Source organism: Labrus mixtus, chromosome 11, assembly GCF_963584025.1.
Source record: "Labrus mixtus chromosome 11, fLabMix1.1, whole genome shotgun sequence".
Classification (NCBI taxonomy): domain Eukaryota; kingdom Metazoa; phylum Chordata; class Actinopteri; order Labriformes; family Labridae; genus Labrus; species Labrus mixtus.
The window spans coordinates 13913225-14057403 of record NC_083622.1 but is presented as its reverse complement, the minus strand read 5'-3'; the positions used below and the strand labels follow the sequence as shown (position 1 = coordinate 14057403).

Genomic DNA, 144179 nt, shown 5'->3' with positions numbered 1-144179 from the left:
GTCACATCTACCCTGAAATTTTGATTATCCTCTTTAATTTACAGATAAACATCAGATACGTAGTTAAATGACATTTATAGAAGTTACTGCACACTTCTGCATTCAGATATAAATCATATGCATAAGTATTTCTACCTTTACACAGGATATCCACCATACTGAATAGGGTTATTTGAATCACAGTAACTTTAATCTGTGTACCTGAGATGGAGCTCTGTGAAAGTGCTGACTGGTGTTTTTAATGTGTGGGAAGAAAGGACGAGAAAAAGTCGAGAAGGAGAAAAAGAAAATCTGTCTTGTTTGCATGTGAGAGCAGGAGCAGATCTCCAGACTCTTCATTCGTTATCATCTGTAAGTCCAGTTTAATGAAAGTGGTCGTAATCCTGTAGTTATGCTCAGAGCTAATGCATCTCTATTGGGCTCCTTCTCTCCAGGCAAACCCGGAGGTGTCAGACTTCATCCTCTCCCGCCCTGCCGGAGGGGATATCATCCGGTTTGATAAATGATGAATTCCTGAAGGATGGCCTGCAGTCAGTCAGCAGACAGAAAATAGCTCACAGCTCACATGACAAATGTTACCCTCCCCACACACTCCATTTGACCCTAGGAAAGATGGACAGCCTGCCTCGCTCTTATTTTTCCTCTATCTTTTTTAAACAACACACTCGACTGTCAGTAATGCTAACAATTACCACGTCCACCCACCAAATGGGTACATTTTCAGGGGACAGATTTAATTCCTTTAACATACGCGTGAATTGATTGTTGGCTTCAGAATCATTAATTAAGGCACAGGACATTTCCTGGCAAGCTGCACATTGATGGAGAGCAGATCATTAGTGCCCCTTTGGGTCCTTTTAATACACTCTTCCGACAGTGGGCAATTCAGCAGTGACTTGAGTAGGAGGACCCAGCCCGCAAATCAACCTTGTTGACCTGTAATTTGCTGTGGGCTGAGTTTAAGCTTCACTAAAGATATGGAGACACCCCCTGGTGTTTCCCAATCATTGCTTTTGTATTAGCTGCCTGGAATTGTTCTGGAATTGTGCAGCGGAATTTTACAAGGAGAAGCATTACTTTTATTACCATGCAGCAGGGGTGGGAAAAAATCTCAATACGGTAATGTGTAGTCACTTGTGTGATACAATTGTCAAATGTCCGGAGTCAAATACAGATATTTAAATAAAAATAAAAACTACCATTTAACAGATTTCTCTTTTTCAAATTGATGCACTACATAATGACTCCTCACGGTGGAGCAGATGACATGAATGAGGACAGAGTGAACAGAAGTTAAGAGGCCAAAGAGAAAGCTGACGGTGGGATAAAGGACGAAGAAGAAAGTGGGAATAATACTGAAGTTAAGATAAGGGAATATCAAACTGCAGTGAATAATCCTGCACTTCGCCTTTTCAGTGACATTTAATATTCGTTATGAATCAGAAAATCGTGGTGCATCATTGTATGATTGTATTGCAAAATATGATTTATGGCAGAATCACTGTATCCTGATATTAACTTTATTGTGGGCCACATCATACATTGTATCCTACCGTATCGTATCGCTTTTCATCGTAGCGTAGCGCAGTGGTTCCCAAAATGTGGGTCGGGACCCAATGGGGGGTCGTAAGCCACTGAGAGGGGGTTATGAAAAATTATTTAAAATTGAATTTCCCATTATTGTGAAAATATATACCAAAAGAATTGTTGACGAGATTACTTATTTAGTTCTGCTTTTCAGGTTTATTAAAATAAATTATCAAAATAATATTTCGGTGCTCAGGGGATTGTGTTCTTTTGTGTTGTTATATGCCACTGTTTAGATAGGCGTATTAGTGGGCCTGGCTGTTTAAACCACCTCCAGGGACAGTGGGGGTCCCCAGTCTTAAGCACCTTATTTTGGGGGACACTGGCTGAAAAGTTTGGGAACCCTTGGTGTAGCATATCGTATCGAATCTTGGGTTATTCTGAAATCCCCACCCCTACCCTGCATATTTATGAAACGTTTTAAAGAATCACCTGATAAATGAAAATATCGATTTGAGTCTGCGGTATATTTCTGTATTTTCCATTTGGACAAGCACAGTTCTCTAAAAGAAGCACACATAAAGTCTTGACGCAGTTGAATTACAGATCTTCATTACCATTTATTTCTTCTGTCTATATCTCATTATCTGCCTGCTTCTTTTTTTTTTAGTAAGTTGTGTGGATCTATTTTGTCTGGTGAGTCACATTGAGGGCTGATGTTAGCTCAATAGCAATGATCACCAATCCTAAAATCAATTGTGTCCTTATTTCCCCACTTGTAAGTATTGGCAGTTTGATGGATCTCATAACTTCAGGGTATTGCGTGTAATTAAAAGGAGTGAAAAGGACCCTGACGGTGACAAGTCTTTGCATTTCAAATGACCTCACCTCTTCAGAGCTCACATTCCAGTGTACAACAAAAAAAGCAAGGAACAGAAAAAAACGCCTGCAGCAGCATTGACCTCACCTTGAGCAACATAAAACAACAGACTGGTAAGATGTCACATTAAAGTGAGTTGCCCCACTCATAACACACTGTAAAAGGCTAGTGACCTTTATGAGAAGAAAGCGCTCACACTCCATTGACTATGAACTAAGAGCGATGGAGAAAACGACATGCTTTCTGAGAGCTCTATCTTTGTGCACACTCAAAAAAAGAAAAAAAGAAAAAGAGGTGACAAATCCATAGGTTGCTTATTCTCAAAGGGATGTCTCTATGGGGCAAACATTTGGTGGTGGCAGATCTCTCGTGGCCTCAGAACCCGTTGAGGAGCCACACTTTGGGTCACAAATCAGATGAAGCTCTCGATTGCATCTTCAACTAACATTGATTTCCTGGCTCTACGGATGACCACAATTCAATTCCGGCTGCCTGATTAAACATCTGAGGCACATGTGACAAAGTAGTGGAGGTTATCTCCTGACCGCAACTGGTACCACTGGGAATCTGATGTGGATTTTCAAGTGGTTAGAGTGGCTTTGTATTAACCAAGCAACCAACCAAGCAACCTCTGGCATACAGAACAGGAAGAAGACTCCCACTGTTCTCAACACCAATCATAATCTGATGATTCAAAGCCCTGACGGGTTACTAATTTTTGCTTCAGGGATAATAAAGGTGAAACTACTGTTGCAGATAGAAGTTGAATCCCCTGTGCCTGATCAATAAAAGACTCCCACATCCATCATCCATAATGAATAAGAAACCAAGACAGCACTAAAGTTAGAGACCTTTCACAATCAAATTCATTCAAATTAAGTCTTTTGTTATCCATGTCTGTAAAGTGCCAATTTATTTTTTTAAAAAGCCAGTGGGCTCATTCCAGATCACAAAATGCTGTGATTTCCTCCTCAAATTATTTCTGTAAAAACCCCATTTCTGTCCATGGCTTTGAAGCGTTCATAGGTGAAACCTTAACAGCAGGTCACTCAAACTTTTGGCCCATTTGGTCCAAACAAAAGAGCCCTTAGTACCTTTGAAGCCAAATTAAACGCTAGTCAAAAGCAAAGGGAAATATTTGAGATCAGCTTCAGTAGATATCGTTATTTGTTCCCATCATTGTCAAGTGACCATGAAAGACGCTTCTGATCCCAGGAGATGAGTCAAAATGTTCAGGTGGACAATGTGACAAGGGTTGAAACGTTGTGGCGGAAATTGTTTTGATTAATATTATGCCATTTTGAAAGCCGCTGCCTTTTAAATAAGGCTGAAAAACATGAAGAGAATTCCTGCCAAGAGCAAAAGAGGGCTTCAACATTCCCAGCCAGGCTTGTCCGGTATTATTTGGTATCTTGCTGAACACCTAAATAAAATGTGCAGTAAGGAGTTTTCTCCTTCAAGGAGGATGTAAACGGATAGGGTGCTCTGCTAGACTGGATTTGGGGGGGCGCAGCCGAGGTTGACTAATCAGAGGGTGCTTGGGAGAGCATTAAGACAGACGTGTGGAGGGGAAATGTGACACCTGGAAATTACACAATGTAATGGAATCAGCCAAGTGGTAAATGTAGCTTTTAAATAGGTTTTGTGTTCTCCATTAACTTGCCAGACACTGATTGGTCCTGACAGCAAGGGAAAGTGACGGTCAGCGTGTTGCCCCCTCCCTCCAGTACAGCCTGTACACTCACACACACACTGGTACACACACACAGACAGACATACACAACACCTCTCACTGTGGGACACAACGTTCTTTGTAGTTAGTGGGGGGGGGGGGGGGTTCTTGGAGCTAAATGAAAGTCTGGCTGGATCTGGGAACAGGTGATAACAGCACAGTGGCTGCAGTTATGCTCAATTGCATCCTTTTGTAGTTAAAGGTATACATGCAGGTTTAGCAAAGTCACTTCAATCTCTGCTGCAATCCCATTCAGGAGGACATCTCTTCAGTTTGGAATAATGCACATTGATAGTAAACATAAAGCAGCCCTGATTTACACAACATTAAACCTATTTGAGGAGAAAAGGATTCATGTTTTTGGTTGTTTTGTAACCATTTTGTTTACATAGTGCAATGCTCAGACTGCTAATGCTCTTCTGAGATGTTTTCCATCAGTTTTGCAGAGCTCTAATTTCTTTGCGAGTTTTCTGATTTAATTTCCTGCAGAGAGTGGATTGGATTTTTATTTCATTAGCGAGATAGGATAAAACAGGCTCATTGGTTTGATCATATTTCATAGTAAGAACATGAAGAAAAGCTATGACTCGCATTCAAATGTGCGGCTCATTCCAGTTTAACCATTGCATCTTACTGCAGAAAAGGTACATATTTGTAATGTAGTTTTTTCCACTCAATCTTAGATTCACTAAATCTTAGTAGACCCACATAGTGTGCTGGTTATGAAGAGTCAAACTGACCTCTGGGGTCCCATAGGCTGCCCATACAATTTGGAATAATGCTGCATTGTTATTTGGTCATTCTTTCGTCAAAGTTTTCAAACAAAAACCTTGTGGTTACTTTTTTATTTTTTGACTTTTGTGGAAGCTGGCTTAAGTAAGAAATTGACGCTCTGAATGTATTTGGGAAAATAGTAATTTCTTATCATCTTCTCGGCTCTACAAAGTCTCGTAATCTGTCCCTAGCCAGGCGGGCAGTAAAACACTTAACATGTAAACCAGCATGTAACACATTAGCATACACTATATCTGGGTATTTACCCATGTTTCTATGTCTACATTGCTGCCAAAAAAAAGTAGAGTGGGGGTAGCGAGTGCTGTTTGCCTTGCCTTTGCTCAGAGCTGTTACATGTTCACCAACATGTGGGAGTATGAACTGGCTCAAGGGGGCCGACACAGTGCCATGAAGTTCATAAGCCTCAGCCTTCACATAAACCCTGCAGTCCTTTCAATGCAAATGAGAGAGGAAAAGAGAGGAGGGCTTAGTTGGGTATGTTCAGTATCTGCCTCCCTGCTTTTGCATTTCAAATGAATAAATGATAAAAGCCCACTTTTTAGTCAGTTTGTGACTGTCCTCTCTCTCACTCTCCTCTTTCATTTACTGATCTCTCTCTCTTTCTTTACCCCTATCCCATCCTTCCTCTCATTCTGAGTTTACTCTGACTTTCCCCTGGCTGCATGGCTTCTCTCTTTCTTCTGAATCTAAAGTGGCTTTTGCATAATATCTAAAGCTCATATTAAAAGACTAATTTGACCAGATGTTCAAATCATCATTCCCGCAATTAACTGCATTTATTCCAGGGGCCCCTGAGGTTACAAACTAGCCTCGAAAGGAGATGTAGATTTAACAACATTCTGTTCAGCCGAGCCAGTCTTGGATTTGAAGACTTTTTTCGATGGTTCTCCTTTCTGTACAATTGTTTCCACCTCTGCACTTTAGCTTCAGCAGTAGATGCTACAGTGTGTGTGCATAAATATAATGGGACATTACTACTTCTCTTTTCTGAGGTCACCATAATGCTAGAATAGTGGGAGGGTGTAATTGAAAACATGGCCTACCTCGTAGAATGAGTGGGTGGGAAACAGTATGTTGAAGTCAAACACCAATTACTTAAGGCAATGAACTCTGGATTATCTGCATGCATGCATCAGACTCTTTATGGTATGCACCTCTAATTTTAGAGCCCAATATGCCATGAGTTAGCCACCAAATTAAAATTTAAGATGGTGAAATTTCATTATTGATCATTGAAGCATCAGTTAAAGCCCCTGAAAACCCCAATCCACAAAAAAGCTACTAATTATGTTATTTATGATCTCATGTACATCATATCAACTGTCTTAAATGCACAGTATGTAAAATCCGCTGCTAGGGGGCTCTCAATCATAACAATACAAATAGATGACGTCCATGCTCGCGGGGAATCATGGGAGTGATTCTATCTTCTACCCCCCGCCCCCAGGTGAAAACAAACCCAGAGTTGACCGTGTTCTATACGATCGGGCGAAACCGACCTGTGAAAGACAATATGTTTATCGACGATATGTCCATGTATCGTTTACATACAGCAAGAGTACGGCAACTTTAAGTTGCAGCTCTCGCTTCCCCATATGGCGGCTTTTGACATGACATCTGGTGTTTCCTTGGCAACGATAAACATTTTGTGTCTGTCATGGCGGCTGCCGCGACGACACGTCCCGTTACAACTATTACATTTCAGATTTCTCTGGCTTTGCTAACTGTTGGAAATATTTGAGGTAATGCCAGTAATCAACAAAAAATTATACATAACATAGGTTTAGTCAATTTTTAATTTATTTAGATCTTTGACTGTAAACATTGTCATAAAATTCTCGAACTATACCTTTAAAGTATAATTATTTTACTTACTTAACGGTTGTGAGGACGACAGGGGCAGCACAAAGAATTCAGCGAAGACACAACAGAAAATGTTCCGACTTCAGCAACAATTTTCCAAGGCTTTCATGAAACTACATTAAAACATACATGAGTGAGAGTAAATGAGAGACATGGAAAGTACAGACATGGGGCTATTGGAGAGTTAGTGGGTACAAACACACTCACACTCAAACACACATGCGTACAGTATTGGTGTTTTATGCTTTCATATTGCTGCTTAAATTCACTTTTTGGGTGTATTCAGACAATGAAACCCAATAAGACTTCTATACAAATTCTTCAAATGGCAAAAGTGTGCTGAATATGAAGTAGTTGTCATAAGACTAGGACGTGCCCTGACAAACGTATCATTTCTGTTTTATTTTCTGCTGAAACTTGAACCTTGGTTGCATGAAGGTGACACTGAACGTAAACTGCGTCACTTTGAATCCGAGATGATACTTTATTTACAGACTCTTCATCCCCGAGGGACGCAGTGAAGAGGTATGGTATGACATTAATCTCTGTACCATTCTTTGTACTTATCACCCAACATGTTCAGTCAGAGAAAACTTTATTTTTTCTACGTTTCCCTGCATTTCAAGTGGAATAGACACATGAGACTATCCAGAACTGCCTGCTGCTTTAGCATCAAAGGAGACTTGGAAAAATATTAATGGTTTGAGGAGAAAAAAAAAGCTTTAAAAACATAATAAAACAAGTCAGTTATGTTATTTCAAGGAGTAAGAACTTGGATTTTACACTTCAAAATGCATATAAGATGTTTGAATTGAGAATTTTCTTAATCATTGATGTCAAAAAGAGAATGAAGACAGTTGGAATTCTAAAGTTCTTGTCACACAAACGACGCTGAAATTAAAACTTTAACTTTTTTTCTGACACAACATATTTAATTTGTGCTGCAGAATGGTTTGCAAGCAGAAAAAAACTGGGACAAATCCATTCATTATTAATCCGGCTTTTTATTTCCACGCTTTCCCACTTGATTATCTGCTTTCTGAAACGGCAGCGCTCATTTGCATCCATATATTAATAATTCAGGATTTAGACTGGTGTTCAGACACGGATACTTTCACACTAGCACTGTTGTGTTTCAGCAATGCTTTGTTTCGTTGTTGCATTCAATGAGAGTCTGCAAACTTATTTGCCCTCTGAATCACTGGATGTTCTAATCAGGCAATTTTTTTTTAGGAAATTGCTGGAAGCACAAAAACATACATTTTTATGTGTTCATGGCAGAAACATGTAAAATCATTTCAAGCATGTGGAGTGGAAATGGTCTGACTCATCCAGGATACAGTGAAGATGGAACTCAAACAACAATGCATTACTCAAAGGTATTTCTGCGTAGTGTTGTAGCACATGAGAGTAGTCTTGGTCTCAAGACCGGCCTCAAGACCACTTTTTAAAGGTCTCTTGTGTCAGAATCACAAGCATTTTTACTCGGTTTTATCTTGGTCTCAGACTGGGCGGACTCCAGATTTTAAATCTAGACGGTCAAGACCACCCCTGATAGGCTCTTTCTCATGTCAATTCTGGGATTAGATGTAAAATGCCCCTTTCTAAAAAAAATAATAACTTCAATTCATTTGTAGTTTGGTTTGCCTCCCTGGTAACGACTACTACCTTCCCGGTGTTACGGTCGCAGTGAGTGACACTATCCCTAAACACAAGTGGATGATTTTTCATTGATATTTATGGTCTTGGTCTTGACTCGGTCTCAATCCCTATATGTGGTCTCGGAGTACGCTGGTCTCGGGTATGTCTTGGTTATAGAATCTTTGGGGTTTTGTATGAAAACAAGTAAAGCCTCTTCAAACTCTGCACTGAACTATGGCTTCCTATGTCTTCTGCCCTCACAATGCTTTGTGGACAGAACTTCTATTAGGCTCAAGCTTGACCGCATTTAATCTTTAATGAGACTGATTCAAATTGTATCACATTTCCCTTTTTTGCGAAGCATCAGTCGGGATCGTTCACGCCTTGTGAAAAACTCTGAAGGCATGATGCGAGACGAGTCTTATCGGGGAAGACAGATGGGATTGTTGATAGTTGACAGACATGCTGATATCGGATTTTGGTTTTATCTCCAATCACTTCAGAGGGAGGAAATCCTGACAGCCGGCATCTTCAAAGTCACAAAAGGCCAGAAAACACACCGTGCTCAGACAGATGGAGAGGATGTGTTTTTAATAACCTCAGAGCCACCGCGGCCCCGGCAATGCTGCCAAACACAGAGGGTGCCGATGAGTGACGCAGCGCGGCTGTGCCTTCTTCTTCGCTCTCACATCTGTAAGGTGGCAGAGGTGATAACATCTCTTCTAGGATTATAAGAATGGCAATGTGGTAGGGGGGGCTCTTGTGATGTGGAACTTGCTCTTTTTGTTTGCTTTGAAATGTTAATATCTCCTTTAGATGTTGTCAGATTGAAATGGTGCTGCTGAATTTCTTTGAGGTTCCTTAATTTGAACAGTGTTAAATGCACCATTCCTTAGGGCTGTGTGTTGAAGTTCATATAGTAAGACAGCTTTTCTTGTTTGTTCATTATTCACTCACATGCTGCAGCCCTTTGAGTAAACACAATCAAAGTCAGGTCACAGCCATTTATCTTAAGCAGCATAGATTAATCCATGTGACGTCCCCGCAGCCGGACTGACATCTCACAAGCTTCAGCAAAGCTGCTTTAACCGTCTAGTTGACGGTTACAGTGCGAGCGGCGGCTGACCGCGGAGCATTAATGTGAACTGATCTTGTCTCTGAACAGCTCACTGAATACTAATGTCAACAGTCATGCTCGCTTTCCATTAGCATTATGAATCACTGCCTGGGCTCATCATACTGTTGCCCTAGTGAGTCACGGCTGTGTAGGTTAGCCTACGTTAGCATAACGAAGCATCAGAAAACTAAAGGGATCTAGTGCACTTTGAAATCTTCAATTATTATTGGCCTTCATGAGAACATTTGAAGATAACTCACACATATACTGAAACCTCACAATGCGCTCTATTACACAAGATATTGCAGTTCAAGAGTGAATGGGAGAACCCCTGCAGAGAAAAGAACAGACTATTGACTGGTCATTGGTAAATAATGTATAATTCTACAGCATAATTTGACGTCAATTGCAGAACAGCTGCTTTGAGGTTGTCAATGTTTAATGGGAGCACTGTTTTAAAAGTGTTGATAGAGTACGGCAACACAAAAGAGTCTGGTAATTATTTCCAGCCACTGGCACTAAGCTCTGCATTAATTTGAGAGACAAACTCGGAGTGTAAGAGAGAGAGGCGGTAAAAGCAAACACACTTACAGTCTAGAGTACCAAATTCAGCCTGAAGCAGGAACACAGGTCTAGCTGCTGTTTTTATGCTAACATTTTTTTTTTTTTTTTAATCATTATTACAAAGTAAAAACAAAAGTGTTCCTGCAATTGTACCTCCCGGCTAAAGTTCTTAGATAGCATGCTAAAAAGCTGTCAATGGCCTTTCCAACATGAGAGAGTTGGAGGCGGATATAGATGATGCTATCAGTCTTTGAACAACTTCTACAACTTTAACCGAACCATAATGATCCATGTAAAGTAAGGGATCTTCAATGCTGTTAAGGAAATCAATGCTGAAGAGGAAATCAAACGTTTGATCCATATTTCATGGTAAATGTCCAAATATTGTTAGTATATCTCAGTTAAACTCTCTCTAAATATCTTCCTCCAGTATGTCCCTAACACAGTGTTCTTTTCCAACTGACGGCCTAATCCCTTAGCGCAGTCTGCTAAATGACAAATGTGTTCCCTCTATTGTCTTGACTGACTCAGCTCTACCTAAAAACATCATGTCATCATGTACAACTGTTGTACATCCTACCCCTAAAAATAACGGCCGACCACTGACGAGCAGCGGGGAACCGCAGGCTCGATCTATGCACATCTGTCAGGCAGGTTTGAGCAAAAGCACGCTGCATTATTAATGACATGCCGCTTAGGGAGTCGCTGGAGGCCAAGCCTAGGGACGACATCTGTCAAAGAGCAGCACATTTTCTTTCTAAGCTTGGGTACTTCAGTCCAGACTGGCTTGAGGGAATGTGAAGTGTGTGAGTGTGTGTGTAAGAGGGCTTTCTTCTAAGTTGACCTTCAATATCCTTAACCTTTCTTCACCACCCATTTTTATCCCCCCACTCATTTTCTTACATTACTATTCTCTCGCAGTGTGGTTTGTAGCAGCTTTGTCAGACAACACACTTGAGGCTATTTTAGAACTCATTAGTTTAATTGGCAATAAACTGCAATTATTTCTGCAGCTGCAAACTGCATTTCTAAGCTGCTACAAACACTAGCGCATTGAAAAGAATGTTGAACCAGCGAATGAAAAGAATGCCAGCACAGGCTTCCCGAGATCTCTCCCTCTCCGTCCTGCACGGCTGTGTGGAGAGATAATAATTACCGCTAAAGGGAGGGGGAGCCAAGTTCACCTTAAAAGTTTCCCTGCACCAAAGGAGTCAATTTCTTCTCCCCTGCCGTAATAATAATACATTGGGTGGGCTTGTCTGTGGCTCTCCATGACTCAATAAAAAAATAGATGAATAAATAATAAGCTCAGTTGAAGGCACTTGGTAGACATTCATACTCCAGCCTCTTCTCCCTTACACAGAAACCTCCAAATTCCCTGCTCACATGCATTATTCACACACTTAAGAATGCAAGTGTTTGGTTGGAAATCTGACTGGTGAAAGGAAAGCTTACACCCCGATGAATTATAAAAGTAGAAGCATATTGTTCTGTTAAAGTTTTGGGGTTTATTCACTTAATCTCACCATGACTAACCTTTGAAAATCCAGAGAAGCTTCAGATGTCAAAGGAGCAATATGGAAGATATCTACTGAATTCAGTCTTAAAAAGATCTGACTTTATCATCACACATTATACATGCTTTGTTGAAGCTGTGCATGTTTAGGCACATCTATGTGCAAAAATTCTGCGGAAACGCGGCTTCTCCTACGTCCTCCTGTTAGCTGTAGCATTAGCTGCATGTAACGCTCGGCTCTAGCCCCCCTCGAAAAAAAGATTGCCAGTTTGACGTCTTGTCAGTGTGATATCACTGATCTAAGCCCATTGGCTCGTTGTGGCAAGCCGCAGCTTATGTTGCACGCCCATTAACTTCTGTAGCACGCACACGATATGCCGTAGCCTGCGGTAGCACAGTAGTGCTAAGGTGCTAATGTTTTTGCTCCCCTCGGGAGCCAAAGTGGCTGCATTCCCAATGTGGTAAAAGGGGTGTGACATTTCCGAGAACCGTGCTGAGCAACTGACCAATTACGGCAGAGCCGACAGGCCGACCAATCAGATCAGACTTGGCACACGTGGGGACTCTGAACGTGGGCACTTCAGAGCCTTAGAGAGAGAGTCAGAAGCGAGCCGGTGCATGGAGCGGCAGTTCATGAAAACAGACACTTTTTTCGAACTTTAGCTATTTGTGAACATACTTTAGTAGGTACATAGATTAAATATACAAACCCCAAAAAGGACATAATATGACCTTTTTAAGGTCTATATTTTTTAGGCGGTTTTAAGGCACATCCACACGGCTGTTTTGGATGCTCCTCGGTTTGCCTGATATGAGACCAGTTATCACGGTAAACCTACAGGGTTTGCAGCAATGGAAGCGGGCAAGAGAACTGGTTCAGATATAATTCATTCTAAAAGGACCTAAAAAGCCTCGCCATTTTTCTAATAAGCTCCACGACTAGAATTGTGGTAAAACAAGGAGAAATATTGGAGATGCTTTCAAAAAATTTAAGAGAGAGGTTAGAACGCAGAAAGTTTTCAAGACCGATGCAGAGCTGGCTAAACGCTGCAGCCTCAGTGGGAGACAGCTCTCGCCAATGTTTTGAATTTGGACTGCAGTACCCATTTTAAACGCTACGAGTCAGAGTTACACACTGCTCCTTTAAATGTAGATTGGAGCATTGATGCACCAAAAGTAATAGCTTCATAACAATGAATAACCTGTACACACATGGACATGGTGTATGAAGTTTTCTGGTTTCTGTTTGTAGCCTGAGATGTATTGACCTATCAGCAGGCTTTTTGGTGTATGCAAACTGAATGGAGAACAAAAGCAGGTGGAAATCATCCAAAGTAATGAAATCCAGGATAGTGGTGGTAATCTGATGATGATATATGTATCAATTCAACTTGAATGACAAATCTGCTTGACGCTGTCGCAAAAGCCCATCAGTATTCAGATTTCTCGACCCCCTTGAATCTATCAGAAAAGATCAATTCGGCCGTCACTCAACAGAAATGCATTTCATTCTGTTTTCTCCTCTCTCGAGGAAAGACCTGACAAAGTTTGCTTTTTTTTACTCCTAATAAATCTGCATCATGATCTTGTTTTGGCATTTTAAAATCTCATTAATTATTTAATACAATTAAATTAATTAAGTAAAAATATGAATCAGTTTCTTTTTCACGCGCATACTGCTGAAAGAAGCCAGAGGGCAGCCTCTGTGTAACTTACTATTTACAGTTTAACTATGACTCATCAGAAACATGTGAATGGGATCTCATTGCTGTTTTATAAACTGTTTAAAACTCCTCATAGTAGATTTAACTGACATTCTGCTACAAGAAAAACAGAAATTGCTAAATTTAATGTACCGCAAAATTTAATGTACCACAAAGAGGTACAAGGTCTGGTACAGGACAGGTAAGTCAGGGGGGTTATGCAATTAACCCCTGTGAATGAGTGTTTACTACAGAATCATGAATCTGTAAAGCAGGTGTATGTGAGCGCATTTTCCTTTGCATTTGTTTTCCACGCGTGCAATTGTACGCGTGCACACGTGCATGTGTGAGTATATCTCTCCGGCAACGGGACCTTGGACAGGAGAGTAATTGATTCAGTGAATCTTCAAATCAATTCTTGGACAGCTGGGGCCGAGGAGATTAGAAGTGAAGCACAGGCGGCCCGGAGTGCAGTCAGACAGGCCCCAGAGCAAACAGTAATCTCAGGATTATAGACCTGGGGGAGCTGTACCTGTTTTCTCTCATTCCGGTCCCTCTTGCTCTCTAAGCAGTGACAGTCTATATTCACTACTAACCACTCTCAGCCCCCTAGTCAGTTTTCCGCATAAAGTCGGACGGAGCAATGTGAGAACGAAGCAGGAAATATTCAGGAAAATTCACTGCGATTGAGTGGGAGGGAGTGATGACATTTCTATCCTGTGACCAGCACACGACCATAGACTGTATGCCTGTGACTGGTGCGATCTTCAATGATGATCACATTGAAACAAGTTTCTTCATGTTTTAATAGTACAGTGAACTGAGCTGGGTACGAGTCTGTTCAACTGATTATTATTGTCGTTCATTTTTTATTCATTCATAACGTGGACGTTAACTTGAAAAACAATTAGCCTACCAAAACCTGCCTTACAAAGCCTGCTCTTGCACGACACAATGTTACATGGACAACCTGAACAAGAGCAAACCTCTTTTTAGACTTTAGAGAGCTTATTGCATAAAGCGCCAAAGAAACGTCTCTTCCCGGGGTGCTTTTATTGTGAAATGCTGCTCGACCTACATGAAGGTACTTCCAGAATGTCGGTCGAGTGAAGACAGTGTTGACATATCAAAAAAGGTTATATTTCTCATAGATCTTCATAAGAGACACGCATGTCATTTTGAGTTTTTCTAAGCCATGGCCTGTTAAGAACTCAAATCTGTTTTTGTTGCAAAAAGCTGATGTTTTTTGACAATATTGGTTACCGTTAACATTACCTACAGTTAATTATTTACTGCTGTCGAAGTCTTTTTTTTAACATACTAACAGTAAAAGAAGTTACAGTTTTTATTAACTGTTCCCATCACTGTCAGCGAATATGTCGATCTAGAAGTAGTTCTGATAGATTTGAATGTAAAGGCAAAAATTGCTATCATACGATGAGGATCCCCCATGCCCCCCACCCTCCTTTCCAACACGGTTAGCCTCCCGCATTGAGGTGAATATTTGATAAAGCAAGTCAGGAAGTTATCAAGGGCAGACTGCCTGAAATTTCCAGTCAGCTTCATGTATGTAGAAGCAGCATATGATTGAAAGTGAGTAAGGGAGGACATAGACTGGCTGATATATGCCGTCAGATGACTTTTGACCTTTTTACGCGCTAAATTTTCTTTGAATCAAGCTCATTGCTAAAGTAGCCAAGTCAGAGGAGATTATCTTGCTGTGCAGCTCACAGGAAACCACTTAACCTAATGAAGTAAATAAGGTAATGTGTTCAAAGGTCATTTGTATAATTGTTTTGCTTGGACTGAGTGCAGACGAATGATGCAGACCTTTGTCCCGTGGCTGGAATATATCTTATTGCTCCCTCCAATTGATTGAATTAAATCACAAGAGTAAATCCGTCAGCTTAATGGTGGAAAAATTGGCCTCAGAAGGAGGTAAGAAGGAGTAATTTTAAAAAGAGCTCGGGAACAGACAGGTCCACAGGCTGCTGTTGACACAAAATAAACCCTTGCGACTTGCGTTGTGTGCCCTATCTGCTGTTTGACTTCTGACTGCTTTTGTAATTCTGCCTCTGAGCTGCCAACAAAAAAAAACAGTATATAAACCCCTAATTAACTGGAGCTCACATGGGTCCACTGAATGCAGCTTTGCATTCACAAAGCTTATGTTAATATGAGAGGAAAAGAAGACCCAAATCCGAGATGCCATCTCCAGTACTTTAACATTTCCTGACAGCTTAAAAATTGCAGAGTGGGGCAGGGTAGACTAAAAAATAAATAAATAAATAAAATCACATACACACAAGATGTTCTCTGGCTGAAATGAAACAGATTTGCTTATTTTCTCCTCATTACCAAGTCTTCGTTTCAGGGGAGCCAAACTGTCTGGATGAACGTATTTAAAACTGTAGATTTAGCTAAATATCACCCACAAATGAGGAGGGAAAACACTCTGCAATGACTCACAGTGTATTTTCCTCATGACCATTTTAATAAGCTGTAGGACAACTGTTTACTTCTGCGACATAGCGGCGACTCTGGACTAAAGAGATAAGAATAAATACAAAATGCAAAGCAATACAATTGAGCTGACACTACCAAATGAGCAGTTTCTATATTGTCGTATATTGTTCTGGGACAAATGAGTCACTCGTGCCTGGTTTATCAGTCTGTTCATGAAACTACCTCATGTTACCCGTCCATTTGAAAATGCAATACTGACACAGAAAAAAACAACAGCTTTTTTCAGCTCTGTAATGTATGTTGGTTATCATTTCAAAGAGTGTAAAATAATTTAAAAAGCAAAACTATCAAACACATGGAATGCAAATGCAAGGATTTGTTTGCTTCCTTCTTTGTCATCAGAAAAGATCACGATTTTACGCGTTGGTTCTGACAAAAGGAGTCATTTTGAGTTGTCACTTTTAGCTCGTGGACAATAGTCATAAACATAATCCATGTAATAATCACAAGTTGCTGCTCTAATCTACATATACAGTATCTGAAACAGCTTTTTCCTTGCGAAATGTGAGATCAGACCTGTGGGTCCTCGCACAGACGCAGCTCAGAGAAAAGCTCAAATTGAAAAATGTTCTGTGTGAGGAGATTAAAAGAGGAACAATGGCTTGAGGTGGGATATCTCAGTCAGCATAATTCCTGCAGGAGGGAGCTCAAATGAGGCCCCACTGTAACAGGATGAGACTTGTGTCAGCTGTGTGGTCACATCGATGAGAACAGGGGGCGGCGGGGCGGGGGCTCTCACACACTCTATCAAAGATGTGACAGGCTCTTAAGGTGATTACAGGCTGATTAGCTTTACAGTAATCACAGGATGATTCTCGATATGGAAGTGATTTTTGCTCCACAGTTCATGACCTCGGAGGAAACCTCATTCCTGGCCGCTGAGTAAGATGAGGCCGGGCAGATGAGAAATTGTCTGACCGTGTTTGGTGCACGATGGAACATGATGAATCCAACTTCCACTGAAGCGCTGTCATAATGCATTCTGCAGCCTGTCCCTCAGTCTGAAAATAGAGCCATTACTTTCGACGCTAATTTACTGCTGCTTTCTAGGCAGGGAGCAGATCTTTGAAAGACATGGTTACCCATGATGTATTATATAACACTTTTCTACTTATGTAAACAGGAATACGGGGTATTGATGATAAAAGACTTCTATAGCTGTGCTAATGCCCCTGTGACACCACAGTGCTCTCAGCCGAACGCAATTGTCAGCATGCTCACAATGAAATGCTTTAACTCTGATGTTATGGATTTCAAATATTGACCATTCACCTTCTTCACTGATTGTGTATAACGCTAATGGATTGTAATTTCAAAGTGGAGCTGCCAGTGTTTGACCGTAACCAAAATACAGAACTGAATTTGATGACGCAGTGACTTAAAATGTCAGGAAAAACATTCATCAATTTTAATTTTCAGTGTTACACTCATTTCAAATGTTTCAAAGAGATGATTGTGTGCGATGATGAGCTTCAGTGATCAATTTCAAAAGCATCACAATACATTTTAAACAGATATCTGGACAATATAACTGACAAAAAATGAGGGAAAATATGCAAAAAAAAAAAAAAGAATATGGTTAAAAATTAACAATAGAACCATCTAAATGTATGCGTATGTTCATTTTGTTTCGAGGAAATGACAGTTGCCCTCCCTAGAGCCGCTTGACACGCTGACAGAGAGCTGCGTTTGATTGAGATGCTGCTCTGTTAAGTCGAATTTGCTGGAAGCTATGCAGATATTTTCTCTGATTTCATCCCGAAAGCCAGGCTACTAGAACGGCTCAGAGAACGGATTATCACTCACTGTTTATTTAGCAACAGAAAACTACACTTCACAGACACAGAGTAACTGATGTTACTGTCAAAGTGGTAAAATCTTTCTGAGCTGCATTCTGAGGACTGTCAGGACTCTCTGGATTGGGATTCTCCAACAATGAGAAGGTGAAATGGATAAAGAAAAGGGATGATGGTTCAGTAGTTGAGTCTATATAGGATGGGCATTTGCTTGGATTATTCCAGAAATCTGATGGAGATGTAAAGGCAAAATCTGGAGGGGGGGGGGGGGGGCTTGTGAGTGGGCGCTGGTTGAAATGCACCACTGTCTGCGTGCAGTGATCCAAAAGAGGGAGAGAAATTAGAAGCAAGGCTTTGCATTGGAAGCCCGAGGTTTGACAGAAGCATGCAATTTGTATCCTCAGTCAGAATGTGTACCAGATGCATGACATGTAAATTAAACTACAAACAAAACACTTCCAGTGGGGCAATGACGGCAGCTGGTGTCTGGAGTTAGCCTTAAAAAAAGTATATTATCATGGAGTAGATTTTAAAATAAGTGTGTCTTTGTGGCTGCTGGAAGTGCTCTATTGCTCTCCGATTGGAGGGGAGTGGGGTTGAAATTCCTGCCTCACTTGTCTAACTTTGCCAAGGGCAGTCGGAAAATCAATAAGTCTAAAATAAGACTGCTGTTCCTCCAAATCCTCCATGATTACTCCCACGTCACCAATAACTACTGCAAACACTGTCCTTATAGCCACCCTGCCTCACATAATCTGATATACAGTCCAAAACCAACCACAACTGAACATGCACTCCTTTTACACACAGGGAGGAGTCCACTCTGGCAAAACACTGTTATCCACAGTACATCAATGTCTCCTTCACTTCCTTGATGCCATGCTGGAACACAAATAGAACAAAAGTACAGTAAATCTAGCCATTGATTGCTGCAGAGTGTTCTCTGGCTGACATTTTGGCTTCTTTAATCAGTGTCCTGGAGCAGAGCGACTGCTTGGCCCCAACATTCGTTTTTTTCAGTCACAGCACATTGTGCAGGATTGTGGCGGGCGTGGCTTTCATCGTTCATATGCTAGCTGGCAAAACCTCCAAAGTGGGAGACTGGAAGGATTTCTGCTGGCAGAGAAAGGTGGCAGCAGTTCAAAAAAATAATAATAAAAAAAAAACATTGAGGAAATACTCTGCACCTTTTCATGATCAATGCAACTCCAGCCCCTACTAATGATATATAACTCTTTTTTTAAATCACACAAATCTGCAATGTAAACGATGAAAATCTCCGGTTTTAATTGTGTCATTTTATGCCAGGTCTTTTTAACTTTTAACTTTTTCATTGGATTGTTTCTCCCAACCTGGTTTCTGCACCCTCTTTTTTTCTTCAACAGTTAACAGTATATCCCAGCATGAATTTCTACATACCCAGATAAGAAACCTGAACCTTATTCAATCTTTGTAGTTGAAAAGAGTAATAGAAAAATAGTGCAAGCAATAAGGTGGGAATTTTTCAGGTCACATAAAGGTGAGTTGGACCCATTACTCAAAAACCTGCACTTGGTTTCAAATGGATTTCTTCCTGAATGGTTGCTGAATATAGAGGCAACAAGGTCTGTTAAGAAAGACGCTGTAACCTTCCAGATCTCAGCTTCTGACAACAAAATCTGATGTTTACATGTATGTTGTAGATAGCTGAGTGAGTCCATCTTCAATATAGCTGCACTGAAAGGATCTGTGATTTCATGAGAACCACGGTTGACCAGTTATCCACAACAAGACAGGAAAAATTGGCCCAGTAATCCACAGCTGTTTCACAGTGCACAATAAGGTACAGAAATTATTAAGTATTTCAAATAGTAAAACATCTTTGTTCTTTTTTTTAGTCAGTGAAAAATATATCCTTTGTTTGGTTCACAAATCATGCACAAATTATCTTTCCACACTAAATCAAGTGTTCAGCACCACATTTGATTTCAGGAGTGCTTTATGCGTTCATGCAGCCCTCTTTTTCCAATTTCCAGGATGTGGAGCACATTAGCGTGATTAGCAGGTGGCCCCAAATGTTGATTAATGTGATTTGATACAGGGAGGATAATTCTCCCTAATGCCTAATATTTTGCTAATTCAAAAGACAATGGACATTAATAATCATCATTTCTAATGCTGCTGGCATGAAATGTTCTCATTACCTATTCCCATCTAATTTAACACCAGCAAAGACAGAGGGAGAAAGAGGGAGGGGGGGGGGGGGGAGAGAGCGTGAGAGAGGGGGAGAAAGAGAGTGAGGGAGAAGGTGGGGGCAGACAGATAGATAGATAGATAGATAGATAGATATATAGATAGATAGATAGATAGATAGATATCTCTAGAGTGGCTGTGGCTCAGTTGGTAGAGTGGGTTGTCTTATAACCAGAAGGTCTAGGGTTGGATCCCCATGTCCTGCAGCCACATGTCTGCAGGAATGTGAATGCTGAACTGTTCTTTATGCGTTACATTAACGACCACTGGACTTTAAAAATGTATCTTCCTTACATGCACTCTGTGAGTAGTTACACACACTTAGATTTTTTCTCATAGTCCACTGCACAGCTCCTACTTTGCACCTTTTGTGTTTTTTATTTTTATATTCTATATTTTACATTTTTAAATTCTATTTTATATATTGTAATGGCTTCTTATATTGTATTATTTAAGTTGTTGCTAGTTCTACTTTATTTCCCTGTTAATTGTTTAGCACCAATACACCAAGTCAAATTCCTTGTATGTGTAAATGTACTTGGCAATAAACCACAATTCTGATTCTGATTCTGATTCTGATTCTGATGTCTGGGTAAGAGACACTTAACTAAACCGCTGTTTCATAGGCGGCATATGAACGTAGATACTTCTGATGTTCACCTTACATAGCAACCTCTGCCATCAGTGTGTGAATGTGTAGGTGCTCAAGTCCATTTACCATAAACAAGGGGGATCTCTTGGTAAAAACACTTGTCCATTGGTGTATACATTTGGTTAAAACCTTTCAATGCCATTGTCCCAGAAATAAAGTAGGCTAGTTATATACTGTAGGTCGCCTGTGCTCGACAAATGAGCAAAATATAAAGCAAGGTGACGTAGTGAAAGGAGCGACAGCGCAGCTTGATTTGGTGGTCTGGGGCAATTGATTGGTCTATAACAAGAGTCACATGGTTTGATAGATGATTTGCTTTAATGCTCCTGGGTGTCTGGTTGTAAGATGGAATTTAATCGCAATGCCTCTTTAAGAGCTACAAAAGCAAATGGAACCATTAGGAAGAAGATTGATTGTTTTAAATGGTTAATGTCTGTAAACGCTGTTGCAGGGGAGGTGTCAGACAAGGAAATTAATAGCTGATAAGAAAAAACAGCCTTTGCTTACATTTTAACAGCAAAGATTCACAGTGAGTGGTATATTTGCATTGAAAATAAAGCAGGATGAGATTCTTTTGTTGTTGCCAGAAAACACATTTTACACATGGGACAGCACAAAGACCAGCAGAAATGTAACACTAAGTCCACAGGGGGGCACCAAAATTGAAATTGAAAATCTTACTGAAATGATTTGGGTTTAATTGAAACCAAAAGTACCTGTTGATATTTGAACCTCTCCGATCTTTCTCTTGATCAAATCAAGTGTTTTTGGTCTTTACCAACCTGAATATGTTATTGGGAGTCACTGACAATCAACCTCAGCCTACTTCGATTTATGTTTGAAGGTTATTAGAGTCATACAACCTGGGCTTTGTGCTGCTGCAGTGAAGAGAACCCGACCACCACTCATCTATTATGATGCTTATAGAATACAGACACTGAAAAGATTCAGGTGACACCATTCATGTTCTCTTCAGAGGCTCGTTTTTCAGATCTGGTCTCATCGAGGGCCTGATTCAGAAAAGGATCCATTAATTGAACAGTGGTCCAGTGATTAGGAAAACAAATCCACCTTTGTATGACTTCAAAATAAAATATCTGTAAAGGCTTTAAATATTCCTTGACAATACTATTATTAATATAACAAGGGGTTTAAATCAGTGTGGCTGTCAGTGGCTTGACGCCTCATCCACATTTGTGGACCCGTTCTGGAGCCATTACTCACACGGGTGCAAGTCTGAACCCTGAAAATGCGTCCCCCTTCCTTTCTAGCTCATCAAATCTTTGTGGACAAACCAGCTCCGTTAGCATGAGAGCACAGCTTCACACAGAAAGGGCCAGGCAGACGCAAAACAAGAGCAAACTGCACAAAGCAGGACAACTCTATGGGCCTGAATATCATTGGTGCTATGTGCTTTGTGAATTGGACCTTGAGACGGAGAGGCTAGCAGGAGCAAATGCTGCGCAGTCTTTTAGAGCTATTATCAGCCACAATCCATTCTCAGTGAATCAGGCCCAGAGACTTCATTGAGATTTTTGTTGTTGTTGTCACATCACAAAAATAAATTTGAAACACACCAGTCTTTCTCTATGAAGGTTTCAATTTAGTGATGGAGGACATATTTTGAGCCTGTAATACAAGATCTTCTGTTCTGTTGAAGTGAGATAACCGATCCTTAGGCAGTGCTCAGAAACTGCCTCTCCTTGAAATGATAGAAGACCTGCTCGATGCCTCCCTATCCAGCATTCAATGGGAAAACAATAAACAAGCCTGGAGGGGGGAGGCAGAGAGATTGATAGGCGTGCAGTTCTGATCACTCAACCAGCAGAAGCTCACTTTACCGGTTCTGTGCTTTATGCACATTTGTGTTTATGAAATTGCAATCGATTGTTTCAATTACATGCGCGGTTAGACCATGGCGTTGTCACAATTGATGTGCTTCTCCGAGTCAACCTTTGTAAAAACCATTCAAGTTGGAAGAAAGAAAAACATATTTTTCAGACTATTTTTCTTCAGCTATAGTCCCACTGTATTCTGAGATACTTTCCAGACAACAAGACCTTACTTTTCATGTTTTGTTTATCGCTTCATCTATACTTTTCACCTGAGATGATTTAAGTTCATTTATCTCAAAGACTCCTGGATGTAAAGCATAGACATCATTGAAATATTCCTTGCGCAAACTCTTTGGTTAAACTGTATTTCATGGGGCGCAGACGGCCTAAATGGGAAATGGTAAATGGACTTAAGCTTATATAGTGCTTTTCTAGTCTTCTGACTACTCAAAGCGCTTTTACACCACATGTCACACCAACCCATTTACACCCATTCACACACTGATGGCAGAGGTTGCTGTGTAACGAGACCACCAGATGTAAGTAATTCCATTCATACGCATTCATACGCCATGTCATGCCCAAGGACACATCGTAACTGTTTTAAATGATCTCAGTGGTTGAGAGTGTGTTTTGTGTTTTTGCTTGTTTTAATGTGATTGTAATCTAAGGGAAACCTTGGTGTCTTTTCAAGAATGAATAAAGGTTTGAGACATGTGGCTGCAGGAGCTGGGGATTGAACCCCGAACCTTCCGGTCAAAAGACGACCAACTCTACCAACTGAGCCACAATCGCGCCGAAAGAAAAAGAAAGGGGGCCCTTGCCACAGATGCAGCGAAATGCTTCAAAAATAATTGACATGTTGGGGGGTTACAGACCAGGTTAGTCTCTACATACCCAACATGGCTAGCTAAGTAGCCTGATCTAATAACAGCCCATAGGCTACACGGTGAGCACGCCTCTCTGTGGAGGAATTAAATATTAGAGATAATGAGTGCAACAGAGCGATCATATAACATTGAAGGAAGTGTGTTTCAACCAGTCGAAAATATTTAAAGCTAATGAAAGCGCATAAATACTGTAGTTAGTGGTAGACTATAAGTGGTACTGGTTATTCCTCACTGGTTACTCTGAAACAGCTATGGAGTCAATATGTTGTACAGTGACATGTTTTCGGTCATATTTGGTCAAATATGGATTGGTTTCATGGAGACAGGTAAATACACATTTGTATTATATCCTATTGTATTATATAATTGTGACAACTGTTTTAACTGAAGATTAAATGTGGAACTATGGGGACACAATTAGTGGTTCATGTGTACAGGGTGGCCTGGGATGAAGTCAAGCTCCCAGTCTGAATTATTTTCCCAGTCCACCTCTGGTTGTAGCACATAAAACGTGTTACAAATCACATGCACACTGTGAGTGAAATGAAACATTTGCCTACTCATTTTTCCCACAATGTGTAACCCTCCCTCCCCCTGCCTTAGACTTTCCATTTCCAGAGGTAGCACTAAGGTGTTGATTGAACTGGAGCATTGACTGTACAGTACACAAAATCCCTGGCCTCTAATCCCCATAATTCCACCATATTGTATTGTCATTAACCACTCCGCTGTCTGGTAAATACAAATCCTTTCACCTTTCACTTTGTAGCCCATAGATAATTGCTGCATCCTCGCCTAAGAAGCGTTCCCAGGGGGAGAACCAAGCAGAACACAGGAAACAGGCGCACTTGTGCTTGACTCTCTTATTTGGAGCTACAGTAAACCGGAGCTCACATGGCAGCTGAAGGAAAGGTTTTGTACAGGTCTGCCGTCGCTGACAGGGCACACACAGTCGCTAATTAGACCTTTGCAACCTCCCAGTGGTGAGACACTTAAATGTGTGGTCTTTGAGCTGAAGCTCCAATCTTTAGGGCTGCTCTCTGGTGGAGCACAGACTCTTTTATTAAAGACAGGAGGATGCTCACTTGAAATTGAAGCTCTTCCACTCAGGCAGGAGAAGAAAAATACAAAAGGACATAAAAACTGATGGATTGTGAAACGTATTGTACAAAGACGGACAAATGTGAAACCAAACAGACCACTAGAGATGATGTTTTAAGTGTCCTCAGACGTCAAAAGCAGTAAAGAAAAAAGGATTATGTTATTTTAAGAGGTATTTTGCACTGAAATAACTCAATTAAATTTACATTCCTGTCAGGTCACACCTTCTTATTGATTATGCACGTAGAAGAAAGAACACTCACTCTTCACTCACTCTCTTGAAAGGCCTTCAAGAGAGGTCCCTATGAACAATGCAGGTTAATGAATTCTCCTGGGACCTGTGCTGGTCTGTAATGGCTGTGTTCAGAAGGATAGAAGAAAACAACTTCCATAACCTAAAAAGCTTAGGACCAGCTCTGGTGAAATAGTAATTGTCTTTCTATATCACACACGAATACTCTACAATGCCACATGTGATTATCCCACTCATCAAAAGTTCTGTTAATATCATTAACGTCACGGTTGTTTAATCAATACTGCTACTTTTTCTGTTGCATGGTTGTTTAGCCCGATATACTCTCTGGGTCACTGTCGTCTGTGATATCTTTTGTTTTGATTGTTTCAAGCAGCGCAAGCTTTCCAGATGGTTTGTTATAATGTCTGGTATTTTGTCCTGAAGTCATTTGTCTGCAGGCCTATTGATCTGTTGTGGCAGCGAGGTTTGGACTAGATTCAGACTGCCTCTCCCGAATGAACAAAATAGACTTCAGATGCAGTTTTCAACAGCGGCCATTAAACAGTGAGGATCTGTCATGGGTGACGACATCTTCCTGTCATTGCTGAAGATAGTTTATAAAATATGGATGCATAATGGAAATATAATGGAAAAGTTATTGTGGTGTATTGTGGAAATATTGGTGACTAAAGTTGTCATACTTTGTGCTGTCAAGTAATGATTTGTTATTATATAGTTATTTGTTATATTATTTGTATTGAAGGATATTATGAACACATTGCATTAACATGTAATTAGTTGAAACGCTTAGGTTGTGTTTTTATTTGAGTGAATGCACTGCATGTATTAATTAAGGAAGTCATTTTTTGTTTGTTCCTTTAGTTTCTTTTGTTGTATAGTCGATCATTGTCAGCGTCGTCTTTTCTGTTATTGGAGCTTTTGTCATTGATCATCGTCTCCTTGCATTATCCTGTCATGTAACCATGTTTCATTCATCCCTGCTGTTCAGCACATTATCTGCCCAATAAATTAAAAACATTTAAGATAGTCAAATGCAATTGAAAAAAACGTTTGTGAATCTTGCATAATTCAAATGACCCCCTTGTTCATTTTTCTTGACCCCTTGTTTGGGTCCCAACCCCTAGATCTGGAATCACTAGCTTGGCCTATTGCTTTAATGAATTTCATTATTCAAGTATATAATGAATATCTCAGGATACTTAGATGTTTGCACAACCATCAAACCAATCAACCAGCAACTTTTTTTCATGTCTTCTTCAATAGAATGAGCATTACATGATAATCAAGCTAGAGCTGAAATTCAGCCCTCCATTAGACAGAATCAACGTCAAACTAAAACTACACTGATGATTGGGAAACATTTGCATTTTTTTTGATGTGTTCCAAGATAACATCACAGGCGATGATCCAGCGGATAGAGTCAGAGTGAGACTGACTCCTGTAACTCAATATATGCAAATGTCAGCCAGGCAAAGGTTCACTTGTAGCGATTATCCATGTACAAGATCTGTGATTAAACCAGCACGGTGCAGTGTACATTGATTGCAAGAGCACGCTTCCAAATGACCCCTGTCTCCTTTTTTTTTTTTTTTTTTTTTAAACCCAGCCAGTGATTACTCCGGTTAGTGTGGTGGTCAATTTTCCCTGTGTGCTTAATGTATTCAGTCATAATCAGTCAGGCATTAAATAGGTGTTTTATACCCACACAAGTTCATTCCTTTCAATCATCAGCATTTGAAATCTGCCATGAATCATGTCTTGATGGGAAATATAACACACACAAAAAAAAAATCTAAATTCATATTCGATCATTATCAAAAACCTCAAACTCTGAACACCCTTCATGGTTTTAATTCTTACTTTGTATCCCAAAGGTCTCTTTAATCCTCGCTGGAAAATTAGTCTCATATCTCCACAGGATATAGAGAAATTCTGGAGGAAGAACAATTCAAATGGGATACTTTTTGGTAGAATTCAGTTAATTTTTCAGCAAGTTTTTTTTTTTTTTTTTACATTATCCACCCAATCTGATAAACTACTGAAATAATTGGGCTTTGCTTGCAGCACTTCTTATTGGACGGAATTAGGTGTCAACCTAAGCTGCATGATAAAACTGAAGTTATAGTGGAATGCAAACTTGTATTTTCTTAGAATAGAAAACGTGATTGTTGGATGTTGTCGCTTTGTATTCTTCCTCACCTACATACACAGCTGGGGGAAAAAAAGTGCAGTTTATTTTGTAGGTCTTGATGTGTTGGTCAAACTGCTGGTGAAGCAATCACGCCTCGATGTGTTCCTCGACTCAAGTGTGACAAGAAGGACTGGCCCAACGTGAAACTGTGAGTGACATGCTGCCGGTTGGTATGTGCTCGACTTCACACTCATCTGCTGCTCCGATGATGGACAGCGCACACACACATTCATCTCCACGGGGAGAGATGTTCCAGGCGTAGGCCATACAAGCCATAAATGATCCACGGTGCCCGAGGAATATGTTACGCTGGGTTCATTCATTCATGTTGTCAGCAGCTCCGTCGCTGCTATTCTGCTCCTACAAAGAAAAAAAAACCACTTCAGCTCCCCTGCTGCCTCTCATCGTCCGTATGCATTCCACTGCTTAAGTGCCCATTATCTTTAGAGTTCTTATCCTACATACACATACAGGCTAATCCCTAATGCACATCAACAAATAGCATGGTGTGAGTTTATCTAGCAAGATTAAAAAAACATGTTCTCCTCTTTTAGGGACGTCGCTTGTACAACACCGGAGTGAATGTAATCGCTCAAGACTCCAGCAGAGACATTAATGCAGGAGAGCGAGTGCACTTTGTAACATAATTAAAAGTTGTCCAGAAGAAAGGACTGCTGCAGGGTGCAATTACTCATAACTGCCAATGTGATAACATGAAAGTCTGCAGATCACTATATTGTGCACGAATTCAAACACGTTTCAAATTATTGAGACACATTCATTGTTTGATTGTGTGTGTCAAAGAGAGACCCGCTCACACACACACACTGAGAACTTAAGGGATGCATGCATGCATGTCCATCCCATCCATTTTCTATCCGTGCTGTGTCCCTTTTTTTTGCGTATAGAAAACTGGTCATGGAGGGGTCGAAGCCGATCCCAGCTGTCATTGGGCGAGACGCGGGGCACAATCACAGGACAGACAACCAGCCACACACACAATCACACCTACCGCCATTTTTGTTAGAGTCACCGATTAACCTAACGAGCGATGTCTTTGGACTGTGGGAGGGAGCCGCTGTACCCGCAGAGAACCCATGCATGCACAGGGAGAACATGCAGACTCCAGAGAGGCCCTGTCCTACGGGGATTCGAACCAGGAACCTCCTTGCTGTGAGGTAACAGCGCTAACCACCGCTCCATCGTGCAGCCCAGAGGCATGCATGTAAGCTGCAATTTTACCCTACCTTTCTGACCTACTGCACCAACTTGTGCTTCATTATGGCAAAAAGATGAATAAAGTTGACAGCAAAAAAATGGATTGGTTCCTTTCTCTATGCAAAAAAAGGGACACAGGACTGAAATACATCCTGTTCTTTAGTAGTAGTTTGCATTTCCTGCAGACACGTGCTTTCATGATATCCATTTTCATGTTGCTGCTGATTCTTTAACGGGCTGTTGATTTGGCAGACGCAAACGAAAAAACAAGGCGGAAATGCATTCTGAAGCATTTATAATGCAGTTTTGAAGCCACTTAGCTTGTCTGGGTTAGATGCTGCATATAATTAATTTCTCATTGTTTGTGTTGGGCAGGATCAGCAAGGTTAATTGAGTCTTACTTCAAAATTCTGGCTGAGAGCCACATGTGCGGTCCTTACTGTATATTCGTTTTAATTAATGTAAAAGGAGGAAGCAGCCAGCCTTGCCAAGTCTAATGATGGGCTAACGCTGTGTAAACAACAACAAAGGCTGGCCTTGTTCAACTGCCTGCACAGTTTTAGCTGACATGGCTTCTAATCGTGCTGTGGCTGTCACCGCTGCTCCCTTTCCGTCGCTGATAGATCGACTACTACAGTGAACCGAGTGGAGAGCGACGATAACCTCAGAAAGAAAGCCTTGTGGGTATACTGGCTGATGTAGTTGCAAGGCATGTTGTGATGCTGGCCTTACTTTGAAGCACCAAATGAACCCACTGGAGATAGTAAACACACTTAAAGAATGCAACCCTGATGCTCTTTCCATAGCTCTGAACCGAAAAACAGATTTGTGCAGATTTTCAGACTTCTTCTTGTGCATTAAGCTCCTCTCATCGATAATTAGCATCACTGAACATTTAGCTTTGCTTTATGATAGAGAAACACGCCCATTCCTTCCATTTGAGAAGTGAATAAAAAAATAAAAAATCAACAGAAATGATCTCAGCTAGAGTGCACATTTCCTCTACTTGCAGTTTCTTAAATCCTGACACTTGCATATTTTCTTTACTGTCCTGTATGCCAGCAGACTAAATATCTTTTTTGGACTGTTGCACATTTTAAAATGTCTGCTGCCACTTTGGGAAACTGTATAATGCATCTTTCACTATCTGGGGACATTTTAAAAAACAAATATATCAGCTGAAAATTTCAGAATATATTCAGCAGATTTTGTGACCATGAAGATAATCGTTGCTTGCAGGCTGGGTGCGGAAGTGTATGACAATGAGTATTTTGTTTGCAAATAAGGCAGCTTCAGTCCATTAAGAAACATGAATGTGTGTCCTTATTGTACATGCAGCATTTTTCTGAGTATTCTGAAAGGACTTGTTATTTCGATCATGGTTGAGTCCCTCTTATCTTTAAACTTCAAGCAATAAAAAGAAGGATTGTTTGAATCCCTGGAACTGGCATACAAAACAGTACCATTATCAGCAGCTGTACAAACCTGAATGAAATTAATCTGGGTAAAGGATAATTGTCACGTTTTTTTTTTTTTTACTTCTTAGAATTGAATTTGATTTTCATAGAGAATTTACTGGGAAAAACAACAACTGAAAATACAGATGATGTATTTATTGAGAGCAGATACTTCTGAAGAACACCGACAGGTATGTGGTCAGAGAAAAGCCATGAACGATGGAGCCCTCTTTGATTTTTAATTGAAATTTGATCAATCATTGTGTGATTTTTTATTCTGACCTTGTTTATGTCTGTTGTACGACTTTGACTTGTAATAATCTTAGCACTGTTGAGTCTCCATCTGCAGAAGTCTTTCCTCTGTGGACTCCGGTCTATAGAAGTATCCTCTTGGATACACAGTGAACAGTCATATTCACAAAAAGATCGCTTAGTATTTAGTTTGGCTGTATTTGTTGTCTTTGCAAAAGTTTGCAGACACAAATCAGAACACATACATGGTGCTAAGTTGTGCTATCACAAAGTGGCTTGCTGATGGGAAGTTCATGTCTCTTTATAGCGTAGACCTGCCCTCTGGTTTTTTTAAATCAGCTAAATGACGTGATACAAACAGCCCTGTCTGCAGCGACGTATAGCCTAGCTTCCAACCTGTCTCTCTCAAAGAGGCAGAGCCCACTCTGACCTCACTACAAGACAAAAACAACATGGAGTACATAATGATGACAGCCTGAGTGGAGGTCAGGACCAGTGACATACACTGTGCAGGAAGCTGGTCCAGTTTTGTTAGAAAATGAATAACTCCATTGGTTCTCCAAAATAGGTGTTCAAGTATGATTTTGATTACCCAGCATGCCTCTGTTGACCTCAAACATTGAGGACCTGACAATTGAGCCTTGAAACCTTTAGATTTAGAATTTTCTTTCTTTGACTGACTCAAATAAGCATCTTTGTAACCATGACATTCTTCACCTTTTACCACAAGTGTCCACATTTTACTACAAATATAGAAGTGTTGATTTAAAGGTCACTAAATCGTGGCTGGGAATTTTTTTTTTCCGTATGCATTCTTTTTCAATTTGTCTCCGGCATCTAGTAGTTATTGACGAACGATGATGGGGGGTGATAAGGATGATAACTCTAATAATTCAATTGATAAATCAGGCTGGCTAGGAATCTATTAGAACTCTGTGCCGTCCTCATCTATAACCAGTGGCTGAACCCTGCCAGCAGTCATTTCCCATCTCACAGACTGTCTGGATGACTGATCAGGGTTGTGATTGTCTAGCTTCTCCCCAACACACCACCGCCACATACGTCAGCGGCAGCACATACATCTTGAGCAGTCTCCAACTCTGAGCCGGAGCTCTATAGAGCCCCAGTAAATGTTGCAATCAGCGGCAGAATTGGCCCAATTCCTCATAACCTTGTCTGCACGTGGCACCTTGCCTTGAATCATAAGAGCTGGAGGCCGGAGCAAGTGTTCAATCTGTCAGTGAAAGCAGCTATATTGCCCCAGTATAGCTGAAGAGGGTAAATCGACATTTAATTATCTGTGTCTGCCTGCAGAAGCTGCATGGGCATTCTAGAACTGATGTAATGGAGTCGCCACACACGCCGTCATGGCAGCGATATGTGCAAACAGCAGATGTATTACATTGCAGCTTGTTTCATAAGGCATTGTGTGTTATGCCTGACAGGTACTTTGAACGTTTTTGAAATGTTTTAATTCTATGATGTTGTAAGGCCTTTGAAAAAGAGAGAAACATGAAAAAATAAATTTTAGGGGTACTTCATTACAGTCAAATGAAATCCTAAATATGGCATATTTATTCCCAAACATCAAGCTTCCATGCCGTTAAAACTTTTTTTTTTTTTATGTCTTTCTCGTCTCTTCCCAGAGATCAATACAGCTCTCTTCATAGTTTCAAAAGTTGACTCTGTGGCCTTTGGATCAAACAATCATCTTTTCTTCTAACAAAGCAAAAGCGTCACCCTCTAAAAAACAGTGAATCCCACATCGAAAAGATGTGAAAAACCAGAGTTAGACTGAGAGATGAGTTCCTATTGACCCATTGTTGAGGGGGAGACGTTCGATCTTCAGCATTATGTGCAGTCTGAAGGCAGAGTTCTTTATGTTCCTCTTGAAGAGAAGAGCAAAATCAATGGTGAAAATGTTTCACATGATTCATTTTTAAGGCTCAATCGAAGCACGGCAATTTCTCTAAATAATTATGAACAATCTAGCATCTCAGATTGCACATCTTCTCCAGCCAATCGCAAGGTGTGTAAGCAAGCGGTGACAGGAGTCATGTGGAAAATTGATTGTCTTCTTTCTCCTCTCTCACAATCTTCCAAAAAAAATAATAAACAAAATGTGCTGATCAATCCAGTCAACATAAGTACACCTCCTGTCAATGTCTCAGGCTTCACAAAGGAGACTTGGTGTTTCTGGAGCCATTAGTTATGACCAACTTGCCAGACGAGGCATTGATCGCCGGGCCGGTTGTAAATGCAACAGCAATCATTTCACAGAAAAGAATAGAGCTGACTATCCTGTGCTGTCGTGTATGGATGAGTGACCTGTTTAAATAGTGTGGACTGAAATGACTTTTTAATTTACTCCAGAGTACAGAATGTGAGTTATTCCAACAGTTGTTTGATGATGTTACTTATAGTACACATTTTGTCCCTTTCTAAAGATATTTTAAGGGACTTGTTTGTTGCCTTTATTGGACAGGACAGCTGAAGAGAGACAGGAAATGTTGGGAGGACAGAGTGGGGGATAACATGCAGCAAAGGGCCAAGGTCGGATTTGAACCCATGGCTGCTGTGACAAGGACTAAAGCCTCTGTACATGGGGTGCGACATAACCGCTATAGGCTATATGGCGCTTCACATTTTGTCAGTTTTAAACCATTACCGTTTATTTTTCTCTTGCATTTCCATTTTTATTTCAAACTGTCCCCTGTATCACGATTTACTACAAATATTGTTTAAAAACATTCATTGTTGTTAAAGAATGGCCCTTCAATGGAATATCTCTTTGATCATGTTTTTTCTTGGTGTGAAAAAAGATTCGCACACCAAGGACCTCCCGTTTAAAAGATTTATTACCAAGAAACGTTTCGAGCCAACATGCTCAACTCTGGAAGAGCATGTCGGCTCAAAACGTCACTTTAAACTCTTTCAACACTTTACATGTTTTTTTAAGGTCACATATTATGCATTTTCACAAAATCTACAAAATATATGTGTCCCTAGCCTGTCTACAAATCCCCCAATTGTGAGAAAAGTCCATCCTCTCTGTATTTTGCCGGCTCCACTTTTCAGAAAATGTGTGCTCAAACAAGCCGATTGGAGATTTTCCCTTCATGACATCACAAAGGGCAGTAACCCCTCCCCCAGGTGTGTGTCTCTTCCACAGCAAGGTATTTGTTCTAGTCTGCCTTCTCACCGTAAACAATTGGGCATGGTGAGAGAAAGCCTGAGGCCCATCCCCTTCTAGAGGGGCGTGGTCAGATACAGCTCATTTGCATTTAAAGCTACAGGCACATAAACAGCGTGTTCCGAGCACGGCTGAAATAGAGGGGGATATAGGCATGATAAAAAACAGGACCAGAGTGGATTATTAGCAAGAAACTTCACAGACATGTTTTGGGGATTTCTGAGACTTATTTTAAGTTGTTGAAAAGGAGGATCATTTGTGACCTTTAAACAGCAGCTACTTGGTGTGTGGACCTTTTTTGGCTCTTTATATACATTTTTTGGGTTTGAATATCTCTTTGAAACATGAGAATGAGTAAAAAGTAACTGAAAACAGATACATTTCTCAAACCCTATTGATCATGTAATATGTGTTGGAAGTGATGAACTAAGATTAAGTTGATTGATTAATTTTGTTTGCATTTGTGTATTGTGTATTATGCCTTGTGCTGGGGGAGGGGGGGGGGGGTGTCGGTATTGGTTGTATTTTACCTCTGACTTAATGACATCCCACAACATTTGATTGATTTTCAGCTAATTTGAATGATTGTGGGATGGATCATGTAACTGATCAGACATGAAAATTCAGTGTCAGAGATCATAAAACAACATTTACTACTTTAAACAAAACACAACTATTTTAATTATTTGCAGAATATCTATGCAAACAAATTAGCGACATATCTGTAATTACTCTCATTGCCAGAGGGGGGAGACAAAAGTTCCACACTAAGATTTTGAGATAAATTCCACCTCCAAAGTACTTCTCACACATAATTGCATTAGTGCTTAATTATATCAATAAGTGTTAGGTAATGAAATAAAAACCATAATGGCTTTATTTGTGTAATTTGGATACTTTCATTATTGATTCTTTCTCCTTTCAGTTCTTTGACTAAAAAGTTCGGCTTTGAATTTACGACTCGAATCTGCCCTTGTTCCGACTTAAATAAGGAATTTGACTTTTCCAATAAACATTTCTGACTATGTGTGTGTTTTTTTTCTTCTTATAAAACTACTTGCGTCACTTCCTCCAACTGCTAAAGTGCATCTCTACTATTTCTATAAAGGCAGAATGAACAAGTGACACATCTTACAAAGACTATGGTTAAAAAGAAGACAGGACTGATGGGTGAATGCCACAAACTAAATCCTGGTTGCTTCAACAGCTGTTGAAGAGGTGAAAATTACCCTGAATTACCAATTCTTTACATGTCCTATCTTTGTGTCAACAGTGGGGGACTCCTGTGCTCCGGGGTCTGACTCCCTCCACTTATCACCCTCAGGTGATTGAGAGCACAGACCTCCATCTCTCTATAGAGGGCACCCACAGACCCAGAATGTCTTGTTTGCTGGAGCTGTGTACATTTTGTATTTGAAAGAGCAGCGAGTCAATGAATCTCGATAATGCGAGAGCCAGGCCACATAACTCACGTTGATAGTCCTTACATTGTGCCAAGAGGCGATAAATCTGCTCGGGGAGACATGAATATGCAGTGGCAGTCAGTCTGGCTTGTTCCTGCGTGCATGCCCCCTGATGCACCGTTTATTCCTCTCCCCCATTCCAAACAGAAAAATAAAACCAATGAGCCGCAGCACTATCTCATCAACACTGTTCTATTAAGCACAAAGGGATGTAACAGTGTATTTTTCAGAACTAAAAAAACTGCAAATCTGCAAAGGAATGTTTGCTCTTATGACCTATTAGAACTAGAAATTATAAAATATATTATCATTATTTTCATCATGCAAATGTTTTTTATTATATCTATCTATCCATCCATCCATCCATCCATCTAAAAATTGGTAGTTAAAAATAAGTTATTCCCACATGCATTGTTCATCTTTCCAAAGTTAATTTCAGCCTTTCTATCAGAGAAGTTTAATGTATCAGTTTAAGGCAAAAAGCACTGAAATCTGCACCATAAACAGGCAATTCATTTGCTTCTCTCAGCCCGGCTTTCCCTCCTCCTCTGCAGTGCTGAGGGAGACATGAGCAGCCCTCTCTCTATGAGCTTGTGTATGTAACCTGCAGCTTGTATTTGACGGCTCTGTGTAAGGCATGAAAAATGGACAGACAGATAGGCAGCGAGCAGTTACGGGGCTTTAATGCACTCATTGACACAGACAGAATGTCTCAAATAACAGCGATAAGAAGCCTGCTTTGTCAATGGCCCAATCCCCAGCTGACACTTATTTCCCTCATGCAAATAATTCATCCCATTCACAATCCTGCAGGCAGCCGGTGGGGGTTTCCATCTCTCTTTGCTAGAGGCTAAGGAAAAAAAAATGCTATTTCCATGCCAGTGCTGTAAATAAGAAATAAATCTGCATCTGTAAGATTCCTGAGAACCCCAAATCCTTAATCTCATTAAAATAAATGTGGAGGAATACACGGAGAACAGAATGCACGTGTTTACAACAACTGGACAAGCAGATAACCGGGTCATCACTCGGATCCCTCTCACCTCCATAAAATACTTCTTGGACATACTTGACAAGTATGCGTAACGACGCGTGCCTCTAGTGGCACTGTGGAGGGAAACGAGGGTCGTCAGACGCACGCAGATGCGCGGCTTTCTGCACTACCTTTCCACCCAGCACAAACTGAAAGCTATAGAAAATGAACATTGTGTAACAAATAGGCTTTTTGAGCAGATTTTGGACCTTCTTCAATAACGAGCCTCGCGCCATCACCGCGCGCAACTGGAGAGGAGCGTCACGGAGCTTCCTCACAAAGTACCTCTGTGTTTCACGGACAGTTTCCCTGACTGGAGTGATTAAACTGCAACAAGCATTTTGGACACGTCGTGTAACGCTTTTCTCTGCCTGTCTCGTATCGTTCGAGGCGACCCAAAGTTCCGCAGGCGCAGTTCTCCTCCTCAGCAGCGGTGCGGGAGTCGGGCTCGGCTGTTGCCGTGGTGCTCGCCAGTAGACAGATAGCATCGGCGGAAGGAGGGGATACAGAGACTCCTGCAGGCTAATTGTAGCAGCCTGTGTTCGCAGGTGTATCACTGATTCGCCTGTGAGAGGACTGGGGGGCTTCATCCTTATCGAGCTGCTCTCGGACTTGTGAGTAAAAGAAAAAAAAGGGGGGGAAAAACCACCAGAGAGAGAATGTTGCATCAAGTACAATGAGCGCACATTTGTCGCAGGCACCAAAATCCATTTATGCTCCGTCGAATTCAGTTTTGATGAGCAATTCTGAGTCGTCTTTGGAATTTTAAAAAGTGGATCCCGAGACTTTACAACCATGCGAAACACTTGGCTGTCTCCCCGGAGCGCGATTTGGAAATACTGGACGTTGCTGATTGCATGTCTCTTTTGGATTCAGTACTCTTACGGGATGCCGCATGTTATTCGAATAGGTAAGTTGTCTACATGAACATTTAAACACACACACACACACACACACACACACACACACACACACACACACACACACACACACACACCCACACCCATGCACGTACGTTTGTATTGTAACCTTGAAAGTTGCTCCTTATGCAGTGCGGGTCTTCAACGCGGGTAGTTTTGGAGCGTAAATGAGCAGTCCCCGGCTCGTGCGTGGATCTTCCTTTTTCTCTTAAATGAGGGACAACCAGGGAGCAGTGCATTATTCAAAACGATTGCCTATAAAAACTGGGGATGCCTTCTCCACGAGACCACTAAGTGAAATATTTTGGGTTAGTGTGACCTCTATGCACCCTGCTTTGTCCGTGTCATTTTCTGCAGCCAGCTTGTTGAGTCACCAGTCAAAATCAGGCTCATTGCGATTCTAAAAAAGAAGTTTTAGCCTTTAAGAACAGACTGCTACATTTAAAGCAGTATCAAATAAGATTGCAGAAAGTTTTACGCACTTTATTCTGGTAGATAAGAAAGTTTCATCTTATCTGAGTTGATCTCATCACTCTAAGCAAAGCAAAGTTCATTGAAACAGACTCATTTTGCTCCAAGTTTCCTTCCTTGTGATCTTTTAGACGTATAAGACGCGCATAAAGCAGCAGCAGCAGCACTAGGGTTTGTGCAGCGTTGTCACTTTTCCAATCACTCACGGAGAAACAATGTGAGAATTGTCATTCGGAGCCTGGCGATGTGATGAAACATTTTGCGCCGCCAAGAGACAAGAACAGAATGAAGATCAATACGGGTTTTGTCACGAGGCAAATCGGTTTTGACATTTTGGCGGAGTGCCATGCAGGACAATTACTCAAAATGGCATTGGCCCACATTAACATACCCACTAGAACAGCCGGAGCACAGACAGGCAGGCAGTGAGGGAGAGAGTGAACCTTAATGGCAGGGAGCGTTTTGTCTTGGAGGCATAAATAATGAGAAGTGAAAGTGGATGGATGTTGGAAAAATTGCATATTGTATATTCCAGTAGTCCAATAGAAGTAAATGGTCGCTCCAAAGCAGTTGTCTCCTGTTTGACATGTCTGCAAATCACCAACATCCTGCTCTGATTTTCTAATTCATAATTCCTGTCAGGCTCGGTGGGTGGTCGTAGAAAAACGGCATTAATTCAAATTAAAGTCATTAGATCTGCACAGACTGAAGTAGAATGATTCAGCTCTGTAACCTTGAATGTTGATGTCAATCCTCCTTTAGATTATCTATAAAATCAAAAAGACGTATTCCACAGAAAGACTCGGAATAAAGTCAGAGACAGTAGAATAGAGCATCATGTGCAGCTGTCCAGCAGGCCCTGAACGTCTCTGTGATTGACAGCTGCTCTCTGTGGAGCCATGACTCCTCTGACATTGCTGTGTATGGACTTTGGTGACATCTTAAGAAACTGCATAAATGCTTAAAGCTCTCTTTCTACTGATCTGAACTGAAATCGTTTGGTCAAAAGGACGTCTTCTTTTCTTTCCCTCTTCTTTTTTTTTTTTTTTCACAGTGGCAGCAGCTCAAATGAAGACTTGAAATAGACCTGACAGGCTTTGTTTTTTTTTTTTTAAATGTCAAAGTGCTGAGACAAATGTACCTTGAAATGTGCTACAGTCGCACCATTGCTTTTTTTAGAATCTATCATGGCTTGCCGTGCGGGAGCAGTTTGCTTTCCTTGTGTTGTTTTCTGAGGTTGGATTTTTGACAAGCGGAGAAGAGGGATATGCAGGAGACAGACACCGAAATTCCTCCAAATTCAAAAAAAAAAGAGAATGTGGAAAAAAAATCTTCACATGATCTCCTGAAGCTGAGTGTTTAAGCAGAACGTGCATGTGTGTAAAATAATCCATCGAGTTGGATCTCTTGAAAGCAGGTCTGTGTGTGAAAAAATACATTATACTATTAAGAAATCGCACAAAATAATTATTTATATAGTTTTATTTTATATATATGAATAGTGGTTTTGCACAAATGTGTGTACGTATTATTGCAGATATATTGTTATTTTCTCCATGAGATAATGCTTGTATTCACAGTCTGTTGGTTCATTTAGGTATGAGCGCTTTTCTGAGAGAATGGCGCCCAATCGTGCTCTCCTTTTTTGTGTAATTTGGTACTTGGTGTGCAAGTGTGTGTGTGTGTGTGTGTGTGTGTGTGTGTGTGTTTGTGTGTCTCAGCCCCCCCTCTTAAAACCAACAGAGGGCTCTCTTATAGTCCTCACACGGTGGCCGACGCCGCTGCTCAGCACTGGTTCCCAACACAAACAAACCCAGTGAAAAACAGTGAGGTGGGCGGACGATATTCGCTCTCTGTCTGTGCCGTGTCTGCTCTCGGTTAGGTGGCCTGTGCAGCTCTTCCTCCAAGTACACCATCTGGGTAATGGTGGGCATCCAAGGTAGAGTTGTTGCCATTGATTTTAGTGCTTTTTACAGTGCGTTGCTCCAAGTTGAGGCCAGATGGTCGCTCCGTCTCATACTGCAGCTTTTATTTGTTGGAGGGAAGAAAAGCGTACTCCTCCTGTATTTGTCCTCTTACACGCTGCGCTTCTCTTTAGTCTCCCTCCGCCTGCATTTTGTCTTTTTTTTTTTTTTTTTCCATCTCGCTCTCTTCCTGACATGTTTTTGCAACCTCTCATCTAGAAACCATCTCAGCTGCTAATGCAATGTTGGTATAATAAAGAGGAAAGTGCTGGAGGATATGGATGGTGTGTTTCTCTTGTATGTTTGCCAGTATGGAAATAAGACACATTTTGAAGCAGATGAATGTAATGGATGTTTTTTTATGCTTTTTTTTTTGTTGCTCTGCAGCATTCTGTCTGTATAATTCATTAATTTCCCTGCATGCATTGCTTTCTCCTCCATGCATCAGATAGGGATTGCCCAATAAAAACATGTAATCACATGTATTTATAGTGTGTTCCATGTTGATAAAGCATGCATTAATGACAGATTATCATACATTGTGTCTTACATCTGCAGACTGATGAAACTAATTCATCATTTGTTGCCTCTTTTCCCCTCACACTGAGGTTATTCACTGCCTGACAGAGATTTATTGAATAATCAATTACTTTATCTACCTAATACTTAAAGCACTTAATCAGTGCCAGTTAATCAATCTCCCTCATGATTTCTTGTTGATTTCATTTCCTTACCATCCACTCTGCCCCGACAACACCTGCTCACATGCGTTTCTCCATTCCGCCTCCCGAAAAAGGCTTCAGGCGGCCATGACGGCAGACACAATTATTGTGTGTAAAACAGCCCCGGACCTTCAAATGTAAGCTGACAAATGTGCAGCACTTGAAGCTGCATGCAGTGTGACCGTTCATAAGCTTCAGTGGGATAAATGGGGTTGGTTGGTCACCACTTTTGGTTGAAGTCTGCAAACACAGAGCCACTTCAGAGGCTTGTCTTTATCCCCACACCAGCAGCAGCAGAGAGAGCGACTGAGAAGTTTCCATGTGATTAACTCTTCCAGCCAGCTATAGAGAGAGTGCATCCTCCACTCGCAAGATCCTCCTCAATTTTTTTTTTTTTTTTTTTGCAAATGTCTCATGTGAAATGACTCATATTTCAAGAGACTGCGAAAAAAGGCTGTAATGGTACTTTGCAGTTCTACTTTTAACAAAGTCAAACCCAAAAGGCTGCTTGTTTTGAGAATTACCCACAAGGGGATCGTGTGGATGGGGGAACAAAAAGTGAAGTGAAGAGGAGGGCATCTATAAAAGTCTTTGGTGATGAAAAGGTACAATGAGGAGGAGATTTTGCATCAAAAATTTTATCAAATTAAGATGGCCATCAGTTGCAGAGTGCAAATGAATTTTTCATTATCATCTAAATTTAATCTCCCTCCAGACCAAGAGAGAGGACGCAGGGAGAAGCCTGCTAGTGGAGGCTTAGGGGTTGGGGAGATGTTGTGGTGAATATGAACAAAGGCTGGTAGAGGTCACAGAAGAATTGGATACAGGGGGATGCTTCTTTGATGTGTAATTCCATTATCTGTTAGCCGACGCAGAGATTGAAGGAGAGGGGGATACAACAGTTGTTTTTAACTGCACTTACACACTCTCCCCTCTCGTATAAACATGGACAAAGAAATGAACTGCTGAAGGAAAAAGCAAGGGTCTATTTCCTGCTCACACACACACATGCGGACACACACTTTGTAAAGCCATTCTCCGTCCGCAATATTTTCCAAAACATATGTCTGGTCTCACCGGGCCTCTTGTACACAATCCAATTCCATTCTCTCTGTCAGCACACTCACAGCTCGTCATTAGCTTCAATCTCGCTGATGAGAAACGGCAGATGTTCGTTTTGTTGAGCAGAGGGCCCCGTCTCTGAACGTGCTGTCGTCTTTGCTTGCCTGTGATCCCGTGCAGAAGCGTTCCAAAGAAACATTCAACTTTCCACGAACAAACAAGTGCTCCAGGTCTCCGATAGTTTGTTTTCTTGCTCAAGTACTGAGCCCGTTAAGTCAGTAAACCCACTCGAAATGTATTAAAACGAACTGTCTGAGTCAGAGTGCATTAAATAAACTGTGTGTTTACCTCTCAGACAAGGTGTAATAAATGTGAAATGTGCTCGTAATGGGTGTGATCACTAAAACTAACTAGACTGAAGTGTGTGTCAAGGAAATGCAGGTGCTTAGCTCCATGTTCAGTCACACATTATAATGATCATCCAATAATCCAAGCCACCAGGGGCTAATAGAACGGATCTACCAACCAGTAAGATAATCCTGTGACACAGCAGGGCCCCCATCGAGCCCCAGCTAGCTTAGCTTAGCTGCTGCTAACACACCAGATGGTGTTTTCATATCGTACTACAAAGTGGGTGCTCGACAGTGAAAGGTCTGCTGCAAGCATATGCTTCAGATGCATATTGAAATAAATAAGGTGTTGAGTTCCTTCCGGCTAAAAATGTAATCCTTTCATTGAAGAATGACAGAACCACCGTGTCGTTAATATCGATACTCTGTTGCACACAACAGTTCACGTTGTCATTTTGAGGTTTTTGGTAATGTATTGGGATCAAAAGGGGCCAGTTTATGAATATGACCAAACACATTTCTTTTAGGTCTGAATCTTTGAGGTACGAGGATACACTTTTTTTTTAATGCTTTGTCAGTGGCAGTAAATGCAATTTTTGGAATTCAGCATTATTGGAAATTCCACAAACTCACCGTAAACAGTTTTCCACAAGGACTAGTTTCTGGTAGATGGAAGAAGTCCTGGTGAATACATGTATCAAGTACAATACATAAAAACATTTTATATATACATATTAATGCTACGAGCAATGAGGAGAAATTTCCAACTGCCTCCTTCATTTTTGGGCACTGAGCCAAAAATCATATAGGAAGATAATAAAACCATTAGTTAAAAAAAAAAAACAAGGTCACACAGTGCCTCACAGGATTACAATATTGGAATACAGCAAGACCAAACTAGAAGAGCAAAGAGAGAGTACAGACCTCAGGCAAAAAAATCAGCAGTCCGGTCTTTTTCAATACAGAAATCAGAAAAACCACTTCATATGTGTGGATATATTTCCAACACTGGAACACTTCCTCTTGAAACGATAATGTCTGATTTAGCACCTTGGATGGAAATTGGACCAGTGATTTTTTTTTTTGCAAGCCTGCTAACAAATAGGACCAAATGTTAAACCTTGTTCGGAGAATTCATGCAATTTACAAAACAATACTGACAAGAAGCTAGAAAGCCAAATTAACAACCAGGGAGTAAACAGCAGCGAGTGAGTTTATTTCAAATAGCTGTGTATCAGAGGCCTTGAGCCAGGATGCCATGCGGGTTTGGTAAGCAGGTAGGCCTTTGAGACATTAAGGGACTACAAGAAAATGTCTCAAATACATTCTACACTGAATATTTCAAACCTTGGAGAAAATAGTTCTTTGAATAGGTCTGTACAAACCCTGATTTTTTTTTGTCATTTGGGTGAAGCAACCGTTTAAAGAGCTTTTTAAAAGAAATGAAATGTCCATCAGAAACAAGCGCCTGATGGATTTGGTCCACAATCTGCATGAAGGGCCCCTTGGGACTCAATGTCATTACAGCAGGACGTGTGCTTTTTGGATTTGACAGAGTTTTGAAATTCATGGCATGTCAATGCTGGCTATTTCCCTGCGAATGTTTCTGTAGCAAGGCAATGAATCAAATTTCATGCTCTAGCCATTTGTCTTTATTATGTGCCCTTGTCCTTTCCATTTGACTCGCCCGTCTCAGGGCCTCCTCGGGGCTCTGCTGCAAAAGTCAAATAACATCAAAACAGTCAGAGAAGAAAAGCTTGATCACGGGGCGTTTAGCTCCCAGGGTCAAGCCACCAATATAACAGTTAATTAGAATGATCTTGTTGAAGGTAATTTGGTGATTATTTTTTACATTTCAGCACGGGGGAGGGGGGGAGGGGCAATTTGTCTTCACATTTTCTAGACACACTCTATGTCTTAGCCAATCACACACACACACAGACACACACACACAAACACACACTACAGGCAAGTACCACAGCAAAAAAAAAAAAAAAAAGGGACAGAATGAGCGCGGAAGAGCGAGGGTGGTTACATGGATGAAGCTAGGGGACTCTCATTTAGCTTGTTAATTAGCTTGAACCTTTTGATCCCAATTTTAAAACCCGCCACGTTGCAACGCTGCCGCCTTTTGTGTCTTGCCCCGAGCCAGATAAAAAGCCGAGCTTTTTCATCCCACTGCCTTTCACACAACCACAGCATTCACCAGAGCAGCATTAGCTTCCCGGCTTTAGCGTCCTCCTTATCTACTCCCAGACGCTGTGTGTAAACTTGGTCACCTCTGACATCTCCGTTACGTACCGTTACGCACACGCATTACAATAACAAGACCTTTTCTTCTCGCCGCTCCAAAGCAATCAGGAATTGACAGTGAAGGTATCAGGCGCAATGCACAGGTTTAAATCCTATTTAACTCGGGCTAAGGACAATGAATGGAGGGTGACACTGTTTCACTCTGCCCTTTTAATCAAGGCCTCATTGTTATAAATGTCAGGTCTTGGGTGTGTGATTCCCTCAAACTGCCGTACCATGACTGTAGGGAGGTGTGTGTGTGTGTGTGTGTGTGTGTGTTTGGGAAAGAAGCGAGAGAGAGAGAGAGAGAGAGAAGAACAGAGGGAGTGTGAGTGTGTGCATGACAAGGGGATGTATAAGGGGAGCTGGCGTAGAATCCCTGGAGCGTAGGGGTAGAGCAGGAGTTACTAATCAACTGTGAGAGAGTATGCTAGAGAACACTCACCCTCTATTTTCCCCCCAGAGAGGAAGAGAAGGAACAGATAAGACAAACCTCTTCAGGGCCAAAACCACTACAAATGAATGGCTATCACCAAAAATATCAGCGGGGAAACAGAGATGCCTCCTTCCCCCCCCATCCTGGTAGTAACAAATGCGAGGACGACTATAAGAAGTGCCTACAACTCCGGGGGTTACCTCTCCTGCCCCTGTGCTCATCCCTGCACTGATGGATAGCCAGGAGGTTGAAAGCCAGGTTGTCAATTTAGTTAACACAGCCAATACCCAGAAGATTCCGCTCAGCACTCGTGCCGTGTGCGGGCGAGACAATCTGGGATGGTCTTTCTTGTCTCAGCGAATGTTTTTTTTTTACCCGCTGCCGATCTACTGTCCAGGTCGCCCCCAAGAGAGCAGCGTGGTCAACTGCAAAAACTGCTCCCCGGTGACTCATCCGAAGACAGCTTGTCTGCATGGGACCGGCGTCAGATATATGGAGCAAGACAGAGATTATCATTGACAGGGGAAGGAGGAAAAAAAAAAAGAAGAGGGGGAGATTGTGGGCGGTGTGAGGCTGGCAGCACATTTTAGTCAAGCTATTAGTGATGCTTGTATGCATTAGGGGCCTTTAATGTAAAGCCAGAGAAGGTGGAACTAGCCGGCAGGTTGAGAGATGGCTGTCATAGTAACGACAGCTCACGTAGCAGGCAAAGTGGAAAGTGATTGATTGAGATGATATCGTGTGATTACAGGCTTTTTAAGAAGGAGCAGCAGTTTGGATTTATTTTGGTTAAATCTATTCTCTATCACTGAGCGACAATAAAGAATCAAGCTTTTGATTGTTTTTCTTGTTTTCTAGTGCTTTGTTTTCTTTGCTGTAGGTTCTTTGTCTTAAGTATTTTGGTGTAAGAATTTACAAGACCTCAAAGTGATGATTTAAGTGCCATTAAACATAAATTAAAGTGTATCTTTTTTTTTTACTGATTAATTGGGTTTATCTAACTAAACATTCAGAGCTTTGTGTGACCATTTATTGTAGAATGTTCTACATTATCTTTTCCTCACTTGACTTTCTCCTTTTCTCCTTAGTATTCAATGTGCTTGTTGATCACAATTCGCAGGCCAAACCTTCAGAAGCGATAATTCAAGAGAGAAAAGGGAAATGCAACGTCACGTAATCTGCCTCTTTTCAACCCTGAACCCAAGAGCTGTGATTGAACACGTCCAGAGAAATAAAAGGAGCCTTAAATCTGTGAAAGCTGGATAATTTCTGCATAACGCCAGGCAACCTACGAGCTATGCACCTAATTGCTTTCTCACTAAGAGTGAAAATAATACCATGAAATTTGCCTGCGCCAAAATAATCTGCAATCAGCAAGTATTATCTGGTTTGATGAAAAGGATCAACTGAAGTAACGCTGCAATAATCGTATGCAAATTTAATGAGACATCTGCAGTGTATTAGGCTGATTATTTTCATTGGAAAAGCAAACAATGTGCGTTCATCCTGCCTGCCATTTTAGACTGAAACCCTGATAAAACATCGACATTAGAGATCATTGCGGGTCTTTAAAAGTACATAAACAAATATCGAGACACATTATTTTAGACATGTGTCTAACTAATCTCTAGACTCTAGGAGTAATATGTGATGCGACGTGTGAGTGTTTGCAATTGGCTTCAGCCCTTGTTATTTTAGGTAAAATGAGGATGTAAAAAAATTTTTTTGGAAATCAAATCAAGAGAAAGGAAAAGAGCTCTTCACTGTAATTACATGTCTAGACTTACAAAACTATTAAGAAAATGTAGAGTGCAGCGCAGTTTAGAAATGTCAATATTCTAAATGTCTTGAAAGGTCAATTAGAAATGTCACAAACTGTTAGTTAGGGAGAGGAACCAGGTTTTCCATGGTTCTAAATAAGGACATTTATAACTTTGATGAAGCAATCATCCCCCTTGAGTTACATTTCTGCACATTTTTATTCCTATCCAATTCCAGTATCCTATTCCTCTTAATCCCCCCCACCATTTAAACAACCTGATTGCTTTTTTCTTTTTATTCCACATTTGCCTTTTTTTCCACTCACACCAAGCTCCTTTTGTTAGCTTGATTGCTACTTGTAGAAATATATAACCCTCAGAACATTGACCACATTTAAAATAATTGGCGTCACACTGGCATCACAGAATTAATGCTCAGTTAATGTCCTGCTCAGCCTCCCTCTGCACTGTTCACATATGGATGGCCTGTCTGCCAGAGTGGTAATTACTTTCAGTGTGGTTAGGACTATTCCTGCTGTACAATACTGAGAACACAGGCTTCAATACAGAGGACAAAAAATAGGGGCTTGATTGACTTAGACAATTTAAAAAAAAAAATATTTGTAAAAATACAAAGGGATATTTCCCTTTTTAGATAAAAATGTGACCAATAAACTGCTTACTTTACATTAAAGGTCACATGTTATCCTCCTTTTCAACAAGTTTAAATAAGGCACAGCGCTCCCCAAAACTTGTCCTTGGAGTTTCTTGACAAAAATCTGATCCTGTATTTTATCATGCCTATAAACCCCTCTTTTTCAGCCCAGACTGTTTAGAAGAAGAATATATACTCTATTAATCCCGCAAGGGGAAATTCAGTTTTTCTGTGTCTGTAGCTTTGAATGCAAATGAGCTGTGTCTGACCACGCCCCACTCTGGAAGGGGATGTGGCTCAGGCTTTCCATGCCCGATTGTTTGCAGTGAGAAGGCAGACTCAGAGGACAGAACAAATATCTAGCTGTCGGAATGTTACCAAACTGGGGGAGGGGTTACTACCTTTGTGATGTCATGAAGGGAAAATCACAAAAAGCACAAATTTTCTGAAAAATGGAGCAGGCAAAAGAGGACAGACTTTTCTAATAACTGTTTTTTTTTTAGACAGGCTAGGGACACATATTCTAGTGCATGTGTTGCATGACTCATTAAAAGAGTGTCAAAACAGAATTTGCCCATAAGGGGATCAATAACGTAAAACCTATCTATCTAGTGTTAGAAAAACATGTCTAACAAGTCTATATAATTACAATAAATATGTGACCTTTAATAGAGTATGCATATCTATTTAAAATAAATCAACATGTTGATCCAGTGTTTTCAAAGTGGGGGTCACAACGGTTTAGAATTGGGACAGAAATTACAAGTCAGCATACGAAAAAAGACATTGAATACATTTAATAACTCATAAGACTATTAGTTATTGATACAGATGAGGGAACATATTTCAGGTTGTTTGTTTAGATTTTGACATTTGCTATAGTATTGTACAGTGATTTTAAAAAATGTACAAGAGGGGGTCCCTGCAAGAGGCTAATTCTGTATAGTGGTGTCCTTGGGCATGGCAAAGATTGGGAACCCGTGAATTAATCCACGTTAAAGCTAGTTGGTCTTTTGATCCTCTTTTAAAAAAAATACTGAGTCAGTTTGATACAGATTCCAGCACACAGGCTCGGACATGTTAGATGTACATCTATCCCTTGTACCCAGCATGGTGGGAAATCAGATATTTAACCATACAAGAGGGATGACTTCAAAAATTGAGGATATTATCTCCCCCCTCCCCCCTATGTTCTGGCCTTTAGGAGACCAAAAATAGATCAGCGGGGGTTTTATGTGCTGGATTTCAGGTCTGTAATGATGACTGAATTGCAAGACTGGACAAATCAGAGATTTTACTTTCTTTATCAATATTCTGTCTAAGAATTGGAGGACAGTACAAGATGACAGGATGATCCTTGTGTGCGCGTGTGCATGTGTTTTTCTGAGAGGAGCCTATTAGTGCCTCTTCAGCCACCGTCAAACTTAAAACAAAGGCAGGAGGAAGCTTTATCTCCAATTATGTGCTGAGGTGCATCTGTTAAGTCTAAGCGCTTTAAAGCTGTCCGGCTGTCAGACTTTTTCTTCTGTTACTTAATTCATTTTTTGTTTCAAATTATACGTATCACCACAATGAGAAAGGGGCTTCCTCTGTCCCGGCTACTGTCTCCTTTTTCTATTACCCATCTCCCCACCCTTGAAACAAGGAATTACAATTCATTTGAAGGCATGTTCTTTTAAAAAGGGGTGAAGATAAGCTTTTGTTTAGGTTTCATTCTCTTCCCTTCCTCTTTTCTGAGCCGACAGAAGATGAGACCCTGCTAACATATGCTCATTGTGTTAATCCCCTGAAAGTGCTAAATTAGAACTCCCATCTTGCACCTTGCTTGACCTTTAACCCTTCCGTTTCCTATGCCCACTGTATTACAAGACTTACATTTCAATTTGCAAGCCCAATCAGACGATCTTACGAGCTGCTGGTTGGAAGCCAATTGGGCCTTGTTCAGTCTGTTCCGCCTATGTTTCCAATCATGTATGGTTATTTAAATACATTAAACAGCATGAATAGACCGCTTGCAAGACTGAAAGTTCTTTTCACTTTTTCTTTTGTCTCTTTTTTTTACACTTCATTTGATTGCACCCACCTGCCACCTTTGCCTCCATCCAGTGCTTCCCTGGTCGTCTGTACACCTTGATTTGAGAGTTGAAGATGGGGGGTGGTGGGTGGGAATAGCAGCACATGGAAATGGGCTGGTGATTGCCTTCCTCCCAGCGTGGTGATAGAGGGCTTGAGTGATCGCGCCCCTCAAGCCCCTCCTTGGTGGTTGATTAGCTGTAGAGCCCTGGAGCTCCGGAATGACACACTGGCTCATCAGACCCCACTCAGCCTGTCAGGGACCCCCTTGATTGCACGTTGCTTCATAATTGGCCCCCATTCTTGCTTTAGTGTCCGGTGTGCTGCCATCTCATCTTTGTGTTGGAGGATGCGCCATGCATGGCTCTGCTGTTGTTTTTCAGAATATACACACTCAAAATGTTTCTGCATGAAGGGAGATGTCATAGAAATCATCCACGAGTCTCAAATTACCAACAGGTGATAAAAGCTTTTTCAAACATCCAATGCGCAGAATTCATTTACAGCACAACTATTCCTAAAATGTGCCGCTTTGTGCCTTAAAAAACGTCCCCAACGTCAAAACACAGAGGAAGAATAGAAAGGTTGAGGCTGATCTAATGGAGGCTTCATGATAATTATGCACACGGAATTCAAATGCATGGTTAAACTGTATTACCAGCTGCAGAAATGCAGGACAACATTTATTTCAAGGAGTTCTTCTTCTTTCTCTGTCTTTCCCTCTGCCAGCACAGGCAGCTGCGAATGGGCCCAATATAATGTCTTTTTTAGTAAGGCAATTGGAAAAGAATTGCCATCTTGGCATTTATAATCATTGAGTTTGTCGAAGTGATTGAAAGTTAAAGAAGTCAGAATGGAGAACTCCGAGGGCTCAGGCCCAGCTTATTGATTCATATAGCTTATGTGGGGGAATCGCCCTGAGGTGTGGAACTTATCAAATTATACACTGTATTAATTATTTTTAAGTACAGCCTCTGGTGAACTGCTTGAAATTGAAGCATTTGCCCATGCAGTCTCCATCATTCTGCAATAAACTGGCTGATATTACCTTGAAGCAAGTCTTTTGACCCTGTACTCGGCATTTGTGGGTTAGGACCCTCATTGTACGAGTGTTTTCAGAGCTTTATTTATTTCATAAACAAACATATAAGGCTGTGCTGAAAGACCAGCATAAAAGCTTTAAAAAATAAGAAAACTTCTGTCCAAGGTGGTTAAGGTACCGCATGGCTTGCCAAGGTGTTAGACTATGTGGTTTAAGTCAGATCTTAATAATGTGGACTCCAAGTATCTCAAGGTGTTGCCACTCTTCAAAGGTATCCTGACAATTCTTACGGGTGCAAAATTCCTCTACTTATTCCTCTTTTAATCCATAAAGTCAATCCTTGCTTAATCTTCAGAAAGAGATTGTTAACTTCACATTTCAGTTTCCCCATCTGTTCAAAGTACACCTTCTCATCATTATTGGTGATCAAGCATATGGCTACTATATCACCAACAAAAGTGAAAATAAAGCTAGAGCTGTGTCTGGAGTTTGTTGAGATAGTACAGCAGAGGGATAAGTACAGAGCCCAGGGGGATACCTATTTTGAGGAAAAGGGGCTTTAAGTGTAACTGTCCATATGACCATAAGAGTTCAGGAATCTGGGTGTACATATGAGTCCTAGCATGTTTTCATTGTCTTCTAAATTAAAAATCTAAAATGGAAGGACATCTGCAAGAGTAACATAACGGAGTGGCTCTGTGGCACATTCATCAGGCAGATCCTTATCTCAGGGACTCTGGTTTTGCTCTCAGGCAGTCCCACTTTTTTGCCTCTGGTGAAAGGCCCAGCAGGTCTGCCATGTTCACACATAACACAAGGCTTTTCCACTCACATGATAGTTGAGAGGACCTCCAGACACTAAGCGCAGCAGCTGCTTTTCACTCAACCGTGACACATAAAATGGCATCTCTCTTCTGTTTTGGATCCTGGAAGCCATTCCCTGTGTGCAAGACCCACAGAGCATCTTACTGAGTACAAATTTAGATGTAAAAGACTAGCTCTATATTTTGTAAAATAACTTGCCTACTGTTTGTGATGTGTGCAATTGCATTTGACCGCTGGCTGGCGTTTATCTTATTTTCCACCAAAGAAGTGACTACAGCCACAGGCTTATTCATGGTGGGACTGTTAACTCAAGTGAGACTGTATTTTCCTGTGGACAAGCCTTGGCTAAAATCACTCAGTAAAGTTTATTAATACTCTTTACTTCTTTAATCTTTTTTCTCTCGTGACAGAAGTAAAAGCCTGGTTTTCAATAGCTCACTTTTTCTCTTTCTGCATCTGGCTTTTTGTACTCCTCTATTGTATGTCAAGTTTGCTTTTTTAAATCGTCATAGTCGTGGTGATGTCACCTTCTATGTGTCTTCTAAACCTCAAGCATTACACATAACTTTTCCCTTTATGTCTCTGCAATAGATTCAAATGTCACAGCTCTCGAATGAAAAAGGACTCAGTGTCAGCCTTGTAGAGGCTGATAGACTTTACAATGCTGAAGGAGATTTGTCTTAAAAAGTAAATCCACCATCATACTCAGCAGAACCATTTACATAAGACGTAGAGGTCTGTAGCAGATGAGGTGCTTGACGTAACATAACAAATTTGTTCAGTCAAGAGCTGAGCCAAGTTGTTCACGGTGTGTCAAAAAGGGAAGCTTCCGGAAAAAAAAAAGCTTTGTTAAGGGTCCCTGAAGAGTACTGCATCCAGGGTTTATACCACCTTAGCTTGGTTCTGTTTGTGTGTCTGTCTGAGAGTGCAACAGAAAAATAATAAAGACACAGGAAATGATGGAGGTGAAGTTTTACACATACTTGGTGAACTTGGTCCTTTTTTTCCCTTAAAATAATTCAATTAATTTGTTCAAGCTGATGATTCATGTGGCTCAATTTCACAGTTTAACAGCTTTCATGGCTTCTAATTAGGGCCGGACCGACATGGGATTTTTGGGTCCGACACCAATATTTGTGGAAAGGAAAAAAATCTGATACCGAAATATCGGCCGATATCTATCTTTGATCTTTCTGCGACCTGTAGAGATAGATAAAGATATACACATTTGTTGTGTTGATCCCTCAAATGCAGTTATCAAACACTTTTGGAAAAGCTATATAATGGTGATGAGATGGTCACTCAACTGGAAAGTAACTATGGATGTACGTGCATCACCGCTTGACACTCTGGACAGTGATAATGCCTGTTGTAATCCGTATAGCACATCTGACTCACTGCTAGTGTAATACAATGAATCTCACATGAAATGTTATTTGACTGGTGAATAAATCTAGTAATATCGGTGCATATCTGCGTTAAAAGTAGCCGATACTGATAGTCACCTGATATGCTAATATCGGCCGTAATTATCGGCTGGCCAATTAATCGGTTCTAATTCTTTGTTGCATGAACTCATTTTTGCTTATACTTCCTCCAGTTTGGATTATCCTCAGGGCACTGTGAGAACAGCACTGCTCTTACAGAGACAGACACAAGTCAAGTGTTCTGACAACAGTGAGATTCAGAGGTGAAGGTTGTGCTTCAGTGTGTTTACAACTCCTGATAATCTAAACCTCTGCTCATTCTGTTTAAACAGACAAGCAAATTGAGGGTAAACTTTTACCTTAAGCACCCCACTTCGTGAACTGTTGACCAAAGGAAATGAGGGAGACACATCGGGGAAACTTCCTGCAAATACAAATAAGACAGCAGAAGGCTTTCAAACTTTATTGCACACCGGGGAAGAGAAGGTAGAGTGTCCACAGAGCCTTAACACATCAAGGAAGACCAGCATGGTTTCTGCTCCGTTTGAGGAAGACTGGGTATTAAAAACTGGATATTGATTAAAAATATCTTTGTTTGATCACACTTGTTCTCTCTAACCTATAAAAGTTTATCATCAACGTAAAAAAGGTGTCGCTGGGAGCTTTGTGACTTACAGGTCATACAAAAAGCTTCTGATGGTTACAGTCATTTGTTGGAAAACTGATATAAACTATGAGGTCTTTTGATGCGTTTCCCCAACAATTTAATGTTGGGTCATCATGGCTGATGGCTTTGGATCGTTCTAAATACTGGTGTAGCTGTGTTGCTCACCTTGGTTACAACATATCAGCTTACTGTGTTCCTATCATGTCACTCCACACATGTGAGTGTCTTATATCATAGGAACTTCAGAGTAAGCAGCAGTGCTGGGCATTTAATCACAATTTTATCATTATCGCGATATGAGCAATAAAACACCTAAAACATAATTTTTTTTTAAAATGCATACTGTCTAACTCAGTATGTGTATGATGGCCACTCTTTAAACCATTTTGATGCAGTCAAATGAAGGTAAAACTAACTATCAGCTAAAAAAAAGCTTGTTTTTGTTGTTGTTTTTTAAATTTTTGTTTAGAGGATATAGCATAGCAACAGCATATATTCAGAAACCTAGTCAAAGCATTTGCACTTCTTATAGTTATTGTGATATTGCACCATGTAATGCACTTTGCTTATTTTTATCGTATCATGCAGGCCTAGTAAGCAGTCACCTACATGGCTGCAAGAAGCTGTGGCAGGAAGCATTGTCTTTGCATTAACATATGCTCGATTGCAATCAACTTCATTACAGCTCTGAGCAGAGCAGATGTGAAAACAGTAAGTCTGTCTTTTCCAGAAATGCTTCCCAATTGTTGATGGTTTTAAGTAGACATTTGGCAGGAAGCAAAACATGTCCTGTTATTTATGTTAGATGGTCTGCTTGAATATTTTTTTTTGCCATCAACAATTTTCTGATGCTTTTATGGCTCACATAAGATTCCACAAATATCAGTACTCGGAAGCTTCAAATATAGTGTTTTTCAGTGTGACAAAAAAACATGGGAGGTTTTTCATCTGTTGATGAAACAGAATGAAACATGACACCTAAGCCCAATGTCCACCCCTCAAGATTCCCCTCCTTTATGTGCTGAATAACACGCAGCGCCTTGAAAAGCTGCACACCTTCCCCGGTAATGTGTCACCGCTGCAGACAGATACACTCACAACTTTGCACTCACCTCAGCTCAAAGTACTGCATGTCATTCTGTTGACAAGCAGTATAGCTGGGTGCCTGTGAGCATGCTTGTGCCTGGGAAGACATGTTGTACCTTTATTTTTCTCTCAGAAAACTCAGCATTTATATACAGAGAGTCTGTCAGCACAGTGTGCTCAGATCACTTAACTGGAGCATTTTAGACGTGGCTGAGAATCAAAGGCCGCATAATAATAGAGCTGATGCAATGTGTAAAAACCAGAAACAGTTGCTCATGCAGACTGATATTATTAAAGCGGGTAAGACGCAGTGTAAAGGCGGGTCGCAACTATTACATACAGTATGTGCTGAACAATACAAAGCTGTTGTCAGAGGTATCCAGTGGAGATGTCTCATTAACAGCTATACTTCAGGTTTTTTGTCGTACTAAAATGCACAATGTGTGTCCTTGAGACCTTATGTACATGTTGAACGCAATTATGACTTCATACTCCTATAATAATTCTATGTTATATGTTTCTGTCTTTGAGAGACATTTTATATGTTATGTTGCCTGGGTAGTATATCTGTATCTCTCACCTATATGGGAGTGTATAATGCGGGATTATGAGGATCACTGGACTCAGAAGCTTTTTTCTCTTTTATTCAAAAGAATGATCTTGTTTGTAATAGGTTTGGTACAGTAGGTATGCCCTCTACTTTGTTAAGTGGAATTGAAGACATCCAATATTTGGGGGATTTGATCTGCTTCGTCTTGCTGTGCGCTGCTTCGCAATGCTTTGGGATGCATCGCTCATAGGCTGTTAGGGCAGCCCAGTAGGAAACAATAAAATCAAGTTGATTTTGTCGCTGACACTTTCTCATGTCGCATGCTTTTAAAACACGCTGTTAGACTCTGTCTGTTGTTAGGTTCGGTCTGACCATGCGTGAATAAAGTGCATTTATTACATCTTAATTTCACCTTTATCAGACACAAACAAATGAATCCCCCTTTAAATTAATTTGAACACACATATTTGAAAAGGAGTTCTGTTGAAATTTTTTTTACAAGACATGTAATTTACATTTATTATTATGATGGATGATTTGACATGCAAAGCTAGCTTGAATATTTAAAAAAAAAAATGCTTTTTGATGTTGCATCAACCTAAAACTGGCTGCTATTGTTATTTCTATACTGGTCTTCCCTATGTTTAAAGGCCTGAATTCTACACAAAAGCTTTATTATACTTAATAATTGTGGTTGGCATACTATGTGTTGTGTCACAACCACATTCAGCTAATAAAACGGGACATGCAAGAATATTTAACTTTGCCTCTCAGCACCATTTTTGGCTTCCTTTTCCATAGACTGTATTTGCACTTTATATATTTTTTTCAACATTGGTTGTCATTCTATTCATTTAAAAGCAAACAAATACATTTGACAGGAGCCCATTTCTTTTTTTGCAAGAGCGATACAAACTCCTTCAGGCTACATCAGTGACCTCCTGGTTGCAGATCCACCCAGTTGACCTCATCTCCGAGCATTAATCCACATGAATGTTGAGCAGCAATGTGGCGCCTCTAGGTGCTGGTGTGCATTATTTTCTTGCCCCTTCCAATGCAATAGGTCAATGTTAATGCACATACAGAATGGCCCTACATAGTGTTTCCTTCAGTTCAGGAAAATATGGAAGCCATTTGTTTTCTGCTATGACTGTAGATCTGGAGCAGAATCGCAGCATTTTGGCAACAGGTTATTAACTTGTTGTGATTCAACATCTTTTTTTTAAATCCTACTTTCTGCATCTCTTTCCTATTTTTGCTGAGAGCCTCTTTTTTGGACATTATGTGCATATGGGATACAGTGTAAACTTAATAACGTGGCCATATATTTTTCCTTTTACTTTAATTACACAGTTTTTTTTTCAGCCCGCATCACCCTACCTAACACACAATCTCAGGAAGTGACCTTCAATTAAATTTCTGCCAGCGTGATATCAGTGTATCTGTGAATGTAATCAGAGCAAAGTTTGTTCATATTAAAAAGAGGAGTGATACTGCTCTTCACTCGGGTTTTTTTCCTTAATTAACAAAGCGGTTTTATATTAAACTTCTTCTCATATCACCTCATGGTTGTCATGCTCTTTGACAGTGTTTAATTGAAAAAGGGTGTCTGCAAATGTCCTACCAAGTTCATGATCCGCATTGATAATAGGGTGAGTTGATGTGAAGTGAGTTTTGTCCAAAATGTACACACTTTACACCGAGTGGCACTAAGACACACACACTCAGATAAGGTATGTGTGTGATTTTTGAGGCTTTATTCTCATATCAAACAAGAATGAATATAAGACAAGGCATTATAAGACTTTGATTGTTTCTGTTGTGGCAAATATCAACTGTTTCAAACAGCCTAGTTGGTTAAAGCCTATAATTAGTCTGTTTTTCTCCTTAATCTGGACTTGAGCTTGTAAAGCACTTGTTCTAGTCTTCTGACTACTCAAAGTGCTTTTACACAGCAGGTCAAACCTACCCATTCATACCCCTTTCATACACTGATGGCAGAGGTTGCTGTGTAAAGTGACCATCAGTTTTCAGTGTACGGATTGAAAAGACTTACAGGGAGGTATTTTAAAGTCCATTCCATACAGGTGCAAGGCCATAAGAAGAATAGCATCCATGGAAATAGGCATTCACAAAGCAATTACTAAATGCCAAAAAAAAGTACATTTTATCATGCTCACATATTTGTCAAGTGAGAATGAAAAAATCATAACCATGTTCTTATATATTATACAATTTGCAAAACAATATGTGTGCAAAATGAGAATTAGCAAAATATTTAGGTTCATCTTCTGACCATTTGAACTAAACAATTCATGACTTGACCAGGAGATTCCCTTAAGCTCAATGTCTTGAGGGAGTTCAATTTGATGGCTTTCCATTTAGAAAGAAAAAGTTACTGTTCACATCATCCTACTCCTTTTCAACCTGTAGAGTTCACTTTGATTCAATTTGACATTATTGTATATGTTTACGGTCCACTTTTTATTTGTTCTTACATAGTTATTATATTATATATTATACTTTCTTGTATTTATACATGCATGGATATAAATAATATTTACACTAATTAAGAAGTAATTTTTGTTTCACCTCAACAATGCGATCTTAACTGGCAAAGTAACAATCTAATTAATCCCTTTCGTAATTTGTCACCCATCTGATATTTTTTCCTAAATGTCTTCTACCTGTTCCTAGACTATGATTTAAGTCCAATAGCTAAGTTGTATAGCTTTATGGCACTTAAGTACAAAGATCCAATAATCACTTGGTTTTCTGAAAAGGAAACACACAATCCACTAAGATAGAGGATTTATCACTGAATGTGTTTCACAGCCACAGCCCAACATAGACTAAGACATACAGCAAAGCATATTTCAGTTGCTTTGATCAAAACGGCTCAATATGACGTAAAATAAAAGCAAAACAGAATGCATCGAAAGATACAAAAGAGTCAATAATCATGTGGCACATTGTCACGTTACTTTTTCTTGTCATTTGGAAGCATGTACTTGGAAGCATAGAATAACTCAAGTGTCCACAGTTTGTGGCTGCTTCAGTACTGAAAAGAAGAATTATTAGATTAAATAGTATGTAGGGGAGAGAAAAGCAATGAATAAATAAGAGGTTATTCGGCAGTGCAATTCAAATTAGCCTTGGATTCAATTTGTCCGTGGAATGGAAATAGTAAGGTCATAGAGAAGAGGCAGAAAATGGTGAGTGATTTACCACAGCCTCGCATCCCATCATGCTAACTGGTATTTCATGCTCTGCAAATGCAGGCTAAAATGCAATATTTCTCCTCCTCAACAGTGACGCACATTTCATTTGTACCCCCCCCCCCCCCCCCCCACTTTCATTATTTATTTATTTATTTGCTAACTATGAATTCATTAACTTCAAACACTGGTTGTGGTAAAAATGGGCATAGAGCTGAACATCTGTTTAGTAGCATTTCACACAAAGTACTTTCCACCTGGGTGGCGGCTCCCGTTTCATTTTCAGGATGTCTGCGTAGCCTCGTGGCTCTCTTCAAAGACCACAAAAAAAGTGTGTGAATAAGAAAAGCACAGCGTAAATGGCCCTCCTAATGACTCTCAGCAGGACTACTTCTTGTATCTTTTATGAGCCAGGAAGAAAGGCGCGCATCATTATACAGTGCCCATCTGAAATCCACCAGCAGCATGATGCTCAACAAAAAGAAATCCCCTCCTGGCAAATCGGGCGTAATGGGACACATTAGCGTATCGTTAGCCTGTTAGCGTGCCTGGAGGTCAGACACTCGCTGCCAAATTCCTGCTGCTGTAGAGAAAAAGAGCCCTAAGATGTCTGTTCGTTCATTTGTGAACAGATTTTTTTTTAAACGGATGTTTCTCTTCTAGATTTGGAATATTTCTTGGGGATGTAGCAGACATAGTGATTCATGTTAACTAACATTTATTGTGTCAACAACAGACAAGTGAACAGTTCTGCAAACAGTGACAAACATATTCAGAGACGTCTGAAACTAAATCCTTAACAGGGTCCTTAACAGCTTAGTTCCTCGTGCTTACATTTAGGCAATCGTGTATTCCCCTGAATGTATGAAGATACATAGCCTACATTTTCTTTTGACATATTACATATTTTGTTGGAATATTATGATAAGGAGAGTTCAATAAATCTTCGAATGCGAAGTCTAGGGACAGAAAAAAATGTATTTGTCGGTGGTCTGACGGATGCGTAGATTGTGGCTGCTGGGGTGGTTGAATACACAATGTGCATATTTTTAACAGTTTAAGGTGGACTATCTCGTTTTAAAGGGGTTATTACAGAAGCGGCATCTTGGCTGGCCTTTAAATCTTTTTTGTTTCTGTGGCCTCATTTCAGTTTTTGCCGATTGATCATCTTTGTTTCCGTGTGCAATTAAGATAAAAAACAAAAGTGTTGTACCTAGCTATGCTGGTTTCCAATCAGATTTGTAAATCCTTAGTTAGGGACAACCCTTTGATACAGTATTGACTCCATATCAAGTTTTCTATATAGACAGTTATCTAGAAAGTTTAGTGTACATGATGCAGACATTTTCCATTTTGTATTTTTCTTTTGTTTATTGATATTAGTATACTGTTATGTATGAAAGAGTGAAGTGTGGGAATTGTAGTTTAACACTGTGAGCTATTTGAATAGGAGCACAACATATTGTATGTCATTGATTTAGCTGACAGAACAGCTAGGTAGAGGCATGGAGGAAGATGGATGGTAACCACAGTAACAGAATGATATAGATGATGGTTAAGAGGGAGACAGATAGATGACCATGGTGATGTAAAGGTTAACAGGGAGAAGGAGAAAAAAAAGGAATGAGGGCTGTGACTGTAGCTGTCACTAAGTGTCATCTGTCACTCTACTGCGGCACTCTGTTGATGGGACTGAACCTCAAAATATAACCTAATTTGACTCACCTTCAAAATGCTACGCACCATCAGAGGCATCATACTCTGCTTTATGGGGAAATTATTTTAGAGTAGTAAAATAAATGACTTGCTACATCCTGAAGCGCTACCATGCTGTACAGGGTGAGATGCCTAGATTTCCCAGGAATTATAAGCAACGTCCCGATGCATCACTGTGCAATCTAATCAGGGGTTAAAGGTGTGAAAGCTGGGAATTGTCGGGCTAACAAGTGCAGGCGCTAGTCAGCAAATAATGGGAAAGTCATCTGTGAGAGATGACTATCAATTAAAGGCACTTAAGGTGCTAATGATCGGCAAAGGGTTCCTAATGAGGATATGTGAAGGTGGGATCACATCTCTGGAAGTCAAGTGCAGTGTTAAGATTCTACCAGTATGCTAAAAGCCATGAATGCACACAGGCCCACTCATCACACTATCAAGGTCATTAGACGCTGTAATCAACCTAGCTAGCACTATTTCAGGGAGAAACAAAGTTGCATTGCTTTAAAGGAGCAATGGGAAACCGTGTGCCGTGGTACAGCGGGTGATTACGCTAATTAGCTCCTTGTGTTTGCGAGAATGCTTGCCATCAGTGACATCTTCCAGTAAAGTGGTTGGTTGGATTGAAAACTTGCACACTGTCAGCCATCTTCTGTCACACGGTTGCTTATCCCAGTCTTATGAAGAATTAGAAAGAAGTAATTGATCTCAGCTGTTGCCAGATAGGCTGCTTTAGTATCCACTGACTGAATCCAAAATTCCAATTAACAGATCAGTTATTTACCTTAATGGCAAAAAATATATCAGACAAAACATTTAAAGCTAGGGTAAGTTTAGTCTTTCAAATCAAAGTTAAAGGAGCTGCTGGACAACCAATTATGTAATATGTCAAAAATCACTGTCACAGCCCTTTACTCCGTGATCCATTTTCACATCAGCATTACAAGGTTCTAGTGGGATCTGTGGCAACTAGATGCTAACAAACTAATTTATTTTTGTAAAGCTCTACTAATCAATGGTTGATGGTGAATGTGGTAGCTCTTAAATCCACTCTAGTTTTGTAAGTGGTGGAGACCAAAGCAGATTTTATAGGGAACTTTATGTCGGACTTACATTTGTCAGGTAGATGGAAACAAGATTTTGTGTTTGTTTGCTCTATATTTGCTGGATATTAAACGCAATTGTTAACACTCCACATATAAAAAAGTTGATTATCAGATGTCATGCAATGCAGGCTTCAACTGGTATTTACAAAAAGACATCGTGTTAGACAGTAATACATGCTATAATCTAGACTTCCTGCAGCTCTATGTCTACATTTGGTGTCGTTGGACAGTTTGACACCTCTGTTGCACTAAGGGTTTATTTTAAACAGTGTAATCAGATTTGGATTACCATCATGTTATTATTGCATGTTGATAATATCATTTCAGGTGTCTCGTCCTCTTCTGACCATAACAATATCAAATAAATAGACACATGTTTTTTTTTTTTCAAAACGAAACCAAACTGACCTGTGTAGGCACAGCATGGTTTGTGCCCTGTTCTGATTTAGCTTTAGGGAGAGAACATTGTCTTGGCAGGAAAGAGCATGAGACCACTGACACTACAAACCCCTCGCAGCACCACCGGGTATTTGATTATCTCCGTAGCAACCTGCTCACTGATGACCCCCATTACCCACCCAGCCCACAGGTCAGGCACATATTGCGTCAAATAAGATGTACTTCCTGAAAATCTCCCCCACAAGGCCACAGAAAACATGTAGAGGCTGGATGAGGGTCCTCGACCACAATGGAACCATCTGTGCCTCTCTGGGTTGCTTCAATCATGAGCCGCTCGCCTTCTGATACGCACTGTATTAAATGTCACTGATGTCTGTCTGGACATAAGTGATAGTTTTTAAATATTTATTTCTACTAAGGGCCTTACAAGCAGTTGACATGAATTGCAAACTCAATACCCCTTCTGTGTGTTAATTTGAATGTGGATTGTCCATCCACAAATCATTTGTTTCAGTAAAAGTACAGACACGTACAAAGATCTCTTAAGATATGCATTTTCATAGTTATGCAAAGAGATACCCCCATTTTGTTGTTGACATATAAGGATATACGTAAAGGCTGAATTTATAAATTACATTTATATTATAATGGATGACTTCGCTGATCCTACAGAGTCCTCCTAAATAATATTATTTATCCATAGTTTGCAACTAAATCAAATCTGAATCAGTGCTTTCAGACATTCCCAGCTTCTGAAGATTTACATGTAATTTATATAGCGAGTAAGGTGCTATAAATAGCAAACAACAGGAATATCATGAAGCTTTTATTGTACTTCTGAGGATAGGGTTTTGGAAATATATAGACACAAAAAAATGTTCTTCCTCTGGAACATATTTGGCAATAACTCATAGTAGCTTGTAAATGTTTACATTACACAAAAACATTTGAGTGTTGACCTAACTTATGCTTCATTGGCTCTTGGTGATGCAGCCAGTCCCCCCTCACCCTTTGGACTGATTTCATTAGAGCAACTGTTGCTATAACATTGGCTGTGTTTAATTGGATTCAAACTACTATATTACTTGCGCAAAGCAGGGTAATTGAAGCAGTGTCGTAAACAACAAAGATGGCTGCTGTTGATGTGGAATGTTTAGAATATGCTGAATTGAATCATGTCATTGCAAATGTGAGTATAATTTGTTATAATAGGGGCCATATAAATTGGATGTAGCTAGCCAACAGCCTGCTGCTATGTTACACATTTCATGGCTTGTCTGCTCCCCTTTGATAATGCTCCTTGGAAAGGGAAAGTGATTAAGAGGTCCCAGATTAATTTGCATTCAGGAATTGGTCGAGCAACGTCAGGCAACCATAAATTCGAACTTCAAAAGAACTGTGACCTTGATGTGTACTAAGCAGATATTTTTTACAATCGAAAAATGTGTTAGTACCTTGACAAACTAAGGTTGAATGATTTTTTTCTAAACAATCTCAAACATATTTTAGGCATTCATTTCTGGACCAATATTGTTGTTACCTATTGGCAAAAAGATACAGTCACAACATGTCTGTAGTCATTTATTTGCTACTAGAATGGTGTGGCTTTGTTCTTGGTTTGGTTGCACTACACTCTAAAACTGACCATCACTGAAACCTCCAGGCTTTAAACCTTGAACTTAATATAGAGAATTACACCTTGATTGTAGGTGTCAACATCGCTCATTAGGCTGAACTTGAGACCTGCACTGTCGCCCCATTTGCGAAATCTGGGGCACACTAGTAGCCTGGGATCTAGGGCAACAGCGTGCTGGCTTGTATTTTGCCAGACCTGCGAGGTTGGTGTCTGAGATCAGGAGCTGATTGTGTCCGTGTGAGAAAACTCTCTCCTCCATTACTTTTTATCTGATATATCCACAGGTGTGCGGCTTGTCCATTTGCAGCAGAACTAGGGCACAATGGTGCATCAAACGCCAACATGTTTAGATACTGGCATCATTTCAGGCAGTTTATTTAAAGACCAGTACTTGGACTAATGAGAGCAGGACCCCCTGATAAAAAATATAATACATGTGTATTTACTGATGCCAAAAAGTGTTATTTTTCAACTCTAAATATCAGTTTCATAGTGTTTTTTTTTCACCCTTGTTTTGCTTGGAAGTGTCATTTAGCTATGTGGGTGTCCTGGAAAAGAATGCATGCTTTCATGTTTCTTGTAGGTTACTTTTTCATTCACTCAAGTGTGTAAAGAAAACGGGTAAATCATATTGTGCATCCATTATTATGTTTCTTTTATTTTATAACTGCATTGAAATTGGCCCTCCACAGTTCACAATGGATGAACTGTCGAATTAAATCATGCATGTCTTTTAAGTGGTTAATAAAACTTGTCTGCTCCCCTAAAGTAGCTTTATATACATATTAGTTCCACATCATTATTCTTCAAACAAAAGCTTCATTCATATCGTATATCACTATTCCATGCTTCATGATACTGCCACATCCAAGTCTACTATTGAACTTTCAGAGCCCCAACACTTTCAGAGTACAGTACACTTTCACACCAATGACTACTGGTTCATATGACATTTACTCTGATCCGACCTCTTGCTCAGTCCTTTTCTCCCCCCCCCCCCCCCACTTTTCTGTCAGTCCTCTGCTGTTTGCCTTCAAGGCTGTAACACTCAGGCCACACTTCCGACCTGAGCGATGTTTATATGTCCTGAAATGTCTTGCTTTTCATTTCGCTGCCCATGTTAACAAGTAAGAGCAGCCACACAGCCCCCTCGAGCTGCATGGCACAGACATCCCTTTTTCAGATTTCTATCTAAACTTAAAATACAAAAGATGTGTTACTGTAAGTCACAAGTAAGCCCCACAGCCCTGATAGACTCCCTGCTCATTTGGCTACTTAACTGTATTTCAGTCCATAATTTACAAACTGAGCATCATGATGAAGAAGATTTAAAGCAAGTGGCTGAGACCATGAACTAATTAGGAAAATGTTTACTGAGCAAATAAATCAACTGTGAGGAACTTCTTCTGTCACTTCCTCCTTTGGTTCCATACAAACTAGACTCATATTTAACTCTAATTTCAATTAGAGAGGATACAGGTTTAAGGCATCAAAGAGGCTACGTTCATTCTTTATTTACAGTCTGTGTGCTACTAAAAATGTCTGTGGGCCAGATTGACGGAGCTACCCACTACCATCTTTTCTCTTTCCATCTTACCATCTCGTATATACTGTCTATATATTAACCCTTTCTATGACTACCTGATGGAGTCAACTGTATGGCAGCCTGCAGAGGCTTAAAACTACTAACAGGACTCTGGTGGTACAATGCAGAGCTGAACAAACTGAACTGCAGTCGTGGCCCCCACATCAGGCTCCCAACACAAGTCCCTATAGCACCCTCCTACACCTGCCAGGGACAGGCCTTCCTGCGGTTGCCTCTCCACTTCCTCCTCCCACTGGCAGCAGGGCAGGCGGTAATTAATTTCCACATTTTAACTGGGAGGCAAAACGCTAGCATCCTGGGACCGAGGCGCGCGCCACCAGCCTACTTTCTGGATTCAAGGGATTAGGATAATTAGCCCCCGGAAGAGTGGGCAGACAGATGGAGAGAGGAGACGGTGGCACCTCCTGGCCGGGGAGGCTGATCCCTCCTGTTCTTTCCTCTAGCTAAGAGAAGCTAAAAAGCTGTAAACAATTGTTTTCTTACCAAGAAGGAATACAAAAAAGAAATCCAAACACACAAACAGATTGCCAAATACTTTTGCCTCTGGATAATCCATCTCATGTGTCATTCAATTTCATACAGCATCATACTTGGGGAAACATTTCAAACTTGATTCCCCTGCTGTGGAAACTTGTCATGCTAACATACTGAAAAAACATACGTTGTGATATTGCTCATGATTTTTGTGGGAGCCGGTTGGTATGCAAATGTAAGCAAACCCTGTTATTCCCCAAAACGGGCGCCTGTTAATGTGTGAGACTGTTGGGCCGGGCGTTTTGACAGCAGCTCTGCTCAGCCTCCAGGATCCCTCAGTCACTTAATGAAAAAGAGAGTGGACTTGTTGCAAGTCACTGATGCAGAAAACAGATTAACTCAGCTGGGGTGTGCTCGGCCAGTATCATGTACAACAAAAAAGCCTCACCTCCAGTGGTGGACAAGAGGGGAGAGTGCACCAGAGGGATTGAGGAAGGGGAGGGAGGCTGATGCTGAGAATGTATGTTTGGATACAATATCGAGTGTGGTAAATTATATGGTGGAAATCAATTTTAAGTATTTACCCTACATAATTTAAACCACATATAATTACCAAGAAGTATTTGGCCGTGTTAGCAATATACTGGGATATACGTGTTGTACATTTTCTAATATGTTGAACGTGAATATGAAGATACATATAGAAAAGCGTTTGTTACCTATGTATGTTTTGCACCCCTGACCCTTGATGACTGTTACTGCAAATTGCGGTCTGTCAGTTTGCTGCCACTCTAGTCAATGCTCCTGTTTCCACATCACGCGCCGCGGTCCAGCTCCGCAGTGTGCCAGCAGCGCCGCTACGCTTTGCTCCGTTTCAAATCCACGCTAAAACGTCTGTTTTTGACAGAGCCCGCTGCAAGCATGCATCAAGCTGGACAGAATAGATCGACCCGAACAGGAAGTCAGACCACAAAACGAACACAGCGTCAGGTTAAATTTCAAAATAAAACACAATATACAGACTCCCAATTGTATATTCCATCATTATATCAACAGGCACTGAATGAACAGCAAATCATCCTCAAAAAGACAAAGAAACTTGTAGTTTGCACATTTTTGTCTTAAGTCCCGGGTGATCTTGAAGTTCTCATGTGATCTTGCAAACCCTTATGTATGAGTACTATGTGGAAATTGGCAGTAACATCAATTAATTTAACTAGTTTTAAACCACTCTCTTTACTATTAAATAGTGTGAGAAGAGACCCTTATCAACGCTAAAGGTGACGCCTGATCAGCCATGATAACAAATCTTATGTTTAAATGTATATACAGTATATTTATACATGTCCACATATTGACTCCCCACACACATACACATTTGTCCAAAGGAAGTTTTACTGAAGAGAACCACATACAGTATGTTCCCCACGGATGAACTCTGAGTTACTGAGCCAGAATCCTCATGAGGGTTCATTATGTAACTGCAGCACTGCTGGAGCCTGGTTATGTAGGTTTATTGATGAAACTTGAAACCTGCATCCATTGATTTTTTATTTTTTTTTGTCCACTTGGGGGCAGCGCAACAAGCTGTAAATGATACATTGGTAAACGTGTTAGCCTACAGTTGCTAATAAACGCATATCCGAGAGATACTGAGAAACATACGGTAATAGTTCATCTGGAGCAGTGCTTTAGATCACCTGACCAATGTGAATGACACACTGCTACGTGCACACTACTTTTTAAGAGTTTTTGCTGTTACCATAAAAGCATTCTGGCTGTGTCTTTGTAAACAGTGGTACACTGTCACAGCACTTATTGTGTTTAGTAGGAAAATGGCATTGATTCAAGTAGTCAGAGTCCTATTTTGCATATCAAACAGTGATGTGATCCAAAATGTTTACGTGTAGCTTTGACACTTGCAACTTAATAAGATAATTAAACAGCTTATGAGAAAGTAGCACAGTTTTGACTGCCTAAAATGAAAAACATCGTTACTTAGACTATTTGTTTATGGAGGTGTGTGCTTTACACATAAGTTTTCCTCAAATAAGGTTTAAAAAAATGGTATTCATCACCTTGCTTACAGCATCTTTTATTATGCAGTATATTGAATAGTTACCCTGTATTGTCATATATGATATTGTATTTCCAGAGTCTTGCCAAAACACAGCGCAACACACACACCTTCCTTGCCTCTGCAGTCACAACCTCCTTTACTTTACTGTTGCATCACCACTGACAATCCTAATGTTACATTCCTCCCAACATGTGTATTCCTAATGATATATAGCACACGCTGACAGCTTTGGCCACATCTTTCCTCCCTGATTTTTTTTTTTTTTTTTGGGGTGCTTTTCACTTCCTTCTCCTCATGTGAAGCATGGGAGAAAAAAACAAAACAAGTGACAGTTAGCTGTGGACTCTCCAGCGCAGTGGTGCACTATGTCTGAGTCTGGCATCTGACAGACCGCAATAGGGGGCCTGCAATTGTGAAGAGACATGAATAGTGAGGGTGGGGGGGGGGGGGGGGGGGGCAGGCAGTGAGGGAGGGGAGACAGCCAAACAGTGAAGGCTTTTGACAGGTAGACTGCAGGTGTGAGTAAAAAAGGATCAACTTGTTCCTGAGTTGAGTGGGCTGTTTTACTCCATCTGTTTCGGATACTTGTTTTAAAAAGTCAGTTTGTAAAAGTCTGCAGACGACTAGACTTTGGTAAGTCTTCTGTGTGTTCTGTTTCATTTTGAGTAAGAACTCAATATATTCTGCCTCTTCCAGTGAAGGGCTTTGTATGTTCCAAGTAGTAAAATGTCAAAGTAAGGGTTTGTTGTTCACCAGTAATTGTAGCGACCCGGTGCAATAACTCTCTCAGTCTTTATTGGAAAAAGCAGCAAATTAAAAAAAAACTGCCTTTGAGGTCACTTCATTGAAGCTTCTGTTTCCATTCTGAAGACTTGTATAATTAAGAGTTCACTGTGGAGTTAACAGCCTCACATGAATTAATTCCTGCCCAAGTTTGCTCTTAATCAACTTGACCTTCAGTTTGAATTGAATTCACAAGTACAGCTGCTACTTCAGTGTAAAAAAAAAAAAAAGCACTTCATTGGCTGTCGGGAGAATTAGGTTTTATAAAGAAGTAGCTGCAAGAATGATTCCATTCCTTGCAAATGAATGGCTCCTTGATTCGTACAATGCCGAGCATGTAATCAGTGGCCACTCCTTTTAAGTGAAGCAGCGTGCTGACCTGTGCATTTTCCAGTCTTAATTTTCTTCCTCTCAAAGGCAAATACAATGTGCTGTTATTGTCAAATTCAATGCACTCGGCTCATAGTCAAGCTAAATGTGGGTCACCAGGAAGGGGAGAGAGGTGGATGCTGAGCCAGCTTAATTGCTTTGTTTGTCTTAAGGTGTGAAGGGGAGGCAGGTGAAAGTTCCATCCCAGTGTGTGCAAGGTTTAGGACGAATAAAGTTACGGGAATATGCCACGTTTCAGGATACATGGTGATCATGTAATATTCTGTACAACAAACCAATCATAAATCTCTTCCAACCAGATGAACAACGTCGAGAGCACATGCATCATTTCTATATGCTCAGGTCTAAACTTAGCTTTTTTTCTTCTTCTGGGAAAATGCATCCAGACTGGTTCTTTGTCTTAACAACACCTGGCAGAAAGCACACAAAAAAAAAAACCTGTGAATGTTGCACAGCCGACCATAGCTTGAAAGAAGAATAATTATGTCCAAATTACCTGGTAAGCAATCATTTCATTCCCCTTGTCACATTGAATAAGGATTAATTTGCAGGCAAATGTTACACAATGAATTATTGAACATCTCATCTCCCAGGCCAAATTAATCTCGGGGATTGATGATGTGGACGTAACCTGTGATCGGAGAAACATATTTTATGAATCATTGGTGGCGATATGTATTCGCAGGGGCATTAGCAAGTGATGACTTGATTTCAACTGACTGTCCCCATTAGATTCGGCATTATAAAAACAAACAGGAGACTTCAGTATGATTGCACAGTCACTCAGTTTTTTAATCAAGCCTGTTAACCGATTATGACAGTGCCTGAAATGTAAGCCTAACATGCAATGAGTCATGAACCGTCCCTTCCCGATTCCTCCAGACACTTGGAATGATTTAGCGCAGTGTCCTTTAAAAGTTGACAGAGAGGCCCTTGATGTTTGCGATACGGACTCAGTGATGCACAACAGTTACGCAGCTGTACAACTTGATTTCCTGCAGCCTGCCGAGCCCCCCCCCCCCCCCTCGGAAAAACTGTAACAGGATACTATGGACGAGGTGGATCAGCTCGTATTCAACTTCCTTCAAACATCTTACTGCTTCAGGCTGTCTGTGCTTTGAATGGCAAAAATAGGTCCTTGACTCCATCCACTCACCGGCTTTTCAGCATCTCTGCTTTCCCGTTTCAAGTACTGCCGTCGCGGTGACTGTTACTAAGCTAGTGCCACGAGGAAGTCCTTAAGAAAGCTAGTGCATCACGGTTGTTTCTCTGTGCGCCATAGGCTTCTCCTCTCACCACACTGTGTGCTCTCTTTAGACCAGGCGTTATGCTAGATTTGGTCTCTTGATCCCACAAGCACCCTTGAGATTGGCTGGGAGGATTTAGCACCGTCTTCCTAGGCATGCAGCCTTTAAAATATGTACTGTTAGCTAAGCATTAGAAAACAACTGCACTTTTCTCTCCCTCTGTAGTGCAGGCTATACAGCAGGGTCTCACCAAGACTTAAAGGAACTGAATATATATCCTACGTACCAACAGGATTAACCGAACTCTCACAGTAATGATTCTAGTCCTGTAGAGATACAGTTTCTGAGATGAAATGGTCAATTATTTTCCCTGGCACAGTCATTGTTTTAAATGTATGATGGATGCCCATAACCAAACCCTTGGTATCATAGAACAGGGTTCAAATCTTACAAGCTGTATGATCAGGTTTAGTTAGCATAAGTGCTATCATTAAATTATACCTATTATGCTGTTCCCCATTTTGAACTCACCTACTGTATAATGTAACAATGCTGGATACGCATACTTAACATGATGCAAAGTTCAGATCATGAGGTAAACGCATGTTGGAGTAATCCCCCGGAAAAGTCTGAAGAGGGCCCCCTAAACGGCTCGTCGTGCTAAACATACAAGATTTCTGTGAGACTTTCAAGAGATGGCTTCAAGCCTCTAGGCAGGTGGAGCCGTTTTCATTGGCTGTTCTACCAGCACACGAGCAGCACTCTCCTGGCAACCCTGCAGCGTTCTGCCCCACTGGAAGGCTTCCAGAGCGCTGACCAATCAGTAGAAAGTCAGCATGTGGGGAGAGGGGAGGGGGGCCTTAAAGGGACAACAGCTGACACTAACGGTTTCAGGCAGAGGCTGACATGAGACCAGTATAAGATAGACTTTTTGAGCTGCAAATCATACAAAACTACTCTCTTTCACAGTCTCACAGCAGGGAAGGTGAACATGAGGATAATATGAGATCTTTAAGGATAGTGGGTGGAGTTTTTTCACTTCTAGTAGCGCTGTTAATACATGTCTCTGAGTGTCTTTCATGAGTATGCACCAAGCGGCAACCTTCAATGTTAAAGCCAATGCAGGAGTGACATTTTTGTTATTCATAAAAAAAAATAAAAAAATAAAAAACAAGGTAGATTTAAAGGCTTTATATGCGATTTTTTGATCCAGCAGATGTCGCCCTTGAGCACCAGCATGAAACCAAAACAACTCGCGGTGCATTGTTGTGTTAGCATGCTAATGCTAGCGATCTTTATTATGCTCGTATCTTCACACTGCATGTAAATTTACCCAAAATGACCGTGATCTAGAAAGGCAGTTAAGCAGTGAGTACAGTATGTTATTCTTCTTATCTCTAGTCCCTCAATTAAACAACTTTTATATGCGAGGGGAGGAGTCGGCCGGCCGTCTAGGCGATGTAAACAAACTGAAGATAGAACTCGGAAAACTTGGAAAGCATCACAGACAGTGGGACTCGGGTGTTACACCCATTGTAGACAGTCATGACTCACAGAGTTATTTTCAGAGGATATTCTTGATTTATATTATATTTAAGTGTGAAAAATCGCATATTAAGCCTTTAAATCTAGGGGGAAACTTTTTTTAGGTTTGAAATTTTAAATATTTTATATTTTGCCATTAGAAGTATAAAAAGCATGGGGGCGACTCTTGATTTAGCTACAGCATCTTCTCTGTGTGTTTTCTGGTTTGCATGCACATTTATACGTCTTACATTTGCATATGTGTGTCTATATGACCTCATCCCACCACTTAAAAGCACTGATATTTCTTATTCTATCTAATCAGTAGAAATATCTCGATTTAGCTCTCATTGGTATTCATCAAAATGCATTTTGTATGAAGTGGACAAGCTGCAGCCTCTGCAGTTAAATAATGGAAGAGAAACATACTTTGGCTGATAAGTAGCAGCAGCTGTAGAAAAGCTTGAACCTGAGAAGAGGAAATATGGGATTAAAAACATGACCTTGATTTGACACCCAGCCACAAGCATTGTGGTGGCCAAATGGAAAATGCGGTGTGTGCAGTTATTTTGAAGCCTTTTATTAGTGAAAGGCTCATAAGAAAAAAGCTGCTAGTCAGGTGGTTTCAGCGGGTAATGAACTTGTCATCTGGAGGTTTTAGAGTTTGTTGGCTTTGTCGCTTTTTGTTATTATTCAATTCAGCACCTCGCTCGCTCTTCTCCCCCCAATGATTTCTCAAGTCCCCGCTCAGCCGCTTGTTTTGCACAAGGAACACATTTTAGCGTCTCCCATTGGACCCAAGAAATCGAATTGCCTCTCATTCAAAATAAATAATCCACCCCCATAATGCTCCTACTGTGTATTCCCACAAATGCTAAACAGCCAAAATGCCATTTTAGCGAAGGGGATTTTCTATTCTTTTTCAACAGCCCATCAATAGTATTAGGCCTGCCAGATAAAAGCACTGAGACCTGACTACACAAGGAGGTGAGGTTAGTATGAGGTATGGATTTGCCTCAGTCCTTTTTCACTTCATTTGAGATTTCTTGCCTTTTTCATTTGGCAGGGGAAAATGCCCGTCGGCTTAGGTAGCATAGGTTTCTGTGCAGACGGTGAGATGGAGTTTTTTTTTTTTTGATTCCCTGTGTGGCCTTGTGGTACTTTAAAGCTAATTCACGGTCGAAAAGGAGGGAAGGCTACTGATTATATGAGAACCTCCCAACTATGAAGCGACATTACTGTTGAAGTGGGTTTGATATTACTGTGAAAACTACAATACACAACACCTTGTCATTAAAGAGTAAGCTACAAACTATTGTCAGTAATATGGACTAATGGAGTAATTGTGTGAGATGCCAAGAGGATGTATATACATGTTTTGAAATGAGGTTGATTTTTACAATTACATTTCAAGTACTGTATCTCTGGCAATTAGTATCATTAACGTGTACAAATGGAATATTGAATTACTCAGTCACTGTTACGAGAATCAATAGATGCTTTAATGAACTTTATGGACGGGTGCCAAATTTTCCCTCGTCACATCATCTCTAAGGTTTATTCTTCAAAATGTGTATTTGTTTCTGCTTCGATAGTCAGACACAACAACTCTGACATTATATTTGTAGAAGAGGGACATTTAAAAAGATAAGAAGACTATCAACAGCAGGAATTGAAAACAGAAAATGATTTTTGGTTGAAGCCCTATAAGGATCCATTTTCATCTATTAAAGCAGGAAAACAGTGGCTTATTACAGGAGTAACATTATGATTAGTAATGAGAGACTGTACGACATGTGAGCTTTAACAAGGTGAAGAATATTATAATAGAAGAAAACAAAATCAGTTCAGAAGTTATGTGTCAACATAATTGAGGTTTATTAAGTTTACCCATACTGTAACATGCAAGGAATTTGTCTTAGTGTTATTGTGCCTTATGGTAAACAAAACAGAATACAGTAAAATATAGGAAATAAAGTGAACAGCAGCCCTCTCATCTAGAATCTCTATCAAATAAAATAGGGAACATACATAAACAATATTATATTAAATCTGTACTATGTGAATTTACAGGAATGTGCAAGATGTTGTAAAAGCAGTGTGCAAAAATGTCACTATGTCAACAAAAAACACAACATGCCATGTACACATAAAAGTGTGTTCATGGATCATACTGAGCTGTTTTCACACATGCACATTTCAAGCAGACTGCTCCTGAATTCTTCCTGAGTTGGTTGTTCACAGATGTACCTAGCGGGGGCGGACTATCCGTGTCGAACAGGGTGGAGGTCTGAGGAGACAAGACATGACGTTGAAAGATGACATGGAAGTGGCGGATGAAGCAACAGAGCCGACATGACATGACATAACGCTAAGATGAGAGTGTATGAATACTACCTGTAGTTTCACAGAATCCAAATATAAAAAAATGATTAAACATATTGGGAGAAAGAACAAATGAATAAAGCAGTTTCTTTACATGCACAGAGATCGCACTGGTCCCCCGCAGTCTATGATCTTGTGACCTACAAGGATATACGTGTTACAACCCCCTCCTGCTCACATGCTTTGAATTTTCCTGAATATTTCCTGTTTTTTTTTTCTCCCATCAGCTCACCCTGAATTCACATGAAAAAATGTATAAGGAGGCTTGCCGGACAAAGCAGATAGAGCCAGAATTAAAAAAAAGTGGCTTTTTGTGTTCAAACCTGCAGCTCACCCTGAAAACTTCAGGAGGTTTTTGTGCGACTGAGAAAGCACCATGAGATTGGTGACGTATTTATATATTATATTGACATATTTCCATATTGACTGTTTAACCTGACTTTGCTCAGTGACAGTCATTCTAGTTAACTTTTATAAGAAGCATATTTCACAGTAGATTTCTGCTTTACAGTTTCCAGTCTTCAACTTGTCTGTAGTGTGCCTTTAAATCAGTATTCCTCTTCAGGCAGGTCTGTGTGTCCTCTGTGGTTCTCAGGTGAGTGAGCAGACATGATGCACAGTCTGTTGTGTAGGCGATTCACAAGGTGCACACATGTTATGTGTTCTTTCAACAACAAAGTGTGGGCTGATTGTCAGTGCTCCACGCCGAGCTAGTGGAATGCCGTGTCCATGTCGGGGATCAAAGCCAACAGTGAAGACAATTTATGCTGTGCAGAGTGTGTGACCATCACTGGAGGAGGGTGGGGGGTGGGGGGGAGAAAACAAGTACTTGAATTCTTTTGAAGGTGTTGGCATGAAGAAGAGATGTTAGGGCTCCTTTAAGACCTTTTCTTAACAGTTTTTTTCTTTTACATTAAAATTAAATCCTATTTGAGTCATTTACAAAGTGTGTTAAAATAAAAATAAATGAAAACTTCATATCATCAATGAACCAGATTATTCAATAAAAAAGGCTTATAATGGCCGAATGACCTTGAACAGAACTAATATAATAACTAATAAATCAAAAATATGATTTTGTCATAAAAGCTTGTTTAGCGACATTACATGCTTAGGGGGAAAAAAACTTTGAATTATTGTTTCTAGAAAATGACCTGTCTGCATTCTAGATAACATCAGTGACCTTCAAGCTTGAATACAATATGTGATGTATTAAAGGTTACATATTATACTCCTTGTCAACGAGTTTAAATAAGTCTCGGAGCTCCCCAAAAACATGTCTGTGAAGATTCTTGTTCAATATTCCCTAGATCCTGAATGTTAGCATGCCTATAAAGCCCTCTATTTCAGCCGCCCTCAGATCAGGCTGTTTCTGTGTCTGTAGCTTTAAATGCGAATGAGCTGTGTATGACGACGCCCCTCTGGAAGGGGATGTGGCTCGGGCTTTCTTGCACCATTCCCGATTGTTTATGGTGAGAAGGCAGGTTCAGAGGGAAGAACAAACACCTTGCTGTGGGAGTCACCCACCTGGGGGAGGAGTTACTGCCCTTTGTGATGTCATTAAGGGAAAATCTCCAAACGGCCTGTTTGAGCACACATTTTCTGTTAAGTGGAGTAGGCAAAAGACGGAGAGGATGGAATTTTTTTATATTTGGGGGGCTTGTCGACAAGTTTGGTTAACAAAAACATGGTAAAGTATATTTTACATAAATAATGAACTTTTAAATGTATTAAATTGTAACTTGTTTTCCCTTCATTAGAAGTGGAGATAAATACATATAAGCAGCACGTTACAGCTGTCAAGGACAAATGCAGCTGATGATCTGATATTTTCTGTGTATTTTAAAAAGGAAAACAAAAATACATTAAATAATATGTATTTAGGACTGTATCAGTGGCTGTGTAGTGAAACACATACTTAATGGGTTTGTTTAAAATGTCCTAATGGTGTTCTTGGTCTGTGTCCAAAGATACTCCGAGAGGCAATGCAGGAATAATGTAGACATTTAGCTTTGGGTCGTATATATTTGTCAAGGGCGCTGATCTCATTAGAATTATTCCCTACTGCTGCTGACTGACGTTTCCTTTTTTTTTTCCCTGTGCTCTGGCTTTTTGACTCACATGTGTTTCTTTGATTTCGGCTTCACTCTGATCGATGGTGGGGGGATTTGGGGGGGAACTTGGCACCATCCGAACAAAGATCAGCGATGAGACTGGTTGCACCTGTCAGAGTTGACCAGATCAGGTAATGAGAAAAAGTCCCTCAGGATGTTAACGAAGCCATTAAGCACTCGTGTGTGAAAGTGCGAGGAAGCCGGCGTGTTAAGGAGGCAAATTAAATTTCCCGGCACGTGTCACTGAAATGTAAATATCCTGCCTTTTGCGAGGATGAGCTGCGGCCTCCTCCTTCGTGCTCTAATCGGCTTTGAAAAGACGGTGCAATAGTGCTCGGGAATAATGCTCGTGCTCTGTGATAAAACAGGCAGCTTTTATTATAAACCTACAATAGTGGAGCCATGTTTGAAAAAGGAACTCAAATAAGCTCAGCTCGTTTTGTTCTCCATACTGGGGGGGGTGGCTCTCATTCAGGATGGTACGCAATCGTTTTCTCACAATGCCTCTTGTCTTATCGCATCGTATTGTTTTGTTTTATCATCTCTCTGGGACAACTGGGATGTGTCTGGGAGCTGTAGATTGATCTGTTTATTTCACAATGAGGCTCTGAAATGGAGATCATGAAAATCTTTATCTGAGTGATTTAAATACAGACCTATCTTGCATCATCTGTTTTATGAGACTTCACTGGCGGCTCTGGACGCTGTGTGTTTACAAGAGAGGTTTCTTGTCGGCTGTCAGTCACATCGGTGCAGTCAAACAGGTTGATTTACATACAGTCAGGAGGGAATGTGCTTTAAAGCTAATCATTAAGGCTAGTTTTTTTTTAATATGGCATATTTTAAACAGTGTGTTAGAATGAAAAACAGTCCTCCGGTAGTAACTCAAATTCAGATTCTATGAATGTCGAAATTCGTTCAGAAGGTATCAGTTAATGTCCCTCGCTTGACTGCTCCCTCACATTCATCGCTCGGCGCTCTCTGCTAATCCTCACGAGTACATGGCCCTCCTACGTGCCCTGAGGGGACTAATCTCCCTCCTCATGCCACCAGAAAAAAAAAAAAAAAAAGTTGGAGAAGGTGGATAAAAATGAGCGCCAGGGGCTTCAATTTAGATTTGTTGAGATTGGTCTTGTTCCAGAGGTTGTGAACGCTCCCACAGACACATCGAAATTTCCATTTGAGTGCCTTCTGTTCCAGAAAAGCAGCCAGAGGTGTCCCAAACGATGTGACCTGAACCTCTCTTTCATTTGTCTGCATTAACTTTGCATGTGTGGTCCCGTCCAGTAATAAGTGGGGCAGATTTTATATTTAGCCGCGTCTGCTATGACTTTGAAAAACAGGGTGACTCTTGTCTTCAGACCCTTGTCAACCTCTTTGCTGAAGGTCACTTTTTTTGAGTCTTTAACACATATACAGAAGCCTATTGCATTCACGTGAGTATATACAGATTGGTTCTGTTTTTTTCTGAGTTAACAAGATAACTATTTAGGATTGATGTTTTTTTAATTTTTTTTAGATTCATTTATGGGCTTTTTATGCCCTTATTATAGAGCTAGGACAGCAGATAGTGTCAGAAAAATGCGCAAAAGGAGCTACAGGTCGGATTTGAACCCTGGTCGACTGCTCTTGAGGACTTAAGCCTCTGTATATGGGACACGCACACTAATCACTAGGTTACCGGCACCCCCACGAGTTATGTTTTTAAGAAAAGTAAAAATAAGCTCGTGTTTTTCTGAATTAATGAGATATTTCTCTCGGAATTACAATTAGAAGGCGCTTGCGTTTCTTTGCACAACACCGACGCTTCAGTTGCGTTCATTGGGATCCAGTATTTTCCGCCAGTACCTTGTTGTCTCTCAAGTCACCACATTGTCAGCCCGAATGCATTCCACATGCATCACTTTCTGTAAGTGAAGAGTGTCTAATAACAATCTGCACAGCTGATCCTGAAAGGTCAGCGTGGGCTTTGCGTCTAAACTCAAAAGATCGAAGCTGCCTTTGTAAATTGGACAAACTAATAAGAATACCATGTATGTTACAGAAAGAAAAGAGTACTGTATGTCTCCATGTGTCAAACCAAAACCAAAAAAAAAGAGACAGCTGTTTCAACTAAATAGTCTGGGAATGTTTGCTACTTAAAGAGGTCTAGACGAGAGCTTCTGTTGGGATTTAAAGGAACTGGTATCTCCTTTATTCAGAAATTCAGATTTTCTCATGTGAATGCAACACACTTCCATCTATTTCAGCAGTTGTTTAATGTATTGCAAACATGGGAATGACACCTCTTTATCATTATTTGGGTTAAAAACAAGCTCTGCAGGGCTTTTTCATCGCACAGTTTTTAAATACAATAAAAGCCAGGATGATGTGTTTACCTGTTCCTAAAGTAAGACAAGCGATCATAAAAAGACACTTTCGTCCTGTCCACATTCTGCCCTGAGCAAAGACAGTCATTTCTGTGGGTGGGGGCCGATAATAGCACTGTCAAAGAGTTTTATACCGAGCCAAACTCAAAGTCTTGTTCTAATTATGTTACGCATTAAAGCAACTAAGTGGTTGTCAAAACTGCACGGTAATAAGTTGGCCTAAATTAAATGATGCCTTTCCATTTTAGTCTGGACTTTGAAGCTGCTCCGAGCGGTAAACACACAAGCCTTGATATTAATTGCACCTTTAGTTGTAAAATCAATGTCAATTACACTGCACAGTTTTTTTTTTGTGTGATCCGGAGTAGTTATCTAACCTTTCACTTCAGAGACCATACATCTGACTGTGCTGCTTTAACCCTCAGGAGAAGTCGATTTTTGTGCAACAGGTTGACGACAGTAAAATTAAAAGGTCCTTCCAAAGTGCCGCTAATGAAAATGAAGCCCTGCAGCTCCCGAGTGACCCATCACACGGAGAATATGAACATAAAACTCTTTGTGAGGCCTTAAGGTGGGAGGCTGTAACACTGCAGTGCTGCTGTTTCACTGACACTTGTCACAACATATTGATTGGAAAGTAAAAGGTAACATACAGTTCTCAAAGACTTACTCTTTCAAACTGTTCTTCACATTGATTTTTTTCACCAGTCACTTCAAACTTTTAGATCAACCGCTGAAAACGTAATACATTTTTGAATCCTGTGGAAATAATCAATCAGCTGCATAATTAATCAGCAGTAATTCACAACACATGAAATCTCATGTTGAACAGCCATGTGCCGAAACTGTCTTGGCAAATAAAATAAAGGTTTGGAAGGTATTTAATCCCAGGCAGTTTAACTAGTAGATAGATCTATATGAATATGACTTTTATAATGCCAAAAGACTGCATGTTTACTGCAATACTTTGAAGACAGATGTAATTCAGAACAGAAACAGCATTTAAAAAAAAGAGTAAAACAGACAAATATCTGCTTAAAGATTTTATTCTCATTTTCAACAAGTTTAAATAAGTGTCAGAGCTCCCCAAAACATGTCTGTGAAGTCCTTTTAAAAATCCACTCTGATCCTGTATTTTATCATGACTATAAATCCCTCTATTTCAGCTCTGCTCAGAACAGGCTGTTTCTGTGTCTGTAGCTTTAAATGTAAATGAGATGTGTTTGACCACGCCCCTCTCTGGAAGGGGATGTGGCTCGAGCTGTCTTGCAGCAAGCCAAATTGTTTAGGCTGAGAAGGCAGATTCAGAGGGCAGAGAAAACGCCTAGCTGTGGGAGTGTCACCCATCTGGGGGAGGGGTTACTGCCCTTTGTGATGTCACAAAGGACAATCTCCAAACAGCCTGTTTGAGCACACATTTTCTGAAAAGTGGAGCAGGTAGGATGGACTTCGCTCATTGTTTTTGTTTTTTTACATGCTAGAGAAACATATTAGTATTATAAGTGAACATTGTCAGGTAACCTAATAAATAATGAAAGGGCGGCACCTTTCAGTCAATTTAAAAGCCCAAACTCTAAACACAGCCCGACCAGGTTAGCTTTGCAAAGTAAGCTAGCATGCCGATGCAGTCAGGTAAAAGAGAGAGCCAGCTTCATGACACTGAAATCGCAGACTTTAAAGCTCACCTGAGCTCAAAAGACCCAGTACAACCCTCAGCTCTTTCCCGTTACAGAAGTCTCTTTTTTATTTGTGCTTCATTCAGGCTGAACACTGAAGCTACTTCTAAGAAGCCAACACGCTTTCTGCCTCTCAGTGGATGTAACTGTGGTGACTTCTGTGGCATCACATGCATAACATTTACTGTATAGCATTTGTCCCCAGAATCATGTTACAAAGTGCTTTTCCAGATGTGTCATTGCATGCATTTGATTGGCCAATTCAGCACTTTGCTGTATGTTTATTGTAAAAGTGAAAGACAGGTTCCTCTGCGGCAGCACCCCTGCTGTGATTAAACATTGGTTTTGTCGGACTGGCGGAAGCTGCTGCATCTTTGAACACGGGTCTGTTGTCTGAAGGTACACAGCGTAACTCTGCTGAGACACCGCTGCATTTAGCTCGCCTGGTCTGATAGAGTCCAACTTGTGGTGGGGGCATGGATATGTGCTTATATTTGACAACCTATATTTTAAACAAACAATACTCTCTGTCCTGTAAAGACTATAGTTAGTTCAGAGTTTACAGTACTTGATGGTTTGTCACATTGCTTTGTCTTTGCCTTTTTTGAGCATATGAGTGGGTTAAGGGTAAAAAAATATTATATAAAATGTCCCATGCTTCAAATTTTCTTTTCTTTTGATGACTCTGGGAAAGCCCTCTTGTGTTTGCATAACAACTCCAAAAATAGCTCTTCTATTCAAGATTCTGAAAACATTCTGCAATTAGCCTTAAAAATAATCATAGTCTGTCTATTTAACTTCATGGTTTTACTTTATTTTTTGAATGGTGTTGCATAAATCATGTTATGTCATGCATAAATAATTTACTTTCATTTCGCAAAACCTCAATTTTTTAGCCCTTAAATTGTAGAAAGATGAATGTTTTCTGCACATGCAGTATCCAGACAGCAGGTTTCTACACTCATTGAATCGGTGTCGAATCACTCTAACAAGGTCAGTTCTGCCTTTTTTTCCACATATGAATTCTGCTGACGATATAAGGAGAGAGTTAGAGAGGGCATACAGGGACAATGCCTGAATATTATTATCACATGAGGCTTCACAGCTTGTATGCGACTGCCTTGAAGGCAAAATATCAAGTCACAGTGAGGCTAAAGAGATTATTTAAAGATAATTAACCAGATAAGATTTTTTTAATCAGGCCGTACAACTAAGTAGGAAATAAATATTTAAATATATACCGCTTCAAAACATGAAATTAAACTACCATGAACATCAGACTTTGTAGAGTTATTGGGAATCTGGGATGAAAATAGATGCAAACATGTGCTTTGTTATTTTGGCATGGCAATACAAACATTGTTTTTGTGACTAGTACATAATCACACACACAAGAAAACACACATTGTAATCTGCATTAAATATGCTTAGGGGCCTTTAAGAGTTGCGGAGAAGGGGATGTGTACTGTATTTCTTAATAAGAGAAAGAGGGGTAATCGTGTATCAAATTGCGCATTCACAATTGTTATTAAGACTTAATATTTAACTGCATCATGAATGTATTAGTATGTTAGGCCTCTCCCTGTAAATACATGCAAAAGCAGAGGGTAGACCTTCACAAAGCTGTTGTTTTTGCACAGCGTGGAGCTTTTTACTCTGCTGCTGGCCACCTTTGTCTCCCACTATGCCGAGCTGCCAAGGCTGCAGGTCTGCATGTTTTCTGCCACCATATGTGGACAAAGAGAGGTGGCAGCGGGTGAGGAGATGGATGAGGATCCAGGAGAGGGGGGGGATGGAGACGGTGATGGACACAGGTAGCCTGGCAGAGCTCAGAGCCCCCCGTCCACCTGGCATTAGTTTCCATTGTCTCGCTCCCTGTTTTCCTGGCACAGCCTGCGATTGAACTGGCAGTAAGGTGAGGGTTTGGCGTGTTTTCCTTTTTTACCTCGACGATAACAATAGGCCACATTCAAGGGAGGGGGGGTGTTTGTGTCGTGCATTGTGCAATGTTTCTGGAAAGGGATTTGTGGTCTGTAGAAGGGCATCCCACTGTGTTCCCTTTTGGATTGTTCCACAATGTCATCGTACAGTTTGAGGCAGTTTCTCTTTACTAAAGCAGCTAATTGACACAGTTTCATTACAGCATGCAGGGAGAACGATACGCAATATTTCTCGTTTGGGTTAAAAGTGGAGAAAAAAAAAAAAAAAAAAAGGTATTCTCATTGCAAGCACGCCCCGACAACCCTAATCATGACCAGGGTGCCCTGTACGGTGCAGAGCACAGGCTCCCGCCCTGACAGATTATCCGGTGTGAATGTTTGGGAATGATAATGAGATCAAAACACCTCACTAAGCTGGGAAGAGAGGGTGGAGACTGGAGAGGAGAGAGAGGGAGGGAACAAGAGAAAAGAGCGAGCGAGTGCGAGCGTGCAGCAGGAGAGAGGGTGAGCGATAGCTGCGATAAATTGCAGAAGCAGAACCACTTGAGCATAAAATTAGATTTTACAAATGTGTTGTTACCTGACAGTCCTCTGACAGAGGAGATATCACAACATTATAGGGCTGCATGAGTACTACTAATCGTATCAAATAAATAAGAATGGCTCTCAGCTGTGATGGAGCCGGATGGAGGTTCAATGTGGACAGCGAGTTAGGGGGAGAAATAACATAATTAAAACAGCCTTTCTCATTATGGACTCAAACATTAGAAGCCCAAATTCAATTTATATGATAATATATTGTGCTGCGTGAAAGCTGTATGCATTACCGGATATTTGTTCAAATGCTGGGACTCTGAAAAAAATGACACCGACTCTAAAATTCACATAAAAAAAAAAAGATTTTGGTATTTAAGAGTTTTTATTGTTTGCTTCTGTACGTTTAGGTCATTATTTAGTGTTTCTTACATCCGGCAGAATGTCTCAAAAACACATTTGTATGACAAAAACTTGCTTTATAAATGATAGATATATGATTGTATAATGATTTCAATCTATTTCCATTGGATCCTGTAATTCAGGCAAACCAGTTGAAGATGCACCAAGGCCTTCTGCAGCGGGAGGAAATAACAAAACACACATTTACTGTTAGCACAGCCTCTCGAAGTAAGAATTAATACAAACAGTCATTGTACAGAGCATAATGAATTGCTATGAGGCAGAGTATTTGAGGAAACAATTATTTGCCCCGGCGCTGGTGGTTACAAAATAATAAGCTAAATACATCATTAAGACAACAATGAGGACTGAATGAATCAGTCTGTATGACAAAGCGCTAAATCCAGTAGGCTTAGCAGAGAGACAGACACTGAGGCGAGCTTTAGCTGCACTGTTCTCCGAAAGGAAATGGTGTGTGTGTGTGTGTGTGTGTGTGTGTGTGAGAGAGACCCCTGTGCATACAACAGTATATAATTGTCTGAGTGAGAGTTTTAATCCCACAGGTGATAAATCTAAAGGGGAAATATTTCTATAATGCTTGCTTGATATGATATTAATCATATTGGCTATATCTGTTATGGTGCAGTGGTCCTTGCACTAATATTGCAATAATGACCTGTTGTAAGACATACAGTGTTGCATTTTACAAAATGTTTTGCAACTTAAGAAAAAAAAGGCAACAACCCCAAACGGGAAAAAACGGTTGGATGGATGGATTAGAAAGGATGCCTTTTAACCACTGTGAGGAAACTAAATCATGCTTGATAGATATAGAGGCATACTTGTAAACTGGCTTTAGAATGTCCATTTATTGTTTATTTCTCTTTATCTTGGGATTTTAAGGTGCAGCAAATAGGTGCTTTTTTTCATGCTAATATAAAGGTATATGTCAGGGATGATATTTATATTTTTAAAACGTAAAATACAAAAAAAACATGCACATCCCTAAGTGGGTGCTAGATCCAAAAAAGACAAATAGGTATAAAGAAGCAAAATAGATCCAGGCACCAAGGAGCTCCCATTTAAATGATTTATTAATACGTGACGTTTGGAGCCAATTTGTTCTTCCTTACACATTAAAGTGTATTTGTGAGTCACCATCTTAAATATACATACACATATATGTGACCAACACAGCTGAAATGTATCATTTTCTAATCAGGTGCCAAAGAAAAACATTGAAATATACATTATTAAAAAATATATCACAGGGAACATAAACGCTGTTAGTGGTAGGCAAATGTATAAAATTTGGTTGAAATCACGAAAATAAATGTTAATTTTCTTGTTTTAAAAACTGGTCAACCTCTCTTGTTAATGTGAAATTAGGGTGTGTTTTTCTTGCTGGAAGTCTGGTAAAAGAAAATTACCTTAGTGGATTCAATGTCAAGGTTATGAATAAGCAAAATAACCCAACTCTTAACTGGCTTAATAGTTGATGTTGGGTCATCAATGAGGCTAATTTGATCAGCTAATTCTTCTGTGGCTTGTCGCAGTTCCGTCTTAAGTCCAAAATAAGACCCTACAATGAAACAAGTATTTTATCGTCATTTAACGTGCACAACACCCAAACTAACTAGGATAAAGTTGCAGATTTGACAATTACACTTCCTGCAGCCAATCAGTGAACAGCATTTTTGATGCAGTGCTGCCTCTTGTACCTAAACGTCTCTGACCAGACTAACAGCTGAAAATAACTTTTGTTTTCTGCCATGCATCCAGTAACAGCGATGAAAATGTATGTAAAAGATGACCAAGCATTATGAAAACCACAGCTACAACCTTCATCTACGGGTAGTGTGAAATAACAACAGTGACATCAAGGGGTTAAATCTTTAACTAAAACATAAAGTAATTTAACGGTACTCTGTGTTTGGAAGGGTGGAATAATCTCCGCTCATGGAAAAAGAAAGCGGGAATACAAATCAAAGTCATACATTTCTGAGGGATGTAATCTACCATGGAGAACACACTGACACTGAAGAGCCGGTAAAACCCTCTGCTTCTCCTCATCCTCTAAATTAACCCACCTATCAAAACAATACACCCACACAACCACATTTTACAGATGACTCTACACCTACTAAGTGTAAGATTTAAGTTATAACTTGTGCCTACATTGGAACTATCTCAGCTAGTGCAGCACCTTAAATTAGGGCCTGACCGATATGAAATATTTGGGGCCGATACTGATATTGATATTGGGAAGAGAAAAAATCAGATACAGATATATCGACCGATATCTTTCTTAGATCTTATGTTCAATCTGTAGAGATAGGTAGATCGATAAAGATATACTCATGTATTGTGTTGATCCCTCAAGTGCAGTTATCAAACACTGGTGGAAAAAATATACAGTATAACAAGGATAATGGTCACTAAACTGTAACCTTATACTGCACATGTACTTCCATCACCGCTCGACACGGATTGATCATGCATGTTGTAATCCATGAGAAATGCTAGTGTAATACAATGATGCTCAAATTAAATGCTATTTGACTGGTGAATGAATCTAGTAATGTAAGCATTTCTGCAATAAAACGAGCCGATGCCGATAGTCACTTTATATGCTAATATCGGCCAATGTTATCGGCTGGCCGATTAATCCGTCGGGCTCTACCTTAGATGTTAGTATTACTTGAACTCCATCATAAATTACTGTGCTAAGTTTGAACTTACACATAGCTGTTGCAAATACACTTTTTGAGCAGGGAAATATATTATATTTTTCACTGCCTTATGTAAACAGTATTAACCACATGTCAGTACATAGTTAAAAATGTAATAAATGTGAAAACACTGAAGTAAAATGTCAAAAGTAAATGATCATCAAGTTAACATTATTATGTTGTTCATTATAAAACAGAGCTCTATTGATATTTGAATTCTGTCAGCATAGCGTCGATTCACTCAGTTCCCACAGCCCAGTGACATTTAAATGTGTCACTATTTAATCATAACTATTATGCCGTGGATTACAAAGCCCTTTCCAATAACAAGTGTTGTCCTACCATGTGGTTACACACTGATATATCAGTTTGACTAACATGAGAGGGATTACACCAGCATTATAAGAGCTTAGTAGAATGTCAACGAAGAGTTAAAGGTGCACATTAGCTGCTTACTGTTTGTATTCGCTTTAATGTATCATCAGTAAACACACACACTTGTAGCAGATGGCTGCATAGAAAGCCAATGTTATGGTTTTGAGCTATTAGCTGACATATAACGTATTTGTCCATATGAACTGTATGTCTGAATAAGGCTCTATCAAAACAAGACGTTTAAAAAAAGAAGCATATCTGATTTTCTTTACAATGATTGTGGTTTTATTGTCTTTTGCATCTTATGCCTGTCATCAAATTTGAACTAAAAAACAGCCTTACAGGTAAAAAAAAAAAAAAAAAAAAAAAAGAAGCTGCCGCTGCCTGACATCACACAAATCCTAATGTGTCAGGTAACATTTCCTCAATTAAAATGAATTCATCAGACTCACGAGTCCTTCACACTCTTAATAGCCCGTTGTGGCCATTTGCAATTAACACGTTTGCAGCCATTAGCATGTCAGCACACACCTGTCAGCCCTATCACACCTTTAAACAATATCAACACTGGAGACCTTTATAATCCAACAGTTAACACTTTGACTAATATACAAGCTGGCAGATGGCAGATGTAGGAATCTGAAGGCGATAGCAAGTGTAGCATGATGTACAACTATGTGCTCCTGTTGTGTGAAACTATTGTATACATTGTATTGTATACATTACGACAGGACAGAGCAGAGATCAATTCTGGATACGTTCAAGAAACTGGGCCTCTTATTGGCTTCTTCTCCATTTAGACTGTGACAGAGCTTAATGTGTGATGTATACAATTTTTCAGGGTTTATTTTTATGCCACACTTAAAATGATATTATCTGAGTCTCATTGTCTTGGGTCAAGTGTCCAGTGATTGATTTAACCTCTGCTTATATTAAAAATAGTAATGTCAAACTTAGACTTCATATACAGACATTTTCAGTCATGCAGATGTGAAATAGTTTTTGTTAATCACTGGAAAGTTTGTTTATCACTTTATAAATACTGCTGCACAGTCCACCTAGGCTCACCTGATAATTTTCCTTCACTCTTAAGTGTGCATGGCTATAACTGCAGATGTTTATGAAAGACATTCTTGAGGCTAGTTTGCTAAAAAAAAAAAAAAAGGGCCATTAACCTTTTGTACATTTAACCTTTTGCGTGTGTTTTGTGAATTAGACAGTTTCTTATTGATTCATACCCACACACCTGATTGTGTTTTCTTTCTAAATGCAAACATCATAATATGTTAATTCCTTTATTGGAAAGGTTTAAAGCTACTGTGAGAAACCTTTGCTTGTTGTCGATCTTGGCCAGCCCTGTGGACAAGGGACATGTCTTAGCTGTTGCTAAGTGGTACAGTGGGCCGTCTCTCAACTAGAAGGTTAGGGGTCAAATCTCAGCTTCTGTCGCCTGTCTGAACCATAAATTGTTCCCAAAGTGTAAATGTTAGATCAGTGGGCAGCCTGGCACTGAGCATGGCCGCCTCTGCCACAAGAGTGAGAACGCAGAAACGTGACATGTAGTGTGAAAGCTCTTTGAGTTGTTGAATGATTAGAAAAGTGCTACAGTATGTAAGTGAAGTCCATTTACCATTTGTTTCAGGGATATCCTAGCAGATGCAGACATTGAAATTAATATAAATAACAAATCTTGTGGCCGATAGTCTGATTTGCTTTTGTAGGTCATAAAGAGGCATCTGTATTAATTTCAGTCTGTTTCATGAGCAGCTTAAATCTCCTCACAGGAGCTTTAAACATCATTTGCAGAGATTTTAAATCATTAATTACAGAATATTCATCAGAGAAAGCTCACCCATTCATCTATTTATGCTCTCTTATTGCCGATAAGGGTCACTGGCTGATTAGAGTATTAAGGGACGGACATGGGAGCACCCTGAACAGGCGACTGATCCACATCCTGGGCGAACACATTCACACCAACAGCAACAGGCGGTTTCAGAGCCTTCCTGACCTGCGTGTGTTTGAACTGAGGAAACATGCTGTGAAGGGGGGGAAACCCAAGAGAACATGGAGAGAAGAACCACGGCAAAGATCAAACCCAGACCCTTCTTGCTGTGCGCTGACTCTGCTAACTAATGAGCTAACATGCTGCCAGACACCATTAATTAACCAGCACCGTGAATTTCCTCTCGTGATCCTTATCATCGATTAAATGAATCAGATTCTTGGCGTGCTTTCTCTGCTTCGTGTGGTGCAAAAAGCAGAATTGGCTAGCTTAACCACCGGTCTCTGTATTGTATGACAGTTAGCCCCAAGTGATGTGTTGTTACCCGTAATTATGGAGCGGCACATTCTTTCCAAAATTGGCTGCATTTCTGAACATTTGTCGGGGGTTTGTGTGTGTGTGTGTGTGTGTGTGTGTGTGTGTGTGTGGGGGGCGCTTTGTGCCGGTCATTTTGTGCTGCCATCATTGTGAAAGTGAGTGTTGTTGCCATTCCAGAGAGACAGGAAGCTATTCACAGGGAGATTGGGAATCCCACCAGTGAAAGAAAGTACAAAAGAGCAACACTCAGAAATGCAGTGGGCGAGCACACAGGCATCCGAGAGCATAATGAGCTGGTTCCATTGTTTGGGCTTCTGCAATGGTTTGTCTGGCAGGGAGGAATTGGCTTTAACAAGCTCAATGTATCATATAACCGAGGGCAATGGAAACAACATTTCTATCCACCGCATCTATCTATCCATATCTGTTGGATGATGGGTCTTTAGTGGATTCTTCTTGTTTATTTTGGTTTTTAGACATTCAAAAATGTATGTAGTAGTAAGTCCTGACATCACTCCCCAAAATATGGGGTCACTCAAGTTCAGAGGGTCATGTTAGGTACTACATTTTGCAGTGAATCTTTTTTGAAAGTTCAAATTCTTGATTGGCACGAAATACAAAAAGGTCACTGACTCGCTTCTCTTCTGCACAATTTTCTTGCTCTACAAGGTCAATCGTATCAGTTTTTTGTTGTTGTTGTTTTTTTTTGCCTTAGCAGTTAAGAGAGCAGCTACGAAGACACTGACCTTGCCTTGCTTTGAAACTGTGGATGCTGCATTTATTTTAAACACACATTTTGTGTCAAGAAAGATAGATGGCTGTTTAAAAACAAAAAAAAGTAATCTTCCCGGATTCTTCGAGACAAAATGAGCTTAAATCAAACAATTTCACTTTGAGATTATGTGTTCTCTCTTTTGTGTTTTAAGGATCTGGACAAATGCATCATCATAATGCCATGTGTTTACATTACAAACCAATAAACATATTTAATCTTGGATATAAGCCCAAGCAGTTGGAGGAGAATTGCAGGTGGAAAAAACAGAAAGCCAGATGCTTTAAAAGAAGAATGTGCAACATTTACACATAAATACAGCATAAATCAAGTATACCCTGTGTAAATATCCCTGGGTAATGACTGTCTGCAATGAGTGAGAAGAGTGAATCCTGCCAGCTGTACAGTTGTCTGAGCCGTGTTTACTTCATGTTTACATGGACGGGATGGCCTCGTGTATAAAGCTGTTTTAGTCAATGACTAGAGAGAAAAAGAATAGCCTACTCACTGCTTAATGGAATGTCCCCTAAGCGTTTCTAGATCACGGTCAATCCATATCAATTTTGCATGCATTGTTAAGCTACGTGCTAACTAAAGAGAGCTAACATTAGCCTGCTAACACAACAATGCAGGCCACAGGCAATTGCAGCTCAAGCTGAGGACAATTTTGTCCACCGCTTGGGCTTAATGGTGCGTTCGATTTGATAACTCTCTCGTGAAAACAAAAGGGGAGGGGGGTTGGAGGTGAGTCGCTGAAGGAGGGCGGAGGATTCAGTATGGCCGTGTTGTGGCCAAACTGCACTTTGACTTGGTTTCATGCTGGTGCTCAAGTGCGACATCTACTCGTTCGAAAGTACCAAATTCTTTCTTCAACAAGTCAGACAAGAAGACATTAAGAGATGTTTTTATATTTGTGGAATTTAATACTTGTAATATAAAATAACAACAATATAGCTTAAGTATGCATGTCTTTAAACAGAACATGGCTTATTCATAAGAAAATCCAAACAGGACATTGATAAACTTAAAGTAAAGTCACCCAGCCACCAAAACGAAAACAACCCAAGCATGATTCTATTTGAGCGTGCCTCTGTTTTGGCACACTGTCATGTTGTCACTCAGATCACGCTCTTTGAAGTCAGTAAATGCAGCAGATGTTCTAAATAAGTCTTTTCAGTGGTACCCAGATGACTCCAGCCTTACAGACTAAGCTGGCTCGCAGGCAATCTGCCACCACACAACAGCGGAGGGATGGTATACGCTTGTGCGCTTGCCCACGTCGTTTGCGGGTGCATAACATGCAGGGCTTTCATGCTACATCATGGATTTGTGCACGGGCATGTAGAACTGAAGTGTGAGACCTGTGATTTTGACTCGGCGCAGCATGTCTCTGTCAGCTCCTTCAGGCCTTGTATACCAAACTGAACCCAAGCTTCTATTTAGGATGAAATGAAGCTGGATTTTTCTTCAGAACACACATTTCCAAAGCCTTTTCATTTACATGCAAGCTAAATGTTTTGATGCATAATTTATTTCCTTGAAAAACATGTTTGCACTCTTCTAATCTGCACTAGTAACATATGAGTATGTGCATTTTATTTTAATCAATATTTAACACATACTGTCTACCTAGTATGTAAAAAGATAACCTTACAGCGAGTTTACTGCCCTCATGTGCCCTGCTTATGTACTTTCATGATGCTTGTGTTTTTTATCAACATGTGGAAGTAGGCAGCCTAATGTTATTTGACATTATGGAACCACAGGGATAAGGTTCATTAGCGGCATAGGTTCATACCAGGCATGTTAGTTACATTTACCCTGATAAACTGGTCAATCCAGCAAGTGTGTCGAGTCATCAAACCTGAAGTCTGAGTCCAGTCTTGAGTTACTTCAGAAGAATCCAAGTTGAGTCCCCATTACTTTAAGTTTGAGTTGAATTTCAAGGGAAGCTTCAGTTCTCCACTTCAGCGCCTTTTGGGGCCGATGTGGCTCAGTGGTAGAGTCGGGCAAGGTTTGGGGATCAATCCCCAGCTGCTGCAGCCACATGTCCGATGTGTCCTTGGGCAAGACACTTAACCCTGAGTTGTCCCCGCTGCTTCGGCGGCGTGAGTGTGTGTATGGGTTTAGTTAATAGTGATGGACACTTTACGTATCAGCCTCTGCCATCAGCGTGTGAATGAGTAGCTTCTGTTGTGTTTTCATGCTCTCGGTGCAAGGCAAATTCATCTAGGGGCAATAAAGGATTCTTAAACACTGTAGTATAACAGTCAGATATTCCTTATAGTTTACTCCCCCACTATTACTAAAGTTGTCTCTACTGTCTTTGTTCGTTGTCCTGTTAAGTTTGGGTGGTCTGGTTTAGTTTTCTGCTGTTTACAAGTGGAATGTGAACCGCTCTTCCCGCACAAGCATCTGTCTGTGGCTTTTGAAACCAGCAAATCCAAAGCCCTCAACGGACAAATTATGGAAACAGCTGCAATTAGAGGCTGATTTATATATTGTAGTAGGACCTGGGAGACTAATTAACGGCCTTTGTGTTCTTGTCTGTTGGAGACGTGCTAATTTGAAGCCTTTTGACTGAGATTCTGAAACTCATGCATCTCAATTTGCTTTACCCACTGCATAAAAAATAACATTTAGAGCAGTTGTTTCAAAGGCAACTTGTAAACATGTTCCTCCATTTTCCAATCTCTACATCATTAGAGTAATTTCTGCAGGATGCCAGGAGAACTCCATATTTCAGGGAGTTGCAGGAGCTCTCGCACATTAAGCCTCGCCGCTGTGCTCACGGCAGAAGTCTGAGAACAAAAAAGCAAATTATCCGCAGGATTCTCCTCCCAAGGAGCAGGTTCCCCCCTGTTTATTAAATTTGTTAAAGTGCTTCTGAGCAATGCACATTTTATCCTCTTAACAGTCAAATTACTATATACTCCAGCAATTACTTAATGTACTCTAATGAGATTTCCCCATGAAATGGAAGGATTCATTTATTTTAATGTGACGCATTCCACCGGGCGGTTTATGCATCACGTTCACTCGCAATCCAGGGAGGCTTTGAGTCATAAATAGTAAGATGAGTTTAGCTTCCAGAAATGCTGCTCTGCCCACAGCAACACAGAGGTATATGTGATTCTGTGATCCAGGCTACAGGGCTCTGTGTGTGTTTGTGTTTGTGTGTGTGTGTGTGTTTGTGTGTTTGTGTGTGGGGGCATCAGCAGGTCACAGGTGCTGTTCCAAAGCTCCGCTCTCTGAAACCAGGTATTCTCTGGCATTACTAAGACTATCAGGCTGGCAAAGAACACAACAAAACACTCAAACAAATCAAAGCATTTGATCTCTTTAATTGACATTCGGCTAAATAAAAAAATTAAAAAATTGATGGATTTTTGAGTGTTTGTATTATACAATAATGCTAGAAAATAGAGTTGGGGGACAAAGTTAACTTAATGCAACATTTTGTAGAGTGTCAGTATCTCTAGTTCATTAATCCTTCTTGGACAAGATAAATCAATATGCAAGGGAAATATACCAGTAGCTCTCATTTACCCACAAAAAAGATTGCAAAGTGGTTAGTGTGCACGCCCCATGTACATGTAGGCTTTAGTCCTCCAAGTGGGCGGCCCAGGTTCAATTCCGCATGTCGTTCCCGACTCTGTGTCTCCCTGTTTTCTGACTCTATTCACTGTCCTATCTCTAAACAAAGGCATAAAAAGACCCTTAATAAATATTAAAACAATAATAATTCATACACAGAATCAATCTGTCAATTCCATTGATACAACAACAATCCACTTGTTGGAAGCTCAAGCTCCTTCAGTTTGTAATGCTGCATTATACTGTTATATTGTTATCCATATTAGCTTACCGAGGCCATCACCAAGATATCCCTATGAGGATTTTCTGGGACATAAAAAGCTCCCTTTGGAGGTAAAGGAGGGATAACAGATTCGATTTCCAAGGCTGAGTAGAGCCCAGGAAAGAAACTGGTTTCTATTAGGGCTTTCACACTTGCAGAAAACTCCTGAAAAACTCAAGATATTTTCAGAAGGAGCTGCATGTGTGAACGCAAACAGCCAGATTTTTCTTTCGGACTTCACCCGGAGTTTCTCCTGCCAGGCCCCTAGTATTTTTTCCACAGTGAGCTTATGTGAGAACACAGCAGGATATTCTCCGGAGAATTCAGCTTGAGCCAATGGGAGGGGTGGTGGTGATATTTCTATACTGTTTACATGGAGTCAGTGCATTAGCTGTCCCCCCTCGACCGCTACGATCTCTGTCCATGTAAATTAACCGCTGTATTATGTTTTCTGTTTGTCAATGTTGCTTTCCACTCTTTCGATGATATTGTGATTCGTCTGGACCACACATAGCATTGATATGAAGGCAAATATTCTCATTATAGCATCTTTTTTTTTCACGTCTGGCATCTTACCTCGGGAGACCACCTGCCCCCCTGACAGGGATAGTGTCCCGTTGTGAGGAGCATTATGTGAACAGCCAGGTCAGGAGAATATCCGGAGCAGTCCCCCTGAAATGATCTAGATATTTTCAGGAGTGCGTGAAAATGGATTATGTATAAAATATGTACAGTTGTCTTTTGGGAGACCTGATTTAAATCTAAAATATAAGCTGTTACAGTATGTCTGATATATAGGCCCAGTATATCAACCCTATACATTCAGCAAACAACTGAACAGTTTAATTTCCATATGCTTGCTGATGGTCTGATACACATCAACATCTGAAGTGATCCTCTACTTTGATGTGAATAAAGACATGTTTTGTAAGTTCTGAGCAATAGTCCAACCCGCGCAAAGAAGAGGAAAAAAAATAACTTTCCTTTGAATTTTATGTAAAAGAACAGAACATGAGTCCAGTTATGTGCTCCACCAATGTGCCATTCGGCTGAAATAAAAATAACTTCTTAATGGAGAGACAAGGGCCTGAAATATTATGCTGCCCTGATGGAACAGCCAGCCAGACAGACACACACATTTCACACAAACACACACTCCTTAAATCCATTATGGCTCTAGACTTCAAAGCTGATATTGGTTGTTTTTTTAGCATTCCCTGAAAATGGAGAGGGTTTCTCCGTGTTTGCTCAGTAAATTTAATACCTGGTGTAATGTGCACTGCTCCCCCTCCCTGCTCGTCCTAAGTGCAAACGCCTCTCAATATTTTTCCTCCATTTATTCCTACCTGGAACTGTGTTTGTGTTTCTCCTTTGCGCTCGTGATTATGTTTGAATCCGACTGTCAGGGGCTTATGTCTCTGTCTCTTTTGTTTTTCAGGTGGGATCTTCGAACGAACAGATGGACCCGTTTCGCTTGTTAGCGCCGAGGAGCTTGCCTTTAAATTTGCTGTTAATAACATAAACAGAAACAGGACTTTGTTGCCAAACACAACACTAACATATGACATACAGAGGATTAATATCTACGACAGTTTTGAGGCGTCAAAAAAAGGTGAGTGGCTTTTTTTTGTGTGTTTATTCAAGGGAGGAAGACGAGAATCTGGTCAGTCAAAAACGACCAAATGTCTATCGTGATAATTATCCTGTAATCTGTTCATTCCAAAGTCTCCTCCTCTTGCTCTTCTCCAGCTTGTGACCAGCTGTCTTTAGGTGTGGTTGCAATATTCGGGCCCTCACATAGTTCATCGTCGAATGCAGTGCAGTCCATCTGCAATGCGTTGGAAGTGCCACACATCCAGGTGCGGTGGAAACATCATCCCATGGACAACAGGGACAGCTTTTATGCCAATTTATACCCGGACTACTCCTCGCTAAGCTATGCTATCTTGGACCTGGTGCAGTTTCTCAAATGGAAGACAGCCACTGTCGTATACGACGACAGCACAGGTATCATTTCCCTGCATGCGCTTAAACACAGAGCACATGGTTCAAAGAAGAAAAAAAAAGGGTGTCTTAGCCATTGCCTCGTTTTGTGCTGTTACTCTTCTTTAGGTCTTATCAGACTTCAGGAGCTGATCATGGCCCCGTCAAGGTACAACATACGGCTAAAGATCCGTCAGCTTCCCCTCGACTCAGAGGACACGAGGCCCCTGCTCAAAGAAATGAAGAGGAGCCGCGAGTTCCGCATCATCTTCGACTGCAGTCACCACATGGCTGCACAGATTCTCAAACAGGTGAGTTCAGGAGAGCTAATTAAGCAACAGTGAAATTTTGACATCTGACAGTGCAGGATTTTGACTTGTCACTGCCTAGTTGCTGGATAAAAATGCAGAATCTGTAGCGAGGGACACGATTTAGATGTCATAAGCGTTCTGGTTTCTGTTTGTAGTCCGAGTGGCATTGTCCAATTACATTTTAAGCTGGAGAAAAACATCCATGAAGAGAGACATCAAGGCAGAATGCATCAGTAATAATTCAATCATAACAGATTGGCCAATAACAAACAAACATGTTTTTATCCAACAATCTGGTTGTCTCCTCACTCGTCTTTCTTGTCTTACTGGTTGTAGTTTAAACAGCGTCCACTGGATGGATTCTGTTGTAGTTGTCTTAATACAGAAAAGGATGTACAAATTCTAATTTACTTTGAAAACAGTAGCAACACATTTCCCCGTTGCATTGTGGGTGACTTTGACTCTAATACACATCCAACAAACAGAAATGCTTGTTTCATTATCCAAATAGTACATTCATGTGTTTGATATAAATGATTGTCAGTGAACACAGCGCTGTCAGCTTGATGCACAGAGCGCAGATTGTGTAGGTGGTCCGATGCTCAGAGATGTCAGGAACAGGCTGGTGGACCCCCCTCCCCCCCCTCCCCCCATTCAGTTTGCTGTCAGCTTCTGTTAACATGTTTACTGAATGCATCATCATCTCCACCCAAGTTATTTAAATAAATCAAAGTCCTCCCAAGTTACTGAGATCTAAGGTGACATGTATCTGCTCATGGCCACTCTGCACCACTCGCACCAAGGCTTCAGTGTCCTCTGGAGAGACGACGAAAGAGACGCTTTTGAGGCAAAAATGCTTCAGTCAGTCCCCTTACGTGACAGATGGAGTTGTCGCTACAGTACAAACCAAAGATTATAAAAGAGGGAAGATAGGTGATATGAATGATGCCTCTCACTCAAAAAAAAACCTTCCTGCTTTTCTGACTGCAATACAATAAGATGTACGGTAAGATATGATAGGTTAGAATACAATGGGTCATGATAGCATACGATAAGAAAGGATACGATACGATACACTGTATAGTCCTCTTGGTAAAATTTGCCTTGGACTCCAATGCTGCACACATTGAGCTGTAGACTCAGCAAATTAAAAAAAACAATATAAAAGAACAATCTACATGTTAACAGAGAAGCATATGTCATGAAAACCACAAACAAGATATTTTACACATCACGTTATATTGCAAAAGATCTTATGCAGTGGAACGTAGATGTGGGCTTGTAATAAAAAGATCATTTTGTTGTTCACATACTGTATATTGCTCTGGCCTGTGTAGCAGTGTGTACCAGCCCCACTCTGACATCTCTCCACTAATGCATGTCCACAGGTCCTGTTTGTGCATGTGTGTGATTCGGGCCTATGTGTGTAAGAAGCATGTCTCTCGATAACAGAGCGTAAAACAGAATTCCCTCAGTGACTAATAAACTATATAAAAAAAATTAACTGAACAATGCTCATCGCAGCACTCGTATCAAAAGCCAAAGTTCACACACTCATATACTTGTATTCTCAGACCACTTGACTGAAATATATACTATACTTACATTTTAGAGGCTTGAAGGCAGAATGTGAGGCATTTTCTCGAAAATTAGAAACATACTACAGATAAAGCTAAAATATACAACAGAACACCCCAGAATCTGCTCAACTCTGTCCCTTTAAATACTCCAGCGTTCAAAATGATCATCCCTCTGTGATAGTCATCTAAATGTACTTTCTTACTACAGGAAGATGGTTGACTATTCCTTAAATTTTAGCAGAAGGGTCAAGATTAACCGGCACATTAAAACAAACAGGGTCAGATTAACACACTGCTTCTTCTACAGCTCAACAAAAAAGGCTCCATGCTCAGGAAAAGAGTAGACAGAAGAAGCATGAAATACATAAATGTCATGCTCATAAAAGGAAAGACTTGGTGCAACTATTTCAAGTTCAATCTCACCTCTGACGCTCTGCTTTACATCTTCAGAATATTCAGTGTGTCATGCCCTGATTTGCACGATATGTGCACGCCGTCTCCACTCTGACAATTTCACCTGCATGTAACATGCTTCTGTCAGGTTACGTTCCCTCTCAGGGTGGACAGCAGAAAATAGGACACGCGTCCCCGGTGTGTCTGTGTACATTTTGTTCTCATGTGTGTTTTCTTTTTTTGTCATTTGTGCAGTGACCCTGCTGTGATGTGGGGAAAAAACAGCATATGGAGGTTTATGAAGGACCGTTATTTTTGACAGAAATACATCGCGTCATAATGCTAATTTATCCTCAGCAGTGTATTTTATTTTACCTATGATGTTCATCATGCCCCTGTTTTTATGTCCATTCTGTTCATTTGCATGTGAGTCACAGGTGTCCTTATTATAAAGCACTTTTAATGAAATGTGCTTTTCAAAATAAGAGTTTAGGAATAAAATTGGCATTCAAATTTCTGAAAATTAACAAAAGCTCCATCCCACAAAAGGAAATACGACAAGTTTCAATGTCATGTATTTGACTTAATGGAGGATTGTATTTGCCTCCACATAAGCGTGGCTTCTTATTTACATAACCTTGGCTTTTTTTTCCCCCAACAACAGATGGTGCAATTTAATGGGCAGCACAGCCGCCATAAGAATGTGCTGCCTTTGAATGTAGAGTGAGTGAAACAAGTGGTGGCGATGGAGCTTGCGCATATGAGGCAAAGATTGCCGAGCTTTTTTGATTGACGGCCCCTCTTCTCTGCCGGGATAACGTCATGTGCCCTGAAGCCATTGCAAACCATTTAAATGCATAGAAAAAGCATCAAGTGCTATTGCTGTTCTGTAAGTCGGTGGACCACATACGGTGCAGAAATCCCAACAAGGAAAGCAGAAACTCCATGCGATGAACAGAGTTTCACTCAATAGGCTCATTAAAAGCTGGCACAAGGCGTTTGTGCATCTCTTAAGCATTGTGTACTCGGACTATGCTGTTGATTTTAAAATGACTGTTTCTCTCTCCTGCTTCTATTCATTCCAATCTTTCTCTGTGTCTCTGTATCGTTGCAGGCCCAGACCATGGGGATGATGACAGAGTATTACCACTATATCTTCACCACTCTGGTAATGTACTTTGCTTGTTAATGCAAATAGAGGCTCGTTTGTTCTCATCTCCCCACCGCTCTGGGTTTTTGATGAATAGTGGCTAATTGCCAATGGGCTTTGGATCCGGTCCATAATATCAATTTTGTTTGACAAGCTGGAGGCATAATAGAGTCTTCAGCCGGCTGTAGTAAACACTCGGCTTCATCGTAAAGTCAACACAAGTCTTTGAGGTGGCAGCTTTAAAGACACAACAGCTTGAGATTTAAAACTGAGAGTGACTTCCAAGTTTGAAAAAGACTTAAATTCCCCGGAGAGCTTTTAAATATACCACGCCACCGAGGCGTGCAAATTGACGATGTCACTCCTGGTCTACCATCAAAGTGAGATTCTGTGGTGTTAGACAATGTTTTCTACAAGGAGTTGTGATTACTGGATATCTTCTTTCTTACATTGAAGCTGTTCAAATTTGAGAATAAAGCACATGTTAACTATATGTCCTTTTATGGGAGTATTTAAGTATACAGTTAAAATAAATGTGATACAGTATTTTGAAAGTGGATAGAATTTGGAGGAAAAAAAAGGAAAAGTAATCCAACTGCAAAATGAGACCGATGAATCTAACCTCACATAACCCTGAAATTCAATTAAAGGCTTTTAATTGGAATTCATTAACCGCTGATTCAAGTTATACTTACATCAATAAAAACATGACAAATATCCTCTAATGTATCCCAATAAATGAAACAGGAAACAACCCTAAATTAAGTCTACTAAGACCAATTTCTTGAATTTTCAGGGCTCAAAGTTTTTGTTTCGGTGTCAGGCATGCTTAATGCAGCCTGGGTATCTTACAGTTTTACTCCCATCTTGAACATTTTCAGCTCCCACTCTGCAGAAATGATCTTCTCTGACTAACACAAGCAGCCCCAGCAGGGGAGCCGCTGCTGCTCTTCACTGAGACATTCGCTATCTGGTGACAAACAGACTGAATGGGAGTGAATACCAGCATGATCTGTGCTGTTCCTTTCACTCTCTGTTATTGTCTCTGCTTCTGCCTCACTTGTGCACACACACGCACTCGCTGTCTCTCCGGACTCGGCCGGTCTGTTGTCATAATGTGATATGACACTGAAGGTTCAGGCGTGATGTGTGTCATCTTTTCACGCTCAACAGCGTGGCAATGGCATTGGTCTGCCATGCTTCATGTTTGTGTAGCACGTCTATTGCTTTAATGGAGGAAAACAAAGTCCTTTACTCCCTTTCTTTGCCAGTGCGCTGGTTCATGCGTGTCAATTTGAGATCGGATGGAACAGAAAATATTTACTAAAGGATCAACTTTATTTGACACAATTTTCTGCAACAATATTTTCCACATGATGGCAGGATATCTGTATAGAATCAACAGTGGGGTATCTTTCTAACGCTGCTGTCATATTGATAGACACACCATTAAAGAGATTACACCTGGCGGCTTGATTTGATCCAAAATGATGAATACTTGTGCGGTGTACATGGCGATACAATTTCCTCTCGATGGAATCCACTGATGTCTGTGTTTTATCTTCCGAGGTGAGGTGAAATGCCGACTTATTAGAGCGTGAAAAGGCAACAGCCGAGTGGTGTGGGGTAATAACTTCCTTGTCCTTTGAAATGAGTCTGTCATAGCTCCCCGCCTCGCAGTAGCTATCTCTGAGCCACCTAAAGCTAAGAACTTTGTTGTGTTTACCTCCTCCAAACCACTTCTGTATGCGCTCAGCATGTTCTCAGGGTAAAGATTTCAGTGTAATGCCGTCGTAGGATTATGTTGATTTTGCGTAATAGATGTGTGCACAAGGCAGTGCTGCGAGAAAAAAAAAAGTGAACTTATAATTGGAACAAGTCGCCTCGCTGACATCCCAAAAAAATACCGTGATATAAATGAGGATGTCACAAAAGATGAATTATATCCGTACAAACAAATCTGTCCCAGTTAGTTTGTATTCTTAGCTTCAAAGCTTTGGAAAAACTTGTAACCTGATCTAGTTTTTCCGAGCAATTTCTGAATGTCATGAAGAACAACAGAGATTTACTTTGATCTCTGTTCATAAAAGAGAGTACTGTACTGCATTCTGGTGGGAAAGAGAAGAAGAAAAAAAAAAGAGGAGAGATATCTCAGTGACTGGCGGCAACCATTCTTTAGTAAGTGTCTTACACGCTCTCATTCCCGCAGCACTAACCCCACAGGGTGCTAATGAAATATCTATGTTCATCCAAATGTCTTTTCTAAGCCCCCTGGCCCATTCCACCACGACATGTGTCAACATGTGACTTCACACTTCAGCTACAATGGCTGCCCTAGAAATTACAGCCGCTCAAATTGAATTGCTTTTTTTGCTTGGAAGTTGCCAAGGGAATGCGAGTGTTGAATTATTTATGCAATCCAACAGAACTGATCTTTTTTTTTTCTTGTAGTTAAATTTTTTCCAAGCTACAAACAGTAATTATAACATCCCAAAATAACACATTTGCGCCTACAGTGTAAAGTTTCTTAAACATAAACATCATTTAGAAAGACAAAATGCTAAAAGCTTGTACTTTGCATGGTATAATTCATTATTATGCAGGTACAAACCAAAACAATAACAATTTGTCAATTCTAAAAGGATTTACCGGGAGAAAGTGACTCTGCCGCCTGAGCTTTTTAGATTGCATTTATTACTCAAACAATGCTACAGACACAACACTTAAATCTCCTGTTTTGACATTGAAAATTACTGCACCTCTCGTCCTTTTTACTTTATTCTGTCTTAATGTAGTGCATGTTTAATCTGCATCATTGTGTTTTCATCTGAGCAGAAAGCCTCTAGTATAAAAACAAATATGCTCATTGCCGGCAGACTTATTGAGAATCCATCCTTCATTACTGTTGTCTCTCAAAAAGGACCTGATGGCCATCGACCTGGAACCATATCGCTTCTGTGGGGTCAACATGACCGGCTTCCGCATCCTCAATGTGGAAAATCCCCTGGTCGCATCCATCGTGGAGAAATGGTCGCTGGAGAGGCAGCTACCTCCTAAACCGGGCTCAGGCCTGCTTGAGGGCATCATGACGGTATGTTTTATTACGTGTGTTGGACCAATTAAAGTAAGGCATCACAATGCCAAGATACAGGGACCACATTTATCTATCTGTCTCTCTAATCTCTCAACCATGGCATCTTCTTATGAAAGGCTTTTCACTTTAACCGTAACTTTAACCTCAGTAATTATTTTCAACTTACATTGATCTCTCATCTTGTACTCCTTCAGATTTTTACAAACTCAGTTATTCATACTGTGGCTCATATATGAATACTGTATCAAGCATGACATTAGTATTGAGAGGTTCATCTCACACCTAAATATTTAATTGGGAAGATACATATTTTAAGTGATTTTAAAAGTGCTATGACCATTGGCACTTAATAAGGGATGTGCACATTTAGTCGACAAAGCGGTAAAATGTCATCACCCTCTATTCGGCACTGGAATAACTAGTTACTACTTTTATATACATTATTAACATTTTTGCCAGTATGCACAAACTACAATGCAGCCACCTGCTACAAGCCTGGGCTGTAGCCATAGACTGGTGTTAGCTCCGAGTTATGGGCCTGCTCTCCCCGCTCTACTAACAACGATGTGAACAAGCACAATTTTACTGTATGTCATCACTGTTTTCTGATTGTTTTATTACCTTTGGCTAGTGAGCTAGTCTAATTTAAAATTTACATGAAACACACTAGGAAACCAGTTGGCGAGTAAAATCATTAGTTTCAGCCAGTATGAAAAGCTATTGTCCCGGGATCATATGCAACCCCCGTTTCCCATAAATAGTCATGGCTCTTGTGTTGAAAGTTCAGTACTGATTAGACATATTGAACCCATGTAGGTAAAGAGGGGGGCTGAGAAAAGACGTATCTGGCATCAAGCTAATTCTTTGTTCAATCTCATCAAATGAGCAAAATGAGCTGTGATCCCTGAACATTAATGAGTGTAGAGAAGAAAAATGCCATCTCAGAAAATTCAGAAAAATCCTTGTTCTGGCATGTTGTTGGGTCAGATATTGGCAAGAATAGCTCAGCTCTACAGGTGATCCATTATGCTTTCAATCGTACAGATGGGGATGATGTAATGGCTTGGAGAACATTCATGGAGCCATTTCACACCAATTATTCTTCCAACGAGCGAGTCTCCCTAATCATTGTTTCTGACCAGGTGCATCCCTTTACAGCCAATCTGTTTCGAATGCATAGTTTGCTATGGATAATGCTTCACTGTCTCAATATGTTTCTCTGTGATAGCTCCTCTGATTTACTCCAATGGTGCACACAGTCTACAAATTAAACCCAACATAGCCCATTTGATAAAGACAGAGCAATGTGTTACAAGCAATAATCTAGACACTTCATTATGTCATAAAGACACACTTTAAGGATTCCAGCATTGCTGACTCCATACTTTTGGGCTCTTCTGCAGGATTATTCATACTGTGTACTAGTTTTATCAATACATGAATGTAGAGTGAGAAATACATGCTCATCATTTCACAGGTGTTAATGGATGGTAAGAAGTGTGCCAGAAATGGGCTCCATTTATATCACCCAGACTTAAAACTAATTGCTGGCTGGTGATGAAGGTCCAACCCATGTTGTAAATTATGACCCTATATTTACCAAATTCAGGAGGATCCTTTTTAGTCCATTCTTTTGTGAATGCCAGATGTCTGTTAATGTTCCAGTCCCAACTAATGATGATTGGAAATTACAATTGCAAAGCCCCCATTCATCTCCTCATCTAAATCAATGATGCAACATGTGCCAAAAGGAAATTTACAGTCACAGTTAGTAATTATGCTAATGCCAAAGCACAGGCTAACCACAGACTTCAACAGACCTTCTACGCTCAATATAAATGAATTAAGAGGTTTTGTACTCTATAAACCAGTATAAAGTAAGTTAATAAAAATATCTGATGTGGTTTGAAGCCACTTAATGCATGAGTGTTATATATAAACAAGACAAACCAGCAATTGTTTTGAATTATCGGTTCAAAACACAAAATGTGCTGAAACTGGCTTAAAACTTTAGGATTAGGGATGCAAAGCTTTTCTCAAATGTATCTACGTAGCCAGGTTATATGATCTGGAATTTGGTATCTTTCCTTTAGGTGCCTCAAACTTCAAATCTTGAGTATTCCCTAAGAGCAATCTGAATGAGCTGGAAAAATATTGTAACAGTCAGGAGGTTAGATTGATGGGGAAACTATTTTTGTCTTTCCACAGGCATCAGCTGAAATAATGTTCACCCCTTATTCCAGACAGATGCAGCTCTGACCTATGACGCGGTCCACATTGTGTCCGTCTCATACCAGCACGCTCCACAGATGACGGTGAACTCGCTGCAGTGCCACCGCCACAAACCCTGGAGATTCGGAGGACGCTTCATGAGCTTCATCAAAGAGGTGAAGGGGCACCTTTGGCCTGTCGCTATGGAATGGTATTAGGGCATATCGGGGGTGAACAACAACATAAGGAGTGGAGTGAGGGTTGTGCGGGCGAGAGGGACTTAGATATTTACACAGCAAATCAATCATATCCACATACAACGCCAAGCAAGCCTTGATAGACACATCAAAGCAGCATTGTTGTCAGCTTGATAAAATCCCTGTTTTCATAACCTATTTTCCAGAAAGCACGTACTGTAACCTTTTGAAAGAACAACTAGTGTAATCGGCTGTTATTTAATCTAACATGAGAGCCTGACAGTGTCTCAGAATACACAAACAAGGCTGTGAAGAAATAGCAGATAAAGGGTGTGCAGATACGCCTGTTTGTTTCTTTATCGTTCAAACAACAAAATTATTTGTTTTAGTAATAGGTGTGGTTCAGAAATGTTAAAAATAGCTGGAATTCCATTTGTTTCCCCTCTTATAATCATAATTAATAATTATTCTAAAATTAAAATGTTAACCTCCTGGATCTAATGCACTGCACTGGCACAGGCTTTGCCCTCTAACCATGTTCCCTCCCCGGTGGTAACTGCCCAATACATTTGCATATTCCCACAGAGCAATCTGAATGATGGTTGTGGGGGGGGGGCTGTCCACATAAAAGGGCAGAACTAAACCTCTTCCCTTAACCACTTTTCATTAGCAAAATGGATGACAACTTCTGTTCTGTACCCTTGCCTTTGTCCAATGCTACGTTGCCATGGTTGACCATCCATGCAAAAGCTTGTTAGCATCATTTGGGACTAGTTCCAAGTTTGCTTTGTGCCAAACTTGGGTTTATTGTTCAGCAATATATTTTCTAAACACATGTGGGACTTTGATGTGAAGAGAGAAAGATTACCAAAAATATGAGGCTCTAGGGTCAAAGTCAGATTTGGCTACCATTGTTGCTTGGGTTGCCACCTTCAAATGTCCCAAAAACATAATCCCTTTATCATACTGTGCCATTGCTTGGCTGACACTTTGCTTCCAATAAGATAGCTATAGGTTAGCAGGTTCCATCACATATTATAGGTCCATTGAAACTTAACCTAAGTGTATAGATAGTAAAGAGTGTACACATGTGGTCCATCAGGTTGATTAGAGAGAACCCAGGGTGACCCCAAACTCATTGTATAAGTGGCTATTCCCCTTCCTGTCTTGGGTACCAGAATGTGGTGTAGGCTAACTGATGGCCTGACTTGCAGCCAAGTTAAGTGCCAAAGAGGGGCAGGATCTGAGCGCTAAAGGAGAAATAGTATAACCTTCTGTTCCCCCCCTAAAGCATCTGCTTTGAAAGAAAGCTTTAGTGAGTGGGAGGTTTCTAAAAGCCACAGCTTGTGGCTCCTCCAAGGGTTGTCTCCAGCAGGCAGCGTCTTTGTAAAATAAAAGCCAGTTTTTTCTTATATGGCAGCAAACTTTTTTTTTTTTATCCAATGTTCAAAGACAGCCCAAATATTAGGGGTCCAAACTACAGCCCTGCTGGAACACTTCTCCTGTACTTGGAGACTTGAACTACAGTGTCTAACAATTTATTTCTACTGACCAATCTAAAAGAAAAACCTCATTACTGTATCCCTATCGTGAGTGTAATGCTGTTTTAAACCATTCACTTCCTATGAATGTGTTCTGCAATCTGATGGTACATACTACAATGTTTCTCAGCTGTACATCCTCGTCTGGCACAACATCCATGAGCTCTTGTGAATGAGTTCTGGCAACAACGTATGCATGTCTGCCAAATGTGCAAACACAGTATCATAAAGACTTGAAGCATTCCAACACACCGCAAACAACGTCGACTGTGTGTGAGGTACATACTGTATGAGTCAGTTTAAAGAGTGAGCAGCGTCAGCAATCTAACAAGTTGTCCCATTTGAATCTTGACTAAAGCCACTGAAATCTTATTACATTGTCCTTACACACACATACTGCGGTGTTCTGTTATACAAACACTTACTCAGGCCTGATTTACACTCTCTTCAAGACAGGCGTCTGATATGTTCTGAAGGTCGAATTGGCCCTCTGGATGTGATGTGGCTCAGGCGTTCATGTCACTCTCTGAATTAAAGCTGTTTGAACATGCCACCCACCTCGGTGGCGATGGGCCAGATGGAATGAGGTGTGAGGGGGTTTGGAAAAGGAGAGCGCCACAAATTTCTCCTTGAAGCTCCGATCTCCGCTGGCAAGCTTCAGGGGAGACAGATGCAAACTACAGCCTGAGAGGTTGTCACAGTCTGGATTTTACATATCAGCTAGGTGCTGCAAAATGACACACAGGGATTGATTACGCCATTGTAACAGGACTTATTATAGAATAAGTGCCTTCATCTTATTGTGACTGACGGCTGACTTACGACTCACACCAGACAGAAGAGTCAATAAATAAGATAAAAACATATCTTGGCATGGTATCTAAGAAAAACATTCCTCCCAAAATAGCTGATCATGCCATATAGTACAAATACTTCATTAAACACCGGTTTCAATCAGATACAGGAAAAAAAAAAAAAAAAGTGCAAATTAAGCAGCTACCTACATTAGTGAAAGTATGAGAACACGGGCGTGTCAAAAACTGCTTTGTGTTTGCTCATAAACAGGCCTGTAGAGGACGTGGCGGGGATCAGGGAATCATTAGAAGGGGCAGTTTGTGTTGTCCCCCCCTCATGGGGAATATGGGGAATTAAACAAAAGGAGATGGTTGTTAATTAACTCCACAGTCAGGAAGGGGGGGCAAATGCATTGGAGGCATTGAGATGTAAAATGCAATTTCAAAAAGGAAATGCTGCCTCGTGTGTGTATGGGGGGGATGGTTACGCTTTTATTCTGAATTATTAAGGGTGTGGTTTTTGTTGTGCGTATGCAGCTATTGCTCTTTTATGTGTATTTGCTTGTTATTTCTGTCTTCTTGTAATGTCTACCACATATTTTGTTACACACATTACATAGGTAAAGGCCAATTAGTGTCACCAAATTTTGGGTTAACTTAACACTATGATGAAATGGTAACTACAGCCCAGACATTAACATAATCAAGAAGATCATTTCCATAGCATGATTTGTACTGACGCAGTGTTCTAGTTCACCAGAAAAGGTTTCTAATGTTAAACTTAATTAATAATTGTGTTCGAATAATGTAAATATGCAGATGTGTTTTCTTCCAGTCTCACTGGGATGGCTTGACGGGGAGACTGTCATTCAACAAGACGACCGGCCTGCGCACAGACTTCGACCTGGACATCATAAGTCTGAAAGAGGAAGGACTTGAAAAGGTAACGTTTGTCTTCGCTTTCATTGCTTTCTTTGTTTAGATGTAATAATAAAAGCAGTTTTGCAGTGCATCATTGAAGCAGATACTCTGTGATGACTGAACCTTGAAAATAATTTGAATGCTGTATTGATTTCATTAAATACGTTTTGAGACCCCACCCCACCCCCACTCGATGCGCAGCTGATAGTGCAAACTTGACAGTATCATTTACCTCCTAACAAGGAAGCAAATTGGCTGTTTCAACATAAGCATAAGTTAGTGGATCATAAAGCAAATTGGATTAGGGTACACATTAGGGTGTTAATTGCAGCCTCTCCTAATGATAATTTGAGGTGATGCCCAAAATGCTGTTTGGTGGTAATGAGCTGTATAAACATGTTTTCGAAAAAAAAAAAGAAGGGGGGGGGGGGGGCTAAAAGGTTGGTAATGAAGAACTTATTTTATTATACTGGAAGGCAAAGCCCCCTCTGGACTATAACAGCTTTCCTCTACTAGAGGGCTTTCATACATTATGAATACATCAAATAGGGATAAGTCCCATTATGACTTCCTCAAGTACTCCCTAAAGGCTCAACACTATATAATAGCAGGCGCTTTCCAGCTGTAACCCCTCTGTTCACCAATGGAGCTTGCAACACTGCTGCTTTGTCTCTTCTTCTTTTTTTCCCCCCACTGGCATCTTGTCTTTCATGCGGTCAATTAAGATGAAGTGCAGCCTATTGCAAAAGTATTTGAAGACATATTAGCTTCCTCTCATTGTGACGCCGACAAATCCTACACTCGAGCATGTAAACGTTGATCCTTCAGCGTGCCGCGGATTGCTGGATTCCCTTTTTTTTCCTCTCTCCCTTTTCTTGTATATCCGTGGAATCGGCTTTAACTGCTTGAGCTGGTTAAGATGTGGACTTTTTTTTGCGCTAATCCATTGTAATTGAATATTAGCCGAAGTTTGAGCTCGTTCTGGAATCACGGTATAACAGGTTTCTCGGGGTGACACTTTCAGTCAATGGCGGCATGTTCAGGAGTCTGAAATGCACGCCATGCTCTCCGTGAGGCTGCATGAGTAAGTAACTTTTGGTTGAAGTCTTGTGCTAATCATGTTTAATGAATTGAGCTAATTGTAATTGGGTCCAATTAAACAGAATCTTGCAAAGCCGAAAGCATTCGCAGATATTTTTAAATCCCTCTCCTGGAGTTCTCTTTGGTTGTGTGACAAGCTGTTACTAATGTGCTTTTCAAATGAGAGCATATGCCTGTCTCGGAATCAGGCAGGGAGGACATTTACAGAAGTTTTCATGCTTTTTGTGTGTATGTGTGTGTGTGTGTTTAGAGGGGGGTCGTGTCTGTCTCTGAATAGATCCACATCAAGCAGAAACCCCTGTGAATATTAAAATGTGTGTGTCGGCTGTAATAGAGAAGGCAGGAGGGATGGGAGGAGGATTTAGCGGAGGGCCTGACTTGCGAACAGAGATTGTTACCGACAGCCACAGGACTATTTGTGCTAATGATATGTTCCAGAGTGTGTCTGTACAATATGCAGAGCTTTTTTCGCCTGAAGGCTCCTCGCATGCATAACTCCTTTTATTTGTTCAAATCTCTTGGCTGATCTCGCTGAGACTGCGGAGAAAAATGACTTAAACAATGAAATCCAACTGACAAACCTGTATCGTCAGGGAAATTAAATGCAACTTGCTTGCAATACTTTCATAACGTTGTGTTTATTTTTAGCTCTGTAGTTTAACCCCATATACCTATTTTTCATGAGCATTATGAAAAAAAAGACAATTTTTTTTTGTATTTTCTGACGCTAAGGAGTTAAACTGAAGCTTTTCTTTCTTTCAACTTTCTCTTCCATCTGTTGTCATATTGAGTTTAAAGACGATTGAAAGTGATACAGGAGGTTTACGTCTTTTGTAAACAGTTTTTCTATATGAGGATCAGACATCTTCTCATCTGTTGTTACCATACCATATTTTTAAAACTTCAGTAAGATGCTAGTGTAAATCAGTCGATATAGATACCTTTTTTGATACCACAGCAACAAAAATACAAGTGCTAGGTGCCCAATAGTGGATAATTTAATGTTTTTGTGACCAAAACAATGCAAGCAGAGTGTTCTGTGTCTGTTGGTGTGCTGTGACCCCCACACTCCTGCACACTGCCTAAACTGCACAGATACGTTGACAAAGGTTGGCTACCAAATTTCTATCTACTGTAGACCCGACTTATAGTGTCTACACCTGCATGGCGATGCCGATGTGGACGATTCTGCATTGATGCACTGATCATCGAGGATTGGGTACGGACGTTGACTGTAGATCTTCCATCCGCAGCTGGACCTATATAATGAAATCATTTTGGTTTACAATATAAAGACATTAACGTTGACATTGATTTCTAAATGAACTTTCCAAAAGAAGAAAAAAAGTTCAAATCTGAGTGTTTGCTGTTTTTGATGAAAAAGTAGCCATGTGCAGTAGAAAATTGAGGATGCAATCCATCGTGAGGCATCGTGATATCGACAGGAGAGTCATAATCGAATCGAATCGTGAGTCAAGTGAAGATGCACAGACCTATTAGATAGTGCTCTCTCTTTTGCTCGCGGCTTTTGGTTGAAAATATGACTGACGATCATGAGGTTTTTTTTAAAGCTACAATACTTTGATACTATGATCATTAAAATTGCTGAGATTTTTCAAAAAGTGCTGAAGCTTTGAACATTTTGAAAACCTTACATAGGACTATGTCTATTGTTTAAACATTTAACATATATCAAATGATTTCAGTCATCTGTCATATTTGATTTCTTTCCACACATCAACTCAGCTACCATCTTGTCTTCCAAAAAAAACAACCCTGCCTGCTGGTATAAAGGTGACTCATCCCATCTTCTAATGCTGCCGGAGATGTGTTCAACCTGGCACTAATGTGGGAGACTGGTCGGTGTGGGGAATGTGTGGGGGGTCACAGCCCACCAACAGACGCAGAACACTCAGCAACACACTTTTCTTTTTTATATCTTGCTCAGGTCGGGAAGTGGAGTGCATCCGGAGGTCTTAACATCACAGAGGCGCCGAAGCGAAAAGGCATGAACATCACAGATTCCCTGGCTAACCGCTCCCTGGTCGTCACCACCATCCTGGTAGGTCACTTGTAGCCTGGTGTGAAGATGTCCTCACCTTCTGGCCTCTGTTTTCTTCTTTATATGATACACCCAAGTTCAAGCTTCACTCTTGTTTATTGAGCGCTCTAGCAGTGATACTCATTTTAGAGTAGAGACAAAAATGTCAGCCAAATTAATAACAATAAAATGCAGCATTGAGGAAGTGTTTGTATTTCTCATCCCTGTGATGTACACAAGATATTTCCAGTTTCTAAACAAAGCTCTAAAATATCATAGACATCCTGTTAGGTAAAGTTCTGTGTTATGACTGACTGTTCACTAAACCCAGAGATCACATCGCTCAGCAACTGTAACTGGACATAGCTAGCCCGTCCAGCATTGGACTCCCCAACATTTTGTAATGGTGTGAATGGGTCTACTATAGCAACACTGGCTTTAAATGGAACTTAGTGGCTTGTGGTCACATAGGAATCATGTGAATTTTCTGGCATACAGGAAGTGCACAGACATAGTGACGGAGGAAAAAGAGAAGGCTGTTAGGGATACAATAACTATTATTGTTTTAACAAGAAAAAAAAGCTTGCCCAATGTGTGAAGTCACTTGGGCTATAGTAGTGTCAAGTTAGTGGTTCTCTCCTCATTGCATTTGGGGAAATTTTCCCTTCAACAATGTAAACTTTTTCACCAATATTTGTGAAGTCAAATTAGGAGCACCTGGATAAAAGTATAACATTTGAAAACCAGCTAGAAATCAGAAGCCTCCTATACTGTCAGTTACTGTAAAAATCAAGGACCTTCATGCTTCAAATATCCGTTTATATTGACTGCACATGTATGCTGTGCAGGAGTCGTGACAGGTTAAGCAACTGAGGAGGCAATGAATTAGCTAACAGACAATTATCAGTGTCAGATGCCACAGAAGTGACATCACCATTTTTTAAAGCAGGAATGATGGAGGGGGGGGGGGAGAATAATAAGCAGTGAGGGACAGTGAAATGTTTCCCTGAATGCATTAATTACATGTACAGATATGTACTGTATAATACCCCCCCCCCCCCCACACACACACACATCACATTCATTTGTAGATTCCTGGTTACATGTACTTAACACTGTCACTGGATGTCGGCATTTGTCGGTGCTGACACAGACGTCCCCCTGCGGAGTCTTTCAGAGCAGATACACAAGCTACAAAGATAAACACTATCATCATGCCTATGTTGGACGCCAAGGCTGTAATGATGACAAGTGAGGTCAAGGCAGAACATAATTAATGCCTATCAGGCATCATCTCTGTTAATTCTGTCTCAAAGGGGAGAAATGGAACAAGGATTTAAGTGGTGTGATGTTGAACCACTGCACTGCAAAGTGCCACTATTTGCTGAGTGATGTTAATGTGGATGAGTTTCTCTTGAGTTGTTCAAGTGTTTCAAATATTTTCAAGTTTCCAAATATTTTTAAGATGATTTTTTTTCCGCCCATAAAGTGCGTTTGACTATATCTGACATGTTCCTTCATTTGCAATTTCATTTGGAATCATTAGTTTAAGATGATAAAAACCGCCTACTTCCCCATCACAGAAGAGAGTTTCAACTTTAATATCAATCTCCCCTCTTAGTGTAATGGCATTGCATCAAACTGATTCCAGTGATGCATGAACGAGACGTCTGACAGCTTTATCGTGATAACTTTGTTGAGGAGATTAAGGCGCCCCTTAATGTGTTTTCCTACTTACATTAATTGTTTGCACTCCATTGCCTGCGATGTCTCTGTGCAAGCCCACCTCCCTCCCCGTTTCTGTTATGCACGCCCATGCTGCGACAGCGAGGGGAGAACTGGAATAAACACTTTGATTTGAGTCCAAACCTTGGGGAATAGAAAGAATTGGGAGGCTGGAAACAGATGGTAATGACTTTTTCCCTTAACATGCAAACTTTTTGATCAAGTTAATTGGACAACTTGAGCAAAGTTTGTGGCTAAGCACTTTCTCCCTGAATGCTTTGTCATCAAGTATTCATAACTTAGAATTCATTTAAAGGGCCACCCTGCATTGTAATGTCCAAGTGGCTTCAATTCTACATTGCAAACAATTAAAGTTAAATTAAAGATGTTGATCTTTAACGCTATTTTCTACCAGTAAATTCATGTTAGATGGTAGACTTAAATTTGAATACCTCTGGCCACATTAACACCCTTGCACAACCTCAATGCACTAATGCCAATGTCATGAAATACCTTACATTCACACATGCCTCAGTAGCAACATGGGATTAAATACTTTGCCAAAATATACATTGTCATGTAGGGCAGTGATTCTCAACCTCAGGCTCCCAACACGCAGGAGAGATCATTTTTCTCCAGATGGTTGTTGAGAAAAAAAATGGCAGAAGTGATTAAAACATCATATGACCTGCACTATGGAAGCGATTAGTGATCAAAATTCAAATGATAGAGCTAATTTGAAAATTCAAATGCATTAACAGAAATGCTTTTTAATTTTCTGAATATGAGTGTATTGTTTGACTCAAAAATAAAATTATGATTAATTTATCAAATTTGAATTTTAGTTTTCAACTTCAAAAATGCACATTCTTTGACTAAATTAAAATGAAGAAAATTACATTTGCTTTATCATTTTCAAAAAATGCCCCACTAAATTTGTATCATAATTCAAATGAAAAAGCTCATTTTAAAATGAAAAAACAGTAAAAGAAACAGGTTTTAATTTTCAGATTATAGGTGCATTATTTGACCTATATTTAAAATGAATATTAAGTCATCCAGTTTGCATTATACTTTTACTCTCTATGTATGCATATTGTATGACATAATTCAAATGAAAACAAAAATGTCTTTGGCTTTTCGTTTTCAAACTTGCCGTGCTAAAAAGTGATCATAATTCAAACCAACTCGAAAACGAAATGGCAAAGTGGACGTCACACCAGTGACTTGACTTGTCTTAGGACTGTGGCTACTGTGAAATAGCCGTTGTTGGCGTTTATAGTATTGTCAATGGCTGCATGGGTTGCTGCTGTAAGCCTTGTCCTTCTTTATATATTTTTACCCTAAGTAAGACCATAAACTATGAATTTTTAATATTTCTTTGCTTTATAAATTTCATAAGGAGCATCATCAGGTTTTTTTTCTTGGGGGTTGTGACCAGAAAAGGTTGAACACCACCGATGAAGAGTGAAGGAGTCAGAGATTGAACCGCCAACATACCGCCATTTGTGAACGACCCTGCTCTACCTTTAAGCCACATTATCCACTTTTTTGTGAGAACTAATGAATATCTCTCCCCTATATGGTCTTACTGTGATTTAAACTGGCCTTTCACCTATGCAAACAGTGTATATATGTCCTCATGCGACCAGTACACAGTTTTTTTTTTTTTTTTTCTTCACCATTTCCACCCTCGCCGCCTCCACTTTCCCACCATGAAAAACAATTTCCTGAGGGAATAAAGACGACTGTGACTGCCTATTTTCTACACTTTGACCGTATCTATTTACTTAGTGGACGAAAAAAAAACAGACAAATGCAAGGGGTCACCTTCAATAGAGAATCAATTACTGTGCTCGCGAGATCAGTTTGTAAATTATACATCTGGCTATTGCCGGCAATAAATTGCATTACAGCCGCTGCATAAATGGACCAACATGGTTTGAAATACACAGCAGGATCTGCGAGTCTATCTGGAAGGGGAATGGTAACAGGCACTTAATAAAGGAAATCATTTATGAGCTATTCTGTGTTAGTCATTGTCACTGCAGGCATCAGCTCTGTCGCTCTCCGCTGGAGGTTGGTGTCAATTGATGGAGGAAACGATGTGGGCATGTTCCATTTCACTGCCACATTCTGTTCCTAATCAAGCTTTTATACAGACCAAATTATAAGCAGCCAGGCAGGACATTACAGGCCAGTAAAAGGTGTCAGCTACCTGACCATAAAATCAACAGACCTGTGCACCACCAGCTATATTGGTCAACATGCAGCAGTATGGGGTTTTGCTAGCTTGACATTGCAGGAAATTAAATATTATTTAAATTCCTTCTGTGGTACACAATAGCAAAAGCTTTACATCTTATAAGACCTTCCCTTACATTACAGTCCTAAATTAGCTCACGTCTCCTTTCTTTAATACATCAATGTAGGAAAAACCTCAGCCTTCTCTCATAATTTAACACTCCCTGTATCCGCACACTAAACTGGAATCTGCTGTCACTGCCTGTTAAATGCAACAGCGACTCATCAGCTCAGATCACTTTGCTTCAATTAGATGCACGGGCTGAAACAAATTGAAAAAGCTGACCTCACCATTGCTTTTCATTTGATTCTTTTGGGTCTGTGCAGGAGGAGCCATATGTCATGCTTAAGAAGTCTGACAAGGCGCTGGTTGGGAACGACCGCTTCGAAGGATTCTGCATCGACTTGCTCAAAGAGCTGGCCAACATCCTGGGCTTCACGTATGAGATCCGCCTGGTGCCTGATGGGAAGTACGGCTCCCAGGATGAGAAGGGCCAGTGGAACGGCATGATCAGGGAACTTATCGAACATGTAAGTTTTACCTTGTATGTTTCTCAGTTTGCCATTTTGGAAAAATAAGCTTATTTGCATTCCTGAAGAACAGAAGATCAATATCACTCCATGTAGTCAGGTGAGCTTACCCCAGTCATAAAGTCCTGTAGGATTTTCATCTCTTCTGTGGAGTCGTTTGGAATTATAGCTTTCTTACAGCCTAAAGAAATCATAGTGTAACAAATATCTAGTTGCTTAAGATTTTTGACCAATCTTGTGAAAAGCCACCTTTGGCCATCCCTCTGGACACGCCCGTGGCCTACGATGAACTCTTGAAAATCATGTTAGTAAGGGACACCACTGGAACTGCTAGATACTGTATGGCAAGCAGTTTCTATGGAAATAAAATAAAATTGACAAATATTACTTATGCATTGATTAAAAAAAAAAAAAAAAAAAACTTATGAAGAAAGCCAGGGTAGCTGTCCCCTCTGTTCTCAGAATATATGCTACACTAAGCTAATTTCTTGCTAGCTGCAGCTGCATATTTCATTTACAAAGAAGAGTGATTTTAATCTTCTCATGTAAATCCAAGCAAGAAAGCAATTGGGCGTATTTCAAAACGCATCAGTCTTTTTCATTAAGGCTCTCTACAATTAAGCAGCTTCATCCACAGAAGAAGTGCTTTATATGACGAGGCAGACTTCCAAAAGCATGCCATTGAACTGACTTGCAGGTTATGTCCTCTGCGTTGGCAGTGATAGAGTTATGATTGAGTACGAGTCGGGATGAGCCTGCGAAGCTGTCAGTTACATTTATGACACAATTATGCCAAGGTTGCCTAAAAGTTACAAGTGTGTCCATGCCATTCAGTGAGACAAACCACTTCCCTCAGCTGGATAAGCCAGAGGTGTTAGACGAGCATGCTGCACGGAAGATACTGCAAGCGTGCAGGAGAAAACAAAGGCAATCATCTTAGTGAAGCATATAGTGAGCAATCGCAGCTGTCTGTGTCAAACTCAAAGCCACAGCGACCATGAAACAGCCTCCCATCCAAGTGATGGTGGCAATTCTCCGCTGGCATTTCATAAGTGTCCCTGTCAGTGCTCTCTCTTTGTCCTCAGCCCCATCGGGTCAGCGCTGTACTCAGCTGAAAACTTGTAATAGCTTAAGTGGCATTTAGTGCAGGGAATCGTATGGCAGGAGTCAATGGCTTGGTGCTGAAAGGGTTGGGAAAGGTGGGCTCCCACTGCAGCACTTTATTTCTCCATCCAAGCTTTTTGCGAGATCCATGCTAATAACAATAACCTTGAGGGGAACAAATGGATTACTAAAGGCAGCGAATGCTGGCACGAAATGGAGATGCATGACTCCGGCATTTAACAGCACATGGCTCTTTGTATCCGTCGGTTCTTTGATTTAAAGGGAGAGTTTGTGCAGGTGGCCACAGAGAGTCTTTCTCATTATCGTACTGCCAAACAGGAGCAAAAAAAAAGAGTGTTGTGGTTTGTCACATAAGGTTTACATGTGTTTTGTGAAGAAGTAACATCTGGTGATTGAGACCTTTAGACTGAGCTGACTGTGAATATTAATGGAGGCTGCTGAACACACACACACACACACACACACACACACACACACACATTTTCAATCCGCAGATAAATACGCTCAAAGAAAGCTTTTCATTTTAGAATGTACATATTTATATTTTAGCCTCGTTCCTTTAAGCTGTATAATACTTTTAGAAATAGCTGCAGAAGTGCAGATTAGAATCTGTACTTATTGCTTTTACTGCTCCTTATCGCATGACCAAGGACGCATGACTTTTACTTTGTGGATTTTTAGCCGGCTCTATTTTGTGGTCTGGTGCTTTCCCCTACTTCTGCGGGTACGGATAAGCTGATCGTGATTCAGCAGACCTGAAACATAAACTTTAAGACAAGCTTAAGAGATCTGACCCTGGAATGATATGAGAGGTCGGTATATGGCTACAAATTTCCTGAGAGTAAACCTCAAACTGCTGCACTTTGTTCACTGAGGTGACACTTTTAAGCTGAATTATTTCCCATCTCAAGGAACTGCAGTTGTTGTTTTTTCACCCTATTTCTATTCTATATGCTACAAAATACTATTTAGGAAAAGTTTGCAACAGTTTCCTGGGGATCAGTGCCTTTACTTAAAAAGGGTCAGAGAGTTAGATAGACTGTGGTAGAAAACAGGAAAAACAAATGTGCTTGTAGTTGATAAAATGGTGCTGAAATATGAGACTTTTGCATCCACACTATAAGCGCAGTAAGTGCAACCTAATTAGTCACTTACCTAACATAATATTTCTTTTTTAACAGCTGTATGCCATCATTTATCTCTGCAGAGTATCAGTTTTGACACAGAAATGTACGTTGTGAGATCATTTCTTTTGCCTTTCTTGCATACTTTTTATTATGCAAACTCCTCATGTTGATGAGAAACTGATGTTTGTGAATGAGAAACGGCGATGTTGCCAAGTGCTACGATTTATTGCCTTGCAACATACAGCCCTTTATTTTCCTCTGTGTAGTAACAAAGCTCCACAGTGCCAAAGGGCATTGTTTGGAAGGTGCTAAATGATGCAACGGGGCCTTGTTAAACTTGATTTAGTCACAATAGATGATCACTTTAATCACGCTGTGATGCAAATGTTAATGGCGTGCTTAACACATCATTTATATCTGTCATGGCAATTAATAAGTGCTTTGACAGATACACCGGAAGGTTGTACTGAGCCCAGACGTAGAATATGTCTGAATGGGGGGGCTATTCTTTTTGGTAATTGAGGAAATCACATAACCGCAAGTGGATGGACAAGTGTGATTTTGATTTTGATTTTGATCCGAGACAGCAGGGTGACCTGCTGGCGAGAGAGGCTGACCCAAAGCTGTGAGGGCAAAAGTTCAACTGCCTCAGCAGCAAATGTGTCTTTCCAGTCTGTAAGAGCCCGTCCCCCGTCCCCCTGTGAGTAAATCACAGTTCCAGGCCACAATGCTCCGCATGCACTGCTTATGCAAAGCAACTACATCTTGATTGCATTGCATATGCTTCATCATTAGCCCTTTGTATATTCGATATCAGACTTCATTGTGTAAGGTTCAGCCTTATCTGTACTGTTGTGCGCGGAAGTGTCACACTGTGCACTGATTCCCTCGCCATGGGTTTTGTAAATGCACGTTCAAGCGGCCAATCAGACACTTTTATATTCCCTCATCTTCCCTTTAGCAAAAATATGAATGAATATTTGATCAACTGCAGAGTTAAGCAAAGTGTGCTATTGAAACTGGTTTACACAGAGAAAGAAACGGCTCTTCTATCTGCTCTACATGTTTCTAAAAAGATCAATCATCGTATCCATTTTGGGATTTCAAGCTTTTAATTGCATAAACATACTTTAAAGCTAACATACACAGAGTGTAGTTGTTTAAAAAATATGTAAGAAATATGTCATCACTGTGCTTTTTTAGATGGCAAAATGTTGTAATGTCCTTTACGGTTCTTTGACAAAAATACAAAAACTAAGAATTAAAAAATGGCTCAGTTATTGTCACTAAGAAACATCCAACTTCCATAATGCCCAGTATGTTCAGTTTCATGGTCAGTAAATGGAAATGTATGGATAGTATAAGATGTAACTTCCTGCATCCTTCGGGCCGTCGTCAGGTGAGAAGGTCTGGAGGGAGAACACCACAAAGCCTGCCATCTGCAAAAACCCAGATAACACTGAGCCATGTGGCACTCAGCGGGGCACTATCAGGTTATCTCGCTCGTGCCCAGTTTGTGTTGCCTAAGCAGTGAGCAGAACAAGGACATGCGGCATGTATATTAGCCCACCGTAGGGATGTCTGCAATCACACGCTGGTTGATCTTCCGGCTGAGTGGCAGGTTGGTTCAAAGCTGCAGTTGGCAGCCGAGAACAGAGGGAGCAGTATGTGATGTACAAATTTGAATAGTTTAGGGAAGATAGCAGACGCACAGCGGGATGCATTGGTTTTCCCATCTTTCCATCTCTTCAGAGGCCACCCTGTACTTAGCCACCGTGGGGCTGTCCGCAGGAGTGTGTTGTGCTTTCTTTCTGACTTTGTTTACTGCTATTATCACAGGAATCTGGCGGGAGAGCTGTCCTAGCCACAGGGAAAGTTAAATTCATGTTAAGAATAGCCTCAGGGTCTAGAAACTGAGTATTTATCGTTCAAAAAAAGCGCATGTTATTTATTTATTTATTATGGTATCGCGTATAGCCGCACCCAGCAGACTACATTTCTTCAGGTTTTGTCCATCGCCTTTGCAGAAAGTTCCCAAACAAACATTGAACTCGGTGAAAATGTTGTAGCATGAACCGCAGTGGAACCAAGCCCTGCTCCTCTCTCACCGCCCAGTACGTAGGAAGAAAAGAAAGCCTCCCTTTGTGTGTTGCATCGTTTCTTGGAGGGAAAGAGGTATCCGAGCGTGAACCAAGCAGCTGGTTTCATTAACCTCCTGTCCAGCCGTGGTGCACAGGAGATGTGTGGGCCGCCAGTGTAAATGGTAACCCTTCTGAATATGCAGTCAGACACATATAATAGGTGACTAAGACTTATACATCATTGTAGCGACACAAAAAATAAATGGCTTCATACTGCAGATGGAACTGCAAGTAATACAATGTATATACTTTTCCTTAACAGCATCATGGAGGCTACAGATACAAACTTAACAACCACAAAATATCAAAATAATTTAGCCATTAAGTTTCACGATTGTATTCAAAAATGTATTATATTTTTCAGCTTGTGTACTCTCCATGTTGTAAATATTATCACTATGATAGCCTCAGGATTAATGTCCTTTGAGGTGTCTTATCTTTTCCCTTTCTAATGATAAAGATAGAAATTGCTGACATACAGATTAGAACATTTTCGATGACTTTCATTTGACTCCAGAGTTGGATGCCGCTTGCTTATCAACACTTAAAGAACCAATGAAACGGTGCACCGAGAGTATCCAGTTGTGATGCATTTCCAGCTAAAACAGGATAGAACCAATCACAAGACATAAAGGCGAGACCTAACGGTAGCGTGAATTTGATTGAATCGTTAGCTTTCGACAAAGCTTTTTTTAAGTTGGTTGAAAAATTAGTAAACGCCCGAGTGCAGGATGAGTCATCAGACATTTGACAGGTTTAACATGAAGAGAAAATAGAGTTATGTTGATGTGAAATACTCAGAAGATGCTTTATTGAAATATATATAGCAAATGAATGAACATTTAACTCATGAATGTTGGATTGAAACCAGGATATAGTTATTCTTCATTTCATGGACTTTAAAGAATACTTAAGTCGATTGAAATTCATTTTGCAGATCGTGTTGCTCCTGCGTGCACATCAAGGAGCAGGAGGGGGCAGGGGGCCAGCTCTCTTTGGACTGCAGTACCCATTTGAAATGATACGTGTTACATATTTCTCCTTTCATGTTTGCAGAGATGTTTCAGTCTGAACCTAAGTGTTGGACCAACAATTTAATAATTAGGCACTGCCAGATAATTCCAAAAAAAGAAAAGCCAAAATAGAATTTAGAATGCAGAACATTTTTCATTTCTGTGTTTTCTTTTTTCCTCCTCAGAGAGCAGACTTGGCCGTGGCTCCATTCACCATCACCTACATGCGTGAGAAGGTCGTCGACTTCTCCAAGCCCTTCATGAACATGGGCATCAGCATCATTTACCGCAAACCCAACACCACCAACAGCGGCTTCTTCTCCTTCCTCAATCCCATGACTCCCGACATCTGGGTCTATATCCTCCTGGCTTACCTGGGGGTTAGCTGTGTCCTTTTTGTCATTGCCAGGTAAGTCCACAAGTTACAGACTATTTTTGTCCTTGCAGCTCTTCGTACATTCCTCCATGAGGTCCGACAATAGATATAGTAATTTACTCTGTTATCACTGCAGGCTGAGTACAGCGGCCAGTTTCTCATACTGTGTTAGCTGCTGGGTAGTAATCAAGGCAGTTATGTCGGCATGGGCTCTTAACTGCCAGGCAGTGGTAGGAGGAGAAAGAAAACTCTCAGAGGGGTTGAAAAGTCCCATCTGATGTGCTTTTTCTTGTTTCTGAGATGTCTTTGGAATTGGAAATGTGGCTGTAAATGATGCACCTTTAATTTTGAACAAAACCAAGTAGTTGGTGACGCAGAAAATGATGACTTCCTTATCACATTGAGCTGTCACAAGAGGAAAAAAGTGCATACACCTGATGTGAAATTGCATCAGAGGAGGCTATTTATAGGTAATCATCTGCATCTGCATAAAAATCCTGACATTTCTGGCATAAAATGATTATGGATGGAGATTAACTGATTGATTGAATGAAAAGAATCTCACTTTTTTCCCCATCATGAATATGTTGAAAATCCTGTTAGCATTATTGTCAGTATTTCCTGCTGCTTCTCATGCAAAGTGGTGCTCGAGGAAGTTCTAGAAAAAGCCATCGCTGAAAGCAGTACTGGGGCTTGAGAGCAAACAGCTGCACTCCTCTATGCTCATGCGTTTTAAAGGGACCAAATAACACTCTGGAGTGGCTTTACATGAGCACAAAATCATCTTAAATTGTCGCATCGGTTTTTTTCTTTTTTCTTTTGGAGGCCAGCCGAGATCGCTTGAAAAAGCTGCAGTTGCTGAAAGTGCCTCATGTGAGCTTAAAACAGACAGTGGTGAACAATAAGTGGGCTACTTCAGCACAAGTAGGTCATTTTGAATGTTGGACGGACTTGCCAAGGCATTACCAACAATATTATCCAGAAATCACTTTGCTGCAACATTCTGATTATGTTTCAAGGCACCTTATATTTATTCTTCCAAGGGCACAATTTTGACACCAGTTTCAGATAAACAACATGTACAAAACAATGAAATGCTTCTGAGCCTTTCAGAATATGTCCCAAAATTCTACTGTTGTATTTCAACCTCATTGTTAAAAAAAAAGGCTTAATTTAGGAGGATGTAAGCTGATAATGCACTTTACTCAAAATCTGTAGAGATGCATGGTAAATAATACATAAAGGTAGGTTTTGAAAACACGTATATGCTGGTATTTACATGGAAACAAAAGGAGAACGTTCCAGTATATAAGGGTTAAAGATATTTGTCCAGGCCTGTACAGATGCAATAGAGAAATTGTTATTTATTCCCAGTGCTGTTTACTTTATTAGTGCTAATAATAATAATAAAAAAAACTATCACTTTCAGGCAATTTATTGTAAGAATGTTTTAACTGTGTTTGTCTACAAATTAAGGTTGTCAAATAGTCTGCAACCTTGATACTGTCTGATACCACATGTTATAACTGCTGGGTTAACCACGCCTCTCAAGGGTGGCTCAGGCTTTCTCGCTCCATGCCCTGTTGTTGAAAGGGGAAAGGCAGACTCAGAGGGTAGAATAAACACCTAGCTGTGGGAGTGTTACCCTTTTCTCTTAAACTCACACAAAATTAGCAGTCCCCACATATTTAGTATCCTAGCAACAACCACCAATATTTGCACTTACAGTGCATGACCTTGGTTCGATATTATAGCCATGAGCATTAAAATGTTTTTTGACATCATGCTTTACTTTGTAAAGTCACAGAAGAGGATGTGCTGGGAAAAAAAAAAGTTTTATAGCTGTATCTGTGATGACATTTCCGATATTAAGCAGATACTACTGCTTGGGTTGTTTTTACTTTTTTGTGATGAAACAAAAGAAAAGGAGAAAGATGACGTGATTCATTGCAGAATAGATTGAAATGTTACAGCTTGAAAAAGTACATTAAACATGTATTATTCTGCATCTGTTATCACAACAGCTTAACATTCTGTGTAGCATTACTTAAACAAATTGCTTTAAAAAGGTTAATTTAACTGTCTAGTATACATATATCTCCTCTGGTTGATTCTGCCCATGACCCCCCTGTAGAATTAGGTTGCAGAAGGTGTACACTAAAAATCACAACCCCCCGATGTTAAATAGATGATTCAAGCCCTGGTAGCTTGTACACTCTGCAAGCAGATGCTTTGTCAAGGTTTTTTTTTTTTTTTTTTCAAGCATGCAGCAACAAAGAAGCATATGGCTCTGTCTGCTAGAACAACCATTGAAGACATTAGCTAAAAAAAAAAAAAAAGGATTATTGAATCTGCTTGCTCTCAAAAAGGGTAAAAAATCAAGCGGAAGGTGAAAAAAAAACCCTGCAGTTCCTTGAGTGTCCACTTGAGGCTGGCTGCAAAAACCACGGATTCCACATAATTTCCCATATAATACCCATTTTAACAGTAGAAATAACATGGTTACAGCCTGCAAAAAGGAATATGGTATCAATAGCTTATTTCCTGAATGGTACACACTCTATGGGCAGTGGTGTAGTGCAGTGTATACACAGGTATATAGACTTTACCCTGTTATTCTTTAGTCTTCATAGGGTATACCCACTTCTAAATCCCCTCTGATTCACACCATTGATTGATTGACAATATACAGAAGGATGCTGCTATTCCTAGTATGATGATCCTCCCTACTCTGTCTCTAACTGGCTAGTAGGCACAAACTAAATATGCAGGAGGAGTCTTATAGCAGAGGCCGTTTATCCTCTGCTGGACGGGACCCTTAAAAAAAACATTTTTGGAAAGATTAAGAGTATGCCCACTTCTTCAGACACCACTACATCACTGTGTACGGGGGTAATCACTTTTTTATATGTCATCAGTTTTTTTTAATTGATGAAGCCTTAAAGTAGTGTAAACATTTGGATACTCAAAGGTAGGATGAGTTGACTGACAGGTAGCCGTTTCTGAGGAGGCTTAAGGCCCACCTCAGCTCTACCTCTGCGTTTTTCTAGACTGATCAAAAGTGAGGTTGAGACAGCATTTCCAATAAGGGGACCACCCCCAATGGGCTCCATAAGACCTAACGGGTGACGTCACTGACTTCATGTGTTGAAGTGTCGATGGTAGAAATAAGTTGGTGTGCAGTTTAGATGTGTGTATGAAGCCTCTCCTATTTTTAAATGTTTCTTCACTACAATTATAAAAGTATTTGACCATGGCTTTCAAACGAGACTATCAATAAAGTGGTAGGCGAGTCCCAGAACAACAGGCGCCTAAGGCCCCTCTGATGTCTGCAAAAGTTACTAAGGCCCCATGATCTTAGCAAGTGTATTTCAGAGATGCTTTAGTAATTCAAAAGCTAACACTGTGCAAAACATCCTCTTATAGATAATCAGTGTGATCGCTTGAGTAAGATAAGTAACACTTGAATGATGGCTGGAAACGGCTTCATTACAGAGCTGTTTCAAGATTAAACATGAATCCTTTTAAGTGTCTGATTAAAATAGACTGCTGACATATTAGAACATATTTCTGCAGCATGTAATTACATTGAAGTGTATCTATCTCTGACACATTTCAGCCAATTTAATCTGTAAAGATTGTTCTCACTATGGTGCTTCAGGACTGAGAATACACACTGGAGGGTTCCTCATTGTGTTCTCCAGTGGCATGGACCATTTGAACCATTTATCTATTCTTTCCTTCATCTTTCCTTTTCTACTTTAGCGCCTCAAAGTAACAGATATGCTACATTTCAAGCAGATACTATCAGAAGTCCAGGAGGTTTAATTCAGCTCAGCAGAACACCAAGAATAAAGAGCCAGAAAAAACATTTGTTATATTATAAAAAAATATATTCATATGAGGGGGGGGCTAGTGACATTTAGCATGCCTTATCTCTGCATCTGCCTCAGAGGGTGACTTGAGCTGCAAAGATGTGCAGCATTTTGTGATGTCAAACGAAATGGCACCGGGTTTAGAAAGGTTCATGCGTTATGATTTCATGCGACTTCAAGAGGAGTCTCAAGGCCTCAAACTCTCAAACGTGACATTTAATCTGAAAATCATACTTTTGTGCCTTGTTGCTTACCTGTAAGTACGAAGCATTTCAGAAAAAGTTAAGGAGTTATCTGAAGGTTAAGCTAAAACCGGCTGATTTTAAAATGTGTTATGTGACATTTGATAATAGTTTGACCAAGAATAACAACAATGACAATACTGCAAAAATCTCAAGTGGAAATGTCAGTCTGTGGTCACATTGGTATCAATATGGTATGTTATTAAGTACACAAAATTATATTATATAATTAACAATGATTTAACTTCTCACATTATACAGTGCATCCTCTCCTCTCCTCTCAGTATACAGTTTTTTTTCTTTCAGTGTAACTTTTACTTCTCTCATCATCCCATTTAGTCAAACCCACTGGAAAAGGCTTACCAAGGCCAAAAAAAACAACAGATTATTCTGCTTTAACTTCTGCAAGAAGAGCTGGATTTCTAGAGACGTAATCAATATCAGATGGTGCCCGGAAGACAGAACTAAAAAAGAAAGCTGTAATTCTAAGAATAACTCTAAAACAAATCAGATCCCATTTTTGAGATTCTTTTCTAGAAGAAGATAAAGTGTTCAGAATGACAAAGAAGATTCTATACTGTGCTTTCTGAGATCTCAATAGAAAAGGACTTAAAGCTTCTGTACTTCCTGTCTCGTTCCCAGGTTCAGTCCTTACGAATGGTACGACGCCCATCCTTGTAACCCCGGATCAGACGTAGTGGAGAACAACTTCACCCTGCTCAACAGCTTCTGGTTTGGAGTCGGTTCCTTGATGCAACAAGGTATGCTGCTGCACTCATCCTCTTCCCTGTCACAAACAATACCATCATACCACCATTCCTTTCTTTTTTGTCCCCCTGCGAGCTGCTAGCTCCCACTTCCTGCCTCTTTAACTGACAAGTTCCATGATTCCCATTCTGTGACTGTTTCATAAGACATTTACCTGTCAAGAACAACTGCCGAGCTTGGTCTTACACGACAAAGGCAGGCTGTTGTCACCTACCTGCTGTTTAAAGAGGGAAGAGTAGGTGCCAGGCACTTGTCAGAGATTGTCAACTAAGGATGGAAAACATGGCTGCATTCGTTCTCCCATAACGCACTCGCTGGACCTGCTCAAGAGCTCTTTGAGTGTCGGGACGAAAAGGGTACGTCGAGGAACATGTCTGACAAATACCAGCTGTCAGCCATGCTAGAAGTGACTGATGGGATGTTTTTCAACACTGTAAAACTTTGGACTGAGAATGTCCTGTGCTAGGGAAACCATATTTCCCGATTCTAACAAGCAACCAACCGATCAAATGTCCTTGTTTGATCTGCTTTTATACCCATTTTCAAATTTGAAGCCAGTCAGAGCTACAGAAGCATTTTATTCTTGCAGCGCAGTAAGTAAAAAATGTATTACCAATCCTTCCACTGCAGTATAATTCCACCTTTCCAGCGAGAAACCAAAGGGATACAAATCAGATTCCACTTGCGAGGTGTCCCTTAAACATCGGTAAGCAAATGAAGGCCCAGAGATAACATAATGAAGTCAACTGTGGAGGAAAAAGACCCAAGTAATAAAATGTTTAACCTCAATGTAACAAGACGAATCAAGGAGGCTTAGTGAGACTCGGCAGTGGATCTTTTTTTTTTTTTTTTTTGCCCGTAAGGACAGCAAACACATTCAGCAATTCATTAAGCACGGAGGCTCGGCAGCACTCTTGTGAAACTGCATAGCAGCTCTGCCAATTTGCAGGGTGCAGGCAGAGGGCTGCGAGTGTAGCACCAGCAAGCCGGGAGGGAGAGAGGAGAGAGGGAATCAAAACAAAATGAGCTAGTTAGTAGCCTATATCATTGCACTAAACGAGGGGAAAAGTCCCCATTATAATTTGCAGTGAGGCTCACAGTGTTGTCAGTTACTGCCTGAGCTGCAGTGTTTCTAATATTGAAGTTAACTAAACTAGAGCTGCTGCTGCTCATCAGTTTGTATTCATTTGCACATTGGAATATTGATGCTAAAATGATGTTCGCGTGTGTTTTGTTGCGTAACAGTTTTGACATGAGCATCATCGGAAATATCTCGAATATGATCTCCAACATCCCATTAGTCTGAGTTGAGATTTGACACCGACTGTTTCTGGCTTTCCGCGACACCAATCCGTGCTACAGTACCTTGTAGCACACACTGCACAGCGGTATCTGCAGCGAGGTGTATTTTGTCAGTGTCACATAAACAGACATCCCCTCCTTGTCTGCCAAACACAGTGACAGCAGCTGAGGCGGAAGCCATTTCCTTGACGTGTTTAAAATGCAAATAGATGTGTTTGAGGAGATCCAAAAAAAAAAAGGAGAAGAAAAAAAAAAACCAGCAGCTTGTCTGTGGGAGGGAGGTGTCACAGACAACACAAAGAACACAAAATGTGAGGCGGTGCAAAGGCAAACACATCGTGTGCTTCAAATGCTTTCCTGGGGGTCTCACTAGGCTTTTTTTTTTATTTGCTCACAGCAAACATATGTCGCATCATTTCCCGTAAATTAGTTCCCCCATAACAGAAAAAAATACTTTTGAAAGTACGTTTGATTCATGAGTTCACTTGTTCTCAGTTCTTTCGTGAGCAGTGACGTTTCTTCTTGAAGATATTTCTCTTCTAAATGTCACCAAGTTGCATGTTTTCAGGCCTGAATTATGGTTTTTCTCTAGGCGACAGTAGCCAAGTCCATAGTGCGGGTTGCCAGTTCAGGTCCATCATGAATCACACTGCAGCACAGAGGGTCGGCTAGAAGCTATGGAGCTGCTAGATTACGTTCTGGGTACTGCTCTTGAGCCATGCACCAAACCCATAACTAGCTGGGGGTTCCGAATTTTGCAGCGTCATACCTTTTGGTGCATGTCTATATTTCCTGTGTTTTTTGGGTGTTTGTATCATAAAAATCGACACATAATTGCACGGTTAAATAACACAACTCTTCTTTATCACTGTTGTAGTGGCTTCATTTTGCCAATCTAAACGTTTGAGCCATTGAGGGGCTGACAGCCTACCTAACTTTAATTGATGCGTAGTCTTCCATGTTTTGTGGCAATAACTCAATCGGTCAACTAACCTGTGCTGTCACACTCAAACAGGTTTAATGTGACATTGTCCAATTAATCTTCTGGTTATCCTCATACATGTATCCGTGATAAATTAAATGCAAAAAATCAAACAAACAAAAAAAACAGGCTAAATGTTCAGTCCATGTTACACTTCACAACAGCGGTCAAAAAAGTGTGTGCCTCTCATGGTAGGCTGCTCCCCTGCCAGTGGTTACACCTTCCTCTACTTGTATCTTCACTAACACCATAGTGAATATGCCACCTACTGTGACAACAAGGAATAACAACAGAGAACACACACATACATTGAACACACAAAAATGGCTCTAACAGTTGTCTTAACGCAAGAAAGAACCATTGTCAGGTGATTTTTTTTGGGAGGTTGTTAAGAAACTGAAGGTGTTACTTTTTTCCCCTCTTGAGATGTACATCAAGATTTACAAGCAATTAAATAAACACTTCCTTCCTCAAGTGTCACTGTTTAAGAGCAATTAACAAATAGTAAAGCCTCCAGCTCTGAGAGGGAGTTTTTGTGCAAAGACTCCACAGGGAGAATGATAAGTGCAGGTAATCGTCCTCATGGGAGAGCCTTCTTCTCTCATTTTAAGGTGAGACATTGCTCGTGGGAAGAAACACTTTCAGAAAAACCAGGGCATTATGTTTAGCACGACGCATTACTGAATCCACAGAGAACAGCGTTTTCCTTCCCCCACCAGAATGACATTTCAAAAAGCATCATTAGAGACAAAAACATTGGGTGCATTTATTCAATGGAGAATAGCTCTGTGAGAGGGACTTCTTCAGGATATCCTCTTAAGAAATGTGAGTTTCAGAAGAGGTGTATCTCCGTTATATAAAGTATTCACAGATGTAACAAGGATGACCTCACACAACAGAAATTAATAGACCACTTGAATCGCATTAACCTCACTAAACAGCTCTCTAAACACGCCTTAAAGAGGAGAAATGGAAAGCTTCAAAACTCCCAGATCTCCTTGATATATAAATCATAAGAGTGGATGAAAAAGCAGATGTAAAAAGATTTTGAAAATGCAATAGCACAGTTTTTTTTTTTTTTCATCAGACCTCAACTAAAATAATTTTAGAATTACAAAATTCTACTCTACTTCATGAAATGTTTAAAAAAAAAATTTTTTTACAAGAAATGCTTTCTGAAGCTTGTGAAGCTAGCAAGTAGACCTTGGGGTTGACTTATGTTATTGTCAAATAAGTTTATAACCCATCTTTGAAAATTTCAAACGGTACAGATTACACAAATTTAATGTCATCAATATTTCAGTGTGGACTATTTTATTTTAGATGTGCCAAAAGTAAATGTTGCCACTTTTTGAAAGTTAACTCAACAGTGTTAACAATTATACTCCTCTTAGTGGCCTACATATGGAGTAAGCTATAGTTTAGCATTAGCTTTTGTACACCTTTGAATGAGCTACTACCCAATTTTCATTTGCATTCTTGCCCTTGTATAACCTCATATATATGTTAGATAATATAATCAATGGCTGTTTGTATGATTTTTCGTAAATATTGACCATGTCTTCTTGTGAGCTAATGTTAGCTTAGCTGCATTAGCTTATGTAACTGAATGTGAGGCTTATTTCCTCATGGTTTATTTTCAGGTCCAGAATATGTAATGTTCTCATCTGTACTACTCAGTTAAATACAAAAATTCTTCAAACTTCAAGAAATATATATTCATGGTTTCAGTCATTCCTTATTAGGTTACACTTCTGTGGCCGGGGGATTAACCTAGCATAGAGACTGTTTACTCTATGTATTTGACAGTCAAGATTCACTTTTCACTTATTTAATGCTCCTTCTAGACTTTTCTTTTCTTTCTTTGTCCTTTAGCGCCTTCAGTGACTTTCAGTTTAATATATTTATAATGACATTTAAATGTAAATCTAAGCCAAAAGCAGTGTCACTCTAAAGACTGCAGTTCCTCCATTGTCCACTTGAGGCTGCCTGCAAAAAGCAAGGAATCATCATGAAGTCCCTTGTCAAAATACCCATTTTTGGTCCCTATTGCTTATTTCTTTGTTCCTAAAAACTGTAAACTTTTTTTTACAACTCATCCATTTTGATAATATTAAAGCTAAGAGTTATGCATCCATTTACATAAGAAGGACATGAGCTGACTGACAGGTGGACATGTTGTAAGAAGTTTGTAAGAAGTATTAAGGACTGCTTTAGCTCCCTTTTCTAGAGTGATTAAAAGTTAGGGTAGAGATAACATTTCCAATATGGCGACTACCATTGTTAGGATTCAAAATGTATTTTTAAGGGGTGCTGATGGCCTAGTAGTTAGGTCACGCCCCATACAGAATACGGAGGCTGCAGCCCCAGGTTCAAGTCGGACCTATGGCTCCTTTCCCGAATGTAATTTCCCACTCTCTTTCCTGATTCTCCACTCTATCCACTGACCTATCAAAATGAAGGCAAAAGCCTTCAAAAAAATAGCCTAAAAAAAGTATCTTTAGAATTAGGTGAGGTCTCTAAGACCATGTCCATGTTTATACAGTCTATGGCTACAAGTATGTTCCTGAACCTGGTCACCATATTAAAAAAGTCCACAACACAAATCCCAGAATGTTATTAGCCTTTCAGTGTTTCATAATAGTATGTACAGTACAGTCATAGGCAGCTATTTCAAGAGTGCCTGTGAATAAGCAGCAGCATCCAGTCAGTGAGATAAATGTGATGTTTTGGTGACTGAAATAGTATCACTATCGTCCTCCCTGAAAGAACATTCATTATTCCTGGTTTACAAGATATAAGTCCTTCCTCAAGGAAAATGTACGAGCATATTGACACCGTTTTATTTCCCTGGCACCGTATGACTGATCTGCTTTTTGTATTTATTAGAGTGTTCTGATGCAGCCCCATATACTGTTCCCTGCTGACAACAGCACTTTATAGTGTGGATTTCAATTGAGTTACCCGTTGCTTCACATCATTCTTTGTACAACCAGAGAATGCATCAGGATCTTCCTTCTCTGAAGTCACAGTGAATTAAAGGATGCTACTGTCTGCCTTTGTTTGTAACCATGTAGAGTCTTTGTCAAACCACAAAGGACAAATCCAATCAAATTTGGTAGAGGAGGTTAAAGAGCTGACCACTCTGCTCCCTTTCTGTGGGCTTGTTACTCTTTAGAATTGCCCTCATAAATCTTCTCAGTAAAGTAACAGAGTGCACAAAGCACAAGGGTATTTTAAAGGTTGTCAGAGATGAGATATAAAGTTCCTTTAACACCAGTCAGAGAGCCATTGTAAACACAGTATCACACAGCAGAGGACCACTCAAAGTCAAGGCTGATGCAGAGCTGGGCTGTCAGTCTGGCTCCTGACTTTTCTTATCTCGTTTTTTATACAGACTTTCATGATTTGTTTGCAAAACACATAAATGCATTTATTCAGTAAACCTGGTCTGAACTGCCGGAGTCATTCTTGCAATAACAACCTGTGATCCGTCAGAAAGGGGCCTTGAGATACTCACTAATACTTGATCAACAGAGCAATTCCATCATTTCCATATTTCTGTCATCTGACATCTCTACATCCTTTCTTCTCATTTTCACAGATCAACTTGTAAGGCCAACTCAATCAACAGAAGCTGATTTAGGACAAAAAAGACTGAGGGCACACTCACAATAGGCGTTCATTACAGTGCCCAAGCAAGCTTGACCCTCAAAGTCTAGATTGTTTGACTAGTGTGAGTGCTTATTCACGGTACACTTGCTTAAACCCTGGCACTGTTAGAAAAAGAGGTTTTCTTTGGCACAGTACAGTTGTTCATGCACAACCTATAATTACGGGAAGGTCATAACTAGCATAACATATAATGGTCTTGCATAATTGAGAAATCCAGGAGTGTAAGAGGTATGAATCTGACCAAAACGACACAAAATAAGACACAAAGGAAGTCAAGTTGCTGTCAAGTACTCTGCTATCATACAGTCTATGGCCGCTATATGACAGCTACGAGAAATGTTTAGTGTCGAGAGTTTTCTTTCATGTAACTCAGTGCTAGAGTTGACATTGTGACTCGATCAAGCCACCTTAAATGTCAAAATGATTACTAACCCCTTGCATGGCGTACATTTTAGTGATGATCAGATCTTGAAGCGCTCAAAATTGTATTTTGAAAAGCAACCGAATTAGCCAGACAGCAAATATTCTATTTCCATTAAAAGTCCTGGAGGTAACCGTGATTTGTGCTTCAGAACGCAACAGGACAACTGGGTCAAGTGTGAGTGCGCCCTTAGATACACTTTCAATTATTACCATCCGTCTTGAATAACGAAATGGAAACATAATCACTGTATTAACGTTTAAGGGCCAGATTTACTAAAGGTTTGTGTGTCTTAAAACGTGTGCAAACTTGATACCACCAGCAAAAAAAGTGCTATCTGATCTACTAATGGCGCGCAGTGAGGATTGCGTCTTTCAAATGCGCAAAACAACACGCATTGACCATTTAGTACGTTTGCCTTAATGAATACGCAATATGGGGCGTTTCTGCCCTAGAATGCAAAATACTGGGAGGAGAAAATGCAAACAAGTTAAGTTAGTACACGCATTGCGATTTACCAAGCCTGACAAAAAAATGTGGTGATTGTGACGGTGTCTGTATTTAACAACCTTTGAAAGGAACGTGCTAATCCAGTTTTTACTTTCTCTCTTTGAAAGCTTTATGTCGAGTAAAAACACACATTTCCATTGAAGTGAAAGAGATCTGAGAGCTTTTTAAAATCTAAGTTGTCTGCATGAAATGATTAAACAGAGGTAGTTACTGATGTCTGCTTCAAGGGTTTACAATGAACTGCTGAAAGACTTTTATCTGTAACGCAGAAGGCTGAGGAACTTACAGTTTGAGGTTTATCACACTATTCTGAATTCTCAGCTTTGAGTTTTGCTTAACTGCCAAGCTGGCTTCATTTCCTGTTTCCTCACCGACGGTACCTTCATCAACACCCAGTGGCCCTGCCAAAAACATTTGCAAGCTTATTAACAAAAAAAATGCATGTGATCATGTTTCCACATTTGTTTAATTCAGTTACACATTTGGCAGGTACAATTCTATCTAGTTAATTACCTCTCCTGTGTCGTGCTGCTTACAGGCTCAGAGCTGATGCCCAAAGCCCTGTCGACCAGGATCATCGGCGGGATCTGGTGGTTCTTCACACTCATCATTATATCGTCGTACACAGCTAATCTGGCTGCTTTTCTCACTGTGGAGAGAATGGACTCGCCTGTGGACTCTGCCGATGACATCGCTAAGCAGACCAAGATCGAGTATGGTGTGGTCAGAGATGGTGCAACTATGTCTTTCTTCAAGGTAGAGTACACTCATCCAATACTAATGACTGGGTCAAGCTAGTTTTTTATTGTGAATGATCATGCTAATGAAAGGTAGCTCTGATCACAGAAATTGGTGGACTCTTATCACATCAATCCGCAGAGGAAGTCTGTTTAATTTGATCCTTTACTGTGAGGGAAAAAAAGGATAAAACTCGTGGAAGGTTTATGGAAAAACCCAAAACTGAAAACAGCTGAAGAGAGACAGGACATTTTAGGATTAGACTGTAGGGTATGACATGCAGCAAATTCCCTTTTAGATCAATAAAGAACAAATTATTAAAATTATTTCAATTTCTCCTTTTCTTTTGTCTATTAACCTCTTTTGCTTTTCTCCCTTGTTTTCGCCTATTTTCTTGTTTTTCCCTCCCACAGTAATCAGAATCATGTTTTGAATTTGAATTTATTTATTTAATGGTGACGAGTTAATTTAACATGGTTTCAACACAAAGCATGAAACGGATGTGCCGCACAGGAAGAATATAGCTTTTACTAACCCGTGTCCCTAGTTGGGTTATCAGAGCATCAAATATGCAACATTTAATAACATTAAAACACATACAACTCTATATGAGGTTACATTAAAATTCATATATCACAATATGACAATACAAACACTTGATAAACCAATGTTTAAATCAAGATGCAACAATTAAAAATGGGTACAGCTCTGGTTTGCTTTTAGCCAGCATTTCAACTTTTTTGTAAAATATTTGAAATCTGGAAATAATGCTACTTACAGCCTTTGATGGAGAAAGCTTATTGTTAAAATGTAAAATGTACTGGAATTTCTATGGCGAGATATGTTTCAAGTTAGTCCTCCAGACTCCCTAACGGTGCCATTTATAGCATCGATCTTCTATAGAGGAATAGCAGGATGCCAGAATCGACCAATCAGAAACAAGTATTAAACACAGCTGTGTAATTGTCCAAACTAACAACCCCTCACTGTGACCCCTCACTATTACCCCTTACATACTGCAGCTGAAGCATGCTTAGTACAAACATGTATATCCATAATGATGTTCAACACTAAGATGTTGAATCTTGACTTCTTACATTGACTTTTCAAAAAATATTTTTCTCTACGTAGTAGGTAGAAACTGTATAGGTTATAAATATATAATTTTTATTTCACTCAGATCTTAATTCCCACAGCAAAGGCAAATTCTTCTTCAGCTTCTCCACTTCTTTACACTGTTTGATGTGTTCCTCCATAATGATTTTTTTATTCCGAAGTTTCAGCGTGTGCCTGCAGGGTCTTTGACTTTATTTTATTATTTTGAGCTTTGCTTTAGATGCTTGCCGCTGCTGCCGTGGTGCTGAATAACACATGTAACCGAGTTACAGTTTTTTCACCGAGTAAGAAAATGAAAACACTGCACAATTCTATTGAAGACAGTCCATAAGTTTATGACATTCAATAGTAAGACACCAGAAAAAATTGATTCTTCCAGGGCATTTTTCTGCCCTAGTTTTTTTATGCACTCAAAAAATTGAGCTCATAAATAGTGTATGCCTCTTTGTTGAATCTACTGAATTCCATTTTGGTAACATAATTGGGTTTCTGGGTTTTTGCTAATATCATAGCAAATATACAGTAGTCCTATATGTGTTTATAAAAACATCTCTTCTCGAATAATAATACTGTAAGATTGCATGGGAATTATCTTATACTCATCGAGTGCTTCTAGATCTGAAGCAACTCATTGACTCTCTGTAAAGAAAATCATCCCCCCACTTCCTCTCTGTAGCTGTGTAAATGAAAGTTACTCCAGATCATTCTGTGTACTTTGATAAATTGTAGCTGTGGCCGTTGTGCCATAAATAGAAGCAGACACAGGTGTTTAATTACCTCATCAGAGTTGCAAGGCTCAAGTGCCCTCTGCTCCGTCTTGCTCTTACAGAAAGGCCTAATGATGTCGACTCAATGAGGCAGAGAAGCGTGATAAATACTGAGGAGACCGAGAAGTAGATAAAAGGCTCTGCAGATGTATGGAGCCAGAAGGATTTGGTACTAGACTTATTTTACAGTGGCTTACTTAAATGTCGGTGTTTAATTTGCAGCAAGTTTGAGAGGCGTACGCTCAGTATCAATCCAATAACTTGCCAAATGTTCAATTTTATAATTCCCATTTTAAAAAAAACAGATACTTTAGATATGTTCCACATATATAAACATCTGATATACACCTCTGTATATGTATCCATATAAATAAAAAAGCCAATGCGCAAAGAAAACTGCAATTCCTCAAGTGTCCACTTGAGGCTGTCAGCAAAAGAAAAGAATGTCATTAGGTCCCATTGAAATGCTAATTTTCACAGAAAAAATAAACATACATTTAGAGCCTGTTTGAAAAACTAAATATGAGTTATTAATATCTCAATTCGTAATTGCTATACACTGTAGAGGGGGCCTTTCTTATAACTCCATACTCTTCCTGATATTCAAAGCTAGACATCTAGCTAACACCTGTAATCCTTGAAAAAGTATAAGGCTAATTTTTCTTGACATTTATCGGCAACTTAACTGTTTTTTGTAAAAACTGCATCAAAGTCAAAAAATGTACAATACATTAAAAAATAATAGTCTAAGACCACGGTTAGCGAACTCAAAATGCTTAGTCATACTACTGGCTTACAGCTCTGCTAGCTATCAATTTACCAAATTAAATTGATTAGCAACCAAAAAGAAAAATATCAAAGAATACAAAGCATCATACTTATTGAAAAATTGTGTCCAAGGCAACAGTGTAGAAGAAAATTTTGCTGGAGGTGAAGCAACTGCACTGTTTGTATTTGCCATGACGCTTATTTGATTGAAAGTTTGGTCAAGAAATAATTTCCAATATGACAAACACCAATATGTGAAATCACGGAGACTACCGCCATGTTTGGTTTTCTTTTACAGTCTATACTGATAACAGGAGACTAATACAGTATATTGCTAACATCAAGTAAATGATTAATAAACCTCCGGAAAATAAATGTTTTAGTAATGGCGGACCAAGTTTGCTAACTAGAAGCCATGATCTTGATTCTGTAAAAGTCATTGGCCTTCTGAGAGTGTGAAAAACTCTCTGCATTAGAAATATAATTAGAGGTTTTAAGCCAATGTTGGCAAGGAGGTTTTCACACCAGCTGGAAACCCTCTTGTGAGGATCTGTTGTTTTGTAAAATTACACACTGTATCAAGAGCACTGAAGGGCACAAGAATGCAAGCCAACTGTTTGCAAGGAAAGAAGCTCTCACCTACTTTTGGAAGGTTGAAGAAAATTACTGGAAGTGGTTTTATGCCATTTTGCACTCTTAGCAGAGCGAGGGATCTATAGGGATGTAGTGTTTATCATTAGACCTTTGTGTATTACACGTTGCTGAATGCAAATCATAGTCAGCTGTACTTGGTTGACATTTGATCCTTACTGACCTCGCCTCCTCATCTGTGGAAAGAAAATTGCTAAATCTACAGACAAAGATGCCAACTTGGCAACACCAGCTATACTGTATATCCTAATTGGTACTTTTAGGTTTTAATATCACACAATCATATCTCAATTCTTAAGACGCCAGGACTGTGCATCTACTCTAGTTGCACATAATGGAGGGCTTCTTATAATAGCATCTTTCACAATTTGAAATGGCTTATAGTCTTTAGACAGTAATTATCTGGGATTAGACATGGCATAAGTGTGACCCCTTATAAAATAGCATGAAATACCACATAGCCGATGCAAGACTAATGGATAGGCATTCTATTATTGCTGCTTCAGTAGCACTTATGAGAATAGATGTGTGCAAAGCTTCAATTTACCGTCCTTTAATCCCATGACAATGAAGATCTGTAGAAGTAATCACATCGATCTACGGGGTCATTGGCTAAAGGATATTTTCAAAAGAGTAACAAATATTTAAGTGTCAATTTTGATATCGTACATTCAAGCTTTACAAAAAATCCCCATAGCTGCAATCTTATCCTACCATTCTGCAGGGAACCAGCAGGTTTCATGGTTAGTCATATTTTCAGTTTTTCGCTCTTTGGCCTTACATTTTTGAAAGTAATTTTTGTTCAAGCTGAACCTCTTTTTGTGCTTAAAGCATTGTATATTTTTCAACTACTTTTTCTCCACCTGCAGCAGGAGAGACTGTTCAAATAACGTTCAAAGGCACTTCTTTTTAAAGCTGACTCTTTCCATCCCCAACAGAAATCTAAGGTTTCTACTTTTGAGAAGATGTGGGCTTTTATGAGCAGCAAACCGAGCACATCACTGGTGAAGTCCATTGAGGATGGGATCCAGAGGGTGCTCAAGTCTGACTACGCCCTCATTATGGAGTCCACGACGATCGATTACATCACGAGGAGGAACTGTAACCTGACACAGGTGGGAGGGCTTATCGACAGCAAAGGCTACGGCATCGGCACTCCTCTTGGTAAGAACTCCAAATGACCAGAGAATTCATTCAGTCTTCCAAGTGATAAAAAATTCAAGTTATGTGCTGCCTTTTGAAGGATGAGGGGGAGGGATTGATTTTTCTTGACAGCGCATCAGCATAAGACATGTTTTTTTAGCTACTAGTCAGACAGTATGCCACGACGTGTTTATGAACCTTATTATCGCAGAATCCAGCTGGCCACCCTTCCAAAGTAAAACAGGCCTTCTGTTGCTTCTAGGCTCCCCGTACAGAGACAAAATCACCATAGCAATCCTAAGCATCTTGGAGGATGGGCGCCTACACATGCTGAAGGAGAAGTGGTGGAGTGGGAGCAGCTGTTTGGATGAAGAGCGTCGCGAGACAGGCCCCATGGGTATCCAGAATCTGGGTGGTATATTCATTGTGCTGGCATCTGGCCTAGTGCTGTCTGTTTTCGTGGCAATCGCTGAATTCATCTACAAGCTACGGAAGACTGCAGAACGTGAGCAGGTATATGTCTCCATAAATTACATTTGCTGATTCTTAATTTGTCCTCCACTGTGTGCGTTGGATGAATGGAAAATTCAAACATTAATTTAATTACACTCCACCAGGATTTAAGTTTATTTTACCCTCACTCTCAGTAAAGATGTTGCTAACCATGCCTTTTCTTGTTATGATACTCATTCCACATAGCCTCGAAACCAAAGCTGTGCTCTATTCATGGCTTTTAGTTCAAACATGTTATAAAAGGATTTGCATGCCTTGGGGTAATCCCCAGGAGTACTTAGCCATAACACCACAACATTTACTTTATTTAACAGGCATAATTGCAAATTGGAGCATAGAGAATTAATCCTTTATTAGTCAGTGGAGATGTCAGAAAAGCATGGACTCTTTACTGCTGCAAATCACTAATTTGAGTCATGCTTAGTGAGTAGTTGCATGCGTTCTCATGCAACATGCTTTTCCCCCTCTTTCTGATGCAGCAGCAATAATGAACTGTGTTCATGCTCCATGTGGTGGTGGTGCGATTTGACATTGCTGACAGCCATGGATTTGTGTGCACGCACACACAGAGTTGAACACACACCAGCAGTAACGCAGCATGAATGTTATGTTGGAATGCTTTTGTGCTTTTTAGACTGTCGACACTCTCCACTGTCAGAACAATTTAAAGCTAAGGCATTTACCCCCCATCCCTTTTCCCCCTCTCCTCCTTCTTGCTCCCCTCCCCGCGTCCTCCCTTTTCGCCCAGAGGTCTTTGTGCAGTGCCATGGTGGACGAGATCAGACTGTCGTTCACCTGCGAGAGGCGGGTGAAACACAAGGCTCAGCCTCCAGTCATGGTGAAGACGGATGCAGTGATCAACATGCACGCCTACAACGACCGACGACTCCCGGGAAAGGACAACATGAGCTGCAGCACTGGGATGACTCCCGTGTTCCCATGACACTGTGCTCCCCCCAAGGCAAGAACCTCCTGAGCAACGTGTCGGGGACCCTGCCAGAGACCAGAGACAATGGCATAGACGGGATCACCAGATTCACCATTAACCACAGTGACTTTGGGACACTTACAAAACATGGGCAACTGAAAATGGCAGCATCAGCCACACAGGTATGACAACATTCACCACTGTTCTCCAAACCACAAGATGTAAAAGAAAATAATCGGGGGAGATCTGGGAAAACAGTATACTCAATTTATCAGTTTTAAGTCTGATGTTTACGTGCGCAACACAAAAACACAAGAAAATACACGTCTTTCAAGAATCCTCAACCAGAGGAAAGACTGACATTTTTATTGAATAATACGGACTGAGGCAAGAATTAAGGCTTTGTTGAGAATGGCAATAAATGACAGATACACACAGAGGACAAGGAAGAGGAATTTCCTTGGCGATCCAATTTTTCCACATTCAAATTATGATATACAGTTCTTACCTATAACTTGTTGATTCACACAAACTCCTGGACGACCTTTGACGCCTGAAAATAATGTTACCTCAAACACGTTGTCGAGGCTTGTATGGTTATTGTTCAGTCATAAGTTGCAGGATCTTCTGAAAGCATGGTTAACATGGACATAAATGATTGCCAGGCCAAATAGTCCGACTGGTGGAAACCAAAAGGGAGACACAACTCTTTATTCTAAAGTTAAGGTTTGTTGAAGTAATTACATGAAATAAACTAGATCTACATAAAAGAAAAGTTAGAATGGGGAGATACCTTTTTTTTTCCACCATTGGAGCGTTGAATTGCTTTGATTTATTATAACAGAAGAACATTTTATTTCAAAATAATTTTGTATGATTCAATTTTTAATCAGTTCAATTGCCAAAGATCTGAAAACTCAACATTAGTCAATATAACAGTATGAATACTTCCTCTACTCATGAAGCTTTCATAGGGCACTTATTTTGGGTTCAATGCAAACTCCATTAGAATGGTGAAGTACTTTTAAAGGATCTTTCTATAACATTTTTATTTAACCATGAAGGGTAACATGTCTCAAGTTAGTTGTATTGGCACAGTCATGGCATTGAAGTGAATGGTTTGTGAAATGGTACACCTCTAGATAAAGTTACTCTCCTAAGGTTGGTCTCGTGAATTTCATTATGAGAATTACAGAATAATTGACAGTTAAATTATCCAATTGCTTAAGTCTGTGCTCACCTGTTATGGTAGCATACCTGGACTTTTAAAAACTTCAATTTGGCAGGAAGGGGATTGGATTAGTTATTTCTGATTTTATCTTAGCTGAATAAAGAATTGTAAGTCACAGAGACAAAGGGCAAGAGACTGTGACCTTAAAACTAAAGGGCATATTGTTGCAAGTGCATTCTCTAATTGTGACCAATCGCGACATAACCATTGATGTACTTGCTGGACTTTGTCCATATGTGGCTACAGGACCATTGAGTGTCCTAAGTACTTGGAAACACATTTGTGAACTGTTACTTTATTTCCCAGATGCAATATAGATGCTTTTTTGGGGGGGTAGGAAACAGCCTGTTTTGCAATATGTACATTGAAAAAGAAAAATTGCAAGTCTTTGGTTTTAAATGAGAATAAGGGTTCAAAGGTGTGGTCAGGTTTGAATTCAAAAACATTTCCTGTTGAATTAGGTACTTGGTACAGATGACACCATACTTATGGTGTATGGACATGCTATGGGAAAGTTTGGTGAATAGACAAAAAAGACAGACGATGAATTCACGTGTTCATGTTGACATGAACGCCTAAGTGTACGTCTTCAACAAGCGTCATGGCTTTTGGAAGATTCACAGATTGGGTGAGCCGCCATCACCTAGGACAGCAAACCTCTGTGAGGTTAAGTTGTTGATACATCAAGATAAAAAAAAAATCTGAACTATCTGTGGTTCAAGGAAAACTTCAATCTGTAAAACTTAGCATTGGTTTGGTAGAGATTCACTGTATAATTGTTTATGGATTCCCTTCTGCAAAGTAGAGTATGTAGATAAGATCCGCAGGAGAAAAATGTATTTTGCTAAATTTATACAGTTATACATTTATTCTGTTCACAGTCTAATATGTTATAGATGCTATTTATTTCATTAGAGAGGTCACTTTAACCTACTTCCTCACTTAAGCCCAGTTCAAAAGCCCCAAACCTTGTTTATTTATTTAATAGAAAGACGTTTTATGGTAAATGTATGGGAACGCCTATGTAAATCATCAAATATATTTCTACAAGGTGAACATGGAACGGAAATGTTTAACTCCCCCAAAGAATCTAGGGGACACCCCCTAGGGATGGTGGTAGGGTTGATCTTAAAAAAAAAATGGACCTTAACTTCTCTTGAAATCCTGATGAGGACCTGTTTAAAGAATGGCCGTGGCTGATACCTGGCTATAGTATATTACTGTTACCCTCGCGTGTACTGTAGCTTCCCATGCAGGTGAAACAAAGACTCAAGTATGCCTGTGTTTCACCTCTGTAACATGAGAAATAATTGAAAACTTCATCATAATCTAAATTAGTTGGAATTACAACAGGGTTTCTGATTTGGCTGATTCAGTCAGGTTTGATTACTGAATATATACATCTTTTTTTATTAAATAATGTGAATAACAATGTCATTTTACACAAAAATTGTATGAAACGTGAGCGAAAAATAATGCAAAATGTAAGCTACATAACCTGTGTTCCATTAGCAGTGTGTGATATGAGTTTTGATTTTCCCGCAGTCACAATGGTAAGCCTTTTTTTTTTTATGTATATCTTTCTTTTTGAGTTGCACAGCTTCTTTCATTTGGCAGAAAACCTTTCAAACAATATGAAAAACATGTTGGTGCCAACCAGGGTTTTCTTTGTGGACATGCAGAATTTCTATGAATATAGTTTTTGTAAGGTTTTGTAAAGAAAAAAAAAAAGATTTTTGTTTTCCTAGTAACTGTATGTGTTAAGAGAACAGTAGAATAACTGACATCGAAAACATGGGTCGACAAAATGGTATAGAAAAGCTATCAGATTATTTTCTTTTTAACACATTGTGAATAATTCAATTGTACAGTTTGCTGTATGGGTTATATGAAGTTTTAAATAAAAAATACAAATGATTGATGTCTCCTGTCGAGCTACTGATTGATTGGTGTTGTGCTACCATTCTACCATGGCTTTCTGGATGGTAAAGGGAAATATGTGGGCATATTTCAGGACAGTATCAAATATTTATCAACTTATCTACAGTTCTGTGGTTATGAGTCCTTGATGTTAAGCTGTTTACCACCAATTGTAATACTGACTTTAAGTTTGAATGGTAAATGGACTTGAGCTTGTATAGCGCTTTTTCTAGTCTTCTGACTACTTGAAGCTCTTTAACACTGCAGGTCACACCTACCCTTTCACACCCATTCACACACTTAGTGACCATCAGAAGCAACTAATCCCATTCATTCACATTCATACACCGCAGACGAAGCAGTGGGAGCAACTTGGAGTTAAGTGTCTTGCCCAAGGACACATCGGACGTGTCTCCCCACTAAATGCCACAGCCGCCCCTGCCGACTTTAAGTTAAATATAACAACTTAAGAAAGTTTATATTTAGTTTAAATATTGACACGAAGTATTTTAAAATGTTAATTTTACCAAATTACCAGAAATAAGATGACAATTGTTTAGATTGGATGATTATATATTAAAGGACAATATGATAGATAAAGGTTTTGACAAACTCATCAATGAACCTCTGACAAAACTTAGCTGGTTAGTTTGACATCGCCTCCTAGTGTTGTATAGCCCCCATTGAAGGGTATTTTCACGTCTTAAAAATAACCCAAAATGTCTGGGTAATATGGCTAAATTTAAGTGGAAATATAATTTCCACTATGCTGCTGATCCAAAACATTGTCTACCATTCAGTGGTTTGGTCTACAGGTTTAACCTGAAACACTCGAGATCGCCTGGGGCCTATCGGTTGTTGGTCCTTTACCGCGTGTCGTTCCCCACTCTCACTCTCTCCCCGGTTTCTGACACTATCCACTGTCCTATCTCTAAAATAAAAATAAAAAAAAATGACAAACCTGAAACACTTTCTTGAAAGCCAGCAAATGTCAAGGTCAATTCGAGACATTAACCATAAGTGAAGTTTTGACAGGTTGTTTTACTGCCACAGTATATTTTTTTTCAGGTCATAGAAACCAAAACAGAAAATGCTACACTACTCCAATAAGATGGATCAGAGATGGAACAGCTGTCGAGATAGTTAGCAAAAACAAGAGTCACTAACTAGCCAATCTTTCCAAAACAACAAATGAAGGAATGTTTAAGACTGAAAATCTAAAAAACTATTGTGACTCATTATGAGCTTTTCTTTTTGTCTTGATGGAAGAAAAGTGGAAAATAGACTATGTAAGGGCAGAGTTTTTATGTTGGAGTCAATAAATGCTAATACAAAAATGGAGCTTGCATGCAACAGCTGCTGCATGCGAAGGCTGCTCAGGTCCTTCATGTAAAACACTAACAGTAGAGCGAAACAAGAGGGATGGGGCATGTGCTTCACATGGAGGTCATGCATGGTGGTCATGCATGAACGAATATGTGTCGTGAGGTTAGGTAGCCAATCGTCTGTGTTAGACTGAGACTGACCTTGCTGGTGTAAGGATGGCAGACGTGCGTGTTAAAAAAAACAAGCGGAAACCCCAGGGCATGGCGTTGAGGAGCAGCGGGCACATAATGAGCAACGGGCAGGGGCCTCGCGCCTAATGGGAAGATTTATTATCTCTCACTATCAATTAATCCCCTCGGACAGCCCGTGGCCAGCAGGAGCGCATCAGGAGTATGTAAAAGAGAGAACGAGGGAGACTGAGGGAGGACGGGAGGCAACCAGATGAAGAGAACAAGACGTGAAAGGACATGAGAGAGGTGGAGGGAGCTGGAGCACAGAGTTAAAAGGAAAAGATGGGGTGAAAATGGAAAATAGAGATTGAGAATGAGGGAATGATATGAAGCTATTATCCACAAAAATCTAAGAGGGTGAATGGAGAGGGAAAATGCAAAAGAGAAGAATAAGGTTACAAGTTGTGAATAAAGAAGAAAATGCAGACAACAAACATACAACAGAATTTGGGAGACTCACTCAACACTGAGTTACCTTGTGGACATGCTTTATAAAAAGATGAGCTCTATGTTCAGCTTGAACACTTCCAGCCGGACTAGTGGAGCAGTAATGTCGATTACAATCTCGGGAAGTGGGTCGACAAGTACAGAATGTTTTAACAAATGAGCTGTTTTGAAATTAAATTGTGCAGTTACTGAATGGGTTTTAATGAAAATAATGATTCCATTCAAAGGCAGTTGTATGTGGCTGTACTCAATTATGTTAGAGTGGCTTTTAAGAAAAAAGGGACATTTTTCTTCTTTTTTTTTATGATGGGAAGTCTACATTTGATTTAATGTTAATGTGCTGCAGCTTAATGTAGAGGCATAAACTATTTATTTAGAGTGGTTTTACATAGTGTTCCTCGTGTTGTGAGGAAGAGGAGAGGCTTTGAATGATGTTAGGACCTTGGAGTACCTTTGCATTTCTCGAGCTCATATCCTCAGACTTAGTCTGAGTTTGTGTTTCTGTACTGCGCTGAAGGTAAAGTGCTGCATGGAAAAAGCACAACCGAAATCTGACCTCCAGCGTCTTTTCCAGTATGGAGACCGCCTCGGTCGGTTGCTCATGCACACCCGTCGCGCTCTTCTCACTCGGATGGCACATGTCCAGAGCAGTGCTCCTTTTGATGACCTTGACAGGGCCGTCAGCGTGTGATGTTCTGCTTGACACACCGGGGTGATGTGCTGGAGCCCCGATGGCTGTGCATCATCGACCCATTTTGGGGGGGGGGGGGGGGGTGAATGACTGACCGACCCACGCTATGCACATCTCAGTGGACCCACTGGGTGAGAGACCTCTCTGAGCTGATGCTGCACAAGAGGATTGGCTGGAAAGGAGGTCCAATGTGCGCTGAACCTTATTCTGTGCAATGTCATCAACCCCAAAAAGTAAATCCCCTCGCAAGAAGCACAGGATATGTAGCTGTAAAGGCTGGAGCTGAATAAAAATGGTCACAGAGGGACAAAGGTATAGATAACACCTTCACAAAGTATCAAAGATTTTACAAGCAGCTTTGGGGCGGCTGTGGCTCAGTTGATAGAGTCGGTCGTCTCTCAACGTGACGGTTGGGGGTTCAATCCCCAGCTCCTGCAACAACATGTCCGATGTGTCCTTGGGCAAGACACTTAACCCGGAATTGCTCCTGCTGCTTCGTCGGTATGCATGTGTATGAATGGGATTAGTAACATCTGATGGTCACTTTAAATAGCAACCACTGCCATCAGTGTGAATGTGGAGTTGAATGGGTTGGGGGGGGGGTGGGGTAATTCTGTCTTGTATAGGACTGCTGAAGAGAGACATGCCATGTTGGGAGGTGAGTTGGGATGACAGTCAGCAGAGGCCAGAGGAAGAACTCAAACCAACAGCTGCTGCGATAAGGAACATATCCTCTATATATGGGGCAAACGTCATAACCACTGAGCTAGTTGGCACACCAAGACTCCAGATTCTTTATTTGTATCCAGACGTGATCGCTTTACTTCCCTGATCTTAAATAAATGTCTTATGATGACCAAACTGAAGTAATGACTGGCAAA

At 40.2% G+C, this 144179-nt stretch overlaps 1 protein-coding gene across 1 annotated transcript; it reads left to right on the top strand.

The window, feature by feature from the left end:
- Nucleotides 1-35080: 35080 nt before the first annotated feature.
- grik3 (glutamate ionotropic receptor kainate type subunit 3) lies at nt 35081-137616 on the top strand. Its single transcript, XM_061050167.1, has 16 exons — nt 35081-36343; nt 92834-93007; nt 93145-93402; nt 93508-93689; nt 96777-96830; nt 99733-99903; nt 102150-102293; nt 105485-105592; nt 108620-108733; nt 113069-113272; nt 118864-119087; nt 123814-123932; nt 131368-131585; nt 135808-136033; nt 136275-136525; nt 137274-137616. The coding sequence occupies exons 1-16, from the start codon at nt 36229-36231 to the stop codon at nt 137466-137468; spliced, it is 2757 nt and encodes a 918-aa protein (XP_060906150.1). The 5' UTR covers nt 35081-36228; the 3' UTR covers nt 137469-137616.
- Nucleotides 137617-144179: the final 6563 nt, after the last annotated feature.

Bases quoted from the DNA above. Each gene is read 5' to 3' on its own strand.
- grik3 (XM_061050167.1), top strand. From the start codon at position 36,229: ATGCGAAACACTTGGCTGTCTCCCCGGAGCGCGATTTGGAAATACTGG. The intron at 93,008-93,144 runs GTGAGTGGCTTT...GCTCTTCTCCAG, and splicing joins TTTTGAGGCGTCAAAAAAAG to CTTGTGACCAGCTGTCTTTA. The intron at 96,831-99,732 runs GTAATGTACTTT...TCTCTCAAAAAG, and splicing joins ACTATATCTTCACCACTCTG to GACCTGATGGCCATCGACCT.